The sequence below is a fragment of the Barbus barbus genome, assembly GCF_936440315.1.
Source record: "Barbus barbus genome assembly, chromosome: 49".
Taxonomy (NCBI): domain Eukaryota; kingdom Metazoa; phylum Chordata; class Actinopteri; order Cypriniformes; family Cyprinidae; genus Barbus; species Barbus barbus.
Window position 1 is genome coordinate 21,354,761 of NC_136727.1, and position 144,179 is coordinate 21,498,939.

The following is a 144,179-nucleotide window of genomic DNA, read 5'->3' on the forward strand; positions in this document are numbered from 1 at the left end:
CCATCACGGAGCATGACGTGAGGAGGGCATTCAGGAGAGTGAACATCAGGAAGGCAGCAGGACCAGATGGCATCACAGGTCAGGTTCTGAAGGCCTGCGCTGACCAGCTAGCACCGGTGTTCACTGAGATCTTCAACCTCTCCCTGGAACAGTCCATAGTCCCCTCATGCTTTAAGCAGTCCACCATTGTTCCTGTCCCCAAGAAACCCCAGCCCACCTGCTAAACGACTATCGCCCTGTAGCCCTCACATCAGTGGTGATGAAGTGCTTTGAGAGACTGGTCAGAGACTTCATCATTGCATCATTACCAGACACACTGGATCCACTACAGTTTGCATACAGGCATAACCGCTCCACAGAGGATGCCATCTCACACCTCCTCCACACCACAACAAGTCACCTGGACTGCAGAAAAGGGAATTATGTAAAAATGCTGTTTGTGGACTACAGTTCAGCGTTTAACACCATAATTCCCTCCACACTCACCTCCAAGTTGGAGGTCCTTGGTCTCAGCACATACTTGTGCCAATGGATCTCCAGCTTCCTGAAGGACAGACAGCAAGCCGTACGGATGGGTAAACACACCTCATCCTCCATCACCCTAAGTACTGGAGCCCCTCAAGGTTGTGTTCTGAGCCCCCTGCTGTACTCACTGTACACTTATGACTGTGTGGCCACTTCCAACTCCACCACCATCATCAAGTTTGCTGATGACACTGTTGTGTTGGGCCTGATCTCAGACAACGACGAGACGGCCTACATACAGGAGATTAAGAACCTGGAGAGTTGGTGCCAGGTGAATAGTCTACACCTGAACATCAGCAAAACTAAGGAGCTGATGGTGGACTTCAGTACGAAGCAGGAGCGGTCATACCAGCCGATCATGATCAACGGGACTCCAGTGGAGAGAGTGGACAGCTTCAGATACCTGGGTGTTCACATCATGCAGGACTTGACTTGGTCCTGTCATACCAGCACCCTGGTGAAGAAGGCCAGGCAGCGTCTGTACCATCTGAGACGCTTAAGGGACTTTAGACTTCCCTCTCGGGTGCTTAAGACTTTTTACACCTGCACCATCGAGAGCGTCCTGATGGGCAGCATCACTTCTTTGTTCGGGAACTGCAGGACAGACGAGCCCTCCAGAGGGTGGTGCGTTCAGCGGAACGTACCATTCACACCGAGCTCCCTGACCTGCAGGAGATCTACAGCAAGCGGTGCCTGACCAGGGCCAGGAAGATAGTGAAGGACCTCAGCCATCCCAACAATGGACTCTTTTCTCTGCTGTGTTCAGGGAGACGCTTCCACTCCATGAAGGCGAACACAGAGAGAATGAGGAGGAGCTTCTTCCCGCAGGCCATTCGGAGTCTTAACCTCTCTCCACTCTAAGCACATCACCCCACACTTCCACTTTGCACATTTTCAAATACAATCTGCACTCATTTGTAGAAGGTTACGTAAGGATAAATGAGTGGGATTTACATACCATTTGTCTTTTGTCTTTAGTATTCCTTTTACTCACTTATACACTTTACTGCACTGCACAGCACACGGACACTTTATCACTGACATACACTTTACTTTTTATAGAATCTATATAGAATCATATTCTATTTTTATTCTTCATATCTATTTTTATTCTCATATCTATTTTTTATTTTATTTTATTGCTAGTTTATTTCTGTATATATGTTTACTGTACTTTTTCTATTTGTATTTTTGTAAACTTGAGGTTTTTCTTAATTTTGTTGGACAATTTGTTGGACAGTCGTACAATACATTTCACTACATGTCGTATTATGTATGTATATGTATGTGACAAATAAAATTTGAATTTGAATTTGATTATTGTGTTGAATGCCGAGCTGAAGTCAATGAACAGCATTCTAACATAGGAGTCTTTATTTTCTAGGTGGGTAAGTAGCAAGCCACTCTCATATGCAGAAAAAAAAGCTTAAATATGTTGCAATCTTGATAACTCTCAGAATAGTTTTATCATGTTCATGGATGTGATAATGTTAGCGTATTTGTCCTTGGCAGATCTGATCTGATGTTGCTGTTTTAAAACAAGTGTTGGCTTGCTACTGCCAATACATACACAGAGCACGTAAGACATGCTGCTGCTGCTGCATGATGTTATGGTGGTAACCGACTATTCACTTTGCTTCCATCTGGTAAGCGCTTCCGTAGCCTGATGGCAAAAACTGAAAGACTTAGGAGGAGCTTCTTCCCCCAGGCCATCAGGCTCCTAAACTCTAACTCTGTGTCATAACATCACTTGACTCCATGTAAATATCACCATATCAATAAGCTATTCATAATTTTTCTCTACCTCATATTGCTGCTATTTAAATACCCTGTACAACTTTTTTGCACATTATTTTTGCACATTCCTCTTATTACTATTTAAGTCAACAACATACTGACCTGCACATTTATATTTATATTTTTTATCTTATCTTTTATTTTAAATACATAATTGTGTATGTGACGAATAAAACTCTTGAATCTTGAATCTTGGGGGATGAATAGGCATAGATAAATCCCATAGCAAATCTAGACAGGTGGAGCTGGGGAGGGAGAGGGTTTCAGAGGAACTTTGATAGCAGACTGCAGGACCAGCTTACAGTGAACACTTGAGCCAGACTATATAAATGTTAAGCGATCAAACTCATTGGCTAAAGAATCAGAAGAGGCCAATCAGCTTGCGCCGTGTTATAAATGACGTGATTGCTAGCAGATTTCGTGTCTATTTCAACAGCCTGCACGATTTGATTCCTGACTGAACTGGAAATGTATACTCGACAGGTTAAAGATAGCATTAGCTTAATCTGATATTAGCATTTCTAAAATTCTGACATCAAATGGTCCTTTGTGTAATAAATATTAATTGCGCATTTAATTTACCTGTCAAGGAATTGAATTAAAGGTCCTGTAACTCAGCTTTAGTTGTGGAGAGAGCATGACAGAGGTGATTAGCATAAGACATCAACACGCACTTTAATTAAATATCTGTCCCAGAATGCTCTGAGGATCAGATGGGCTCTGTGGCCCTAATCAGATTATGAGACCCATCAGAGAAAGTAGATGTTTTTAATTTCGACTGTCTGAAGGAGTCAGAGCAATAAAGGCAAAGCAAACCCATGAAGAACAGTGGCAGGATTCAACAGGCTATCATGAGCTACTGCCGCTTGTGCTGTGCTTGATGAGAGTATATGTTTCAGAAATTACACACTACCATTTAAAGATATACATACTTTTATTCAGCAAGGATGCATTAAACTGATCAAAAGTGACAGCAAAGACATTTCAGTGCTGTTCTTTTTAACTTCTTTTTCATCAAAGAGTGCTGAAAGAAAAAAAAATCATCATGGTTTCCAAAAAAAATGTGAAGCAGCACAACTGTTTTCAACATTAATAATTAGAAATGTTTATTGAGCAGCAAATCAACAATGTGACACTGAAGACTGGAGTAATGATGCTGAAATTTCAGCTTTGAACTCAAATCATGTTTTTATTTATTTATTTTTAAATCCTGAATTCCAATTAATATCAATCAAACTGCAGTTGTGTTATTTCGCTTAAATAATAACAAAAAAATATATAAAATACAGCTAACACAATAAAATAACACAATAAAAATGATAATTTATGAAAAATTATTAAAACAGAGTTATTTGTTTTTGCAAATAAACTCTTCATATTTTCAAACAGAAAAAAAAGTTATTTTAAATGATAATAACTCTTTTTGACTATTGTACATCACATAAATGCAGCCTTGGTGAGCAGAAGATATTAATTACAAAAACATTGTTTCAACAACACTGTGTATCTATATTTCACTAAAATTGATTTTTATCAAGTTGAGAATTTAAAGTTATGAATAAGAATAATATTTAATGAAAAAGTATAAATGATTTCATATGAACATTTGAACCGACAGTTTAATTTATTGCGCTTTCATGTTATTCATTTATATAGATCAACAGGACACAATAAAAAAATAAAAATAAGTACAAATACTGTCATTTATATTCCCTTTAAGATAAGAAAAATGAGACCTAACCTATGTGTTAAGGCCCATGACCTGATATGAGTGATTTTACATGAAGAACTGTGTGTGTGTGTATTCATTCCCAAAGTGGCTGTACTAGATTTCCCATTTAGAATCATCATTCTTTAATAATCAAGTATTGTCCTCTACTTTAGCTAAACTTAGACCTTGGAAAAATAAAGTACAGTAATTGTTTAGAGCTAATGTGAAGGTAAGACAACTGATATCAGCTTTAAAATATTTTGTAGTTCCATTTTTCTGATTATCTTCAGACTAAACTCAGAATAAAAATAAAATTACAATCAGTAAGTCCCATCAAGTCAGTTTCACAGTGTACACACTGATTCATTCTGCATACAGGATATACATTGAATCAAACATTAAAGTTGTGCAGTGCAAATTTTTCAAAACAAGCGTTTAACACTTCATTGGGTTGGACACGCTATGATATACCTTTGTCTTTCAGTTTCTTGGAAATGACATTTACAAAACAAAATGGACTTAACACTTTATAAAAAATGATAGATTTTTGGCAAGAACTTTTGCCAAAAACACTGCTGCTCCTTATTTCATGCTTCATTTGGTCTCATATTACTCCAGACAATGGTATATGCCTCATTTATACACTTAAACAGTTATCAATATTGCTTATCCACCACCTAATTTGTTAACTTTGTACATCTGATAGAAATGGTACATACAGTAATACACTCCCAAATTTAGCATAACAATGTCCCTTAATTATTTCCTTTGAGATCTAAAATAAAAGAGCCAGAGTTATGAAGCTGTTAAAAATAAAAAACAAGCGCAACACATCCACCAAGGATTCACGGACAGGGAAATTTTGGTTCTTTTGCATGTGTTACTATTGCCATATTGCATATTGTCACATTATTAAGAGCACAGCATTTAGTCACATAAACAGGCTACAGCAGGGGTCCTCAAATCTGGCCCATTCCTGCAGAGTTTAGCTCTAACCCTAATAAAACACACCTGAGCATGCTAATCAGAGTCTTCAAGATCATTAGAAAATCACAGGTAGGTGAGTTTGATCAGGGTTGGAGCTAAACTCTGCAGCAGATTGGACCTCCAGGGTAAGATTTGAGGAACCCTGGGCTACAGCATTTTATAGTATGATACCAAGATGATTCTATGTGAAAAAAACGTATATTCATCATATAGCACGTGTGGCTTCAACAGTATGTGCAAGGTAGCAAAATTGGCCTATCCATAAAGCAAGATTTGAGGAAATCATTCATAAATTGTCACATTTTGCTTGACTGACTTACAAATTATCAGACATATGATTGAACAGTAAAAACAGAAGTTGATTTAGATGACCATACAAAAATATCAATCATTGTACAAAAAAAATGACAATTGATATTCATTATAGTGACATATTCCATAATATGCTCCATATATCCATATATATTATCAAAGTGTCGATTATTAAATTGTGTAATTCTTGTTCCACTGAAGGCAACAGAATTAGAAAGAAAAAAAAAACGCTGTTGCACCATATCACTCTAAACAAATTATGGTTCCAAAATGGATTTTTGATTCCCCAAGTGAACATTTTGGTTCTTGGTGTGAAGAACATTTTAATCATCTAAATAACTTTTTTTTTTCCACTATATGGAACCCTCTGTGCAATGGAAAACTTCCATGGATGTTACACAGATTTGGAGAAATTCAGCATTGAGCAACTGATGTAATGCTAAACTTCTCCAAATCTCTTCCAATGAAGAAACTAATCTCAGGCCATCCAAGATGTAGATGAGTTTAAGTTTTCATATTTGGGTGAACTATTCCTTTGAAGGTTTTTCATGGTACCACTGATCCCAGTAAATAACCTTTATGTATAAGTGCCTCAACTCAAGGTTGAAAAACTCTCTTCATCTTTTAAAGAAAGATACTAGTTGAGGTCCGTTTTGCTTTGAATACAACAGGAACAAACAATGTTCCCTCAGCCCACCACATCAGATATGAAACCCAGTTAGGATAACATGTTGTCATCCTTTTCTGAATCCGGAGAATCTGGTCTTGACATGTCAAACAGGTGTGAAGATCCTGAGGTCTTTCTGTCTTTGAGAAGCTGGAGCATCTCGGCGAGCTGGCCTTCAAGCGCGCTCATTCTGTTGCTGAGGGAGAGGATGTTTCCTCGCAGCTCCTGCTTCAGATCCATAAAGCAGGCCTGGAGATTCTGCTCTGGAATGGGGCAAAAGGCTCGCTTGCCCTCGGCCTGCAAGGGGCTCCGATCCTGAGGGGTTCGAGCGCTCCAGTCGCTCTTGGTGATGCCGCTGTCCCACGAGTCCCACTTAGTCCTGTCTGGAAGCATCTCCATGGACTCGGCTTTGGACACAGAACACCAGGAGAGTTCAGACTTGGCTGTGGCATCTTTAAACCGCCCCCAGCCTTTGTTTTTGGGAGGTTCTGCTGACTTGTTTCCTGTACAGTTTCCATTAGGGGCCACAGGAGTGCAGAGTTTGGCTTGACATGGCTTTCTAGACGTTGAGGAGGAGGACACAGAGATAATGGGAGTGGGTGGACTTTCAGTGACTGTGACGACGGTGGTGGTTGCAGTGATCTCGTGTACCACGGTCTCCGATCTGCCTCTCTCCACATCCGATTCTCCTTGACTCGCTTGCTCTGCCGCTAGACGGGACTCTTTCTGCTGACGGAACCGCTGGAAGAGACGCCGCACCGGGTGATCTGGAGGAAGATTCAGAGGCGCTTCGTTCTTCCGTCGCAGCATCTCCTCTTCCTCCTGTTTGACATCACTTATTTTACGGAAGATGATCTGTGTGATTCAAACAGGAGAGTATAATTATACATGAAGATGTACTCCATTTGAAAGGAATTGATTATCTGATAGCTTATGTGAAGAACAGACCAATATTTAAGCTGCAAGTCTCGGCAGGTTCGGCATTAAAGACATCATTTGATGACCATAATGCACAAGATGCATTTAAATGTTCTGAATGCAACACAAATGAGAATTGAGAGCTTGCGCAGAGGACAAGATTTTAAACTAATAATGACTTTAGGTCTGAATTTTGGACTGTTCCTCGCAGACCTACAGTATTAGAAAACCTGGCATAAAGCTGGAATTGAAGTTTGAAATAAAAAAAAATATAGGCCTACTTTTAGTTTATACTTTAATACTGATTCATAAAAGGCTCAATATTAGACTATCTTTGACAGAGATGAGAAAAATAATAATTGGTTTGAAATATGCCAAGTTTTATAGAAACGTAGGCTACTCTTTGTATTCATGTTGTTTTATATGGTTTTAAATAACCTTTATACCAATAAAGTTTAAACATTATAAAACTGTAATGTGGTGCAGCTATCAAATAAAATATTTTCCTGTCACTTTGAATATGTGTGTACACATCTTAATCTTTTTTATTATTATTGTTATTATTAATATTATTATTATTATTTAAATGACTGAATGTTGCATTACTGGTATAATTATTGGTATACCTTTCTAAAAACTAAATGTTTGTAAATAATGTTGATTTATACAACATTCCATAAGCTACCATAAACATTTTGGGAACATAACACCAATGCATGTGAAAAAGCATATAACACATTTTCCTGAAATTGCAAATATAACTCTCCTTGTACCAACATGCATAAATATGTATTTAGATCACGAGGAAATGGTTAGTGTCCAATATAGTGGACATTAAAGTGTGATTTCACCCTTTAAAACCATCAAAATCATAATCTATTTATAATTTAAAGGGGTCATCGGATGCCCATTTTACACAAGTTGATATGATTCTTTAGGGTCTTAATGAAAAGTCTATAACATACTTTGGTTAAAATTTCTCAATGGTAGTGTAAAAAACACCTTTACCCTGTCAAAATCAGCTCTGTTTACAGCACACTGTTCTAGTCCATGTTGCTTTAAATGCTAGTGAGCTCTGCTGACTCCGCCCCCTCTTCCGTGGCGTGACGAGCAGGCCATAGATATGTCTAGATTCCCTATTCAACCGCTCCAGATATATTGCGTCAGCCATCTCACATTCACCATAATAATCAATGAATCGGCTCAATGGGGATCGGCACATTCCCTTCAAAATGAAAGTAACGTTAATCCTCTGCGTCTTCAGCAGCTCAGATGTCGGGAGTAAATGATGACTGCTATATTCATTATTACTTTTACCATAGTGCATTATTTGTAAACTAATAGATTTTAACCTTTGTCTCACATAACCAGCTCCATATGTATAGCTTTTCTGATTTAGTAAACTTGCTCGGTAGCGCACCTGGTAAAGCACTGTGAAGTGCTCAGGTACGAATCTGTGAAACATGAGCCATGATAAAAGAGCTCAAAGACTTTTAGAAGCTAAAATAACATGGTTGCTTCAGCAAATGCATTTTTATCTCACATTTTCTTTTGTTAACACTTTCAGGTTTAAAGTAGGGTTCAGTACAAGTGGTGCATTATTTTCAAACCCTTGAACCTTTTAGCGCCACTCATTAGGAATTTAATTTCTGAACTACCGCATTACATACAACAACCAGCATAATAAAAGGTTACACTTTATTTCGATAGTCCACTTAAGACATTCTACTAAGTAACTTTGTAACTACATGTCAACTACATGTCAACTAATTCTCATAAATTTTCAACTATGTGTCTACTAACTCTCAGAGTAAACTGTTAAGTTTATGCCGAAATGCTCCTACAGGCACTTTTTTTTTCAAAGTGCATGGTTTAAAAAAATAAAATAATAGTCACTGGTAAAACATCTACTAGAGCATAAAGAAATATCTGTGATTTTCATGTTGCTTGCAATGTAAATATGCACAAATGGCCTGTTGACCTCATCATGTTTTTGTTTTTTGGTTGAATCTCGCAAAGGTCACCCCCTTTGCGAGATTGACCCACCCCCCCCCCCCCAAAAAAAACAAAACCCAACAAACAGCTGCAAGGTGTTAACTGGTCAATGATAACCATGCAATCCTTAACCCTTTGTGTATTACTGTGTTTGTTTAACAAGAATGTTGTCAAAGGATCAGCAAAAGATGCTGATCCAGAAATATGTCATGCTTGGCAAAACCTCAGTCAGTTTCTTCAAACACATCTCCCTCTACATCCAAGACAAATTTATCTGGGTCTAAATTGTGCCTTTAGCTTCTAGACATGGCGGTAATTGTCCAAGTCAACATGTAAATGGGAGAGGACTGTAATATCTTGCAGATATTTCATGCTGTGTTCTTCCAAAATGGTGGACAACAGCTTTTCATACTCTGGGGGAATTATTATTATTTTTTACTTAATTATGAATGAACCTGGAGGCTGAATGAAAGCAGGATCCCTGTTTTTCTTCTTTATGTTGGCTATTTACTTTGATTATTGCTACAGTGTAATTAATGCCAGTCTTTTCCTCATAAATGTGATGTGATAAGATTCATGAGATGTCCCGGTATGCCGATTGTTTTCTCATCCACTTATTGTTCAAGGAGTCACCGACTCTTTGAAAAAAAATACTGCTGTCTCTGGTGAAATCTTTCACAACTGAGAGAGAAGACTATTAATTTAATTTGTCTTATTTAGATTAGATTGATCACTGAAGGTGTTGGACACTGAATGGTACTGTATTTAAATGTAAAACAGCTGAAAATTAAGCACAGTGCGTTTAGAACTGACAAATGTTTTTTGCAAACCTAATTACAAGCGATATGTTAATGGACGCGGAAGCTGTCCTAATGTGTCAATGATGTTGCTTCATTAATTCATTCCTGTCTGTAGACTGACTCAGCGACACTTTGTTTACTTGCCAGGTCACATGAATCTGCTTCCTGATGAAGCCACTTAAATGCATTGTAAGGTGCAAAAATAAATGGATTTTCTATCAGATCAGACGGATGACTGTGAGATGTGCAAAGGGAGCAGCATTGGACTGGGGGCGGACAATATTCAGGAGTGTCATTTTTCTGATGTGTCAAAACCAAAGATAATGAGTTTTGGGGGTTAGAGCGGTTCATAGTTTATTGCTCGAATCTGAAAACTGACTGAACACAACAAACTATATTTATACAAACTATAAATATTTTTTCATGTCAAATCTTGATCAGCCATCTGTAAAGAATTACTAGAGTTTGAGATAACATGCTGGGCACGGGGCATGTTACTGATTATAGGCCCCCCTCAATTGAAATTGCGGTCATTGCATTTCAAGATTTTAAATAGCAATGGATTTTATCTACACTAAGTGAAAATAGCAGTATTTTTAGCGATATGTTATTTACACTAAGTGCAAATAGCTATAGATTATATTTACGCTGTTAAAATAGCTTAAATATAATAAATAAACTTCAGTATTGTATTACATTATAAAACAGTATGCAATAATAACATATTGAGTGTAAATTATCATTTTGATTCAGATTATTAAATGGATGCCACCTTATTGTTACAATAAAGCCCTCCTTAACCCTACCCGATACTTTATTTTCAACTTTTTGGTTATTTCTTAAATTTTTTATTAAAAATAAATGCCTTTACGATGTGATATGAGATTTGAAAAGGGAGAAAAAAAAGTTCGGCAAAAGGCGAGTTTGAACCCGGGTCGATCACGTCAAAAACACCACAGTGCACACTTTACCATTTGACCACTGGAGATGTCGGCTCATTGTAGCTTTTTATAATCTTGACAGTCCCTCTCAAACGTTGGTGGGCGGAATTATTGTAAATAGCCTCTGCCAAAAGGTGGGCTATTTGCACTAAGTGTAAGACACTCCGTTTACATTCTCAAAGAACATTATCATTGACAGAATTAAAGCACTCTGAAAAACTCCCATTAATCACTGAAGTTGCTTACATTGTGAAATTAATATCTTGCTTGCATCTTACGCACATCTGCACTTTGTTGTTTCTGATGAGAGAAATCGGCAGAGAGCAGAATTCATTCAGGGAGCGCTCGCACTGAACAAAACAGCTGTTTCAGCGATGACTCATCTGGACGCCTCTTATTGGTCATTGTACTCATAAGCTCAACAGAATCATGTGTGATTGGTTATAATGCGCAGTGTTGTAGAAAAACGCGGATGTCTCTGGCTCCGTGCCAGTCAGCGAAGTTGAGCGAACGCAGATTTTAATTTAGCAGCTGACGATGTTCCGCACTGAATGATCTGATCACACCAGTGTGATCGTTTATTAAATATAAAAAATATTATTCGGCTATTTTTTATTTTTAGTCTTTTGGAAGCTGCATTCAAAATCCACTTACCTCAAAAATCTGAGGGGGCACGGTTGAAGTCGCGTTCTGGGAGTAGCGGTATTTGGCTGGGCCCCCTCTGGTTCAGTGCCCTGGGCACGTGCCCCGTAGGCCCGTGCGTTAATCAGTCCCTGGTTGCTTCAATACAAACGTGTTTCACTAGAGCTGGCAAAATCACATTTTACATATGAAGAGTTCATTTGCAAAAACCGATAAATGTCACTTTCAAAAAAATTACACATATAACGCGATCTGATCCCTAAACAACGTTTTGTCAAAAAAAGACGGTATTGTCCACTTTCAAGGCATCGCAAGTTCACGTTTTACTGCAGAAGCCGACAAGCTCCCTTGTTGTTTTTGAACAGAAGCCGATAAGTCCATTCTAGCGAATCAGCGCGCTGTAATCAGGTCAGGTGCCAAGGCTACTTTCACTTTGAAAAGACATGCTGGCTGAGAGGAGTTTCGTCAAAGCTGACTAAAAGTGATCGAGGATGGATCATTTCGATAATCTCCGTGTACTGCGTGTAATCACATCCATACAGTCTGTGATCACAACAACAACAACATTTGTCAGACATCTGCATTGTTATCTGAGGAGATTACAAAGATTAAACGAGTGTTTTTTTTTAACTCTAAAACAGGAAATGTGGAGTTATCTGGAGTTACAAACTTTTAATATGTAAAAAAACACTTTTAAAAAAAGTACTTTGTAAAAAAATACTTTCAATGAACTTTAATTTTGTAAATTACCTGTATTTGTTTAAGTTATTAATACCTATTCAAAACAACCCAAACCTAAACAGTTTTATTGATATTACTTGGAATGCGCAATAAAAAATAAATGTGCAATAAAAATACGTGATTTCTGAAAAAAAAAAAAAAAATGGAGTTATCGGTTTTTGCAAATTAACTCTTCATATGTATATTCAATGAAAACACATTCAAAGTTGGCATGAGTCGCCTTTTCTTGCTTATTTTGTGAGTGAAACAGCTTCTCGAACAAGAAAACATTGTAGGCCGGGAATTGATTGGATTGTTGGGTCGTTGCCGTTTTCTATTGCTACGATCTCATATGAGTGAATGGATGTCCTTTCCTTTTGCAAGAGGGAGAAGTTATTTTGATTAAAGATAATGAGGGCACATGTATTCAAATATATATATATATGCTGTTTACTAAACATAAGTTGACTAAAATGTGTCTCTTGTAATTTGTAGAAAAGAGCATTTTTTATTTATTTTTGCATAATTTTGTGTTTTGAAAACAGTCGTGTGGATTTGGAACAACGTGAATGTGAGTAAATGATGGCAGAATTTTCTATTTTGGCTGAACTGTTTGTAAGATAATTTCACTTTCAGCACAAACTCCCATGAGTGTGGAAATGTATCCAGCTGTTACGGTATATCATTAACACACTCTAGCACACTTCCATCTTCATTTACTCGCTCCAGTGAAGGTGACCAGTGACATTTTACTGCTCATGATGATCAATACAGTCACAGGACTTAAAATTGTCTTCCATTGTCCATTATTAGTATAGAGGTGACAGGAAACAGCTGGATGTGTCACGGGTAGAGAGAGACAAAGATTCAAATGCTGGCAGAATGGTCTTTCTTTTAATAATAAAATGAAACAAAAATGAACAAAAACCACCCCGAGGGGGAAAAACAGGCAGGCAGGCAGAGAACTACAGTACAGGCACGACGTAAAACAACGGATCAGCACAGGACTGCAGACACAGTTACAGGATGTCTCAAAGATGAACCATTCAAAAATTGACTGTGCAACCCTCAAGTAACATAATATTTTTATATTTCAGAGCGACATACTATCCCAAAACAAAGGGTTGGTTATTGAATTTTTTTTCTAGTTTTTTATTACTTATTATCTACATGCAATGTCATAAGGTTGTATGTACCACAATGCGGTGCACTACATATAAGTTATCATGAAATAATGTCTACTGTTTTATTTACTGATGATTTTTTTTTAAAACAGTAGGTAGCAAACAGTGTATACAGCACAGCAGTAATCTAGTATTCCATTATGAACAAATCAAACTGATCATTTGTGAGATTGAGATCGTTTGTGCAATTAATTAAAGTCTCATTAGAATCATTTGTTTGTGAATCAGACTACACTGATTATGCTAAATGTTTTTGCGTGCAGCAATCAAAGACAACTCTATAGATAAATGAACACTCAATAATGTGTTGGGAAATCTGTCTATTTGACCTAAATAGAAATCCTAAATCTGTCTATTTAAGTAATTTGTTGGACATATATTCATTAAGTGTCATTTTTTATAAAATGACATGCTCGAGATAGTTTCCAAACCTGCCCATCAGCAGAATCTATGCACAAGGTGAACATGCTTCTGTAATATAATATTTCACAAGCAGCCACTCACCTGAAACTGGTTCAACAACCTCATTAAGCACTTTTTGTGGGCAAACAAGAGACTAGATACTTTCCCCAGGGTTGGATGTGACCTAAATTAATGGTATGAGGCCTTTTGAGAGCCATGTATCACAAAGAAAACAAGACACTATTGTTACATGTGCACAGGGCCAGGTCGGGCCGCACATGTTTTAGCTGTGTGGTATGATTATCATATACAGACAGACACAGTTATAGCACAAGCCCGGCCACAGATCAATGATAAGAGAGACACAGACAGGAACAGAAAACAGAGGAGAATATAAATAAAGGATGAGTCTGTGGGAGATTGAATTAAAATACCAGTGAAGATCATGAAAAGCCTGACCCGCTTGAACAAATGCAGAACTAAAAGGAAAGATGTTGTGAAAAGGATACAGGAGAAAGGAAATATTATAATATTTGCAGGAAAGGTGAAAAGCAAGAGAGATTTGTCTGAATTAAAAGCACACAGAAATGTCTCAGTAAGATAAGCAGCTGTTAGTGAGCGAGTAGTGCTCAGAACTCTGCTGTGTGCCGCCCCCGTCCAGGAGACACTGAAGGATACAGATCTGTCCATTCCAGAACACAATCAAAACCACCGATCTGTGACCGAGAGCTTTAAGAGCACCATTACGCCACTGTCCGTAAGCACTAGTGTATAGTTCACCATAATCTATCTATCTATCTATCTATCTATCTATCTATCTATCTATCTATCTATCTATCTATCTATCTATCTATCTATCAGTGGCGGCTGCTGGTCTTTCAAAGAGGGGAAGCTAATTTTCGGCCTACATCATAAAAATTGTCCATTTATTTATACGTAAATTCTGCCATCGTGTGCAGTTTGCTAGCTGGCTAGTTCACCGCCTGGCCTACTGTATGAATGAATGAATGAACAAACGATCTAAAAAAACATTAAACTCGATGGCGGAAATGTGGGAATTAGGTTAAACTGAAACAAGGAATGTGGTGTATAATTGTGTGAAATGTATAATGAAAATTGGCCAGCAATTTCTCCAAGCAAATATCAAGAAATAGGTTGCAGCAGTTTGTCTTTTGACTACACTTGCAAAGTACACCATGGGACTAGATCTCGAATCAGTGTTGCCAACTTCTTTCGATGGAAAGTAGCTAAAGCCAGTTTGAAAAGTCGCTAAATGTCGCCAGATGACGTCATGCGCTAATTAGCATATTAATTATGTCATCGCGTCATATTGCCTTTTACATTTGTTTGTCTCTCTGTGCTCATACTGTATTTTAATGCAGCCAAATTCTCAATAAAACTGTTTTCCTTTATATATTTTACTGTTTATGTTGTCAGTCAACGGGATAAATATCAAATAGTGACTGAAACGCAGCCCTTTAAGAATACATAACCAGCTCTCCCTCCCAAGAAGTTAGTCTGCACAAAAATCCTAATTTATAATCGAGCCGTCGTCTGATTAAATCAAATAATACATACAAGATAAGACAAGACAATTCCTGTGCTGTGATTTCGGCTATATTTGCATGTAAAATTAGAGAAGCAACATAATATCTATTTGAACTGAACGCGCTGCTCCTCTCAGCCGCTCACTGAACAGAGAAAGAGGCGCGTGCGCGCTGACCTCGCGCCGTTGCGGCAGTACCAGCGATCACAGAGACTCGCTAAGGTTGGTCAAAGAAGTCGCTAGATTTGTCGCTAGTCACTTTTGGGGAAAAAGGTCGCTAGGGTGGTCTGAAAAAGGTCGCTAGGGTGGTCTGAAAAGTCGCTAGGGTGGTCTGAAAAGTCGCTAAGTTGGCAACACTGGCTCGAATAGCTTCAGCATCAGCGACTTCTTATAGGACACAATCGCTGTCAATCAAAAGGAGATGCAGTCTTTCGACAAACCCTCCAATCATCACGCAGAAGCCCGGAGTCCAGTCCCGCCCACTCCTCCATTCACCCCCAGAGACGCTGAGCGTCCGGGGGCGGGACATAATCGCAGCATTTATCCAATGAGCGTCTAGTTTTGAAGCACTGAAAAAAACTGTTCAAAGCAGCCCCATTGAAGTCAATGGACGCTGGGCTTCAACAGGCAAATACACTGATGCTACGGGAATATATGAGAAGGAAATCGAGTCACCTGCTATATGTAGCTGATTCTGAACGAACTCGTCTCTGAGATGAACGTGTTCTAACGCATTTTTAATCAATAAAATGTTAACACAATAGTACATGTTTGACCATTCATTTTTTGACATTATAGGGGAAGCCGAGCTTCCCTTGCAGTCTTAAAGAAATCCCCACTGCTATCTATCTATCTATCTATCTATCTATCTATCTATCTATCTATCTATCTATCTGTCTGTCTGTCTGTCTGTCTGTCTGTCTGTCTGTCTGTCTGTCTGTCTGTCTGTCTGTCTATCTATCTATCTATCTATCTATCTGTCTGTCTGTCTTAAATCATATTTCTTTAGAACATTCATCACAGAAAGAGAGACAGACAGAGAGAGAAGATGAGGGTGGGACTGAAGGAGGGGTTTGATGATGAAGATACATCTGTCTCAGGTTTCTATTTTCTTTTCTTCTAAGGTCAGTTTGACTTTGTGCTCCATTAATTCAGCTCTTGACTCTACATGGCCATTTTCTCACCGTTACAAAACTAAACGGCCAGCTTTGATCACGGCTATCTAATCTTTGCCTCTGTCTCTCTCTTCATCCTGCACTCACACAGACAGCACAGCATCGCTTAAGATTTGAGCATTAGTTCAATAATCTGGATCTGATTAGGCTATACCTGGATAATACAGCCAGATACACCGAGCCGCTTACGCCTCAATCTCACCTGAACGAATAAGGCCATTACTCTGATGATAGCCATGCAATCACTCAAACACACACACACACACACACACACACACAGGAGATAATTGCTTCAGCCCTCAAACTATTTCATATGCTGAAGCAAGACTTTATACTTCATAAATGGCACCTATAATGCCAGACTAGACCATAGAGAGCAACCAGTCATGTTATGTTATTGTTATTATGTTATGTTATTGTTAGTTATGTTATTGGCTCACCTCTGATTTATCATCTGATCAATAAAATACCACCAGTTTAATTCAGGAATGACCTTGAGCAAACCTCAAAAAATAAGACTTGCAATTACGATTGACAAGTATATATGAATTAGATTTTTTTTATGTATATAATTTTTTTAAATATTAGCTGGAAAATAAATAATGTTGAAATTAGAATTAAAATGATTATTGAAACCTTATAGTTATAGTAATCATCCTTGTTGAGAACAGGTCTTTACAGACAGCTAGATAGATCATATTCTATTCTATTCTCTGTTGAATTTTCTCACTTTATTGATTTATGTCTCCAAACATTTACTGTAACATATGCAATCTTACATATGAAACCAAGATCTTTTGCTACTATTTTTATTAATATTTAGAAGTTTTATATATGTATTTTTTTTTATTTAAGTTACATTTTTAGTGATTTAATGTGCTTTTTATTTCATTGTTTTTAAATACTATTTAGGTTTAGGTTTTAGGTTTAATTAGCACTTTTAATTTAAATGTATTTGTAAATATTCAATTACTGTTTGTTTTTAATCTAATATTGTATTTTATATATCAAGTTTAAATTATTTATTTTATTTTAGTTTTAGTTAAGCATAATAACCATGCCAAAAAGTAAGTCATACAGGAGGTTGACCTATTTTTTTTATTTAGAACTATCCCTTTAAAAGTAACACATTTGAAGATATGAACAGGAAAGCACAGTAAGAACAGCAGTGCATTCAGTATTCAGAGATGGTCACTGTTCCTACGGCTGCCACATGAGTAATGGAGTGCTATAGGGATTGTGTCTGCGAGAGGGTATAGATCTTCCAGCTCAGTTGGCTTCATAATCACTTCACTGTAAAAAGTGCTTACACAGAGAAACGAGATGTGAATTTAAACAAAGCTGCAGCCCGGCTTCAGCCACATGGATGCAATGTAGCTGACAAACTCTGAGACAAAAGCAGAGGAAACTGAACAGTGTTCACCCACACCAGCTATAACATTAATGAAAAGCTGTCAAAATCGTTCTCGGAAGAGCAGCAGTAAATGAAGGAAGGTCAAACATTTGACAGCCAAGAGGAAAACAAAGCCGATGAAACATCACAAAGCCAAAGGAATTTGATCATTAAAATAAGGAGGTTAGATCATTTTTACAGTTTAGTCTGACTAAACCAGCTATAGTTCACACGTGTACAGCCCTTTATGGAAATTTACCGTCTTTTATGAAAACGCATTTCAACACTTCCAAAATCGCATTGTGCAATTTGAGGAAGAACAAACTTTCTTTGACTGTTAAAAAAAATATGTTCCATATAGCATGAATTAATTCTGTACTTACTACATCCAACATGTTGGCTTTGTCATGTGACCAACGGTGTCATTTACTTAAAGGTCCTGATTGACATAACAGATTTTACCAGTATTATGGTCAACCAAGGCTCATTGGTAATATGTGCTTGTGGCAACATTTCTGCAATACCAATATTGCGTACCTTATTGCACATATTGTGGCAGTTTCAAAGTGAAATGTCTAGTGAGTGGTGCTAAAATGCGCATTTAAAATGTGACCAAGTCCAGCTTTTATTACGTTGGTACAGGCACATATCGCTGAATTTTTATTATGTCGCTTCAAGTCCAGGGAGTGTGGCTAAAAGTTTAATGCTCTATCATGCTGGAAAATAACACTAACCAGTAGTGTCAATGAATGCAAAGATATATAAACATTCAACTGATGCAACCGTGCTATTATTACTTCCTTATATGCAGGTTTGAGCTGTTTTGTCAAACCATAGTTTCACAGGATTTGCACCAGAGCTCTTCACCTTACAAGTGCAATGCCGTATCACGTGAGCTATGCAAACCTACCGAGTTAGAAAACACATACATATGAAGCAGCATATGTGACACTAACATTCAAAAGTATCAGTAGCAGCTAGTGACTCCAGTGACTGGAGTGTAATAGAGTACCATGGTCGGTCTCAAGATATAGAGACCACTACTAATGAATTAATCAGTGTGTTATATGTGACCAAGAACCACAAAACCAGTCATAAGGGTCAATTTTTCAAAACGGAGATGTATACATCAAATGAAAGCTGAATAAATATAGTTTCCATTATTCTATGGTTTGTTAGGATTGGACAATATTTGGTCGAGATACAACTATTTGAAAATCTGGAATCTGAGGGTGCAAAAAAATCTAAATATTGAGAAAATCTCCTTTAAAGTTGTTCAAATGAAGTTTGCAATGCATATTACTAATCAAAAATGAAGTTTTGATATATTTACAGTAGGAAATTCACAAAATATCTTAATAGAACATGACCTTTACTTAATATCCCAATGAATTTGGGCATAAAAGAGAAATGTATAATTTTGACCCATACATATGTATTGTTGTCTATTGATATAAATATACCTGTGCTACTCATGACTGCTATTGTGCTCCAGGGTCACATATAATGGTGACATCCAAAATTTGCAGAACTGGGGTTGGGAAACATGAGATTATTTGTGAATCTCATTTGTAACTTTAGGGTTTATGCTATTTTTAAAGTGTCTAGGTACTCACCCTTTTCCTCAGGTTGTAGGTGAGCACCAGGTTTCGTGAGAAGTGTCCGGCGAAGGCTGTGTAGAACTCCAGAACCTTCTGTAAGGCGTCCCGTTTGATGACGTGAAGATCGCAGTAGGTCAGCGCACGGACGTTTGCACAGGCCTGAGCTAAATTAATCTCTTTCCAGAACACATCACCGAACACATCCCCCTTTCCTGAGAGAGAAAAATGAGAGGGGGACATTGAAGAATGAATTCCATCAGGCGTTCTAATATCTTCAGGGAAATGTCCCGGATTCGTGCATAGGTGGGAATTTTCATGGATCACAGGAAACTCAACATGCACTCCAGAATGAAACTGCTCAGGTTAAGAATGTCATTTCAGAGCCACATTAAATACGTTCATGCATGTAAATAAGACTGAAACCTAATGTAATGGGACTCAGAAGAGGGCAAAAGTTTAACACTGACACAAATAGCTTTGACATTATGTAACACGGTAAAAATGCGGAGACATTTAGCACTGGGAAAATCGCATGAGACATGCAACCGGTTCAAGTTGGTCACACAAATGATGACAGAATTTTCAATTTGGGGGTGAACTGTCCCTTTAACAACGAACCAATCATCTGTGAGCTTTATGCTACACTTTAGAAATGGTAAAATTAGTGAATTTATTTGCTTAGGCTATTTTAAACAGGAATACATGGGCATAAAAAAGTGTATAGGATATTTTAAAGATAGTAAACCTTATACACAATGAAGAGCTCCATATACTGTCGTGCATTAAGTTAGAAAGAAGATCCTTTAAACAAAAAGAGTTGTCCAGGCACAAGATAAATCCCAAACCAACAGATTCATTGATTATAATGAAAGAAATCTGGTTATGTTGCATTGTTCATGTAGAACATTTCCACCTATTCAACACTGTCAAATGGTCTGTGTGATGATATGTAATACAGTATCGACACATATTAATGAACATAGATATCAAGGGTTTTCATCTGCTTTAATATCTAATTACTCACGCATCTATATGCTTTATGGGATGGTGTGTTGAATCACAAAGCAGTTAAGTGTGCTTAGCCAATTTAACTGAAATGTACAACGAAAGAGATGTGCATATTTGTTGCTCAAATGTCATTAAAATGTACAAAGATGACTTTTTGACAAGGCTTCAACTGCTCTTTTGTACAAAATTCACATTCCTTCATTCTTTTAAAGAACAATTCACACTCGGCTTTATGCTAGAGCAGATCTCCTCCCCGTGGATGACTCTGCTCTTTTTCTAACCCTGCGATGACAGATTTACACCTCCAGTAAAATGGCACACTCTGTTAGAGACCTGCCGCCCCACATGGGCTGCCATGCAAATATTTATCTCAGCATAATACTTGACCCCCACTGGACAGCAGATCTGTATCTGCCGTGTCTGTCGAGAGGGCAAATCCAGAGAGGTTCTCATGGCACTCAAATTATTCAAAATATTCAAATACTTATTAGCCGCGTTTGGAAAGGCATTATTACTGTTTCTCATGCTTAATAATAATGTTGTTGTTTTTTAAATAATCTTAACACTGAACTGACACCTTTTGCCTTACCCAGGCCAGTTTTGACCCAAAGGAATGTGAGCTTATAAAACAGTGATAACTTAGTACTTCTCATAATAAATAATAATTTAATAATAAATAAGCTTTCCATTGATGTATGGCTTGTTAGGACATGAGGACAATATTTGGCTGAGATACAACAATTTGAAAATCTGGAATCTGAGGGAGCAAAAAAAAAAAACAATTGAGAAAATCACCTTTAAAGTTGTCCAAATGAAGTTCTTAGCAATGTATATTACTAATCAAAAATTAAGTTTTGATATATTTACAGTAGGAAATTTACTAAATATCTTCATGGAACATGATCTTTACTTAATATCCTAATGATTTTTGGCATAAAAGAAAAATCAATAATTTTGACCCATACAGTGTGTTGTTGGCTTTTGCTACAAATATACCCCAGCGACTTAAGACTGGTTTGTGCTCCAGGGTCACATATATATACACATGCACACATACAGTAATGTAAGGCAGGTGCTATATAATCAAAATTTGACCAATAACTTATTATTAATGAGTGAACTTCAATGTTTTTAGATGTAAATACCATGTAATTACCATGTTATTACATTTACCTATATTTTATTACTTAAATACTTATTTTTCAAATCTCTATCCTTTTTCCAAATTTAAACTCTTCGGCCATATTGGGCTGTAGTTCATTGGTTATGTCAGTTACATATTTTGTCTGTTTATAATGTCCTTGCACATGGATATTCATGTGAATTCCTAAATATAATTTTTGTGTATTTTGATATTCTTAAACCATTTCCAAAGTTTCATCACCGTACTAAACCTATGCATTTTATTCTTTTTTTTTCTGTATCACTACTGGGACAAAACTGGCCAGAATGCAATAGGAGGGTTAAACATGCTCCTAACCCAAAGTACTAGCTTGCATGAATTGAATGCTTCTTCAAATGGTGTCTTGTTGCGCTGAGGTGTGCTATTACACACTGGCAAAAAAAAAAAGGGATTCATAGACAGGAGCTACTGTATTATCACTTCTGCTAGTAAAAACTACCAGTCATCCAAAATGGCCTGGTAACTGTGAAGTAACATGCTAACAACTATTCAGACCACATTTGCAACTGCACAGTAATAAAAACTACTCTTAGCGACCATATAACAGAGTAACCACTAAAACTTACTTTACTTTACTTTTGTCATTTAGCAGACGCTTTTGTCCAAAGCGACTTACAAATAAGAAAAAGTAACTAAAACTAAAAGTTACAACTCTATAAATACTATATACCCACATATTTAAGAAAATAAAGAAATTAAATAAAATTGACATGCATATAACAACATTTCAATAATAAATATATAAATGAATAAACTAAAATAAAAAGCGATACTTCTATCCCTTGGTGGAGTCGCACGGTAGAGTTGATGGTCTTTACACTCTTCGGTCTTTACACTAAGATGGCTTCATACGACGACTGCCGCGACTGCTGCCGCGGTATAATAACCTTTTTTATACCAATCCAACAAATCACCATTTCAATTCAGCTGGACCCACTTTCCTGTTTATCAACTAAAAATGGCCAAGCAAGTGCACACACTGACAAGATACGCGATACAGTACGAGACCAAACGCGATTTCAGCACCTCTCAACACAGTAAACAAAAATAAGCGTTTCCTAGCAATGGCAAATGCGCTAAACACTGAGACAAGTAAATACACTTACGAGCTGATTTTAAACTTCCGCTGATAGACTGCTTCTCTTAAAGACTATTTCATTACACTGCCTTCTGCTGGCGCTTGAACCCACTTTCCTGTTTATCAACTAAAAATGGCCAAGCAAGTGCACACACTGACAAGATATGTGATACAGTACGAGACCAAACGCGATTTATAAACACTTTAGCAGTAGCATTTGCACTAAAAAAACACACAGCAGCAAGAGTATATTCTCTGTAATGGTAGTAATGGTAATTCCAAGTAAGACAAGCTCTGTCAGACCTCTGTTGTGTGTGTCTTGTGTTTCCACATGCTCCCTGTGTTTCCGTGCCCATATTTGGTTTGTTTCCTGTCCTTGTCTGATGTGATTATTAGTTAAGGCTTGTCCAGTCATGTTCGTCTCATTATCTATGATTTACCTGTGTATTTATAGTCCTGTCTGTTCAGAGTAATGTCGTCTGGTCTACTCGTTATCCCCGGTGTTTGATGTCTGTGAGTTTGTCTTGTCTTCAGTAAAGTCTGTTGTTTGAGCACGTCCTTGTCTGCCTGTCCTTGATCCTCCCTGCTGTGTGCACAGTGACAGAATACCAGACCAAACAGTAAGCATCGTCCTTTCACCTCGTTTTGTTTTGTTCAGTTTTTTCTAGTGTTTTGTTTTAGTTCCTTAATTTTGTCCGCCCGCGGCTATCCCAAGCCAGCCGCACACTCCAACCCACCGTTCGCGGGAGTCACGCCGCGGTCCGTGGGGAAAGGTCACCCACCATCCGCGGCTCCCTGAAGTCACGCCGCCATCTGCGGCTCACCCTAGCCTGCCGGCTCACCAGTGAGTCATGCCCGCCGGATCGCCGCTGAGTCATGCCCGCAGGATCGCGGCTGACTCAAGCCGCCGGATCGCCGCTGAGTCATGCTCGCCAGATCGGCGCTGTCTCAAGCTCGCCGGATCGCCGCTGACTCATGCCCACCGACCCCGCCGTTCGCGGGAGATCACGCCGCCGTCCGCGGCTCACCGACCCCGCCGTTCGCGGGAGTCACGCCGCGGTCCGTGGGGAAAGGCCACCCACCGTCCGCGGCTCCCTGAAGTCACGCCGCCATCTGCGGCTCACCCTAGCCTGCCGGCTCACCAGTGAGTCATGCCCGCAGGATCGCCGCTGACTTAAGCCGCCGGATCGCCGCTGAGTCATGCTCGCCAGATTGCCGCTGTCTCAAGCTCGCCGGATCGCCGCTGACTCATGCCCACCGACCCCGCCTTTCGCGGGTGATCACGCCGCCGTCCGCGGCTCACCGACCCCGCCGTTCGCGGGAGATCACGCCGCGGTCCGTGGGGAAAGGCCACCCACTGTCCGCGGCTCCCTGAAGTCACGCCGCCATCTGCGGCTCACCCTAGCCTGCCGGCTCACCAGTGAGTCATGCCCGCCGGATCGCCGCTGAGTCATGCCCGCAGGATCGCCGCTGACTCAAGCCGCCGGATCGCCGCTGAGTCATGCTCGCCAGATCGCCGCTGTCTCAAGCTCGCCGGATCGCCGCTGACTCATGCCCACCGACCCCGCCATTCGCGGGAGATCACGCCGCTGTCCGCGGCTCACCGACCCCGCCGTTCGCGGGAGATCATGCCGCCGTCTGCGGCTCACCGACCCCGCCGTTCACGGGCGATCACGCTGCCGTCCGTGGGGAAAGCCCACCCAACGTCCACAGCCCCCTCTAGTTTGCTGTTTCGCGGGGAAGGCCAACCCGCCGTCCACGGTCACTCGGCCCGTCGCCGGCTGTGGCTTCCTCCAGCCCACCGGTCCCCGCCGTTGAGTGGTCAAGCTAGCCGGCTGCCGTCGTTACAGTCATGCCAGCCGGCTGCCGCCGTATTTGACCAGACTGTGACCAAGGTCTTTTTAATTTGTTTCTGTTTGTTTAGCCCCGGAGGGCTCCTGATACCCCTGAGCTGCCCCATGGAAATTTTTTTGGGGGGTAGAAGGGTTCCGGCTGAGTGGAGACCACCTGCCATGGCTTGACGAAGACCACCTGCCATGGCCTCCTGAGCTCCCTGCTCCACCTCAGCCTTCGGCTGTCTGTTCCGCGCTGGAGGCCCCGTCCAGTGTATGTATCTGTGTCTGTTGGGAGGGGGGAGTTATGTCAGACCTCTGTTGTGTGTGTCTTGTGTTTCCACATGCTCCCTGTGTTTCCGTGCCCATATTTGGTTTGTTTCCTGTCCTGATGTGATTATTAGTTAAGGCTTGTCCAGCCGTGTTCGTCTCATTATCTATGATTTACCTGTGTATTTATAGTCCTGTCTGTTCAGGGTAATGTCGCCTGGTCTACTCGTTACCCCCGGTGTTTGATGTCTGTGAGTTTGCCTTGCCTTCAGTAATGTCTGTTGTTTGAGTTTACGTCCTCGTCTGCGTGTCCTTGATCCTCCCTGCTGTGTGCACCGTGACAAGCTCATTATTGAATCCAGCAATCCTTTCAGACTAAACTTATCACAGGCACAATCAGACTAGACATGAGCTAAATTGAAACTCATGAAGCAGTACCCAAGAGACACCTTCACCTGAAAGTAGTACACTGAGAGATAGTGAGACTAGTTTAGCCATCTGAGAGAGCAGCCCTGACTCAAGAAATGCTATGAAATAATACAATAAGCCAACATCAACAGTACGAGAAAGAAGGTACATTCATTTAAAAAGATTCATTTTTAAGATTTTATTTAAAAAGTTCACATATTACATCACAGAATTTGGAACTCCAGAAGAAATCACACATTACACTTGTTTCCTTAGAATTGAAAAAGGAAATGCTCATCTTATTTGAAAAGGACTTCACACATATCTAGATTTTGAGATATGATTTAAAAAAAATGATTCTCATCCAGGTGAATCTTGGAACGGAATGATTTTCATGACATTTAGTTCCGTAAACGGTTCTTGAACATCTTTGTTCTCCTGTCAACATGGATAAAACACTGTGCTAAAATACTCTGACAGCAGCATTATTCACATATAATGTCATAGTCATGTGTTCTATTATCAGGATTTCATCTGAGTCTGTTTAAGCAGAACCCATCACACCTAGTTTTTGCCCATTGCCCTCATTTTGTTCTGCACGTTCACACCTTTACCAGCAATCGACAGCTTATTCAGTGTGTGCATGTCTTGTGCACATGCAATGAAAAAAAATTGTAATTTATAATCTCATGAAAAACACCCTTTTCTTGCATTGTCTAGTTTTTAGAATGACCGGACACTGGAGTGCTGTGAGGTGTGACATTACATCCCCCAGGTGGGCGCCCTGGAGGCCGGTGCAGGGCAGGGACTCAGGGGAAGCCTCCAGGGCGGATCCGGGGACTCGGGAGACCATGGCGGAGATCAAGAGATCAAGAACTGGTGGGTGCTCCCTTTCCCCTATATAGTATGAGGATCCAGCTATCCACATGGCGAAGTTCAGATATTGAACCAAACACCAGCTGGGGTTACCTAACGGCATCAACATTTGGATTTCCTCATCCAGCCCGACTCTGAAACCCTCCATTAGTGTGAGGTCGCTGCAGAAGGCATGGTGGCTGGTCTCTATAAACTCCTCCACATATTTCTCCACACACCATCCATTCTGGAAGAGGAGCTTCGTGCAGCCTCCCGAAAGATTGTCCTCTTCACTGGGCCACACGTTAATTGAGGCTATCTCCAACCTCATCTTCTGTAATGTCTTCTGTTACAGATGTAGGACTCGTGATGTATAGAAAACAGGTATTTATTGGCAGACTTTGAGCAATAGGGAGTAGAAAAGGTAAGTGGTGATTCTTGGATTCTTCGGAGATCCGGAGGAACCTTGGTTATCTTTTCTTGACAAGAGTCAAGGAACAGGAGCTGGACACACACCTCACCAATACGGCAGACGAGGATGGAACTCAGGAGCAGACAGACTAGGGATCGCTGGAAGACATACTCGGGATGAAACACAGCAGGTAAGTAGACAAGGCGGTAAGTATCAGGCCTAGAGATTGTGATAGCAATGAGGCTGTCCTCTTAGCATGAACGGTTAACGTATAAAGGTAGTAACGAGACCGGACACTGGAGTGCTGTGAGGTGTGTGTATATGTAGCCCTGTTGATGAGTACAGATGACGTGCAGGTGTGCTCAATCAATGGCTAGGTGAAACCAGGTGCGTGAGTGCATCGTGACTGGTGGAGAACAGATAAATCCGTGACATCATGAGACATAGATCTTTTTATATGTTGACGGGTTACTGATATATTAGAATTTTGTTACGATAATTGGTATTTTAACCGGATCTTATAGCATGCATGTGCAAAAACATTTATTTTTTAGCACTGATTTGGGCCACTGTTAAATTATGTTTTAATTCCAATATGTAATATTTGACATTTAGACATATATCGTTTACTTATATAAAGATCCGTAAAAGTGTTACGTAAAGGGTCCAAAATATTTCTGTGATCCGATCTACAACTACTCTTATCTGAAAATGGTGCCATGCAAGCTATAATAGCGAAAGTGATTTATATTAAATATTTAGTTTATTTTACATTGAAAATGGTGACCTAAAAGTAGCGACATTTAACATATATTTAACATAATTAATTAAATTAAATTTTTAATTAAATTCTAATTTGTAAACATGCTGATCCTTTTCATTGGACCAGTTGAATTTGCTTACAAATCACCCGAAACAATTCATTTGTGAATCAAACTGATCTGACTTAAGCTCTTCTTGAGTTTCTTCAATGATCTGATCAAAATGAGTGAAGAATGGCAATATCATCAGAGCTTGAATGTGCAACTGGTGGCGTGAAAAGTTACCAGTGCCAAATTTTAGTGTTGGTTATTGTAAATGAAAATCATATATTGTAATTAAAGTCAGTACTTATACTTTTAATGGAGTATTATATTATTAGGCAAAATAAAGGATCTGTGCATTAAACCATGCAGAGTAAATGCAGCATAAAAGAATGTTGCCAAAATCTTTAAAAAAACATTCAAGCCAGAACCATTATCATTAAAGAATAGTTCAAAACCTATTATAGGTAAACCAAGTCCGGCGAAACAGCATAATTTTAATATACTGCATTATCGAATGTTCTGAAGACATTTTTGCACTTTTATTTAAGAGTGGGTAAAAATGTATGGGGAAAAAATGACCAACAGCAACTGATTGACTCACTAAATTTTTATAATAATTATACTCTCATGATGGGCTCTAGTCAAGTAGTAGACCTCAGAGCACTGGTAGAAATACACTCACCCAAAATAGCAACAACTTCATCGTCCTGGATGACCTCCAAAGACCCCGACACCACAAAGCAGAGGCTGTCCACGCTTTCACCCGCATGGTAGATGAGATCTCCCGGGGCGCTGTGGATGGTTTGAAACTCCATGGCAAGCGCTCTCAAACAGCCGTCGCTGGCCAGACGGAAAGCCGGGTGCTCTTTGAACACCTTCCTGTTGAGATGAACGCAGATGTCCGCTCGCATGTCTTTGGGGCAAATTTGCAACACCTGCAGTAGAATTTTAAAAACAGTGAAAACAATAAATTTTTTCTTCATGATGATCTAAAGCTTATTAGCATCGTGTTAAAACAAAAGGTTCTCCGACCCTTTCAAGAATAATTTATGAGATTTTGAGAAGCTGTTGGAAGCCTTACGTAACACAGTTAGAATGTGATCTTAAACATTAGAGGGACATTATTCACCAATGCTACGGAGGTTATGGCAAAGACAGAACAAACGACCTTTGCAATGAATTAAGAAAATAAGCTCCCTGGATAAAGATCGTCAGTCTGCGAGACTCTGAGTACACTCTGTGCCAAATACCTTATCTGTGTCAATTCCTCTGGACATGGACCACGTAGAGACGATATAGTCCATGACCCTCTCGCTGAGGCCCGTGGGAACCTGGTACAGCTTCAGGAAGTCTCTCACGCTGTTTAACATCTCGTGGTAGCGGTTGGTGTTGGCATACATTTGCTGGAAGATGGTGGTTACGTTACCAAAGATGGTGGCATAAAGGAGAGCTAAAAGAGTGAAACACACTGAGTTTACATCTGTGACTCATAACCTGTTGAGCTGAAGAATTACACTTTTGCTTAATTTTAAAAACAGTACTACTTATGAAAATATTGCACTTTATTAGAATATAATTAAGTGGAAACTGAATGCAATTTAAATTTATGTCAAAACTGAAATTTCCTGGTAAAATTTCATGATAACTGAGGTCTAGGGCAGGGTTCCTCAATTAGTTTTCGCCGAAGGCAAAATTCTGCCAACAATACCAAGCCAAGGGCCACTGACCTATATATATATATATATATATATATATATATATATATATATATATGTATATATATATACATATATATACATATATGCATACCTATATATATATATATATATATATATATATATATATATATATATATATATATATTATTCTTATTATTACAATTATTATATTATTGTTGCTTTTTTTTAAATAGTCAAAAGATGGTCACAAGATAAATATTCAGATTTTTTTCCCTCAGTAGTCTGTTTTATAATAATTGTCAAACAATTATAAACACTTTTGCATTTAGATACAGAAGAACTTTGCCTGTTGAATATTAAAAACAATAAATCTGGATCTCCATGTCTGCCATAGAAATCAACTGTTCCTGCTTATCTCCAGACTGGATCTCTTCTCTCCACTTTCCCTAGTTGCAGATTCAATTATTCATATTTTAACATTAATATTTTGACAAACATGAATATTTTTATACTTGACGCAACACGATAAAAAGTATCTTTTCCATGTAATGTTTGTCCTAACCACTCGTGACAGCGACACGTGACAATAAGCATCACGGAATTCTATTTTAGAAATGGTTTTTATTTTCTGCGACGTCGCGGCAGGAACAATATACATAATATGACAGTGATAATCTCAGGTTATGTTTATGTGCTTTATTCAATGTTGAAAGTGTCTAATGTGAGTTTGAATATTATTTTGCGTGAGGTTTATAGCCATAGTGAAAGCAACAATAGATATTTTACCTCAGATCTTGAAAATAAATTAAAGCAAACTTACATTAAAACTGTGAACTCACTGCGAACCAGCATCCATAATAAAGATGGTCTCACTTACTCATTCGCTCAAAACTGTTCAGTCCTTTCACTTTTGAATCATCTATTTTTCGTGTCCACTTTCCTTTACTTCACACTTGCCATGTTTTTGCTGTCACATAATATCTACACTGGACACAACAAAGCATTGCAAATCATTTGAACTTTGTGTCAGAACCTGCATAAATTAGCAGTGCCTTTTCATGAGGCGTTGTGACTTCCGTAAAAATGTGACGTCCAAACTACTCAGTCACCACTTTCAGTCACCATCCCGAGCACTGCCCACCGTCCCACCCTCCTTTTGCCAAACCCCCAGACAACATCGCGTCCATGCCATTGCTGAGCAACAACAACACGGAAACATGTCGAAAAGGTTCACTTTTTAAGGGACGAAACCAGATCGGCCAACCTGTAACATTACACTCTCACTCAAAGGATGGACGATCTGACAGGACTGTTACTATGAGGTGGATCACATCTAACATGTATACTAAAGACAAACTCACCGTGTCTATCTAGTCATGATGAAGATGTATATACATTTAAATTTCAGCAGGCAACTATTTTTGCAGCTAAATGTTTATTCCAGCCACAATTAATCACAACAATGTATATACAATTACAAATGATTATATATAAATTGTCAGTTTGTTGTAATGCAAAATGACATTAAAATGTATTATAATTTAATTCCATATTAAATGAAATTTTTGTAGAATTTTATAACTACTCCAGTTGTCTTGTAGAGTGTACTGCAGAATACTGACAGGCATTTATGTAAATCTAAAGTAAAATTTCATGTAATTTCTGTTGATAGTTATAGTAACACTTTATTTTAAAGTGTCCAGTTCACACGTTACATGTACTTACTATTATAATAACAATAAATTGTGCATAATTACATAATTATTAACCCTAATCCTAACCCCATATAGTAAGTGTCATGAGTCCGGGCTGCAGTTCTTCCTGTCACCACCGGAGATCGCCATCTCCCGTCCTCACGGACTCCATCTCCCTAAATTACACACAGCTGTCACAACCACACACACCTGCCGCATCATTCACCTGACACTCAGTATTACACCCGCAGCTGTTCCCCATTGCCACAGACTATATAGTCTCCCCTCTCCCACCACTCTGCCTGGTTTCATTACATGTTTTTGTAATTGTGATTTTGGTAAGGTATTTTGTTTCTAGTGTTTGCTCTGGTCTGGGATACACGCACTGTGTTGCTGTCTTGTATCCCAGTCCTTTTCTGCTTTGTGTTTTTTGTGCCATGTTGGCCTTTTTGTTTCTTTATTAAATACCCTTACCTGCATTTGGACCCAGACTCGTCTTTTCCACGGCACCCTCTCAGCGTTCCGTGACAGTAAGTACATGAAGTTAATTAATATTACTCAGTACTGAAATGTATCATTACACTGTAACAAGGACACCTTAAAATAAAGTGCAACCAAACGTATTACTGCTGGGCAACGATTAATCGCATCCAAAATAAAAATTTTCTTAAATATATACATGCATGTGTGCGTATTTATATAAACTTAATAAATATACACAGTACACACACATATATTATGTACGCAAAACAAAAATGTATTAATCATTACACTAAAACTTACAGTATATCTGATGTAATTAGATATATTTGTAATTACACATTTATAATTATGAAGATGCAATTTAGTACATTTAAACATTTAGTACATCTAAGTTTAGTACATTTTATTAAATTTATTATATATTATATTATATATATATATTAATGTTATGTTGAGTAAAACACATTACATGTGCTTTAGTGTGTTGACTGCAAGCCATTCTACTCGCCGCGGGAGTTCTGCTCGTTCATTCTCGTGAGTGTCTACATTCCACCACAAGCGCACGTGAGCACAGCTTTACAGAAACTCGCTGATATGATCACAGAGAGTGAGCAACAACACACGGACTCTGTTTTAATCATTCTCGGGGACTAGATAAAGCAAATCTCTCCCGCGAACTGCCAAAATACAGACAGCACATCATATGTCCCACCAGAGACAGTAATATATTGGATCACTGTTACACAACGATAAAGGACGCTTATCACTCGGTTCCACGAGCAGCTTTAGGACTCTCTGATCACTGTTTGGTTCATCTTATTCCGACCTACAGGCAGAAACTTAAATCTGCAAAACCTGTATTAAGATCTGTTAAAAGATGGACTAATGAAACAGAGAGGGATCTACAAGCGTGTTCCTCTCTCATTGATTGGTCTGTTTTTGAAGCCGCTGCCATCGATCTGGACAAGCTCACAGAAACTGTAACATCATATATCAGTTTCTCTGAGGATATGTGCATTCCTAACAGGACTCATCTAATGTACAACAATGACAAACCATGGTTCACTGCAAAACTCAGACAGCTCCGTCAGGCCAAAGAAGATGCTTACAGAAAAGGGGATAAAGTCTTGTACAAACAGGCCAAATACACACTGGAAAAGGAGATCAGAGTTGCAAAGAGGAATTATTCTGACAAGCTAAGGAACAACTTCTCTTCCAGTGATCCTGCTTCAGTGTGGAAAGGAATGCAGGATATCACCAGTTACAAGTCACCATCCCCCAGCACTGTGGAGAATCAACACCTGGCAGACGACTTGAACGAGTTTTATTATTGTTTTGAAAAATCACCCCACACCCGCCCTGAACACCTCTCCACACAACCATTAACACCTCCAGCAACCCCCCTCTCCCCCACACCTACAATTCAAATCAACGAAGAAGATGTGTGCCAGGTCTTCAGGAAGAACAAAAGAAGGAAAGCACCAGGCCCAGACGGTGTGTCACCAGCCTGTCTGAAAATCTGTGCTGATAAGCTGGATCTTCACACAGATCTTCAACAGACCACTGGAGCTGTGTGAAGTCTCCTCATGCTTCAAACGCTCCACCATCATCCCCGTCCCAAATAAACCCAAAATTACTGGACTTAATGACTACAGACCTTTGGCCCTAACGTCTGTAGCCATGAAATCATTTGAAAGACTGGTTTTGCCTTATCTGAAGGACATCACTGGTCCCTTACTGGACCCCCTGCAGTTTGCCTACAGAGCAAACAGCTCTGTGGATGATGCAGTCAACATGGGACTGCACTTCATCCTGAAGCATCTGGACAGACCAGGGACTTATATGAGGATCTTGTTTGTGGACTTCAGCTCCGATTTTAACACCATCATCACGGAAACCCTTCAGAATAAACTAACTCTCCGTCCCCACCTCTGTCTGTCAGTGGATCAAAGCTTCCTGACAGACAGACAGCAGTTAGTAAAGCTTGGTAAATTCACATCCAGCACTCGTACCATCAGCACTGGAGCTCCTCAGGGCTGCGTACTCTCCCCACTGCTCTTCTCCCTCTACACCAACGACAGCACATCTAAAGACCCCCACTCACCATCATGAACAGCACTGTGACTGCAGTGTAGTCATTCAGATTCTTGGGCACCACCATCTCCCAGGACCTGAAGTGGGATATTCACATAGACTCCATTGTCAGAAAGGCCCAGAAGAGGTTGTACTTCCTTCGCCAGCTGAGGAAGTTCAACCTGCCACAGGACTTACTGAAACAGCTTTACTCCGCCATCACTGAATCCATCCTCTGCACTTCAATAACTGTCTGGTTCAGCTCAGCTACCAAATCTGACCTCAGAAGACTACGGAGAGTAGTCCGGACTGCTGAGCGAATCATTGGTACAACCCTTCCCACTCTCCAAGAACTGTACTCATCCAGAGTGAGCAAAAGGGCTGGTAAAATCTCTCTGGACCCCTCACATCCAGCACACTCCCTCTTTGAACTGTTACCGTCTGGTCGACGCTACAGAGCTCCGAGCACCAGAACGACCAGACATAGAAACAGTTTCTTTCCTCAGGCAATCCATCTCATGAACACTCAATAATAAATGTGGAACACATAACTATAATACATTATCCATTCACCACACTCACTTATTTTATTTTTATTTCTCATTTATAATTTGCACATACAGGTGCTGGTCATAAAATTAGAATATCATGGAAAAGTTGATTTATTTCAGTAATACCATTCAAAAAGTGAAACTTGTATATTAGATTCATTCATTACACACAGACTGATATATTTCAAATGTTTATTTCCTTTAATTTTGATGATTATAACTGACAACTAATGAAAGTCCCAAATTCAGTATTCCAGAAAATTCGAATATTGTGAAAATGTTCAATATTGAAGACACCAGTAGGTGCCATACTCTAATCAGCTAATTAACTCAAAACACCTGCAAAAGCCTTTAAATGGTCTCTCAGTCTAGTTCTGTAGGCTACACAATCATGGGGAAGACTGCTGACTTGACAGTTGTCCAAACGACGACCATTGACACCTTGCACAAGGAGGGCAAGACACAAAAGTTCATTGCTAAAGAGGCTGGCTGTTCACAGAGCTCTGTGTCCAAGCACATTAATAGAGAGGCGAAGGGAAGGACAAGATGTGGTAGAAAAAAGTGTACAAGCAATAGGGATAACCGCACCCTGGAGAGGATTGTGAAACAAAACCCATTCAAAAATGTGGGGGAGATTCACAAAGAGTGGACTGCAGCTGGAGTCAGTGCTTCAAGAACCACCACGCACAGACGTATGCAAGACATGGGTTTCAGCTGTCGCATTCCTTGTGTCAAGCCACTCTTGAACAAGAGACAGCGTCAGAAGCGTCTTGACTGGACTGCTGCTGAGTGGTCCAAAGTTATGTTCTTTGATGAAAGTAAATTTTCAATTTCCTTTGGAAATCAAGGTCCCAGAGTCTGGAGGAAGAGAGGAGAGGCACATAATCCACGTTGCTTGAGGTCCAGTGTAAAGTTTCCACAGTCATTGATGGTTTGGGGTGCCATGTCATCTGCTGGTAATGGTCCATTGTGTTTTCTGAGGTCCAAGGTCAACGCAGCCGTCTACCAGGAAGTTTTAGAGCACTTCATGCTTCCTGCTGCTTACCAACTTTATGGAGATGCAGATTTCATTTTCCAACAGGACTTGGCACCTGCACACACTGCCAAAGCTACCAGTACCTGGTTTAAGGACCATGGTATCCCTGTTCTTGATTGGCCAGCAAACTCGCCTGACCTTAACCCCATAGAAAACCTATGGGGTATTATGAAGAGGAAGATGCAATACGCCAGACCCAACAATTCAGAAGAGCTGAAGGCCACTATCAGAGCAACATGGGGTCTCATAACACCTGAGCAGTGCCACAGACTGATCGACTCCATGCCACGCCGCATTGCTGCAGTAATCCAGGCCAAAGGAGCCCCAACTAAATATTGAGTGCTGTACATGCTCATACTTTTCATGTTCATACTTTTCAGTTGGCCAACATTTCTAAAAATATTTTTATTTGCATTGGTCTTAATTGATATTCTAATTTTCTGAAATACTGAATTTGGGACTTTCATTAGTTGTCAGTTATAATCATCAAAATTAAAGGAAATAAACATTGGAAATATATCAGTCTGTGTGTAATGAATGAATCTAATATACAAGTTTCACTTTTTGAATGGTATTACTGAAATAAATAAATTTTTTCATGATATTCTAATTTTATGACCAGCACCTGTACTTGACCGGTACATACATAGTTGTCTATATTATATATTGTGTTTTTGCTGCTTTGTACATTGCCTATTTGTATATTTGTATATTATTATCTGTGTCCTGTCCTGTTGCTGTCTTTCTGTTGCACTGTGGAGCTTCTGTCACTACAACAAATTCCTTGTATGTGTAAACATAATTGGCCAATAAAGCTCATTCTGATTCTGATATAAACTATAGAAAAAATTTACTGTGCTGTAAATTAATTGGCACAAAAAATAGCAATAGTGCATTCTCTTGCACTATATACTACGCATGTACTTGCATGCCATCTGTGAATGTCTCAAATCAGCAACTTAGTAGGATTCATTTAGGTAGTAATATTGTCTTTGTAGGCTCTACTGAGCGATCCTACACATCCTGGTCAAGGACAGACAACAGGGTTGCAATCTCAGAGACCGGACACTTGCTTGCTCTGCAACCAGCTAAACCTCTGACCTTAATGATCTCAGCTGATACGCCCCAAAGCTGCTGATGTCTCTTTCAGGTCCATTAGTATGTCATATAGACAACTATATTGATCACAGTCCTGAAGCAGCTCTAAAGTGTTTTTCCAGGTGAAGCTGAAACGCTCAGCCTCAGCATGTCAAGCTGCATATGTCCACAGTTTCTTCAATGGACAAATGTAGTTGTGCAGCCTTTAATAAAAAAGGTTTAAAAAAATACAATGAATTTAATAAAATTTAGAGTGAATAACTCTATGCAACTTTTGCAGCATAGTGCCATAATAAACACAATTATTCAGTTTTTTTTTTTTTTTTACTGGTTAGCCTGCAGGATCTCACAAACACTAAAGGCTTAATAGCCATGGCGTTGTTTTTGAATATCATCACTGCAGCCAAATGCGGCTGTTGAGTCCTCTCACCTCGCTCCATCAGCAATACGACTAAATTACAACCCTGCTTTATTGGATCAGTTACATTTCAGGCAATTGGCTTTCCAGTCAGTGCTTTTTTACAAGCCCGTCAACCTCTGCCGCCTCCTGAGGCCTCCCTGCTCACCAGAGGTGAAATTAATCAATTCCAGTTCCACATGTGAAGAATGTTAAAGATGATACGCGTCTGGTGACGGGAAATATCCCGTGTAAGGCAGCGGATAGCTGATTTAATACTAGTGGTGGGTATCTATAGTGTGCATTTACATTTAGTCATTTAGCAGACACCTTTATCCAAAGCGACTTACAAATGAGGACAATGGAAGCAATCAAAATCAACAAAAGAGCAATATGCAAGTGCTATAAAAAGTCTCAGTTAGCCTAACGCAGTGCACATTATTATATTTTATTATATAATAAATAAAAAGAAAACAGATAGAATAGAACAAGAATAGAGCAAGCTAGTGTTACTTTATTTTGTACGCAGACTGGCTGCCATTGAAAACTGAACAATTGATATATGTGCATTGCTGACGTTGGGAAAGACTGCTGCACCATTACATATGAGAGCGGCATAAATGAGGTCAAAATGAGGATATTGAGGGGTTTTGTTACACATTTGCCAAGAAATTTCACAACTTGCATGTCACTTTGATCCCTATCCTATTAGAATAACAAAAGAATACTGTATATGATTTGTATAAAATAGACGCTCCCCAAAACACTCCTTCGGAAACACAAATGCTTCATAAACTTCAGGGGCCGTATTCTTAAAGATTCTAAGAATCCTCTCAGAGAGCTCCTAATTTAGCTTAAAAATGTCTAACTAGACACTCACCAGACGAAGTGCGTCCTGAGCTCCATTCCCACTCCTCATTCTCCTGGGATGGACGAGGCATAAGAGTTTGATAATACAGAGTGACTCGACTTCTGATTTACTAATCTAGATCTCCATGTGATAATCATCTACTGGCAGTTCTTCATGTAAGCTAGGAAACTTGATATCACTAATGTACAGTTTTCAGTGTACATGATGCAATTATTTATGTTTGTTTCCTCGTTATGGAAAGTATACATACTCATACTTTTTTTTTTTTTTTTAACCCCACTTTATTACTCGTGTGAATTTGAAGTTATTCTGTTCTCTTATAATAGGGCTAATGACGGTGTTCTAAAGAATGGTACTGGCTGTCGTGTTACTGTCACTGATTAAGACAGGGGAGGGCGGCAGCCTGGGGTCTTCACCCCAGTCTGTAAAGTTTTATGGGGTGGGTTTTGTTCATGTTAATGGGTTTTTAAAGGCAGACTTGAGTTAATTCATTTGCAGTGAACTCTCGTTTGTTCAGTTCACTTATTTGTTTGATAGTAATGACTGAAATTAATATACTTAGTTGTAATGTCAATTGTTTAAATGGCCCCCATAAACATACAAGTTTTTTAGAACTATTGCAGCGAAAGAGGGTTGACATTGCTTTGGTTCAGGAGGCCCATTTGTGGAAGGATGGTGTTCATGGATGCAATGGTAAACATTGCGAGGTGGTCTCTTTTGCTGCGACTGATAGTGGAACTATGGGTGTTTTGATAACTGTTTGAAGAGATTTGAATGTTTCCATTTTGGACAGAAATGGTGATAATGCTGACAGAATTGCCTGTACATCCCTTGTGAAAAGTAATTCTCCTCACTGATAATTCTGTTGTTTCGGCTTCAGTTGTTTGCTCTTTTCTCCTCGAACAATTATGCACACCATTGTCCATAACAACTATCTGGTCTAAGGATACCAGTGGTGACTTTCAAACTTTGCTTTCTGATCAAATTTGGGAGACAATCACATCATCCTCAAAGAGCCCAGATCATCGGATGATCCATTTGAAATTGCTGCATGGACTTTGTCCGTCCCTTTTGGGGCGCTTCTGTGTACATGTATCGGCTTCCCCAAATTGCAGTTTATGTCCACAGGGGTGTCGTTTTGTTTCTTCTCTTTGATGTGTAGTTTTTGTATTCATGTATATTTTTTTCTTTTCATGTACTTGAGTTTGCCTTTAAATAAAAAAAATTAAAAATTGTTCACAAAAAAAAAAAAAAAAAAAAAAAAAAAAAAAAAAATATATATATATATATATATATATATATATATATATATATATATATATATATATATATATATATATTTCTAACTAACGCAAATCATTTTGAAAATGTTGTCGTGTATACGTGACACTTTTTAAATACGCAAGTGAAAAACTTTTCCACATTTGACTACATCGTAAACATAGCTTAAAAGTGATTCAGGACCAAACTGAGAGCAACTCTGAGTGAGGAAAAGACAAAAACTTTTATCTTAGTGAGGAGGCGGGGCTGACCTCGTTGCTAGCTATGACACAGTCTTTTGAAGACTGTGATTGGTTGGTTGTCCAAGAAAGAAATACAAAAGCGCATGTTCTATTATAAGCCTTCACTTTGAAATTACAGATGCAATTTTTCCTGTTTTACAGTACTCACACACAAACACATTATATATGTATATATATTCTTTATTTTTTATTTACCATGCTGTCATACTTAACATATTTTATAGGAAATGAACAGCGACACAATAAGGTTCTGAAGTGCTGTAATTGTTTGTGTGATCACATTGCTTATAGAAGGTTGTGACAGACCCAAATCAGCACTGCTACATACAGTAGTTGCATTTTTCCAGTTGCAAAATATGTTAATGTAGTTAATGTAGTGATTACTCCCATTTATGGCGCTATGGCATTTCTGCACAGAGATGTTAGCGTGTCTCTAATAAATCGGTCACAAACATGATCCCTGCACCATCTAATGTGTAGCGTTTTATTAACTCACTGTCATGCATTCTGTGCAACACATTTCTTCTCCCTCTTCAAGTTTCGTCCATTTTCTCCACTGCTAAATAAACTCTTAAGCCTCTTAAAAGTCCTTGTCCGTACTCCTAACAATTTTGGACCTTAAGACCTCTTTTAAGGGTTAAGATGATTTCTGAATTACTTTTTTCTTTACTAGGATCTTTTCTTTAATTTGAAGAGGAAACACCCACATTTCTAAGAATTTGCTTAGAATTTTATTACTAGGAGCAACTCTTAGCACTAAGATTTTTCATGAATATGGGTGCAGATTATTAGTAGGATCCTGTACATTAAATATTTCCAATCATTCACAATTAGCACTTGCTTAAAGGGTCTTTTTGGCAGATACCGGCGGGCTACTGGAATCCTCTTAACTTTCTCCTCCATAATGGCAGAGATTTTGTACATTTCCTTAAACCTGAGGTGTATTCATTTCACTTTTGTTGTGAAAGGGCTTTTACATTTGTAAAAGAAGAACTTTTTTTAATTAAAAACTAACAAGCAAGCCCTGCCCAGATTTAAAAAGTAACTCAAAAGTAACGTAACACATTACTTTCCATAAAAAGTAACTAAGTAACGTAATTAGTTACTTTTTACGGAGTAACGCAATATTGTAACGCATTACTTTTAAAAGTAACTTTCCCCAACACTGTTTGTTATTATACACTATTAAAGTAAATAATGTTATCAACATTATATAAAAACATAATATGCTTAAATGTTTTACTTGAACGATTTACGAATGGTTTATCTGTATTTATATTTATTTGTATTAACATTTTGAAAATAAGATTACTTTCATGAATCCAAAAATTTGTCAGAATTTGTCTGTGCCAATAGCCTAGTGAGAAAGTGTGCTCATATATAACACCCTTGCGTTTCAGACGTCCCGAGTTTGAATCCCAGCTCGAGGACCTTTCCTGATCCCTCCCACTTTGCTTCCTGTCTGCTCTCCACTGTCGTTACATATTAAAAACACCAAAAATAAATCTTAATCTGTACTAACTGGGTGTGTTGTTACAAATCTACTGTGACAAGAAAACTGAATGTGAAAATGTAGCATGAAGTGGCACAATCTCAGCCAATTGTTTCATGTCTTATATACATTTATCTGGAGCAGTATTTTGGACCTATGAGGTTTCATGCATGGGCACTACACTTTTCATTCTATTGACTTTCATTTATACGTATGCGAATGCGGGAGACAGAAAACACAAGCTTCTTTGAATTCCTCTGCATTGCAAAGTTCAAGTTTGGTGAATCTGTATGTGAAGATGTGTTGCCAGTAGAAGATTGGAGTGGCCTCTTAGCTGAATTAAAAGAATGCAAACTTAAATCTGCAGGATTGCAGCATCGGAGTACAGTAAGAATATTATATTTACATTTTAGAAACATTATATGTAAAATTCTGTTTTATAAAAAGACACTGGAGAGCATGACATCAAATTACGACTGTTGCAGTTTCCGCAGAAATCTCGCGTGCTCAAAGTGTGACCACAGCTTTACTCTGCAGTCACACCTGCCTGGTGTCAGTGTGACAGTCTGAAAGAATGGCTCTGTGTGTGGACACTGATCACTCATCATGCAGACCGCTGAGAGGAAGGCCTGTCACTGGGACAAAAGCAAGTGTTCATCACAGCCAGAGACTGTAAACTGCAATAGAGTCTAAAAGAGAACACGCTAATACACCTGTGATGACAGCATGCATTCATGACACAGGACTCAGCGCTAAATATCATGATTAGTAAAAGCATGAATAAAGAAATTACTTTGTGACTGTACTTCAGTATTGTACTGTATTTTATTTTCAGAACCTTTGCTTTTACTTCAGTACATTCCAAAGCATAATATCATACTTTCACTCCAATACATTTCCTAAAAACATAGCCTATAATTCCTCGTTGTTTTGAACTGAAGAAATCGCCACAGCGCTATATCTGATTTGTGAACAAGCTGATTCTTTCCAATGAACCTGTTGAACTGGTCGCACTGAACGATTCATTGGCGAATCAGACTGATCTAACTGAAGCTGTTCTTGAGTTAACTATTCACTGAATGATCTGGTTAGATTGGATTAGATCAGATCAGATTGGTGATCTTTTTTAAAGATGATATTTTGAAGTCAAGTCAATTCACCGTTATTTATATAGCGCTTTTAACAATACAGATTGTGTCAAAACAGCTTTACAGTATTAAATAGGAAAATAGTGTCAAAAATGCAAAACTACAATAGTAAACACTCAATTTTCAGTTAAAGGCAGTGCATCATTGATTCAGTGACGTCATCATCCAGTCCAATTCAGTTCAAGTAGTATCTGTGCAATCAAGTCGGCGATATCGCTGGAAATTAAGAACATTGTGACAATTTTTGTCCATAATGAAAGTCCAAAACAACATTGGGCCACACTGACATTCATTATTTGCATTTTTAATTTTCTCAACAGATAAGAATCTCATGCCCATTTATCAGGAAATCACTCATGATCATTTTCTATTTATATTAGGACTGTTTTACCACATACTGTACTTTTCTTCACCATGTGGAAATGAAAATGACTCAGGAGAGAAAAGCACAGCTGTCTAGAAGATGAAAATGCAAATTAAATCTGTTATCTGTTTGATGGAAAAAAGGAACTGAATTTTTTTCTGGTTGAACAGCGATAAATTCAATGGCTCACTTCCAGTTTTAATAATACCTATACATCTGTTACAAAAACCAAAAACCTCCAAGCAATTGCGTGGCCTCTGATTTTAACAACATTTCAGATAACTTTTCAATTTGCATGTATTGTACCAATACGATAGAAACATCACAGGCTGGTGGTTTATGTGGAAAAGTGGAACCTGCGCAGAACCCCCTGTGAATGTTTCTGATCTCCTGCTGAGTCCTGGGGTTTTCACGGCAACACAAAGGGGGTTTGAGACTTTTTGGACTATAATGTCCCTTGCATTTTGATTTTTCACAGAATTTAAGTGGAAAACTTTCCCTTTGAAATAGTGAAGTTCCCTTTGCTAGTATATATTTTGTCTGGGATTCATTGCATATTCCCTTTTGAGAGAGTTAAATTTTAAGATATTTGGAAAGTGTTTCAATGACATTAGAGCCATTATACAACTTGCTAAAACTTGCACGAGCCTTTTTGAGTTGTCATCTCTGGTAAATAGTGATTTGCACTATTTGTAAGTTATTTGTTAAATATTTAACTGAAAATTGAGTGTTTACTATTGTCTTTTTGCATTACTGACACACTAGTTGACATGATTTTTTAGGGCCTTAATACAAAGTCTATAACATACTTTGGTTAAAATTTCTTAATGGTAGTGTAAAAAACACCCTTTTTACCTTTTCAAAACAGCTCTGCACACAGCAACCCATTTCGTGCATGTCTCTTTAAATGCTAATGATCTCTGCTGACCCTGTCCCTCTCTTCTGTGGGGTGATGAGCCATTCTCTGAGAGACACTAAACTTTAGCCGCATTTGTCGTTGAACTTGCTAACTAGCACATTATTAGGAAAGGCGATTTGCAAAGATTCATAAAAAACCCTTATACTCACTTCTTCTGTAAGTGAGGCTGGATCACGAATGATTTGTGCGAACATAGACGCATTTAGGTAGATCAGGAGCCACATTCCCTTCAAAAACAAAAGTAATCCTCTGCATCTTCAGCGGCTCAGATGTCTGGAGTAAATGACATCTGCTATGTTCATTATTACATCCAACAACAAAACACGTCAATTGCTTAGGAGTCATTTTTGTTTACTCCTGCTCCGGCGTCAAAACAATGGTGGACTGATGACAGCTCACCCAGGGCGGGTCTAAGGTAAAACGCTAGTGTCAATCAACAACCGTGGGAGGGGCCTGGGTCTGTGTGATGTCACACAGATAAGAATCTGAGAAAGGGGATATTATTTATAGGGATAAAAAAAAAAAAAAACACTGGGTGGATTTTCATCATTATAGGTTGGATGTGTACAAACACTGCACATTTAAAGTTCAAACTACATGTAAAAGTGAATTTTGCATCCGATGACCCCTTTAAATCGTCATGTAGGTGTTTGTCCAGTAGGGGTTACTATGGGGTAACTGTTCAGCGAATAGAGGTGGGAACCTTCCCTCAGGTAACAGGTGTTGCTAGCGCAGATCAGGTGCACACAGTTTTTTGATCGCTACGCTAGGCTGTTGTACCACGCTATGTAAGCTATTTGTATTGGTGAAGGACTAGTGGATTTATTGACTGGTGGATTCTTGCCCACTTGAAAATGAAGACCCAGTCACAGTAAAATAAATCTACAACTATGAGCATTTTAACATCTTTTGTGGACATTCCAGTTAATAGTAATAATAAGCACCACTGTCCAGGATCCCTCAGCTGCTTTAAGTAGTAGACTTGGCTGCTCACTAGGGCTGGGCGGTATATCGAGTTTGTATGATATATCGATATATTATTTATAAGTGATACAATATAAGGCAATACCGTTCATATCGATATACATTACGTTAATTTTAAACGAGAGCATCTGAAAATATATCGGAGGACACAGACTGAACTGCTGCGGAGAAAGTGCATAATACAATTTGTTCTAAACATGTGACAAACTTTTTATATGAAGGGCTTTAAAAAACTTGTAAGATATAGAAGCCTATAGTTTCAGTTTAAAATGGCTCTGACAGAAAGGGTGCGTGTGCCGCTGACAGAGACTCGCGCTGTTTAATGTGTTTGAGATGTGCTGTTTTCCAAAATGCATAACTTACATTTCACATGTATATTCTCCATCTGTAAATGTTAGAAAGCCATGGAAATATTTCCATTTTTGCTGTCAGAAGTGCATGAGCCTTCTGCTTTGAGATTCTCGGCTAAACTTCACAGACTTCATTTAGAACGAGCGCCAAAAAGACACGCAATGTAATAGCAGTGCAATAATTCTGACTAAAATATACATTTTGCTGAAATATTTGTAGTTAATAAACAATAAATGTGACATGTAGAATTTCAAACCTACAAGTAAGTGTATTTGTATGATACCACTAAATGTAATGTGACTCTAATGGGGTAATCAAAACAGCCTTTTTACTCAATTAGTCTGTGCTTTTTTATTATTTTCATTTTTAGTTTAGTAAATTTAACTACTGCTTTAAAAGCATTATTTTTGTTTTTAGATTGCAGTGTTAATGTAATGTTAGAATGCAATGTGATTTTAACCATTTTTTAACATAATTTATGCATATGGTTACATTCACTTTATTTGTTTAATCAAAATACAAAAGCCTATAAATACAAAGATATATACCGTATACCGCAAATCAGCCAAAAAATACCGAGATGTGAATTTTTGCTCATATCACCCAACCCTACTGCTTACAGATTTATACATGCAACAATGAGCGCACTTAGTCCAGCAGACGGTGTATTCGATTTAAAGCGGAGATGAGCAGACCAATCGGTGAATGGGTACTGTGATGTCATACACCGATCAGTTCAGTCTGTGCAGTGCCACTTTAAGTCGAATACAGCGATTGTTTGGGGCGTTCGGTAAGTTCCGTCACAAAATATATGTCAATAATCCCGACCAATCAGGTTGTGAATGCATCACTTTAGGTTCGGTATCTTTAGGTTCGCTGTCAAAAATGGCAGTGTGAACACTAAGTGGACCAGGACCAAATCATTTTCGTTTTCTTTTTTGGTTTCGGACCAAACGAACCAACAGAACCGAACTACAAGTGTGAACGTACCCTTAATGTCCCTTTTCGTCAAAATGTGTGCTTGTGGCAACGTTTCTGCAAGACTGATATTATGTACCTTACTGCACGTTTCGCAGCAGATTCAAAGTGAAATGTTATGTTTGCTATGGTAATGTTAAATGTTAGCTGTGCTAACATAGGGAGCTGTAGGGTTGGAGAAGAGAAAGAATGTGGAAGACGAGAGCGCAGGCAAGACAAAGCACCAGAAATTAAGATTAGCCCGGTCAGACATGTGAAGAGATTTGTGCTGTTGAAGACATGAAGCCTCTGTCAACAGTAGACCACCCAATGCATGCCAGCTTTGTGCTGTGAACTTGAATTACATTTATGCATTTAGCAGACACTTTTATCCAAAGCAACTTACATTGCATTCAAGTTACAGTTTTTACATTTTATCAGCTCTTGCTTTCCCTGGGAATCGAACCCATGACCTTGGCGTTGCTAGTACTATGCTCTACTATTTGAGCTCCAGGAAAGCCTTAATTAAAAGAAAAGAAAAGAATAAAAATAAAAGAGGTTGTGCATTTTGTTGTGTCATTAGTCTATAGTTTGCATTATAGTGGGCTCTAGGTCTATTGTGTTTGGTGTCTCTACCATAATTTACCAGACTTTGATTGTTTGTCTACTTTTGTTATTCTGACAGTGATTGTGCCATGAGCCTTCTGTGCCTATACATTGCTGTTAGTAAGTGTGAGGACCTACACAGTCTTTATGCTATATCACATTGCCTTTCACTGGATACATAGGCTAATGAGCAGCAGTAAACTTAATTTTAGCATTTAAGAATGCCTAATCATGCTTCTGTGGTTATTTAGGTGAAAGTAACTCAAAAGTAGTGTAACGTATTACAATTCAGAAGTAACTTGGCCAGTACTGCTCAAAACATAAAATTGTGCAAGGAATTGTGTGAAAATTAGGCTTCTTAATCGAAGGCAGCATTTTACAGCAACATTCAAAATGGCCGACGCCCAAAATGGACCACATATTAGATATGCTGCACCAAATCTAAAGGCATAAGTCTGTTGATTTTTGGTCAACAGAAGACGGTTTGGAAAATGGATAATTTTGCCTCATAACTTGACGCTTTGTGTTATTCCTTACCGGCCTATAGATCAACAACTGCTCAGTTTCTGCTTTAACATACTGCCAGGGCAGATCCCAATTCACAACAAAGTCACATCATGACGATGGCCCTGTCATCACAGCGCAGTAATGCGTTAGCAGCCTCCACAGAGACGAGACGCTCTCTTGTGCAAAACAAGCTGTTGACAAGATGTACCAGACTCTGTAGTTACTGATATTACCAGAGTCCGACTCAAAGGTTTGTTCCTCAATTGGTTACATCATTATCCTGTGCTGTACTGTATAGTAGCTACAGGTCATGTGTGATCTTTTGTTTTTACCCTAACCAGTTACCAGCAGCTACTTTACAACAAGTGACAACTGAAAATTTTTCTAGCTCTTTTGGTATTTTTTGTAGTGTAGCTCTGGGTGCCCCTGTCCACAATGAAATATTACTGGTCTTGCTCCATAAATAGCCATATATGAAACATCAAATATCTTCCTACTGGTTATGATTGTTTGGCTGTACATAGTATTTTTTTTTTTTCTTTCACTGTGAACAGACACAATTGTTCCTGGAAGTCACAAAAATCAATAAACTGCTTATTTTTTATTCTCTGAAGCATTTTGAGTGCATATTTAAACAAACCAAACAGCATTAATGACACACTACCCTCTCTCAGAGGGGCTTTTTTAATGATATAATCACCACTTTAATGGTTTCTGTGTTCTCACTAAAGTGTAACAAGCTTCTAATGAGCCTCCAGGGTGAGAAGAGACCAAGAAAGAAGTAACAAACAGAGTAGAGAGGCTGTCAAGACCCTATGAGAGAGCTCTATCTCTTTCTCTTTATGGCTGTCTTTCTCTCTCATAACTGAAACTACAGAACTGCCAACACAGAATCAAAGTCATGTATTGACAAAAAATGGTTGCACTTTATTTTAAGTTGTCTTTGTTACAGTGTAATTATACATTTACTGTAAGTACTGAGTAATATTAAGTAGCTACATGTACTTACTATATAATTAGGGTCAGGATTAGGGTTTGGGTTTTGGGTTTGGTAGGGTTACTTGCATATAATTATGCATAATTTATTGTTATTATAATAGTAAGTACATGTAACATGTAACAAGGACACCTTAAAATAGAGCGTTACCCCTAACCCTAACCCCCCAAAAATAAATAAATAATTAATCTAAATCTAAAAATACATGTGTTCTTATAAATCTATTCTTTCTTCACAAGTTTTCTATACTTACCAACGGTTTTTAAATAACGGTTCAAAAATGTCAAATGGCACAAACATTAAGGAAAAATTAGGCTAATTAACATTGATATATTGACATATCTTGAATGTACACATCATGATAATTTAACTATTTTAATGAATTTAATTATTTTTGGCCTTGATAGTTATTAATTTACCATTACCATAGATTTTAAGTATTTTAAATACCATGTTAAATTGTTATTGAATGTGATATATATACATAATGTGTGTGTGTGTGTGTGTGTGTGTGTGTGTGTGTGTGTGTGTGTGTGTGTGTGTGTGCATGCGTGTGTGTGTGTGTGTGTGTCTGAAAGAGAGAGAGAGAGAGGTTTTAGTCCTGTATTCAGACACACTCTTGCAGTGGCCCAAATTTTGCAGCTCCCATTTACAGACTGACTGTCCCATCATTCACACATAACAGCCCAGAAAAAAAAAAACACTGATCACTGCTATTTAATTTATTTATAAATCTATTAATCTATTTGTTTGTTTGTTTACATTTCATTCCATAATCTATAACGAACGTAAAGCTTAAATGATATTCCCCTTCTCATTATTGTAATGCGAAAGGCTTAATTTTCTTAAACTGGAGTCTAATATCATCTTCTCCCTGTGCGTGTGTGTGGCTAAAGCGCTGTCGCACTGACTGAATGTGTGCCTGCTGTGTTTCCTGTGCATCAGCAGGATCACACTGTGATCTTCTGTCTTTCTGTCAGTCTCCCCCCTCTTTTATGACACTCTGCATCACCGTCACCCTCAGGCGGCCAGCAGCATCCCTCACGCCTCGAACGGGGCAAACCACAACCACACTAACTGTGCCTGTACACACTAGCACAGACTCTCACACACACTGAGCAGATTTGCAGTGTGAGCTTGTCCCAGACAACAATTTGAGGAAAAACAAACACAGTCACCTCAGAGACTCTAACAAACATTTAGGTTTTAAGCAGAAAGAATCCAGATACAAATATGCACCTACTTCAAGAATAGCTTACACTACGAGATGCAATACCAACAAGACACAGTCTTTTCTCTGTTTAGCTAATGGTGATACGATGCAGCCACATTAGCAACATAGCAGTCAAATTTTGCAAACAAAAAAGGTCACCCATTGTCAGTAGTGTAGCAATGCATAAAAGAGCTGCTGAATTCCACTGAACAAAGGGAAGAGTAACTATACCTCAATGATGTTATCTGTAATATGAACACTGTAAAATAAAGTATTATCAAAACTAAATGAAACATCTCTCAATTTTTATTACAAAAATGTATAAATAAGTAAATAATAAATAAATAAAATTTATCAGCACACTCTAATTGCAATTCTTCACTATTTTACCTTTTAGAGAATTTTTACAGTCTCATTTCTCAAATTTCGTACATTCCCACATTTTCTTACACCCCACTGATGGTTAGATTTGGGCTGTGGACCTTCATGCTTACTTTTTTTTGTTTCCACATGAATCACGTTGTACGAATGCATCCTCATCTCGTAAAATAATTATGTTTCCTCTTTGCAACTAACTCCTATTAAAGTATTAGTAGATTAGGGTTAGAGTTAGTGTTATTAGAATAATTTGACATGCACTTGCAAAGTTATGGTAACACTTTAGTTTAGGGACCAATTTTCACTATAAACTAGTTGCTTATTAGCATGCCTATTTTTAACATTTTGGCTGTTTATTAGTGCTTATAAAGTACTTATTCTGCATGATCATATTCTACATCCCTAATGCTACCCAATACCTAAACTTAACAACTACCTTACTTACTGTTAATAAGTAGCAATTTAGGAGTTTATTGAGGCAAAAGTTGCAGTTAATAATTAGTTAATAGTAAGAATTGGTCCCCAAACTAAAATGTGACCGAAGTTAGTCAGTAAAAAGTCTGTTGGGGAGCATCACAACAAAGTGTTAACAGATATTAAGCAGAAAGCCTCAAAATAAAGATATCAAAATAAATTGTTACCGGTACATGTAGTTAATTAGAATTACTCTGTATTTATGTATCCGAATACATGAACACTTAAATAGAGAGTGACCTTGTATTTACTATGGTAGTCAAGAGCATGTCACAGATGCAGCTCAGTTGTATTTAATCTGGAAAATTGCTTTAAAACCAAACGGAGCATCTCTGAATTCTGCCAGTGCAGGAAAGTAGAGCTTTCCCAGAAGTAAGTAATTATGTAATTCATCACAGTGTTGTCCAGGCTGCTGTCTGGACAGAATGCAATCTAGATCACCACTGGCTCTATATAGAACTGATATTCCACTGAGAGCAAGAGAAAACACCTGCAGTCCAAACCTTTACAACAAACACAGTGACCCTCAACATCTTTTCAGGGTTTTTTTCTGAATTGAAATATTTTTCTGACTGTTGTTGTTTGAGAAAATTGATTCCTAGTCTTTAGTCTGTCTTTCTTGTTCTAAAATATACAGGTTATGTGGTGCCACAATCAAGAAATCTGGATTTTACTCACAGCCAATCATCATCATGGCCACGGCGAAGATCTTCTCTGCATCCGTGGTGGGAGCGATGTTCCCGAAGCCGATACTGGTTAGGCTAGTCATGGTGAAGTACAATGACGTGATGTAGACCGAATCTTTGCTGGGACCACCTTCCCACTTTTCCGTGCCACTGACATTGAAGCGATACGGTGTGCTGCCGGCTTCTCCTAGAAGATACAGCCAGCTATTTCTACGGGGCAAGTTGTTGTCTTCATCTATAACCTCATAATCACCGATGCTGTACCAGATGCAGGCCAGCCAGTGGGCGGCCAAGCCGAACACACAAACCAGCAACAGCAGCACCGCCGCACCGTATTCAATGTAATGATCCAGCTTACGGGCCACACGGCCGAGACGCAACAAACGCACCACCTTCAGAGAGCTGAAGAGACTGCTGATGCCCTGCAAGAAAGAGAGAATTGGTTAACGAATAGCTGATTCAGAAGATGATTTTAACCATAGTGAGTTACAATACTGTACAATTATTCTAAGTACAGTCCATAAAGAGTCTTAAACCTTCTACAGACTGTGAGATTTCAGCAATCAAAATATAATTTAAAGCACACTGTGTAACAGGGTTCTAATAGGCTAACGTGGGCACGACTGAATGATGATAACACCTAATGAATCATATGTTATGATTAAAGTAAATATATCAGTATGCACTAGTGGAGCTAGATGAATCACACTTTTTCTTCCATGATATTTAAGCTTTAGAGCCATGTTATGTTGATGAATACGTCATTTCATGTTGCACTTTTACTGGCTAGTAGTCAGTAGGCTACAGGTAGGTCATAGCAGCAAATATGCAGTGAGATGTTAATCCTGAATTTCTGATACTGTAAGAAAATTTTCGCAAGCAGTCTTTGGTTGCAAGACTGTGGCAACAACCGTATTTTAACCTCTGTCACGGTATGATGTAGGACCAACGATTAGGAGTCAAGACCTAAAAAACTGCCACGACTGTTTCATATGGGTCATCTTTCATCTGGGACAGATCATTATCGTACAGTGTATAGCGGCATTAAAGTGATTCACCGATGGCAACCAGTTATTGGTTCTCAAAATCTTGTTCTGTCATTGTATGCTAATGCACTGTGTTCCCATTTAAAGGGATCATGAACTGAGAAACCAAAATTCCCTTGATCATTTGACATAAGAGGTCATTGTGCTATAAAAACATCGTGTAAGTTTCAGAACTCAAAACGTTCTTGTTTGTCTAAAAACAGCTTATATTGAAGCCAATCTATGATGTAATAGTGTGGATAAGTGCTGCCTCCACAGAAGATCAGCGCCTGCTTCCACATCACTGCCTGTATAGCCCCGCCCACCAATTTTACATCACTGCCTGTTTAGCCCCCGCACACTGATTCTACATCGCTGTCTGATTAGCCCCCGCACACTGATTCTACATCGCTGTCTGTTTAGCCCCCGCACACTGATTCTACATCGCTGTCTGATTAGCCCCCGCACACTGATTCTACATCGCTGTCTGATTAGCCCCCGCACACTGATTCTACATCATTGTCTGTTTAGCCCCCGCACACTGATTCTACATCGCTGTCTGTTTAGCCCCCGCACACTGATTCTACATCGCTAGCTGTTTAGCTCCTCCCACCGATTCTACATCGCTGCCTGATTTTGGGCAGTCGTGGCCTAATGGATAGAGAGTTGGACTTGTAACCCGAAGGTCGTGGTTCGAGTCTCAGGTCCGGCAGGGATTGTAGGTGGGGGGAGTGAATAACCAACACTCTCTCCATCCTCAATACCACGACTGAGGTGAGACCATTGAAGAAGGCACCGTTCCCCCAACTGCTCCCCGGGCGCCTCAGCATTGGCTGTCCACTACTCTGGGTGTATGGGTCACCATACTTGGCCACACACCACTTCCCTTTCCTTTTCCTTTAGCTTCTCCCACCGATTCTACATCGCTGCTTGTTTAGCCCCGCCCATCGATTCTACATCGCTGCCTGTTTAGCCCCACCCATCGATTGTACATCGCTGCCTGTTTAGCTCCTCCCACCGATTCTACATCGCTGCCTGTTTAGCTTCTCCCACCGATTCTATATTGCTGCTTGTTTAGCCCTGCCCATCGATTCTACATCGCTGCCTGTTTAGACCTGCACACTGATTCTACATCGCTGCCTGTTTAGCCCCACCCATCGATTCTACATCGCTGCCTGCTTAGCTCCTCCCACCGATTCTACATCGCTGCCTGTTTAGCTCCTCCCACCGATTCTACATCGCTGCCTGTTTAGCTTCTCCCACCGATTCTATATTGCTGCTGGTTTGCCCCACCCATCGATTCTACATCGCTGCCTGTTTAGCTTCTCCCACCGATTCTACATCGCTGCCTGTTTAGCTTCTCCCACCGATTCTACATCGCTGCCTGTTTAGCCCCACCCATCGATTCTACCTCGCTGCCTGTTTAGCCCCACCCATCGATTCTACATCGCTGCATGTTTAGCCCCACTCATCGATTCTACATCGCTGCCTGTTTAGCTCCTCCCACCGATTCTACAACGCTGCCTGTTTAGCTCCTCCCACCGATTCTACATAGCTGCCTGTTTAGACCTGCACACTGATTCTACATCGCTGCCTTTTTAGCTCCGCCCACAGATTCTACATTACTCTGCATTACCTCTTTAGCCCCACCCATCGATTCACACATTTAGTGTAAATAAGGAGAGATGCGGATACAGGTCTACACAGAAACCAAACAATAAAGATGCTCCGAAGACAGCAAGATGCTGTGCAGTGACAAGCTGTGGAAAAACAGTGTTTGCATTGCCTTCCTTCTGATCCCAATGTTAGGAAAGAGTTTTGATGGAAAAAAACCTTGATAACATTAGAAGTGGACCAGTACAAGAACAGTACAAAATAAAAACAAAGGCAGTTCATGGCCCCTTTAATAATGCATAGTCTGGTAACACTTTATTTTGATGGTCCCCTTTAGACATTTGTTTGACAATAAGTAACTCTGTAACTACATGTCAACTAGCAGTCATTAGAGTATTAGTAGACTATTTGTTTAATATCTGCTAACACTTTATTTCCATGCTCCTCCAACAGAGATTCTACTCACTATAAGTAACATTGCAAGTACAGGTCAACTTATTCTACTAAATCTAAATTATTATTTTTTATTCTAAACCAACCAGTTCAAAAAGCTTCACTACCCCGCAGAAGCACCTCAACCCTGTTTCAAAGTGCTTGGGCTTTAACTGTACTCTGCCAGCAGCATCAGCAGAGAAAGGATGGATAACTGATGTTGACGTGCTGTTGGGTTGAACAATTTATTTTTGCTTAGATGGAACAGCAGCTACGCTAATCATGTCTCTGCTTGTCTCTACGTTTCTGCCACGGGATTAACATCCCGTGGTAGCCAGGAATTACAGAACTTCAGTCTGGATCTAACCATTACATGATCTGAGATGACCGAACACCTGAGATGGAGGATCAGCGCCGGGAGATGACGTATGTGTCCCTGATCGTAGGCAGAGGCCAAACACCTGGATGAACGCCAGAGACAGATCCCCATTGAGGACCCCGCCACTTAGACAGCCATCGGAAAAGACCACTGGAACCAGCTGAGCCCATTCAACCTGACTTGCTGCAGTTTGGAACTGAACTGCTGGTTTGTTTGGCCAGAGGAGAATTGGCCCCCCGACTGAGCCTGGTTTCTCCCAAGGTTTTTTTCTCTATTCTGTCACCGATGGAGTTTTGGTTGCTTGCCGCTGTCGCCTCTGGCTTGCTTAGTTGGGGACGCTTCATTTCCAGCGATATCGCCGACCTTATTGCAAAGACACTATTCAAACTCATTGACACTTTATTTTCCTTTTTTTTTGATATTGTGCAGTGCTTTGACACAATTTGCATTGTAAAAAGCGCTATATAAGTAAAGGTGACTTGACTTGACTTGACGTGCCCAGCACAGGCATCTTCAGCTACTGCTGTGGGAAAGAGGACCGTGTGTGTGTGCTGTAATCTCATGCTCTGACACTCCTGTTCCGCTGCAGGCTCTGCTACAGTGGCCTGACAGCTACGTAAAGCCCCAGAAACTACAGCTCTGAGCATGCACTTCCTACCGAGGGATTAAATGAACGAGTCTGTGCTAAAACCAAAACCAAGGACAGCACCTGACAGGTTGTGTGTGGTGCTGTGCTTAAAGTTAACATGAAATTGAAAGTGACCCAATTTACTTTCTTACTACCAGTTCCCGCTCTTAGTGTGTATGATACACCTGTGCACATTATTTTAATCAAAGGAACTTGCTAGAATGTCTGTTCGGAGAGCATCAAAAGAAGGTGTTAGCAGATATTAAGCTGACAGTCTACTAATAGTCTAATGACTGCTTGTTTACATATAATTACAAAGTTAGAGGTAGAACAAATAATGTCTAAAGTGGACTACCAATATAAAGTGTTACCAGATTTTTCTTTAAATCTTGCCAATGGTTCATGAAGTTATACCTAATTTGAATATTTTATGTGTTACTAGAGGCACCAAACACTTTTTTTTGCCAAAGAAGTTGCCCCACCCCAAGCTCACACCACTGGATTAGCCAATCATGGTATCAATGATGGTGATAACATTAATTTAATAAAGGTTAAAGCAATAATAGCAAATACCAGTAAATGTGTAAATGTGGCAATGAGGTCTGTTTTTGCACATCACTGAAAAATATGCATTTGAAACAGATTTCTCTCAGATATTACAAGATAATTTCAGATATAATTACAAAAACATGAAAGTTTGAAGAAGAATGACTGAAATAATACTTTCTTGTAAAATGTGGTATAACAATATTAGTTTTTTAACGACTTCAAAAAATAAAAATGGAAAATAAAGCATGCATGGTGTGTTTCTATTAAATCTGTTATTCATATAAAGTGATGTGTCTCTTCAGAATATTAAACTGTTCAATTCATATATTATTTTTACGATGTCTTTATGAACTTTTTGAAGCTTGAAAATTTTGGTTATGTGGACTTTCAATGGATGGACGCAAACGATGTGAGAATATTAAAATATTTTCATTTGTGTTACAAAATGATTCCTGGAACAAAATGTTCATCCATGCCATAACTGACTGCAAGCTTATATTCAGTCATGGTTCATGTAGAAAAATGCTTTTTTTGTGCTTTTTTTACAGTTCCAGTTTAAAAATAAAGAAATAAATAAAAACAAGTCCACCCATTTTTTCCTCAATGAATATTTTGTTTCACTCAGAAATATGTCTGATTAAATATGTAAAATAAGACTTGTATTAAAGCTGCAAGTTTAATATTTAAAACCTAAAATCCAAACTGTCACTCGCTGTGCCTTCTACAAAGCTGGATTTATTTATAGACTACTAGACTATTCTACTATTTAAAAAACATGACACAACCTGTAGCTGTTAAAATGTCCGTGGCACCTAGACATTTTACAATATACAGCTGTCAGTGCAAGAGTGTCCTGTTCCAACATCTCAATGTCATTAAAGTGCTGTTTGTACAGAGCGAACACAATCCACCCACAGTCACTCCTGAAAGAATCCTTTCACTCTAAGGATCCTGGGATTATGAGAGTCTCTTTTCTATTCCAGCATTCAGAGAATGTCAATGTTCAATTCCAACATTAATTACTGCGTGGCTCCATACATTTGGCGTATTTCCAGTCTTCATATGAAACACACTTGCTGTTGCTGTGGGCTTCTGTACTGAATCCCAATACACGAGCCACTAATGAGTATGACTTCTATGTGACATTGCTTCTGAGTGGGGATAATAAGCCTAGTAGCTGCTGATTTTGGCCCACAGACACAATGTCAAAATGTAAATGGGCTTACATATTAGCAATCACACGTCTTCTCAGCTTCTTCTATAGTTAAAGAAACAGCACATATGCACCTATTAGCTGTGAACGTACAAGTTTCTCCATGGAGGAGACTGAAATCCAATGTGACGACTTGCAAAAGCTTCTCAATTACAAACCCACTAATAACTGACAAGAAAATTTTCACGCAGCCTGCAGTGCAGCAGAAGCTGGAAGTGAAGTTCTGCTTGAATGATCTGGACACAGCACAGCACTGGTAATGATGACTGCTTGGACACCATATTTCTCTCTAGAAATATGGCACATAGTCTTAGAGTTCGTACTTGACTAACTGGGGCCCAGGTCAGGAAGCAGACAGACTGGCTAAACCGACCATCTGCTAGCCGCCTCACATCACAGAAGTCAGTTAATTCTCAGCACATAGAGACTCTTTCGCCTAGATATCACACTATAGAGACTGTGACTGTTCCCTGAACTAGAAAATACAAAAACATCCAAACCAAAGTCAGAGTAACAATTTAATTGATGTTCAACAAATAAAAAACATCATATCATTTACATTTTGTAAATGATATGATCACTGACCATAAACTAGATGTGCTTTGTTTGACAGAAACCTGGCTAAAACCAGATGACTATATTATTTTAAACGAGTCTACCCCCCAAGATTACAGTTACAAACATGAACCGCGTCCAAAAGGTAAAGGGGGAGGTGTTGCCACAATTTATAGCAATATTTTCAGTATTTCTCAGAGGTCAGGTTTCAAGTATAATTAGTTTGAAGTAGTTGTGCTTCATATAACTTTATCCAAAGAAACAAGTGTTAATGATAAATCCCCTGTGATGTTTGTACTGGCTACTGTATACAGGCCACCATACAGACTTTATTAAAGAATTTGCTGATTTTCTATCTGAGGTAGTGCTGGCTGCAGATAAAGTCCTAATTATTGGTGATTTTAATATCCATGTTGATAGTGAAAGAGATTCATTGGGATCAGTATTTATAGACATTCTGAACTCTATTGGTGTTAAACAACACATTTCAGGACCTACTCATTGTGGAAATCATACTCTAGATTTAATACTGTCACATGGAATTGATGTCAGTGGCATTGAAATATTGCAGCACAGATATGATATCTCAGATCGTTATCTAGTTTTGTGTATATTCCATATAGCTAAAGCTGTAAAGCCAACTCCTTGTTACAAATATGGTAGAACCATCACTTCTACCACAAAAGACTACTTTATAAATAATCTTCCTGACTTATCTCAATTCCTCAGCATACCCAATAGCTCAGAACAACTTGATGATGTAACAGAAACCATTGACTCTCACTTTTCTAGCACTTTAGATACGGTTGCTCCTTTACGCTTAAGGAATATTAAGGAAAAGAGTCCAACACCGTGGTATAATGAGCACACTCGGGCCCTAAAGAGAGCAGCCAGGAAAATGAAGTGCAACTGGAGAAAAACAAAATTAGAGGTATTTCGTATTGCTTGGCAGGAAAATACCCTATCCTACAGAAAAGCGTTAAAAACTGCTAGATCTGCTTACTTTACGTCTCTTTTAGAAGAAAACAAACACAACCCCAAGTATTTATTTAATACAGTGGCTAAATTAACAAAAAATATAACATCAGCAGGTGCAGACATTACCCAGCAGCACAGTAGTAATGACTTTATGAACTACTTTACTTCCAAGATCGAAACTATTAGAGATAAAATTGTATCCATGCAGCTGTCAGCCACAGTATCACATTAGATAGTATGCTATAGATCCCTTGAGGAACAATTCCACTCATTCTCTGGAAATGAAGAATTGTATAAACTTGTTAAATAATCTAAAAACAACCTGTATTTTAGACACTGTTCCATCTAAGCTCCTAAAAGAGCTGCTTCCAGAAGTAACAGATCCTCTTCTGAATATTATTAACTCATAATTGTCTTTAGGATACGTCCCAAAAACCTTCAAACTGGCTGTTATTAAGCCTCTCATTAACAAAACCCAACTTGACCCCAAATAATTAATTAATTACAGACCGATCTCGAATCTCCCTTTTCTGTCAAAGATATTAGAAAAGGTAGTATCATTCAAGATTCAAGAGTTTTATTCGTCACATACACAATTATCTGAGGGCTATGTTCCTTCTTATAGAAAAATTAACTATGTTCCTTCTTAGAGAAAAATTATATATGTGAGGATTTAGTAAATACATTTTAAGATCTTGCTAATTACCTATAAAGCCCTGAATGGTTTGGCACCTCAGTATTTGAGTGAGCTCTTATCGCATTATAGTCCTTCACGTCCGCCGCAATCTCAAAACTCTGGCCATTTGATAATACCTAGAATATCAAAATCAACTGCGGGCGGGAGATCGTTTTCCTATTTAGCGCCCAAACTCTGGAACAATCTACCTAACACTGTTTGGGAAACAGACACACTCTGTTAGTTTAAATCTAGATTAACCCTCTTGGCCCGACAAACGCGTATACGCTTCTCCGTCTCCGCGAACTGTTTTCAGAAACACGTCTCTAAAATGAACTGTAACGCAGCGAATACTCAACACACAGACATTAAAGTTATATCTACAGAAAGCTTGAAGTGTCTACTTTCATATCGAAAACAAATATTCTGTGATGAAGTAATCCGTATGAAACCAACAACATGTTCAGTCTGTCCAGTCTAACTCATTATTTTTAATGCGATCCCGCCCCCTCGTGTTCACATGTAAATAACCACGTGATCCTCGCGCGATTGGAGACGCCCAACATAAACAAAGAGTCAGGAGTGAAGAGTTCATCGCTGCTATACTGTTCGTTTCTGGAAGAAGACGCGCTGAGTAAAGGCTGGATTACCCTCAAAATAAGAACAAGAGCTCATCAAGTAGAGAAGATCGATCTGATGAGTAAGTAATGTTTACTTTCTGCATTAGTTAACGTGTTATTGTGACATAAACTTGAACACGTTACTAGTTGGGTGTTTACCAAACTACAACACGATGAATGCTACGCATCTAAGAAAGTTTAGACCATGTTTATTATTAATAATCTGTTCACAAATACATTTTAATAGCGTGCTAAACAATAACAATAAGTTCTCAGATATAAAATATATTTTTTATAGTGCAAAGTTCATCCTTTTATAGTACAAAGCATGCTTTAGTCTATGACTGCAGAATTATATCCTCTATACTATAAAATCATACATGATGTTCAGGATGGCTATATGACTACAAAATCATAGTTGGGTTTTCCCCAAACTATAATTCCTGACTAAGATGTTTGAAATCCAGTAAAACATTTTGAATATAATGGGAAATTCATTATATTTAAATTTCTTACGGCGCGAGTATGTTTTCTTGCTCCATATAAAACAATAAAAGTAATATGAGAGTACATTGTAACATGATGAATGCTATGAGTCTAAGTATGTTTAGAAAATGTTTATGATTAATAGCCTACTCTGTTCAAAAATAGATTTTAATAGCGTGCTAAACAATAATTAGTTACTCAAAAATAAAATGTCTTTTTTTTTACGATAATACAAGGCATGCATGAGTCTATGGCTACAAAACCTATATACGGTATATATATATATATATATATATATATATACAGATGCTCCTGATATAAACATGCTCACAAATGTTTTTTCTTTTTTTTGGTTGTGTGTATTTTATTGAATCAGACACCTGCACCACAGATGATGAATCCTGCTGACTTTCAGTCTCTTCCAACTGTTTTCCTCTGAGAGCGCTGCACCAACATCAGAAGTTCAACTACACTGATATTCTATGGTAAAACAAGATCCTTGACTACTGATAATGTTTTTTTCTTCTTGAATCCATGGAAAGTAGCAGTAACACTTAAATAACATGTAAATATCAGGTATGATTTATTTGTTTCACTTGTTGAACAGAATCTGTTGTAGGAATGAGTCAAAGTCTGTTCACATCTCTGTGCTTAGATCAGTGTGCTCAATAATGTGTCTTTTGACCTTCATTATGTATGTTTTGATTATACTGTGTTGTAAATAAAATACAAATAATTTAAAAACCCATTTTTTCAGTCTCCTCACACTCTCTTACCTGCCTCAGTCACAGTCCCACTGATGGGCCATTAGCAGCTTTAGGGGAGGGCCCTTTGTCTCTCAGGTGAAAATCACTTAATATTCAAGACCATTACCACTCCCGCGCATATTTTCAATCACAAAACATGTCTTTAAAAAATTAAATCAATGTATTGTTTTCTGTGAGCAAATAAACAAGATGATTTTCACATAATTTTGAAGCAAAAATTCTAGGATACAAGATCTGGTTCTCAAAAGTATTGTGAACAAATGTTCTGTATGTGTTTTATGGTCTTATTTCAGTGACTTCAAAATTTTCGTTTTTCACTAATCACGCATAAACGTTGATTTCTCAAAAACACAATCATGTACATAAATGCTGCTAACATATTATTGTAGCCCAGTGTGTGCTGTTTACAGCGTTATTAGACTTTAGCCATTTATATTTATATAAGCAACTGAAAAAAACACAAATGTCAGGGCATGTCGAAAGTTCTCCAGGCCCCCAAAACACCCTCAGGGCCCAGAGGGTTAAAGACCCATCTCTTTAACCTGGCTTACACATAATACACTATCGCATTTCTATAATTCAAATCCGTTAAAGGATTTTTAGGCTGCATTAATTAGGTCAACAGGAGCTGGGAACAAGACCCTTCCCAAAACACCTGATGTACTTGCTACATTGTTAGAAGAATGGCATCTACTTTAATATTAGTCTGTTTCTTTCTTATTCCGAGGTCACCGTAGCCACCCAGATCCAGACTGTATCCAGATCAGATGGTGCATCAGCACCTAGAGATGACCTCTACAGCCAGGACACCTAGATGAGCCCCAGAGACTGATCCCCAGTGAAGACCCTGTCTCCAAGACGGCCATCGGGACAAGACCACAGGAACCAGATGAGTCCTTTGAACAATCTGATTCTGCTTTAGTCTAGATTTAAACTGCTGATTTTGTCCGGCCAGAGGAGAATGACACTATTTCAACAAACTATTTCCCCGTCTAAATACTGTAAAGCTGATATAAAGCCACCCAGCTTTATATCAAGCCGATGTAAAGCTGCTTTGACACAATTTGCATTGTTAAAGGCACTATACAAATAATATTGACTTGACTTGACTTGACCATAGCAATTAACGATGATGATTTCTGAGGGGCATGAAGTTACGAACCAATGACAGATGGATGTTAGGAGGATGTAAAGTCTGTGTCTACTGTGGTGGTTTCTTTCTGCGGTAAGCCGCAGCGATTTAAAGAATCTATGCATGATGTAGCAATATCATTCACAGAAAATCACTGCCAGCTTCATTCACAGATCTCCCGAGGGAAATACCTGAAATGCTAGGATGAAATCAATCCTGAAAACACCGCTTCAGTGCGGCAAAGCCATCAAGACTGACTGTGAGGCAATAATGCAATTTCAGCAGAAAGATTGAGACAGACACGGCTTGCAGACACCACTTCAATATTCCCCCTTTTTTTTTTTTAAATATCAACAGCAGCCTTGCAACTTTACACTCTCAGAAGAAAATCTTTAGATGTACCATCCTGTCACCGGGGAAGTACCTTCAGTGACATTGTTGTACCATATTTACCCCTAAAATGTTCATATTAGTATGTTAGGGGTACATTATTACTCTAATATACCAATATGTCGAGTCGAGTCAAATTTATTTGTATAGTGCTTTTTGCATTAGACACAGTTTCAAAGCAGCTTTACAGATAGTAAAGTAGTAGTAAAGATAGTTATGATATATACTGTAACAATTATGTGAGTGTTCCTCTGGATTTAGATCTAGTATCCATTGTACATCAGTGTAGTATAAGTTGTATTCAGTAGTGTTTAGTACAAGCTGTGGATGAAATGGGTGACTTGTCAGACTTCCAAAATGGACAATCATGTCTTTAGCAGTCCATTTGTTTGGTGTTTTAAGAACAGCTTTTATGATTATGACTGCATGCACAAAGCATGGCAAGACTTCATTAGAGAAGAAGAAGAGTTAGCAAAAAAAACCTAGAGACAGTAAAACTTGCGAATTAAAGGATTTTTATTCTAAATTTGGCATTTCCATCACTTGTTTCTGATGCAATACTTCAAAATGTGCATTAAAACAGGGTGATGGAAACATAATGTTAAGAAATACAGGATATGGCTTTCATTTCCATTTTTAACATCAATTAATAAGCTCTCTGATTTCTGTCAGAGTGCTATATTGTGTTGGTCAGTTGTGTTTTAACCAAGAGTAATCATTACTCAAAAAGTGGTGATGAAAATATGATTGATTGTCAAAAAAGTGTAAAAAAGAGTGAGAGTTAACAATTCTCCAAAAGCATCAATTCATCAAAAGCAATCATTTGTCTTAAATGAAAAACAGGCAGTTATCAAAAAGTTTAGCATTCAAAAAAATATATTTAAACGACAATAGCCAGGATTTCATCCAAAGTTGCGAATTTAACTTGTGCGCAAAACTATTGCATAAAACATTGCGAATAAGCACCGCTTCCACCCAACGAGTCAAAGAGAACAAAATCACCACTTCCTGATAAACTGGCACTAAATATCACTAAGAAAAGTAGGAGTAGCCACTGCTAATTTTCATATATAATAAATGCTTGCACCTCAGAGTGAGCAGACGAAACACAATAAATGCGGTCATTGCTTTCATAGGAAGATGCTGCTGTTTGGGAATGCAGTTGTGTAATACAGTAATAATTTGACAACAGACTTTGCTTGGGCATTTCAGAATGACCAAAACAACATTTCAGATCCTGTGAAATGAGATAAGTCCACTGGTTAGTTAAGTTTTGTTGTCCCATCACGCAGTCACATGACTTTTTTGAGGTGCATGGAGAAATGTATGCGGCAAATTTGTTTCCATCTCCCATTATACGCAATAACCCTTTTTCATATGTCAAAACCACCTCAAGTGAGCGTAAAAACTTGCGAATTAAAGGATTTTTATTCTAAATTTGGCATTTCCATCACTTGTTTCTGATGCAATACTTCAAAATGTGCATTTAAACAGGGTGATGGAAACATAATGTTAAGAAATACAGGATATGGCTTTCATTTCCATTTTTAACATCAATTAATAAGCTCTCTGATTTCTGTCAGAGTGCTATATTGTGATGCCGTTCTATACTGTAGTAAAAAATTACTATTGTGGTAAAGATTTTGGTTGAAAATTGTTTATATTGGAAAGATTTTGGTCATATCGCACACCTCTAATTACCTTAAACAGGGAACTGAGAGACAACAATTCCTATTGTCAACAACAAAAGAAAAAACTGAATTAAGCTAGAAGATGGCACTATCATCTTGCGTAGAGCTGCTTTACTGCTGAATCGCATTTGCAACATCAATACTGGTACTGAACTGAACATTTCTCATTTTATCCTTACACTGTTTTTGACCTGAACTATAGCAGCATCGAACTCTCATAAATAAAGAGCTGCTTTACAGCTGAGTTTCCATAATTGATTCTGAAGTTTTCCTGTTTTAATACTGGGAAGCTGCTTTGACACGTCTGTACTGTTCGACCGTGATAGAAATAAAGGTGTCTTGACTTGACTTGACATAATGCTTTAATCCCCAATTTAGCAAGCAAGAGGCAACAGTGGCAAGAACCAAAAAACACAATTTTGGTGGTAACTTGATAACAAATAATAAACCTTGGGAGACCCGAGGCTACACCGAGAACCTATAGCCAGTTCTTCTCTAGGTAAACATTTTGAATGATGTCGACTTTACATTAACAAGAAGATTTAAAGGTATTGACCCATTGACAAGCTTATGACAGTGTAGAGAATTCAACTCACCTCGTCAACGTTCTCAAAGGCATTAATGACGTCGTAAGGAAGACACGAGAGGAGGTCAATGACGAACCAGGTCTTCACATAGTTCATCCGGATGAGCTTTGGGTCTGAAATCACTTCCCCAGCAGGTCCAACAAAGGTGGTGTGGAAGTTGAGCACAATGTCCACCAGGAAAATCACATCCACAATGCTGTCTACCACCAGCCAGGTGACGTTGTTTTGCTTGGTCTTGAAGGACACGTTGTAGGGGACCATAATGGCTGTGTAGAAGGTGAGGATAAGAATCACCCAGTCCCAGGAAGTTTTGAAGGTGCAGTAGTGCAGGATGATATGAGGAGGTGTTTTTGGAGCTTCTTGTTTGTACTGCGGGAGAATGTCAGAGCCTAGCTGCAATACCTGATGGGTAATAAGAAGAAGACATAACTGTCTGAACAGAAGTTATGAACATTATCGGAGACAGCAGGAGAACATTTTATCTTTCAACAAACTGCATCCTGATGTATTTGAACACAAACTCCGAACAGAGAGACTGTCAGGATGTGACAGTTTCCACACTTTTGTGACAATGACAGCATGGGAATGGAGATATGCACACACTTTCTATCCAAAAGAACTTAAGCCAAGTACAAACAAGAAGACAGCCTTTCAATTCTGCAACAAAAAGCCCCAGATCATAGCCAAGTCACAGTGCACCTAATAGTCTCAGACACTGCAATACATTTAAAAATCTTCTGAAATCCAACCAGCCAGACAAGTGCAAGTGTGCATACTTCTCCAACAAGCAACAGAACCACAGTGAACAAAATGCAATGAAAAGCCAGATGTAAGAATTGCTGCATCTCCTCAACTACTGTCTCCGCAATATCTTTGCCTGTTTTCTATCATGGCGTTTATTGACACAATCATTTCACAGGTTGCTAGGTGTTTCTACAACTATGAGCATTTATATGTCCCAGGGGTTGATTTTTTTATTAAAACTAACAGATACAAAGGACATTTTACAGCTTTTTACTATGATTGCATAATTTTTGCTACATTTCAAACATTGTTTATGTAATTATTGTGTTCAATCCTATGATTAAACCTATGATTTCAACACACTAAAAAGAAACTGAAACAAGAGACTGAATTCATTAATGCTGTGTCTTATTCCTCTCCTTAGTTCCCTATGTTGCTAATCAGTAATCATGAAATCTAGGACACGGATGACTCAACACAAGCATTTGGCAACTCTTTATAACTGGTATACATCACTGTATAACACGATTGCTAATATCCTGATGTGAAAAAAATAAGTTCTATCTTGGTAGGTCATGGAGGATACAGCAGACTAACATGATCTGGTGTACTTTACAGGGATAACCTTAGTGAAGATAAACAGCGCAGAAACAGACAAAGAAGAAACTTAATTGTGCATATTTTAAATGCCTGCATTAGTGCATGCCATGAAATTAAGTATACTGATTTTTCGATAGCTTTATGCACATGCTAAGCATTTGCATCAAAACTAAAGCATATTTATTATTTTTTGTTTTGTGTTGAATTACTGCATGCAGAAGTCGTACAATGAATTAATGAATTCGCCCCAGATTCTGATGTGAAGAGCAACTATAATTTGCATGCAGTAGGTAATAATAGCAGTATGCTAGCCAATTCAACTTTACGCATACATGTAAAAAATATTGTAGTCTACTAAAATGTAACTAAAGTACACCTCTGCTTCATAATCATTTCTTGCAAGTCAAAATCCGTACAAAATTAACTGAAGGACTCCTAGATTCCCTAGTAATAAAACTTATGTGCTGTGATCTATCACTTGAGCTTTAGGAACAAGAACCTTTTTTTTATTGCCACACAGGAGGCTGTATCATCTTATCAAACTATTATAATGTTAGCCACTGCTTCTTCAGAATCTGAATGTGCTCAGGAAGGGTTTTGGAGCCAATGTAGAAAATAAAGGGAGCTGTTCATGTGGAGTGTGTTACATGAACAGCAGCCGCGCATGTTGGAGATTTATCTCAGGACAGGGCTTCTGGGATTACAGCAGACACTCTTGGCAATGTCGAGAATGCTCAAGTATAAATGGATAGAGCGGTCCTTTGATGAAAGTGCTTGAACACACAGACACACATGTAGCCACACACACAAACACGTTTATTTACCTCGGCCAGACGGAAGTGCTTGTGGACGTTCTCGCCTTTGTGGACAGTCGGAGCCAGCTGCTGTAAAACACCACGGCTGCTTGTCAACGCCCGTGTCAGACGAGCAAACTTACCCCAGCCTTAATTAATAGAGAAAAATAAAGGTGAAATATAAGGTCAGTGTTTATTAAATCAATATTATAAAATGGTTTCTGTCTACAATGAAAATATTAGTCTATGCACTCTCAGAAAAAAAAAAAATGTACAAAAGCTGTCACTGGGGTGGTATCTTGTGTAACATTCAGGTACTAATACACTTTATACTAATATGTACCTTTAAGGTACCAGTATGGACCCTTTAGGTACAAACGCTTATCTTTTGAAACTTTCACTTTCCTGATGCAATTTACATGTAATGAAACATCTGGGGTGACAGGAAGTGTGTCAAATCAAACCTTTAGATGAGTCATCTTCAATAGGCTGCTTGAATGCAGTGATATCACTGAAGGTACAGAGGAAAAGGACAACTTTGTCCTGTTCATTTCGGATTGGAGCAATTTTGATGAAGAACCAAACTGGCATCCCTGCAATATCAGCAATATTTTTTTATTAATTTCTAGATATAAGCATGAACTCTTTCGAATTACTGCAAATTGTAAACTTACTGTTCTTCTTGTACATGAGTATCTCAAAGGAGTTCATCTCGTAGTTCTCAAAGGTCTGGCGGACTTTCTCGCAGGTTTCTTTGTCAGTGAGTTCCCCGTACATGAAGCTGAGATAAGGACAGAGAGGCATACATAACCAAGAATCTCTATAACAATAAACTCATGCTGTGAGCCATGTTGCCTTTTCATATGGGAAACTCTAACAAATCAACTGATTTAACAGCTTGAGGTTGCAATGAGTCTGCTTTACATGGTTGAGGGGTCCTGATTTGTTCATTGAGACTAATATAACATATATATAAAGAAGAAAAAAGGAAAGAACCTGCATGTGCTGCTCTTCTGCATGACTTCAGCACGATGGTATCCAGACAGCTTGCAGAATCCATCATTGCTGTAGACAATAGGCCAATCCAGTATTTGGGCATTCCCCAAAACAAAATTGGTGTCTGCCAGAAAGTAATGAAACATCATTTTTCATTCTGATGCAAGAAAACCTAACTCCCACATTAGCCTTAAGGTGCAATCACAATAGTGAAATTTCTAAGGGCAAAAAAGATTCATCGTCCATTACTAGAGTAGCAGTGGCTCAATCACGGCTCAAACAGAAGTCACTATGAAATTAAGTATAGGCCTAGCTTTCTGTTGGTCAACACAGCGAATTCACGTAATCAATTTGACATCTTTGGGGAAAACTTTCCCCCTCATGCAACATTCGCGACCATGTTGATTCCTATTGAAATGACTGGATTTCGCCCACAAAAATCACTGAACAGGAGTAAATGTGACCACACCTTTACTCTTGAAAGAAAGAAATAATTCCATGGGTGAATTGTGGAAACAACTGTAAACTATTTGCGATACTTTTTGGGCTCGTTACTTTAACACATAGTAAGCCATTGTGTTGGTGATTGTCTTTATTAATGTCAGGTTAAAGGAGATGTAAACTGTTTTAATTTGGCTATTACCTTTGGTTAGCTTAGCCCTCTTGTAGATGCCATCATGACAGTCATGACAATGGTGATTGTCTGATGGCACCACAAGAAGTGCGCAGTCCCAAAACCTTCAGCTATCTATTATTCTGAGCTGTGACGACAGATAACGGAAAGTGATCAAGTATAAATTATTTTACAGTTTTTCTCAGTCGCTTTGGTGCATTTCTCAGAACAGAAATTAAATTTTCAAAACTACTTGTTCAACCTCCACATCATCTAGTAACTTTTTGGGCTCGTTACTTTAACACATAGTAAGCCATTGTGTTGGTGATTGTCTTTATTAATCTCAGGTTAAATAATGTTATCAATCGTGGCCTTACAATGGCTGAAGGGTGCAGCTAAAAATTGGGAGATTGACCATATCCTCAATAATTCAAACATTTTGAAACAGTCTCTTTCAATCAATATCCCACATACAGTAAAGTGTAAATGTGTACTTTTGAAAGGAAATATGGCATACATAAGAAGTGCAGCCTTCTGCACTTCAGTACAGTAACTGTCATCCAAACTGTTGCCATAGTTTACATCAGGTAATACTACTGTAACAGAGTGCACTGTTACACTTCACACTACTTTACATGTAATACATTCGTACAAGAATACATGTACTGTATAAATACAAATGTGCACATGCTTTTTTTCTATGTACTATTGACTCTTCTCAACAAATATCAGATTTTTTTAAAATAAAACCTTAATTTCCATGGTTGACTGTCATGGTGAAAAAACAACTAAACATTTTGACCAGTGTGGCTCACACGATGACAAAAATACTTTATATTTTGGTGGCCTTGGCCAAATTACCGACACGATAACTAGGTTTTGAAGCATGAATGAAATGTTTTGGGTGAGTAACTACATTTTGCAGACATGCAATAAAGTTCCAGCAAACAGTTGTGACATTTGGATTCACAGTTTAGAGAATGTTAAGACTGTTTCGAAAAATGTGCCAAAGCAATTGAGAAAAACTGTAACATCCACTGTATTAGGAAATACTGTATTTCCATAATCTTGTAGTTACAGCATTTACCAGCTGCTGAAGTGAAACCAGCCAAACAGTGAGTATTTCTGAGAGAACCTCTGAGAAAGTGCTTTCTAGAGGGTTTTCCAACCCTATATGTGATGTGCTTTGATTTTGAAAATGTGTTCTTTCAATTTTCGATTTTTTTTTATTTTTTTTAATACTACATGTCCAGTGTGAACAGCCCCTATTAAATGTGTATAAAGTCATCGACATTGGACACTTTCTTAGAAAATATATGGTTTGTATTAATCTGTCTATATGTCAAGCACTATGATATCTGATTTTTTTTATTTATTTTTTTTTATAATTGTTTAGAGCACCTTAAACCCCGATTTTAACAACATTTCATAACGCTAAATTTTCAGTGTAAAACTAAACAATCTAGAGCTAGGATGTTGATGTTTACCAATAGACAGCCAATTAAATATCCAAGGGCTTTCTACAGCCACAGTGTTTCATTTAGTGTTAATTTTATCATATTATAAAATTTAAAATAGCAACAGCCAGTTTGTTACCTGGCATTGTGAAGATGCCTTTGAAACAGTTTTCAATAATCAATTCTGTTGCTAATTAGAATAATAAATCAAGGGTTTACATGTTTACAGTGTAAAATCTACCAAGGACCGATAACTAATCACAGTAATGTATGAACAGTGTAAAAGAACAAAACTCAATTACTTTAACCCAGGGTAAAAGAGTGATTTTTTATCCTATTCACCAGCAGGCACAATTATAGAATATAGCTTATCGGTTTTCAGTATTATTTATCTTCAGTGCAGAACATAGATCTCTATTAACACAAATGTTGACCTTATTGTTAGAGTATTGAAGCCTCCCACAAATTCCCTTGATTATGTAACTGTAATATCCTGAGCACATATATGCAGAAATACAATATGCAGAGAAGCAATTAAGCCATGATAGAAATCACTTCTACTGATCTAGATCTACAAACTACAGATGACAAAGCAAACAATGACAGAAACAGAACCACATAGTGATGGATGGGACTGAATCACATTCAAGCATGAGCTGTATACCTGTCTGTCTATGAGAAAATGTCCAAACTGAAAAGTTGAAAGGAAAAAGTGAGTTACAGCAAAAAACAAGCACCTTTTAAAAAACTTATCAAAAGGATTTAGATTTTTTTCTTTATTCCCAAATTAATCAACCCTAAAACTTAAAATTGCATACAATATACATACAGAGTATGTATTTATACATACAGAAGCACAACAGTCTCAATAAATAGATCATTTAATGCATGAAATGCCATATAAAACATATGAAAGCAATCATTGGAATACAACAGATATATGAAACCCAGAGAACTGAAGGGTTATATGTGAGGTTATGATCAACCCCAAAGGCACAGCTAAAGCACATGGAGTGAGTTGATTGTAATGCTGCAGAATAAATTATTTCACAAGTTAGAAATTGTGAAAGGCTTTTCTCACCATTAGAGCGGCGGACTATATTCTCCAGAAAAGTGTTCTGAGGGGCCACCAGTCCTCTGCGTCCCCCGGCCATCCCTACTCCTCATACGATCTGAGATCAGTGTGAGGATGAGGCTGGCTCCTGCCTGAACGCAGCCTACATGATTATGGCCAGAGTAAAGAGCCCAATTCAGGATATAAGCACAGGCTGCTCGAGCCTCCCCTACTGTTGAAGAGCCAACCAGAGTCTCCTATGGACAACATCTGTGTAAAGAGAGCGAACATGTGCTGCGTCTCACAATCAGTGATCAACAGAGACATCTGTTGGTGAGAGAGAAAACTACAGAATACCGAGCAAAACCTAGCAGGAGGTCTTACAAATTTTTTATTTTACTAATTAGAGGTCAAAACACTCAAATCCTATTGTGTTTGTTGGGATTACTTTCTACATTTTGCTAAACTTTCTAAGGGTGTTTTCACACCTGAAGATCAATTGCTTTATTCCGAAACAGGGATTCAAATTATTACAATGTTGCTTTTTATTCTTGGTGCGGTTTGCTTTCACATGGCAAAGTTTCTAAACGGACCAAAATTGTTAATACAAGTCACGTTGAGTAAACTGTCCTCTCATTGGTCAAAGTTCCACGGAGCTGGAATGACAATTAATGATTCATTTGGAAAGAGAGGCAAACAAACTCTCACTCACACATACACATACACACACACACACACACACACACTCACACACATGTCAGGATTAAGAGCATTAAGACGGCACTATGAAATGAAAAGGCGCACTTTGATTTTGAATGGCGAAGACGTGCACACCCACTGCTTTTCACGGAACTAACGTAATTACCCATTATACAGTGTGATATAGCCTGGTTCGTTGGTCCGTTGGATCAGATTGCTTTCTCACTACAACCGAACCGCTCCAGAGTTCGTTTTCAATCGAGCCGAGATCACCTTGTTCGAGATCACCTTGTCTCGGACCGATTGTTTTGGTGCGGATCCGAGAGCGATTGCCGTGCCAGGTTCCAGAACAACGGGCCAGGTGTGAAAACACCCTAAAAGTGTCTGGGCATCTCACATGTTAATCTAATGTAAAATCGGATTACATGCTCTGATCTTAGTTCGGAATCTCTCTTTTGCTTTTGAAAAACCCATTTCCAAGATTTGATCCAATCAGTGATCCGAAATCCCACTGAATTACTTTTGAAAAACTGGGCCCAGGGGTCAGGAAGTAAAAGTCCTGCCACATGTTTATTCCACCCATGAACTCAGCAGCTGATTTCACTGGAGGAGGAACCAAGTTATTCCTTTCAAGTCACAAGCAAGTCTCAAGTCAAATCCCAAGTCCTCAAAGAGTTAAAGATAATGAGATAATTAAGTGACTAATTAAATGATGATTGAGCATTAGCAATGAACACCTGATGTTAACAATCAACATCACAGAAGAAAAGAGAAGCACAAGAACTACAACTGACTTCAGCCACAGCCTTGGATGAAATCAACTGGAAAACATTGCTACCATAATTGTGGTCAGTGTTTGCTTTAGTTGGGCTCTTGAGCCTTTTAATAACTTTAAGAAGCTTGCGTCTAAGGACTTGCAATATTTCACAGCAAACATGTGTGCAATGTTGAATCAAACCTTGAAGTAGCAGATTAGCTTTTGATGAATGAATGTTCTTGGTTTAAATCTCTCTGGTTTTAGCATTTCTCTTTTTGGTTTATTAACTACATTTGACTATTAAAGAAAACAAAACTCATATTAAGCAAATGCCACCATAATGCTTCAATATTGAAAGAAAAAAAAAGCCTATTTAGGCTATTTACGCTTTTAGACATGAACATTTATCATATGATCCTCAACAGGGGTGACAATAGTTATTCATACTGCATTGCATGATGGGAGCTTCAGTACTGCTAAATGGCTAAAAGTAAAAAGTAAATGGTGTAAAGATCATCGACTCTACCGTGCGACTCCACCGGGCTAGGACACCGGCAAAGGATATAAGTATCGCTTTTTATTTTTATTTTATTTATTTTTTTCCTTTATATGTTTGCTATTGAAATGTTGTTTTTGTATGCATTTGTCAATTTTATTTAATTTATGTATTTTCTTAAATGGGTGTGTATAGAGTATTTACAGAGTGTTAACTTTTAGTTTTAGTTACTTTTTCTTATTTGTAAGTCCCTTTGGATAAAAGCGTCTGCTAAATGACTAAAAGTAAGTAAAGTAAAAGTAAGTATTGAACAATGCTTGTAGGCAATCGAAAAAAACTATAGTGCTGTCAAACGATCAAATCGCAAATTAATCGCATCCACAGTAAATGTTTTTGTTCACATAATTGTAGTGCTGTCAAACGATTAATCGCAATTAATCGCATCCACAGTAAAGGGTTTTGTTCACATAATTGTAGTGCTGTCAAACGATTAATCGCAATTAATCGCATCCAAAGTAAAAATTTTTGTTCACATAATTGTAGTGCTGTCAAACGATTAATCGTAATTAATCGCATCCACCGTAAAGGTTTTTGTTCACATAATTGTAGTGCTGTCAAACGATTAATCGCAATTAATTGCATCCACAGTAAATGTTTTTGTTCACATAATTGTAGTGCTGTCAAACGATTAATCGCAATTAATCGCATCCAAAGTAAAAGTTTTTGTTTACATAATATATGTGTGTACTGTATATATTTATTATGTATATATAAATACACACACATGCATGTATATATTTAAGAAAAATATGTTATGTTTATACATTAAATATGTTTATATATGATATAATTTATATGAATATAAATATACATGTAAATATTTTCAAAATATAATCTGTATGTGTGTGTCTTTGTATATACATAATAAATATACACAGTACACACACATGTATAATATAAACAAAACTTTTATTCTGGATGTGACTAATCGCGATAAATCATTTGACAGCACTAGATTTTATATCTGTATTTAACCTCAGAACGATCTCAAAGCGGTGTTAAAGTCTGATTTTGTGGTGGCTGTGCTTCAAAGTAAATTATTATAGACTTAATTCAAGTGATGAAGGAATTTGAAAATCTGCCAGTAATCAATGTTGAGTTCTACTGTTACGTAAGATGGCGGCGCGCGCAGTCGCAGCAGCTTCTCACTCTCCCGACAAACCGGTGTTTTCGTGTTTTTTGTCTTGTAAGTCGCAATGTTTTTGCACATCTTCGTCTCGTCTACCTGTCTTTAAGCGCGCATACAGTCGTGAGTTTCTGCTCGATGTCAGCAGAACCACATTTTTAGAGTTAAACTCCGCGCACGCTGAAGAGCTGCGGGACCTCGGTCTGCTCCGAAGGCCTTCTCCATCACCGACCCCCACTACTGCATCTCGCCCACAGCGGAGGCGCTACAAGCGGCGTGAGAGGAAGCAGAAGAGGGGTAAGCACGGAGGTATCCGAGCTAGGCTAGCGGGCAACCCACATAAAGCCAGCTATCCCCACCATCGTACTGGCGAACGTACGCTCTTTGGACAATAAACTGGACTACATCCGACTACTCCGCTCTACTCAGAGGACTGTAAGAGACTGTTGTGTTTTTGTGTTTACGGAAACATGGCTTAACAACAGCGTACCGGACTGCGCCATACAGCTCGACCAGCTAACATGCTATCGAGCTGACAGAGCTCTCGTCGAGGGAGGTAAGATCCGCGGCGGCGGTCTCTGTGTTTACATCAATGATGCATGGTGTCGCGACGCTGTTGTGGTCTGCAAACACTGCTCACCCCTGGTGGAGTTTATGATTATTAAGTGCCGGCCGTTCTATTTACCGAGGGAATATACAGCCATACTGCTCGTTGCTGTATACATCCCTCCCAGCTCCAGCAACAACAACAGGAGTGAGGCACTAAATGAACTGTACCAGCACACCAGTGAGCAGCAGACAGCCCATCCAGATGCTTTTCTTATCTTGGCTGGGGATTTCAATCACGCAGACTTAAAGAGTGTGTTCCCAAAAATTCACCAACACATAGACTTTCCAACAAGGGGAAAAAACACTCTGGACTTTGTTTATACCACCCAGAGAGGAGCTTACAAGGCCCTCCCCCTCCCCCACCTCGGAGCCTCAGACCACATCATTGTCATGCTAATGCCTGCATACAGACCGCTCGTTAAAGTCACCAAACCAGTTCACAAACAGATTCAAGTGTGGCCGGAAGGGTCGTCAGAGGCACTTCAAGACTGCTTTGACACCACTGACTGGAATATGTTTAAACAGGCTACCACATACAACAATACTACAGACCTCCAAGAGTACTCAGAGACTGTTACTGCCTACATCTCCAAGTGCATTGATGATGTAATAGTCACAAAGTCCATCACTGTCCGGGCCAACCAGAAGCCGTGGATGACAGGGGAGGTCTACAGACTGCTGAAGGCTCGGAACGCTGCCTTTAGAGCTGGAGATGAGGAGGGCCTGAAGACAGCTAGGGCCAACCTATCCCGCGGCATCAAAGAGGCCAAGAGACAGTACTCCAGGAGGATAGCCCATCGTTTCAGCGACAGCAGAGACACGCGGAGCCTGTGGCAGGGGATACAGCCCATTACTGATTACAAGCCCCCACCACAGACCTGTGACAACACCATCCCCCTGCTGAACGAGCTGAATGCCTTCTTTGCTCGCTTTGAGGCACAAAACAGCACCACTGCACAGAAGACTCCACCTCCTCCCGGTGACCGGGTGATGACGCTGTCCCCGGACAGTGTGAGGAGATCCCTCAGCAGGATCAATGCACGCAAAGCTCCGGGTCCTGACAACATTCCTGGGCGTGTACTGAGAGACTGTGCAGTGGAACTCACTGAGGTCTTCACAGACATCTTCAACATCTCACTAAATCAGGCTGTTGTCCCCACATGCTTCAAAGCTACCACCATCATTCCAGTCCCTAAGAAGTCATCTCCATCCTGCTTCAATGACTACCGTCCAATAGCACTCACTCCCATCCTCATGAAGTGCTTTGAACGGCTAGTCTTGCACCACATCAAGTCTGTCCTCCCCCCTCCCTGGACCCCTTCCAGTTTGCATATAGGTCCAACCGCTCGACCGATGATGCCATCACCACTGCCCTCCACCCAGCCCTCACACATCTGGAGAAAAAAGACTCATATGTCAGGATGCTGTTCATTGACTTCAGTTCAGCATTCAACACAATCATCCCTCAACAGCTCACTCACAAACTGGCCCAGCTGGGGCTCAATACCTCTCTGTGCAACTGGCTGTTGGACTTCCTGACCGGGAGACCTCAAGCAGTACGGGTCGGCAGTAACACATCCAGCACCATCACACTGAACACTGGGGCCCCCCAAGGATGTGTGCTGAGCCCCCTCCTCTTCACTCTGCTGACCCACGACTGCACACCATCACACAACTCCAACATTTTCATTAAGTTTGCGGATGACACGACTGTGGTGGGTCTCATCAGCAACAGAGATGAGACAAACTACAGGAGCGAGGTGAGCCGCCTGGCCGGGTGGTGCAGTGACAACAATCTCTCTCTGAATGTGATGAAGACGAAGGAGATTGTTGTTGACTTCAGGAGAGTACACACTCAGCATGCCCCTCTGACCATCAACGGTGCGACTGTGGAGAGAGTGAGCAGCACCAAGTTCCTGGGTGTGCACATCACAGAGGACCTCTCCTGGACTAACAACACTGTAGCACTGGCCAAGAAAGCACAGCAGCGTCTCTACTTCCTCCGCAAACTCAAAAGAGCCAGAGCCCCGACCCCCATCATGTGCACCTTCTACAGAGGCACCATCGAGAGCATCCTAACTAGCTGCATCACTGTGTGGTATGGCGCTTGCAACGCATCCTGCCGCAAGTCACTTCAACGCATAGTGAGAGCAACTGAGAAGATCGTTGGTGTCTCTCTCCCCTCCCTCCAGGACATTTACAACACCCGTCTCACCCGCAGAGCCCTCCGCATTGCAGGTGATCCCACCCACCCGACACACAGCTTCTTCAGTCTGCTGCCATCAGGGAGGAGACTGCGGAGTCTCCAGGCGAGGACCAGCAGACTGAAGGACAGCTTCATACATCAGGCTGTCAGGAAGCTGAACTCCCTCCCGTCCTTGCCCCCCTCCCCTCTTTCACCCCCATTTAACACAGCAACACACTAGGAACTCTGACTCTGTGACATCCCCCCCCCCCCCCCCCCCCCCCACTGACCAACAAACTGTGACCGGCACCTGTCACTTGTGCAGCATTGGCTGATCACTACCCATCCAACATTGACTGCAAATTACCTCTTCGGATAGTCTGACAAAAATCTATCCGAACAGTCACTTTGACTTGTCACTTTAACAGACTGATAAGCTCTTCTTGCACTACACTCATAACAAAACAAAACAAATCTGCACAGTTTTGTTTTTGTACATTCAACTGGTTTGCACTCCATCTATTCTGCCATGTGCCTTATGCACTTTATCTATCTCTCGTTTTTTATTTTCCACAATGTCCTCAGACTGATAAGCTCTTTTGCACTACAAATATATCTACACAGTGTTGTTTTTATTTAACTGGTTTTGCACTCTATCTGCCATGCGCCTTATGCCACTTTATCGGCGTATTTATTTTCTACAATATCCTCATTTGTATATTTGTATAGTTGTATGTACATATGTTTAAACTGTATTTATCTGTATCTGAACGTGTTTTAATGTTAACTGTATGCACCAAGGGTCTGAGAGTAATGCAATTTCAATTCTCTGTATGTATGTGCTGTACATGTGGAAGAATTGACAATAAAGCTGACTTAACTTGACTTGACTTGACTACTGTAAGGTTAACCCTGCCTAATTTAAATGTTTGAAAACGATTAAAGGGTCAGTTCACCCCAAAATGAAAATTCTATCATTAATTACACGCCCTCATGTCGTTCCAAACCCGTAAGACTTTTGTTCATCTTCAGAACACAAATTAAGATGTTTTTGATGAAACCGGAGAGCTATCTGGCACTCCATAGACAGTAACACAACTGAAATGTTCCAAGGTCTAGAAACATAGTGTTGGAAGTTGGAAGACATTATGTGAAGTTGTCATTTTTGGGTTTGGCACTAGAGGGTGTATTATTTTTGAGTATTTAAGTAAGGGAATGATTAGTGACAGGTGCGTAAATGGTAGGTCAAACAAACTTTTTGACCGTGTCGTGTCGTGCCGTGCCGGGCTGTCGAATGTGTAAGACTATGCTTGTGGCAGTTTGTCTGGAATATAAAATATTTTGTTTGAATGAAGACCAAATGTGTTTAAGTTTATTTTAATTTTTGTTATTTGCAATGCCAAACGGACAATAAATGGATTTGCATATCAAAAGGTATGGACAGTGCAACAATTTTTATTCAAGGCAGAAGCACGCGTCAAAAACAGACTCCTAAACCATCTGCATCCCTATAAGTTAAGTCAAAAAGTTTGACCAAAGGAGCCTAGGAGCGGAGGATGAGTTTTATTGGTGTCGACCACTGAAGCTGATCAAAGGACTACAACAAGAAAAGTCAGCTGATCTGAGGTCGGATGTGCTCATTCTTCGCCTTGCTCGTTTGTTGGATATACTGTGGATTATTGCTTTGATCGATCGTGGATTTCAAAGAACTACGAACCCGCATGTGTGTGAACAGAGGAAACAGCGCTTCTGAACGCCAATGTCTTCAGCCTGCAGCACATCGGGAACTGAAGTATGAAAGCGCTTTCATCGAACTGGAGTTAAATGGCCATATAAACAGTGTGCACACAAAACAAGTTCAAATCCAATGCGCATTGGTAAAAAAAAGAAAAAAAGGGGTTACTTGTGTCAATAAGAGTTGTTTTGTTTTTTTTTTAATTCTTGTTTGCCCATGTTAACAATGCTTTATGTGATGTTTGATGTAAAATATGCAGTGAGTATTTTAGGACAGTCGATAGGGTCCTATTTAAAGGTTTAAAAATGGCAGATCAAAGTGAGTTTCGTGGCTCTGAAGTTGATAAAGAGGAGCTACCAGCTCAGAAATCAGAGGATGAAAAGGTTGAACCGACTGTTCAAAAACGAGAGGTTAAGCTTACTGCAAAAGGGTTAATGGCAAAGCTCGATATTTTACAGAAACAAAGAAAGTTAAAATTTGATAAAGCATCCCGACTGAAAAGGACAATTCAAGAATATATGAGTAATAGAGAAAGTAACAATGAGGTCAAGGGTGTGTTCAAAGAGTTTAAAATCCTATGCAAAGAAGCAACAGAATCACATGAGTCCCTTATTGTTTTACTGCCTGATGAAGAGAGAGACAGGCATGAAACGTGGTTCAAAGCAAAAATGTTATGGGTTGAGGATTTCATCTCTGTGGTAAATAACTGGTTGGAGAAATTACAGGAGGAATTTGATTGTGCTGCCAGCGAAATTGAACCCAATGATAGTGTTTCAAATATCGAAACAAGGGTCAGCAGTCGCACTTCAAACCACAAAAGTAGCCGCCATAGTTCACGCTCCAGTAAATCTAGTTCATCTGTGCAATTTGCACGTGTACAGATTGAAGCAGAAAAGGCAGCTCTATCAGAATCTTTAAAAGAAAAACATAATATCGAGCAACAATTGGAAATGTTACAGAAACAGAAGGAGCAACTGGACATTGATGCTAAAATTGCAGCCTCCAATGCAAAGCTATCTGTTCTCAAGAATTTTGAGCAACAAGGAGCGGACAGCATTGTAACAAATGGGATGGAGTCCTATGTTAACAAACAGTCAAAAACGATAACTGCATCTCTAAATCCAGATGTTAATAAACAGCCAAGGACTGCTTTGCAAAGCGGAAAAGGTGTTACTTCACAACCTAGAGCATCTCATCATTCACAGCGCAATGTATCTTCAAGATCCAGAGTATCTGCTTCGTCAGATGGAGGTTTCGATTCCTCACAGAATGTGCTTCAAAAACAACAGGAAATAACGGAGTTGCTGATACAACATCAAAAATCGCATCATTTGCCACCACGTGAGATTCCAATATTTGAAGGGGATCCTTTGCGGTTCAGTTTGTTCACAAAAGCTTTTAAACATTGTGTGGAGGAAAAAACAAATAACAAGGGAGACTGCTTGTATTTTCTTGAAAGATACACAAGAGGGCGCCCAAGAGAAATTGTCCGAAGTTGTATGAATATGACTCCTGAAAGAGGTTACGTTACGGCTAAAGCTATGCTTAAACAACAGTCTGGAGAAGATTATCTTGTCTCTGCTGCATATATGGAGAAGGTGCTTGGATGGCCCATGATCAAGTATGAAGATATCACCGCTCTTCAGGATTATGCACTCTTTTTACGTGGGTGCTGTAATGCAATGGCAGATTTAGAGTACATGCAGGAACTAGACATGCCAACAAATATGAAAGCAATAATTCTAAAGCTTCCATTTAAATTCAGAGAAAAATGGAGAACAGCTGCATGTGATCTCATGGAAAGACAGAAACGAAGAGCCAGGTTCAGTGATGTTGTCACATTCATTGAGCACCAAGTAAAAATAATTTCAGATCCAATATTTGGGTCGATTCAGAATGCAGAGATGAGAATAACTGCTAAATCAAAGGATGTCTACAAATGGAAATCCCAGTCCCAGTTAAAACCAAAGCTAAAAGGGGATAGTTTTGCTACCAATGTTACCAACATTGACAAACCCATCGTGGGTGAACTGAAAAAAGCAAATGCTAAACATCAAATCAGTCAGTCTAAAAGTAACTCCACCAATTGTTTGTTTTGTTCTCAAGGTCATTCTTTAGAGCAATGTACAGAGTTTGAAAAGAAGAAACACAGAGAAAAGGTCAACTTTCTAAAAGAGAAGGCTGTCTGTTTTGGTTGCCTACATGTTGGACATAGGAGTAAAGAGTGTAAAAGACGCTTGACTTGTAAAACATGCCACCAGAATCATCCAAGTGTTTTTCACATTTATTTTCAGGAGTTCAAAGTTGACAAAGCTGTCAACACAAACAATCAACCGAATGTAGAACCAGCAATCAACAACACACTTGTATCTGCACAAATATGTGATCATATAGGGGCCAGGAGTAGCAGTGGTATCTTACCTATCCTTCCAGTCCAAGTGAAGTCTGCAGTAGGTAACAAGATTATTCAGACTTATGCATTTTTAGATACAGGTAGTACCTCTACTTTCTGTTCAGAAGTTTGATGAGAAACTTAACCTGAATGGACGAAAAACAAAGATCTGTTTACTAACAATGAGTCCCAAAACGACAGTCTCAAGCTATGTGGTAAACAATTTGGAAATTTCAAATCTTGCTGGTAAAGATTTTTATGGATTACCAGAAGTCTTCACGCAGAAGCAAATGCCTGTAAGCTTAGCTAACATGGTCAAATATGAGGACCTAGCTAAGTGTCCATATCTTGATGGTATTCGCATTCCACACATTCAAGCCGAAGTGGAGTTATTGATTGGTACCAATGCCTCCAAACTACTTGAACCATGGGAAGTAGTGAATAGTCAGGGAGATGGCCCCTATGCCATTCGTACCCTACTGGGGTGGGTCATAAATGGTTCTCTAGACAGTTATCAAAGTGAACAATATACTGCTAGAGTAAATAGGATCTCTGTTGAAACCCTGGAATTGCTATTGGAAAAGCAATACCAGCAGGATTTCAATGAAAAGATGTCAGATGACAAAGAAGAAATGTCCAGAGAGGATGCAAAGTTCATGGAAATCATGGTGAAGTCTGTGAGCTTTAAAGATGGACATTACAGTTTAAAATTGCCTTTCAAGCACAGTGATGTTATGCCAAATAACCTTTGCATTGCCAAACAGCGCCTCCTTGGCTAGCAACATGGGCACTATCTTCTCTAATACATTAGAAGCTGTTGCCCCCCTCAAATTGAAAAAGGTTAGAGAAAAACGTACTGCGCCATGGTACAACAGTTATACCCATTCTCTCAAGAAAGAAACTCGTATTCTTGAGCGCAAATGGAGAAAAACTAAATTAGAAGTTTGTAGAATTGCGTGGAAAAACAGTATGTCCAGCTATAGGCAGGCACTAAAAGCTGCCAGGGTAGAGCATATCCGCAAACTCATAGATAATAACCAAAACAATCCAAGGTTCTTATTTAGCACAGTGGCTAGACTAACAAATAAACAGACACCGCCCGATCTAAATATTCCCTCACAGTTTAATAGTCATGACTTTATGAATTTCTTTACTGATAAAATTGATAACATCAGAAATACAATATCAAATGTAGATTCTACTGCGTCTAGTATTTCAGCTTCATTGATCGCACCCAAAGAAAAACTGCAGTGCTTTACAACTATAGGACAGGAAGAGCTAAACAAACTTATCAGTACATCTAAACCAACAACGTGTTTATTAGATCCTGTACCCACTAAACTACTAAAAGAGTTGTTACCCGTAGCAGAAAAACCGCTTCTCAATATTATTAACTCATCGTTATATTTAGGTCACGTCCCAAAACCATTCAAGCTGGCGGTTATTAAGCCTCTTATTAAGAAACCACAACTAGATTCTAATGAACTGGCAAATTACAGACCCATTTCAAATCTTCCGTTTATGTCAAAAATTTTAGAAAAAGTTGTGTCTGCTCAATTGTGCTCCTTCTTGCAAAAAAATGATCTCTATGAAGAATTTCAGTCAGGTTTCAGGCCTCACCATAGCACAGAAACTGCACTTGTTAAAATTACAAATGACTTGCTTCTTGCTTCAGATCAAGGCTGCACCTCATTGCTAGTATTACTTGATCTTAGTGCTGCGTTTGACACTATAGACCATAATATACTCATAGATCGATTACAAAACTATATTGGTATTCAAGGACAGGCTTTAAGATGGTTTAGATCCTACCTGTCCGATCGTTACCACTTTGTTCATTTAAATGGAGAGTCATCTCAATTATCACCAGTAAAGTATGGAGTACCACAAGGATCTGTCCTAGGTCCTCTGCTATTTTCAATTTACATGTTGCCCCTTGGAAATATTATTAGAAAACACGGGATAAGTTTTCATTGTTATGCTGATGATACTCAATTATATATCTCAACAAGACCAGATGAAACTTCTCAACTATCTAAGATAATAGATTGTGTAAAAAGTGTAAAAGATTGGATGACCAAAAATTTCCTCCTATTAAATTCAGACAAGACAGAGATATTACTTATTGGACCAAAAAACAGTACACAGAATCTCGTGGATTATAATTTGCAACTAGACGGATGCACTGTTACGTCCTCTAAAGTCAAAAATCTGGGTGTTATTTTAGACAGCAATTTGTCCTTTGAAAATCATATTTCCCATGTTACAAAAACAGCATTCTTCCATCTTAGAAACATTGCCAAGCTTCGAAACATGCTACCTGTTTCTGATGCAGAAAAGCTAGTCCATGCATTCATGACCTCTAGACTGGACTATTGTAATGCACTGTTAGGTGGTTGTCCTGCATCTTCAATAAACAAGCTACAGATAGTCCAAAATGCAGCGGCTAGAGTTCTTACCAGATCAAGAAAATATGATCATATTACACCAATTTTACAGTCTCTGCACTGGCTACCTATTAAGTTCCGTATCATTTACAAAATATTATTACTTGCCTATAAGGCCCTAAATGGTTTAGCTCCTGCGTACCTAACTTGTCTTCTACCACGCTACAATCCAACCCGCTCTCTAAGGTCGCAAAACTCTGGACTTTTGGTAGTACCTAGGATAGCAAAGTCCACTAAAGGAGGTAGAGCTTTTTCACATTTGGCTCCCAAACTCTGGAATAGCCTTCCTGATAACGTTCGGGGTTCAGACACACTCTCTCTGTTTAAATCTAGATTAAAGACACATCTCTTTAGCCAAGCATACACATAATGCATTTTATAATCTTGTACTGCAGTTATATCTGATCAAATGTACATTATTATTATTCTTTAGCTTGGGTTGAACAATTTATTTTTGCTTAGATGGAACAGCAGCTACGCTAATCATGTCTCTGCTTGTCTCTACGTTTCTGCCACGGGATTAACATCCCGTGGTAGCCAGGAATTACAGAACTTCAGTCTGGATCCAACCACTACATGATCTGAGATGACCGAACACCTGAGATGGAGGATCAGCGCCGGGAGATGACGTATGTGTCCCTGATCGTAGGCAGAGGCCAAACGCCTGGATGAACGCCAGAGACAGATCCCCATTGAGGACCCCACCACTTAGACAGCCATCGGAAAAGACAACTGGAACCAGCTGAGCCCATTCAATCTGACTTGCTGCAGTTTGGAACTGAACTGCTGGTTTGTTGGCCAGAGGAGAATTGGCCCCCCGACTGAGCCTGGTTTCTCCCAAGGTTTTTTCTCCATTCTATCACCGATGGAGTTTTGGTTCCTTGCCGCTGTCGCCTCTGGCTTGCTTAGTTGGGGACGCTTCATTTCCAGCGATATCGCCGACCTTATTGCAAAGACACTATTTAAAATTATTGACACATTATTTTCCTTTTGTGATATTGTGCAGTGCTTTGACACAATTTGCATTGTAAAAAGCGCTATATAAATAAAGGTGACTTGACTTGACTTGACTCCTTGGAATAAAAAGAAGGTTTGAAAAGGATGTGAATTTCCAACAGGAATATGCAGATTTTCTCAATGATATGGTTAATCAAGGCTATGCTGAGAAAGTGCCAGAGGATCAGTTGAATCGATGTGATGGTAAAACTTGGTACCTTCCACATCATGGGGTGTACCACCCTCGTAAGGGCAAGTTACGTGTTGTATTCGACTGTGGAGCAGAATACAAGGGTGCATCATTGAACAGTCGGCTACTACAAGGCCCTAACCTCACAAACACATTAATTGGAGTTCTTTTGAGGTTCAGACAAGAACCTGTTGCTTTCATGACTGATATTAAAGCAATGTTTTATCAGGTAAGAGTGACAGAAGAAGACAAGGACTTTCTTCGCTTCCTGTGGTGGCCAGGTGGAGATGTTACACAGGATGTTGCTGTCTTCAGAATGACTGTTCATTTGTTTGGCGCAGTTTCATCCCCGAGTTGTGCGTGTTTCGCTCTGAGGAGAACAGCAGAGGACAATCAGCACTTCTTCAATGGAAAGGTGATGGACACCGTGTACAAGAACTTCTACATGGATGATTGCTTGAAAAGCTTGCCTACAGCGTATGAAGCAATCCAGATGGTCAAAGATTTGACTGTTCTTTGTCACAAAGGAGGCTTCCATCTTACGCAGTGGGTCAGCAACAGCCGTGAGGTCTTGCAGGCAATTGCAGAAGAAGACAGATCCAAAAATCTCAGTAAGCTCAATTTGGATCGAGATGAACTACCTGTGGAAAGGGCCTTAGGACTTCAATGGTGTGTGCAGAGTGACACTTTCAACTTCAAAACTGTCTGCAAAGCAAGAATGTCAACTAGACGTGGCATTTTGTCAGTGATTAGTTCAGTGTATGATCCTTTAGGATATCTTGCACCATTGACCCTTCCAGTCAAATTCATCCTCCAGGAGTTGTGCAGAACAAACCATAACTGGGATGATGAGATTCCCAAAATTCTTGACCAAAGGTGGATTGACTGGATTATGGACTTGGATCAGCTGAGCCCTTTCAGTGTGAACAGGTGTCTGAAACCAAATAATTTTGGACAACCTGTCAGTGCCCAACTACACCATTTCTCAGATGCCAGTGGAAGTGGATATGGATCTGTGACCTACCTAAGGCTGCTGAATTCTAACAATGCGGTTCACGTCTCCTTTCTGCTTGGCAAAGCCAGAGTGGCTCCCCTAAAACCAGTTACCATTTCTCATTTAGAACTGACTGCTGCTGTCTTAGCTATTCGTGTAGACAAAATGCTCAGAAAACAACTTCAGCTTCAGCTGGAAAATTCCTGTTTTTGGACTGATAGTACATCTGTCCTAAAATACATAAGGAATGAGAACAAGAGATTCCGTACCTTTGTGGCAAATAGGGTTTCTGAAATCAGAGAAGCTTCAGAGGTGACACAGTGGAGGTATATTCATACTTCACAAAACCCTGCAGATGATGCATCAAGGGGATTGACTGTACAGAAGCTCATAACCAGTATGTGATGATTAAAGGGACCAGAGTTTCTGAAAGAACCAGATTCAGAGTGGTCAAAAGACATCGTTGACGCAAAGATTTCTGATGATGATCCAGAATGTAGGAAGGAAATCTCCACAAACATTGTAAGTGTTGAAAACACCAATAATGCAACCCATAGGCTGATCCATTACTTCTCTGATTGGAAAAGGCTCAAGACAGCAGTTGCATGGATGTTGAAGGTAAATAAATTTCTACTTGAAATAAGTTGCCAAAGAAAAAAATTGATGATGACCTTAAATGATTGCAGTGTCTTGGAACAGAAGTTGCAACAAGCCAAAGCTTCATTTGGAGGACAATGCTTGTCTACAGATTACCTTTTCGAGGCAGAAAAGGCTATCATCAAGTTCTGTCAATGGGAAAGTTTCAGTATGGAAATTTCAGCATTAAAATCTGGAAAGTCTGAAGTTAGAAAAAACAGTACTATTCACAAGTTGAGCCCCATTCTAGAGCATGGGTTGCTAAGAATCGGTGAGAGATTATGCAGAGCTGCAATGCCTGAAGAAGGGAAGCATCCTGTTATTTTATCCAAAGACCAGCATGTTTCCAAGCTGATTCTGAGGCATATTCATGTGCAAAGTGGTCATAGTGGAAGAAACCATATGCTCTCTATTTTAAGAGAAAAATATTGGATCACCCATGCTAATGCGACAGCCAGAAAAATCATTTCAAGATGTACCTTTTGCAGATGGTACAACGGTAAACTAGGTGAGCAAAGAATGGCTGACTTGCCCACAGAAAGAATAAAATGTTCACAAATGTTGGAGTAGATTATTTTGGCCCAATTGATGTAAAAAGAGGTTGCGCTTGTGTGAAACGCTATGGCGTAATTTTTACATGCATGGCCAGCAGGGCAGTCCATTTAGAGGTTGCATACTCGTTGGACACTGATTCTTGCATTAATGTTTTGCGACGATTCATATGCAGAAGAGGACAAGTGTGCCATTTGAGGTCCGACAATGGAACAAACTTTACTAGTGCAGAAAGGGAGTTGAAAGGAGCACTTGAAGAGTTGAATCATAATAAAATCTCACAGTTTTTGGCGCACAAAGGAATTAAATGGAGTTTTAATCCACCTTTAGCATCACATCATGGTGGCGCGTGGGAACGCCTCATCAGAATGGCGAGAAAGGTGTTGTCCTCGGTGCTAACTCAACAAACACTAGATGACAAAGGATTACACACTGTTCTGTGTGAAGTGGAGGCAATTCTTAATAATAGACCAATCACAAAATTGTCTGAAGATCCTAATGATCTTGAACCACTTACCCCGAATCATCTTCTCACAATGAAGAGAAAACCAGTCTATCCTCCTGGTCTGTTCAAGAAATCGGATCAGTATGTAAAGAGAAGGTGGAAACAAGTTCAATACCTCTCTTTTTTTGGAAAAGATGGATAAAAGAGTACTTACCTTTGTTACAAGAAAGGCAAAAATGGACTAAAGAGAGACGTAACCTTATGCTTGGTGACATCGTTCTCATTGCAGACTCTTCAGCGCCACGCAATTCATGGATGCTTGGAAGAGTACTAGAGACTTTCCCAGATAAGAAAGGTTTGGTTAGATCTGCACGAGTTCAAACCAAAACAAACATATTCGTAAGACCAGTAACAAAGCTTAGAAATGTAAAGGGTTCAAATGCAATACATTTACTGAATGAAACTAGGGCAAGAATAATTATTCAAATTTATTTAGGTGTAATGAAATGTTTAATGGTCCTTATGTAAATATGTGGATTTAATTGTTTATGCCGTATGTCATTAACAATTAGGGGCCGGGGTAATGAAATGTTTAATGGTCCTTATGTAAATATGTGGATTTAATTGTTTATGCCGTATGTCATTAACAACTAGGGGCCGGTATGTTGGAGCCATTATGTGAAGTTGTCATTTTTAGGTTTGGCACTAGAGGGTGTATTATTTTTGAGTATTTAAGTAAGGGAATGATTAGTGATAGGTGCGTAAATGGTAGGTCAAACAAACTTTTTGACCGTGTCGTGCCGGGCTGTCGAATGTGTAAGACTATGCTTGTGGCAGTTTGTCTGGAATATAACATATTTTGTTTGAATGAAGACCAAATTTGTTTAAGTTTATTTTTATTTTTGTTATTTGCAATGCCAAACGGACAATAAATGGATTTGCATATCCAAAGGTATGGACAGTGCAACAATTTTTATTCAAGGCAGAAGCACGCGTCAAAAACAGACTCCTAAACCATCTGCGTCCCTATTCATAGTAAATACATCGGTAAAACAGTCCATGTGATATCAGTGGCTCAACTTCAGTTTTGTGATGCTACGAGAATACTTTTTTTTGCGCAAAGAAAACAAAAATAACAATTTACTCAACCATTCTTCTCCCCTGAGTTACATAGTCTGCCATTTTAACATTTCAGTTGCATTGCTGTCTATGGAGGGTCAGATAGCGCTCCGAATTCATCAAACACATCTTAATTTGTGTTCAGAAGATGAATTAAGGTCTTAATTAGGTCTTTAATTTAAATTTTGGGGTGAAGTAACCCTTTAACATTAATTTAGAAAAGTAATCAAAAAGGTATCAAATGTAATCAGTTACATTGCTTTAACAAAGTAATTGAAATAGTTACATTACTTATTACATTTTAAATAGAGTAACTTGTAATCTGTAACCTATTACATTTCCAAAGTAACCTTGCCAACACTGGGGGTAATGGACTACTTGCACTGACCCTTGTGACGCACTTCCATTTTGAAATAATACAGCTCAGTTATTTCTGGTTATTTATATTTTCAATGTGCTATAATCATCTAGTTGACTTAAACGCCAATTAAAATGAGAGTCCATGGGATGATTTAAAAATCTAGATATTTTCTGTGACTGGAGAAGAGATATTCATGTACTCTCAGGGACAGAATCGAAGCGCAGAGAAGTGACAGCTCTGAAACTGTCTGAAGTGTGTTCATTTAAAACTGGACCAGTGAATGTGGTGAGCAGGAACTGGAAATAGTCTATCCGTGTTTGCGGTGCTCATGACAGAAATATGTGTGAAAAATAGAAGAAAACTAATTGAAGCGAAGAGGAGACATTTTTGATTTTGTTCTTTTAAACTGGAGGGTTTTGTCAGGGCATTTTCCCACAACCAATTCTTATAAAGATTACAAATTATTGGTATGATCGCCCATAACGACTGAAATATGGAAAATAAACAGAAAAGTCTGCTTGGCATGGGTTTCAAACTAAAAGAAAAGTTGGACCGTAACCCGGGAGACAACAGTTGATCACACTGAGCTAGTTAACTGCACTGGTTCAGCTTCAGATAGTTGGATTGAAGTCAGGATTTTACTCTTGGCATGACATTATGCAGCTGGCTGAATCAAGAAAATGTGCCCGTGTTTACTTGTGACCTGTGTTTACTAACGATGTGCATCCCCTATCAAAAAGAAGTATACTTCGAGTTTATTTTATTAAGTATACTTAAGTAAAGTTCAAGAATATTTTTAAGTATACTTTATGTAGTAAGTATACAAATATCAGTGTACTAGTAGCATACATGTAAGTGTACTATTTCAATACTCATTGGGACTAAATTGGCCCACTGTCTAGTATTTAAAATATACTTTTAAATATACTTTAAGTATGAAAGTAGTAAACTTTGAGTATACACAACTAGTTTACCTCTGTTTTTAGTTTGTACTGCAACTATGCTAAAAGTGAACTTATAGGTATACCGACAGCTTACTAGTTACATTTAGTGTGAACTGTGAAAACGGAGGCTTATGAAAACAATGCCGCATGTTTAGTCATGTGTTACATATTGTAGATATGTAAGGAATAATTGGCAATTGGGCGTTGAATTCCTAGAAAATAATGCACACCTGAGGTGGTGTGCATTGTTTTCAAAGAATTCAACAGACCGAAGTCAATTATTCTGCTTAAACTATGGTTACCACAACTCAAGACATCGATCAGATGATATATTTCAAGGTATTTGTCTGGTTTTGTGATTTAGAATTAATTTCCCCTTCAGGAACTTGAGCTGCGTCGCAAAATGCTTTGGGAATGCCCTGTGTTCCCATGCTCTGAAACATGTGTGTAATCTGTCTGAAGGAATCCCGGGTAACATCACTGACGGGGGATGACGTAGGGACCAGGAAGTATAAAAGCACATGCGGTGGATTATGGGTGGGGATACACACAGTTTGTGTTTTGCTTGTCTGGGAGTGGAGCACTCTCGGTTAGCTCTCGAGGGAGCTGACTGTCTGCATTGTGTTTGCCTCACGATGCAGATGCTCCGCTCCCTGAGTGCACTCTTTGAGGAGGGCACTCTCTCTAGCATTCCTTGAGGTTCAGGTCCCGCTTCTGCCGAGGCAGAAGATCATGGGGGTTCGCAAATGGATGTGGCAAAGGGATTAGAGACGGGCAGGTCCTTTTCTCTTTCCTCACCTGCCAGATCCAGCAATCTCTCTCAGGGAACGGAAGTACGTTCGGAAATGGTTTCTTCCACCCCTGGAGAGGGCTCAGTTATCTTCCTCTGAGGAGGAGGTTGATGAGGGTACCGACAAAGATGAATCTGTGGACTTGCCACCACAGTCTATACTGTTTGAGGAGATTTTGGAGGTGGTGACCAAATTAAACATTGACTGGCCGACTGAAGTGCTGGAAGAGCGTCCTAAGAGCAAGCTCAATGATCGATTCCTGTGCTCTAAGTCACTGCCTCCACGTTGGAGCCTGCCGTTCTTTCCCAATCTGCACACCGAGGTGTCCAGATCGTGGAAGAAACCTTTCACGGCCCGCATCTTTAGTCCCAATGCCTCTCACTATGCCAATGTGGTGGGGCTTAAAGTGCGCGGTTATGGAACGATGCCCCGGGTTGAAGATACTGACCTGCTGAAAGAGATGGACGAGGGAGAAGACATTAAGAACGACAACATTGTAGAGTTGCGTCGGGTCACAGATATTTCACTTCGGGGCCACCGAAAGACAGAGCTGACCTGTGGAGAAAGTTGGACCAGTTATTTGTTTGTTACAGTCCTTCTAAGAAAGGTCTTCCTGCAGACAAGCAGACCCTCAGCAGGTGGATAGTGGATGCTATCACTACTTCTTATGAGTCCTCTGATCTCCCCTCTCCATTGGGGGTCAGGGCTCATTCCACTAGAGGTATGGCGGCCTCCAAGGCCTTTTTGTCCGGTGTTTTAATGCATGACAATTGTGACACTGCAGAATGGTCTACCCGTCTGATCTTCGTCAGGTTCTATAGCCTTGACCTTCAGGCCACTCCTGGCTCCTCAGTTCTCTCAACCTAGCTGTGACGATCCACTCTGGTCAGGCATTGGTCAGTCTGGGGACGTGGGCATAATCATTCCCAAAGCGTTTTGCGATGCAGATCGAGTTCCTGAAGGGGAATGCCACTAGGTTGTGTATGTAACCCTAGTTCCCCGAGGGAATGAGACGCAGCGTCACGTAGCCATACTTCCTGCATCCCTGCGAGCGCTTCCTTCTCAATCCAGAAGCTACTGCTATCTCCACTGCATATGCTTTTATACTTCCTGGTCCCTACGTCATCCCCGTTGGTGACATCACCGGGATACCCTTGGACAGATTACACACGTGTTTCAGAGCGTGGGAACACAGGGGCATTCCCAAAGCGTTTTGCGACGCAGTGTCTTGTTCCCTCGGGGAACTAGGGTTACATACGTAACCTAGTGGCGTTCTTCTTAGATGCGTAGCATTCATCATGTTGTCGTTTGGGAAAAACCCAACTAAACGTGTTCAAGTTTATGTCACAATAACACATTAACTAATGCAAAAAAGAAGCATTACTTACTCATCAGATCGATCTCCTCTTCTGGATGAACTCTTGTTCTTATTTTGAGGGAAATCCAGCATTTGCTCAGCTCGTCTTCTTCCAGAAACTAACACTATAGCCACAATGGGCGACCTCTTCACTCTGTGTTTATGTTTGGCGTCTCCATGTGCGTGCGGCTCATGTGGTTATTTACATGTGAATGGCGCGTGCCGTGAGGGGGCGGGATCACACAAAAAATAATGAGTTAGACGGGACAGACTGAACATCGTGTTGGTTTCATACAGATTACTTCATCACAATTTTGTTTTCGACAAGAATTTAAAAGTAAACACTTCAAGCTTTCTATAGAGATAACTCCCATGTTTCTGTGTTGAGGATTTGCTGAGTTACAGTTCATTTTGACGTGTTTGAAAAAGCAGATCGCGGAGATGGAGAAGACAAAGAGCGCACCCTGTTTGTTTTCTTTTTTTTTTCCAAAACCACAAAGTTTTGTTGTGATCGTGAGTGTGCACAAAAAAATAAACACTTCACAGTTTCGATTGATGTATAATTGAGTATTTTTAGAGTCTTTTGCACTTAAAAAAAACGAACTGGTATCGCGATACCGTCTACCCCAGAGGGTTAATAACTAAGTTATCAGAGAGAGTGAGAGAGAGATAGAAAGAGAGAGATTACCTCTGTGAGTTTGTGCGTCTCTAAAAGTGTTCGGCAGCAATGTCTCTAGTAATAGTGAAACTTTAAGTTAATTTACTTCACGAACAGCGCTGTTGTTGTTACCTCGCTTGTGAGAAGTCAAGTAGTTTTTTAGTTGTTAAACTGTTATTGATATAGTCACCAGAGTAGCGCTAACAACATTACCGTGTATGTTAGCATGTGTGCAAACTGTGCGACTGTGAGGGAGAGATGGAGTATGTGCTTTCCACAAATATTAAAATGTAATTTTGTCGTTTTTATCCTATTGTTTACTATATGTATTTGTTTGGTCAGTGTTTTGGTTCTTTTGCTGGTTTTAGGCTGTAAGGACCTTTGAAATAACTCAAATCATTTAGCGAATTGATACAGACTCAAGCATTCAACGGCCCCGTTGTAATAATATCGTTGTAATATGTGCCATTCACTTTCACACTGTTGCTACAGATTTGTTACATTGTACACTCTTCAAATCAAAGTCCTGCAAAGATAACATGACATTTTCTTGAGATTGCTGTTTGCAGCAAATCATGAGGGCAGTTTCATTTTAGATCAGACATACAATCGTGAGTGAGTGCGACCTGAAAATATCAGTGAATGATGAGTTATTTTCCTAAATAAAGTGATCCTGCCAGAAGAATTGCACGAAAACGTATCATGTCTCTACCATCTGTATCATCTCGGTGAGCTTTTTTGAGGTTTTACACATGTGCAGTAAAACGAATTTAAGATTTACTGATGTTTCAGTGTGGATGAGAAACTTTTGGTAAAAGCTTGAAAATGCTAACGTGTTTTAAAACAAAAAATCAATTTTCAAATGTATCCGGATTAATGTAGACATAGTCTAAAAATATATAGTTCTTTATAGGTGAAGCTCCTGCCACTTAATTACTGCAAATTTACAGCGTGTTTATACATGATTTGATTTTCTTGTTACAGCAGGTTTTTTTATATTGTAATACCCCTTACAAAATTATTTCAGTTGTTTTGAGACCATTATCACTCAACCACACAGTTCAGTAAAGAATGTTTATTGGACTGAACATTCTGTAGACATTAACACTCTTATGTTGTTCAGTTTTAAATTTTGACTGTTCCGCAGCAGATTTTAGTGTTAGTTATTGAGTACCAGGGGGTACAAGGTCTGGAGGGCCCTGGCAGAGACATGGTGGAAGGAAGGGACAGATTGGATAAATAGAAGGGGGTACAAGGCCATGGTATGGAAACTCTTCAGACTTGGATTCTGTAACCTCTTCACTGTTCTTGCCTTGAGTTTCTTTACTGTCCTTGCCATGAGATTCTTTACTATTCTTGCCGTGAGATTCTTTACTGTTCTTGCCATGGGATTCTTTACTGTTCTTGCCGTGAGTTTCTTTACTGTACTTGCCATGAGATTCTTTACTGTTCTTGCCATGAGTTTCTTTACTGTTCTTACCGTGAGTTTCTTTACTGTTCTTGTCGTGAGTTCCTTTACTGTTCGTGATGAGAATTTCTTTACTGTTCTTGTCGTGAGTTTCTTTACTGTTCTTGCCTTGAGTTTCTTTACTGTTCCTGTCGTGAGTTTCTTTACTGTTCCTACCGTGAGTTTCTTTACCGCTCTCGCCATGAGTTTCTTTATTGTTCTTGCCGTGGGATTCTTTACTGTTCTTGCCGTGGGATTCTTTACTGTTCTTGCCATGAGATTCTTTACTGTTCTTGTCCTGAGTGTTTTTACCCTTCTTGTCGTAATTTTCTTTACTGTTTTCACCGTGAGTTTCTTTACTGTTTGTTTTGTGAGTTTCTTTGCTGTTCTTGCCGTGAGATTCTTTACTGTTCTTGCCGTGAGATTCTTTACTGTTCTTGCCGTGAGATTCTTTACTGTTCTTGCCGTGAGATTCTTTACTGTTCTTGCCGTGAGATTCTTTACTGTTCTTGCCGTGAGATTCTTTACTGTTCTTGCCGTGAGATTCTTTACTGTTCTTGTCGTGAGTTTCTTTACTGTTACTGTCATCATAATCTGTTTGATCCGAATAGAAGGTGGGTGGGAGTCCATGGAATTCACAGTCTTTTCTTGACTGAGCAGGGTGTTGTAATGGATTTAAGTTCTGGAAGCAATTAGAGGAAAGGCATTTCATAGCTAGACAGCTGAAAGAAATCAGGATAACACAAGTACAGTTTATTAAGAGTATGTTATTGAAATTTGTACCTTAACTTCATAAATCTCACATTCCACTTCTGGCTCTTCGTTTCCGACCTGAGAGGACTTACAGAAGCCATAACGCTAGAGAAAGGGAGAGAGGTATTCAAAACTACAGGGCTTGGAAAAAATTAAAGGATTTAATGTTGTTGCCTACTGTTAAGGCAAGACCCTACAGGTGAATAGGGTAAAAAATCTCTATAAAAAAAAAAGTCACGATATTTTGCCCAGCGGATCATTCACAATACATCGAGACAATTGCTTTGTATTACATGTCTGTGTAGATTCGTCACTAAACCATCCAGATGTTTAAAACTTTCCAAAATGTCATTTTTATTAAAATCACTGGACTATAAAAAGTTTAACAAGACGTTTTGTTGTCTATCCAAACACCTTCATCAGTTGTAAAAACAGGAAGTACTACTAGATTAAATGTGTAACACATGCCAGAGTGTTACAGCTCATAATGGTGCCATGAGACACCATCTGTCCCACACCTATGATGATGCTGTAACACCATTTACTCTAGCATGTGTTACACATTTAATCTAGTAGTCATATGACCTCTATAGGTCTGTTGATCATGGGACTTTTGTGGATATAATTGCCAGAGTTACTTCCTGTTTTTACAACTGATGAAGGTATTTGGATAGACACCAAAATGTCTTTGTTAAGCTTTTTATAGTCTAGTGATTTTAATCAAAAGTAAATTTTTTGGAAAGTTTGTATTACATGTTTTCTTAAATGACATGTTATATACAAATATACAAATGATGCATTATGTAATTGAATATGCACTAATTTGCATATATTTCTAGAAAAGGAATCTGAACATTGGATAAGGCCAAGTTGAAAATTAAATATATTTACATATACTGTGTAATGGGCCCTGCTTACACCTGTTATTAAAATGTGTTTTGGTCGATCGGATCACAACTACACAAGGAAAACACATTCCTGTTCACACTTGGTGTTTTAGTCCAGCTCTTCTATCCACTTTCAACTACTTCTGTACTGATTTCTTTTGAGGGAAGGGTCTATGGGCCAGTGTGTGGTCTTTTTCTGATCTTTTGTTCTAAATAGCTTTCACAATTTACATATGAGTCAAATGCTGTTTGTTTTTTGTTTTTGTCTGTCTGTTTGTTTGTTTTTTCCAAAGCTATAAAACGTTTACTGCATGGATTACTGGGGTGGTGATGGTGCAGTGGATAAGACACATGCCTTTGGTGTGAGAGACCCGGGTTCGAATCCACTGTGAGACACCAACGTGTCCCTGAGCAAGACACTTAACCCCTAGTTGCTCCAGAGGCGTGCGACCTCTGACATATATAGCAATTGTAAGTCGCTTTGGATAAAAGCGTCAGCTAAATGAATAAATGTAAATGTGGATTAAAAAAAGTAAAAACTACTACACATCAGTCAAAATTGCACTAAGAGAGAGAGAGAAAGAGAGAGAGAAAATCATCAGAAAGTCACATAAGTTCTCAGCAAATCCTTTCAGTTTTACCCGTATTCAGAACAGAATAAGAAGAAAATAAGTAGCTATAAAACTATAGTAAAAAGTTATACAATTATTAAATAAGATCAATTATAATGACATTAAATTGTGGATACTGTACTTAGGAATCACAGATTCTAGCCTAGATCTTGGAATAAATTACCCAAATAAGAATGTTCACCGTATATTGCCATCTGAACAAGTAAGTAACAAGTCTGCCACGTTTGTTTATTTATTTATTCATTTAGCAGACGCTTTTATCCAAAGCGACTTACAAATGAGGAGATAAGAAGCAATCAAAACCAACAAAAGAGCAACAACGTGCAAGTGCTATTACAAGTCTTGGTTAGCCTAACGCAGTACAGATAATTATTATTATTATTATTATTGTTGTTATTTTTATTTTTATTTATTTATTTTAAATAAAAAGACATATAGATAAAATAAAATTAGAATAGAGAGTGCTAGACTTAGAGGGTCAAGTATAGATGGAACAGATGAGTTTTTAGCCATTTCTTGAAGATGGGTAAGGATTCGGCTGACCGGATTGAGTTGGGCAGGTCATTCCACCAGATGGGAACACTTATTGAAAAAGTCTGTGAAAGGGTTTTTGTGCGTCTTTGGGATCCTACCTGTACCACTCAAATTAGAAAACATTATTATAAGCTAACCTTTGTGAACCGGGTTAAAGTAAGGTTATGGTTTTCAACACTGGCTGGTTATGTACTTGCTCAAATATTGATTTCAGATCATTTTTAACCCAAAAAAGTTACAGACTGCAGCTTTAACATTCTGATTTTGTAGATTAATGAATGGGAAATGAACTGAAATTAGCTCAGTCAGCGAAGTAGGTCGACTTTAGTGGCTGTTCAAAAGCGTACACACCACGAGCACAATCCGGTTGAATGTGTTTTCGACTACCTCTGGATGTGGTCAAAAGTGGACAAGCTCAAAACCCTGTATTTAGCATTGTCCACTTGTGATCGGATCAACCAAAAGACAACTTAATACCAGCAATCAGCATACTATAAAAGGATCATGTAAAATACCATCAGCTTCATAGAAGCTACTTTGTCTCTCTGTGTGTGTGTGTGTGTGTGTGTGGAACACCAAGAAATGGAAAGTTCTAGCTATTTTAAGAAATGTGCATCACCATCCTCCTGTTTTGCTTTGTGACACATTTTGACATGTATACTTTGTGTGTCATCTGTTTAGGAGGAGAACATGTTTGGCCAGCTCCCAAGGGAGCAGGCTGCCCTCACTGTGATCGTTCCATGTTTAGGAAGCTGGTGAAGATGCATAGTGACTTCTATCATGGTGGCGCAAGTAAAGCTGGTAGATTAATTTGAGATTGGTATATCTCTTTCTCAAGCTTCACCTTCTAGCTCTGAAACTCTCAAACAGGATCCAGAAGCCTGTTCTGTGGCATTTGATTGGCCCTATCTAGCTCAGAAAAGTTAGATGTGATGGTAGATGAGGTCTCCAGTGAGCCTGCCTCCTCCTTCAGCCCTGCATATGAGGAGTTGGTTGAGATGATGGCCCAGTCCCAAGCTAGACTCAGTCTAGGCTGGCTGGTGGAAAATCAGGAAGTCGCAACAAAGTAAACTTGGTCAGCGATTCCTGATGGGTTGTCAACTCTTCACTTGTGAGCCTACTGTTTCTAAAACATATTTGGCTATCATAATCACCTCAGTGAATTTAAATTATTCAAATATGAGGGGACTGTGTGAGCAAAGATATGAGAAGATGTCCCTTGTCACTTGTGAGCTATTCAGTCAGGGTCCTTTAGGCCCTGTAAACACTTTAGACCCAGTAACGTGTCCTAGTTCTTGGAGGGAGGGTCAGAAAGTGAGCGTGATTGCCCATGCTCCCCATCCTATGAATCAATGAGCTGGGATGAAGAATGGGATGAAGGTGCAGGGATTGAGTGCAATACTCTCTCACACAATGCACCCAAACGTTCATGGTTAAGGTGGAGGTGATATAATTGCTCTCTGGTGTAGGGAAGCATTTTAGGATTCTGACAGAGCAGAAGAGTGGACTGAGTCGCCAGTAACTTTCCACTCTCTCATCTGCTATCAAGGAATGACGTAGTCATGGATGGCTTTGTGTTAAGATGCTTCCGGAATGAATGGGAGGAAAAGTGGATGTTGTTGCTATTTGCATCCTACTTTCTCATCTTTTACCCCTTCAGTGCTGTAAGCTGGAGGAAATAGAGTAGATAGTGATGCAGCTGGTTTGCTGACCAGCTGCATCACTGTCTGGTACGGGAACTGCAGTGCTGCTGACCGCAAGACCCTCCAGCGGACAGTGAACACAGCTGCAAAGATCATCGGTGCCCCTCTCCCCTCCATCCTGGACATTTTCCTTACACGATGCTACAGCAAAACCAACAGCATCGTGAAGGACTCCACCCATCCCTCCCACAGTCTCTTCCAGCTCCTACCATCAGGAAGACGGTACCGGAGCATCAGAGCCCGCTCCGCCAGACTGCTCAACAGTTTTTTTTTTTTCCCCCAGGCTGTGAGAGCCCTGAACTCAAATCACCCCGCCCCCCTCTGAAACCCCATACAAACCCCTACCTGGACCACCCCCCACCCCAAACAACCCCCCCCCCCCAACCTTACCACACCAAAGAAAAAACTGTATGGAACTTTTTTTTGTGCAATTCAAAGTGTGTACACACAGGTGAGTGGGCCTGTACAAATCACCTGTAGTAACACACTCTCCTCTATGTGCACTAGACACTTTACACACACTGCTGCATGTACACAATCCCACAAAAGACTCAGCAATATATGTATGTTTACATGCTCAGGCACTACAAATCATCCTGCACTGTTCCCCAACCAGCTGCTGACTCAAATGTCTCTATTTGCACATGTACAGTATTTGTGAAGCATTCGTATAGTTTGTATTTTTTATCTTCTATTTTTTTAGTTTGTACAGGGTAAATATTTATGTGAAGCATTCGTATAGTTTGTATTTTTTATCTTCTATTTTTTAGTTTGTATAGGGTAAATACTTATATATAGTATACTTATAGTTAAATCTGTCAGTAGGTTAGTTGTGTATAGGTTTACAGTGTTTTTTTACTTCATTGTTGTATGTCTGTATTTTATGTAGCACCGTGGTCCTGCAAGGCACGACATTTCGTTCCACTGTAGTACTTAATGTTAGCACACTTCCTATAGGTTATAAGGAATGGATGAATTTATGGGGCAAAAAAGTGGACTTTGTTGTCATTAGCATCCTAGTTTCATGTAGCCAGACCTTCAGACTGACAGCAGAAGGTCTGGGAACCTTCACATCCAATCACACCGCTTTGAATGGCCAAGGCCTGCCCAAAAAGCCATTTGATTGACAGGTAAAGCAACCAATCATGTATTATGTATGCATCCTGTATGATTCAACCAATCCGATGATGACTTCAAAACTCCTGAAGTGTTTTCAATTAACCTATCGGTAAGCCCTGCACCCCCCCGGAGAACTAAACAGAGTAGCTAACTGTCTTAAAACGGCAGCTTTTAGTGTAAAAACCTTGTCTCAAAATGTTTTTGATAAATTTTGAACACAGAAGGACCAGCTCTCAAGGAGCATTCAAGTGGGATTTAAATATGCCATGGAAGGATATATAAAATATTTTAAAATAAATATGGTGGGTAATAAGATTAATCTCATCGAGGACAAACACTGTTCATGTACTGCAGGGTATGAATAAATTAAATTTAATCAGTTTATTATGAAGAGGCAATGTTGACCTTTTGTGTATGTGTTTTTGACCAGGGGCATTTCCTCCAAGGAGGCAAGGGAGGCAGTGTCTCCTCTCCTCAAAACTGAATGAGAAAATAATTGATATTACAACAATATATGATCGTTATGATTGGATGTGATTGGTTCCTGCGATAAATCCCGCCTCTTGTTTTCATGCAAGCTCTCGGTCTGAATGAAAAGAATGATGGCGTTATTGACAAATTATAAAGTAAGCAACTCTCACACTTCGATATCACTGCTTTGTGTCACGTCAAAAGGAAACATGAAATGGCCTGAAAATGTGATTACTGTCAGTTTTTAGTGAGCATTCAGCTTGATGAAATGAAAGATGTATCTGTGCCTGTGACAATGTTTGTGACAGGGCTTTTATGATGATGACCCGAAAATAAGTTGACTATTAAAAAGAACAGCTGAACATCAGTTCACAAATGAAAAACATGTCTATTTACAAGCGCATATAGGCAGAGGTTATTTATTCTAACTCCACCCACCAACGTGTGATTTACAAAGCATTACAGAATACAATCTTTCAATAACAGGTCCAGTGGCGCATATGGAGAAGTACATGTTGAGGTCTTTTTTGATGAGATCGACCGGAGTTCAAATATGCGTTTTGCCGAACTATTTTTCCTACCTTTTCAAATCAGATATCACATCAGAAAGGCATGGATTTTCAATAATAATGAAGGAAATCACTTAAAAGTATAACTTAAAATATCGGGTAGGGTTAGGGTAGGTGTAGGGAGGGATTTATAAGGTGACATCCATTTAATAATTTGAATTAAATAATAATTTAAACTCAATATGTTATTATTGTATACTGTTTTATAATGTACAAACCCGATTCCAAAAAAGTTGGGACACTGTATAAATTGTGAATAAAAACAGAATGCAATGATGTGTAAGTTTTAAATTTCAATATTTTATTCAGAATACAACATAGATGACATATCAAATGTTTAAACTGAGAAAATGTGTCATTTTAAGGGAAAAATAAGTTTATTTTAAATTTCATGGCATCAACACAGCTCAAAAAAGTTGGGACAAGGCCATGTTTACCACTGTGTGGCATCCCCTCTTCTTTTTATAACAGTCTGCAAACGTCTGGGGACTGAGGAGACAAGTTGCTCAAGTTTAGGAATAGGAATGTTGTCCCATTCTTGTCTAATACAGGCTTCTAGTTGCTCAACTGTCTTAGGTCTTCTTTGTCGCATCTTACTCTTTATGATGCGCCAAATGTTTTCTATGGGTGAGAGATCTGGACTGCAGGCTGGCCATTTCAGTACCCGGATCCTCCTCCTACGCAGCCATGATGTTGTAATTGATGCAGTATGTGGTCTGGCATTGTCATGTTGGAAAATGCAAGGTCTTCCCTGAAAGAGACAACGTCTGGATGGGAGCATATGTTGTTCTAGAACTTGGATATACCTTTCAGCATTGATGGTGCCTTTCCAGATGTGTAAGCTGCCCATACCACACGCACTCATGCAACCCCATACCATTAGAGATGCAGGCTTCTGAACTGAGCGCTGATAACAACTCGGGTTGTCCTTGTCCTCTTTAGTCCGGATGACATGGCATCCCAATTTTCCAAAAAGAACTTCAAATTTTGATTCGTCTGACCACAGAACAGTTTTCCACTTTGCCACAGTCCATTTTAAATAAGCCTTGGCCCAGAGAAAACGCCTGCGCTTCTGGATCATGTTTAGATATGGCTTCTTTTTTGACCTATAGAGTTTTAGCCAGCAACGGCGAATGGCACGGTGGATTGTGTTCACCGACAATGTTTTCTGGAAGTATTCCTGAGCCCATGTTGTGATTTCCATTACAGTAGCATTCCTGTATGTGATGCAGTGCCGTCTAAGGGCCCGAAGATCATGGGCATCCAGTATGGTTTTCCGGCCTTGACCCTTACGCACAGATTTTTCCAGATTCTCTGAATCTTTGGATGATATTATGCACTGTAGATGATGATAACTTCAAACTCTTTACAATTTTTCTCTGAGAAAATCCTTTCTGATATTGCTCCACTATTTTTCGCCGCAGCATTGGGGGAATTGGTGATCCTCTTGCCATCTTGACTTCTGAGAGACACTGCCACTCTGAGAGGCTCTTTTTATACCCAATCATGTTGCCAATTGACCTAATAAGTTGCCTAACAAATTGGTCCTCCAGCTGTTCCTTATATGTACATTTAACTTTTCCAGCCTCTTATTGCTACCTGTCCCAACTTTTTTGGAATGTGTAGCTCTCATGAAATCCAAAATGAGCCAATATTTGGCATGACATTTCAAAATGTCCCACTTTCAACATTTGATATGTTATTTATATTCTATTGTGAATAAAATATAAGTTTATGAGATTTGTAAATTATTGCATTCCTTTTTTATTCGTAATTTGTACAGTGTCCCAACTTTTTTGGAATCGGGTTTGTACTATAATACTGAGGTGCAGATAATTGCCACTATTTGCAATAAGTAGTATAAATAGCTGAAAATCCTGCTAGGTGTAAATAGAATCTATAGCTATTTGCACTTAGTGTAAACGTGACGTGTAGCAGGGACATATATATATATATATATATATATATAGATGACCTAAAGATGTCTGAGTTCCAGTCCCGTGCAACTGATACTCAACTGCCATTAGCTAATCAGCATTCGAGTGGAGGGGCATACTGATAGTTCAGTTTTGTGTGCTGTATGCATGAGGCTTTAATCAATGGTCTGTGAGTGTGCCGTCTGAGGTTGAGGCTATTATCATCATACTTGCTCTTCTGCTGGCCCCTCCAGTACTGTGACCTGGAGGTGAAAGTGTGGATGTAGATGCATTTATCTTTACATGAATTGGTTGAAGGTTCTCAAGGAACAGGTCAAATGACAGAAAAGAAAAGTGATGTTGAGTATCCAAATTTCTGTCTCCATCTCCAGCACACTGGCTGGAAGTGGCTGTGAAGCATCAACACACCTCTTTGCTGGAATTTATAAATATGTTAAAATAAAACAAGAATAAAATGTCAAAAATATGAGTAGCAATCATCAGCCAATACGGGCTACTAGCAGAGATGTAGTAGGATGCTATTTGTGGCCCACTCTGTCATTTGCCCCCTCCATTCCCTCACAGTCTAGTGTCACCACAGCTTAATGTGTGTGCCCTTTTATAATGTGCTGGCACACCATTGACATCATATGACTGATGAAATAAAGATTGACATGTTTACACACATGGAGCAAACACCGGTCACACTGAAGGTGTTCTCATAGCATCAACATCATGGCACAGCATCTCGTTCCCTCCTTAGGGGACTGGGTTATATGCATAATCCTAAAACTATTTTTGGTTCAGTGAATGAAAAAAAAAAAAAATCTTTAAAGGTATGTATTGTATTGTTGACATATAGATTCAAACAATAAATACTTGTGTATGCAATAAATACTTGTGTATGACAATGACAAAAAAAGTGTTATTTTAGAAGATTTCTTTCCACTAGTCTGATATCTGACAGTGCCTGCAAAAACCATGAAGGAAAATTTGACAGTTATGTTGATTCAGAGAATGTTGATTTTGTACTGACTTGTCTTTATTGTAATTAAATAAATTATTTAGGAAGTAATTAACTTGTGCACTTACAGCCTGTTTCCCACATAAAGCCTTGCATGCTTTTTGTTTCTTGGATGCCACTCTTTTTGGACAGTTTGTCTTCATAATGGTAAACTGAGCAAAGAAGTATTGACCTGAAATCATCAACTAAGAAAAGACAAATTTTGTTAACATGCCAACCACTTGCAACCAAACAATGTAATGATCATATTAAAAAAAAAAACTGTCTGATTATGTATGACACAAAAGAATTGCTGTGTTATTAGTGGAATTAGTGGAAGTGCATTAGCAGGGTTCAAATCTCACTTATCTGACCGCCATTAATTTGTAGCAGTGAATGAAGAGGTATCATATCAGTCACAAGTGCAGTATGGAGTACCTCAAGGTTCAGTACTGGTACACAATAATGCGCCATTCACTTGCAGAACGCAAGCTTCTAGAGGGCACATAGGTCTAAAGTACTGAATTTAGGTAAAGGGGTGCAGAGCCAGAGGTGGTTTTGTAGACAAACATTAATGCCTTGAATTTTATGGGAGCAGCTATTGGTAGCCAGTGTAAATTGATGAACAGAGGTGTGAAGTGCGTTCTTTTCGGCTCATTAAAGATTAATCTTGTAGTGGCATTTTGGATAAATTGTAGAGTTTTGATGGAATTGGCTGGAAGACCTGCCAAGAGAGCACTGCAATAGTCAAGTCTGGACAGAACAAGAGCTTGAACAAGGAGTTGTGTTGCATGTTCCGAAAGAAAGGGCCTGATCTTCCTAATATTGTATAAAGCAAATCTGCAGGACCGGGCAGTTTTAGCAATGTGTTGTGAGAAATTCAGCTGATCATCAATCACAACTCCAAGGTTTCTGGCTGTTTTTGAAGGAGTTATGGTTGATGAGCCTAACTGGAAGGTGAAATCGTGATGAAGTGATAGGTTTGCTGAAACTACAAGCAGTTCTGTCTTGGCAAGGTTCAGTTGAAGGTGATGGTCCTTCATCCAGCAAGAAATGGCTTTTAGACAAGCTAAGATGCGAGCAGCTATCGTTGGATCATCAGGATGGAATGAGAGGTAGAGTTGAGTGTCATCAGTATATCAATGATATGAAAAGACGTTTATGAATGACAGAACCTAGTAATGCCATGTAGACAGAGAAGGGAAGTGGTCCAAGAATTGAGCCCTGAGGCACCCCAGTAGCTAGATGTTGCGACTTGGATACCTCACCTCTCCAAGATACCTTGAAGAACCTATCTGAGAGGTAAGACTCAAACCACTGGAGTGCAGTTCCTGAGACGCCCTTTCTCAATAGGGTTGACCGGAAGATCTGGTGGTTAACAGTGCCAAAAGCAGTGGACAGATCCAGCAAGATAAGTATTGAAGATTTGTAATCCGCTCTTGCAAGTCTTAGGGCTTCAACAACTGAAAGCAAGGCAGTCTCGGTTGAATGTCTACTTCTGAAACCAGACCGGTTGCTGTCGAGGAGGTTGTTCTGTGTGATAAAGGCAGAGACTTGGTTGAACACAGTTCGTTCAATTGTTTTTTCAATGAAAGGAAGAAGGGAAACCAGTCTGTAGTTCTCTAAAAGAGATGGGTTAAGGGTGGTTTTCTTAAGTAGTGGGGTTATACGAGCCTGTCTGAATGCTGAGGGAAAAACACCAATGTGAAGGGACAAAAATAGAAATTGAATTATGCTGAACACACTTTACTGTTTCTCACATGTGACAAGCGTCCCGAGCAATCATCAGCGTTGCCCTGGAAACGCAAGAGGAACACCTACACCCGCTCATTATGGCTAAAGCGGCCGCACCTGTTCCCCATTAGGCCACGGCAAGATAAGCTGTGGGAGCCCGGGAGGCAGGTGAGCTTCGACTCCAGAAGACACGCTGCTAATGACTGCTTCCTCTCTGTTCCCTTGCAGAAACAAGTGTGTAGGCAACCCAGCCAGCCTCAGAGCACCACGCCGGTCCACCGCACCACGAGAAAGCACCGAAAAGCACAACCCACGCGTCTTTACCGTTCTCCACGCCTTCGCAACACACTTTGTAAATAAACCACCCTCCGGGGCTTAAACTTTAAGCTCACATTGTCTTGTGTTCCTTCCACCCCGCCACACACAACATAGGGCTAAGCAAGCACACGACACTGACAAAGTATGCTATAGAGAACGAGACCAAATGCAACTTCAGCACATCTCAACAAAATAAACAAAACAAGCATTTCCTAGCAATAACAACTCTGCTAAGCACTAATGAGACAAGAAATAAATACACTTACAATCTGCTTTTAACTTCCGCTGATTGACTGCTTCTTTCAAAGAGTATTTCTTTACATTGTCTTTTGTAAGCGCTTAAACACACTTTACTGTTTCTCACAACAAAAGGCTAAGAAAGCGCTGACACTGACAAGGTATGCGATAGAGAGTAAATCAAGGCCTTGTATTTTGACTCACCTTTGGAATGAAATGCACGCAATTGAGCTTATGTAACTATAAGCATTTCATCTCATGTACTTTCAGAAAATATTTAAGCTTAATCTAAGTTTGAGAGACATCACCTTTGTGCTGATCCTTCCAACTTCCAACAATTTAAAGTAAGATTTGTGAGCAGATCTTTTGTTGAATTTCTGCAGGGCAGTTTTCACACTCCCCAGACCCTTCTGGTCATGCAAAGGCAGTAGACTTTGGCAGTCAGGGCATTTTGTCATTTCATGTGAAGCTGGGGGAAAACAGGAGCAAAATATAATCAAAATGTGAGCCATAACGTCTCGGTTATGTACGTAAACCTCGTTCCCTGATGGAGGGAACGGAGACGTTATGTTGTGACGACATTAGGGGATTCACTTGGGAGCCCCGACTGCCTCTGATAAGAGAAAACGCCAATGAAATTTGGCTAGTGGAATTTGCATACCTGAGCCACTCCCCGTGCATACGGGTATAAAAAGGCGACAGGTGCATCCACTCATCAGGTTTTCCGCTGAGGAGCCGAGAACGTGTCCCTGGCAACCAGCGATGGTTCAAGATTGTGGCATGGGGACATAACGTCTCAGTTCCCGGGGAAGTAACGCCGGGGAAGCGAGCCTTCCGGAGAAGTGCGCTACGGAGGCCACACCCTGCCCGAAGGGAGGTAACGTGTGGAGACACTGGTATGGACTGGCCCAAGCCTGGGGCAGTGCTACATACGCCTGGACCCTGGGGCAGATCCTACCTAGGAGAAGGGAGGAGGGCTGCCAGCAGAGTCTGACAGAGCTCTGTCAAAGGGAAGACACGGGTTTACCGTGAGGGAAACCGTACCGTGGATAGATACACGTGTGGGATCACCCGAAGGGAATCAGGCCACACGGGCACCTAGCTGAGTACAGGGGCTGACCGGAGACCCGGGCAAGCTAACACCGATACTGGGCCTGGCGTCAGGCTGCTCTGCCCAGTCTGACTGCCGGGGGTGCTGGAGGAACTCCGCCAGGGTTCGCCGTCCGGGGAACTAACTGGAGGAGAGAAACAGGCGCTCATATCCCCGGGTAAGGGGGAATGGCGCAGCAAGCGTGACACCGGCCAACTCTTCCCGCCACTTACCTGTTACCCAACACACGGGAAGAGACTGGCTCAACGCAGAGACTGTAAAATCTTGCGAAGGTGTTCGGTGTCGCCCAGCCCGCAGCTCTACAGATGTCTGCCAAAGAGGCGCCGTGCGCCAACGCATTGGTGGAGGCAACACTCCGTGTGGAGTGAGCCCTAACCCCGAGGGGGCACGGCTCGCCTTGGGATTGGTACGCCAAGGCGATGACATCCTCTATCCAGTGGGCCAACCTCTGCTTGGAGATAGCCTTCCCTTTCTGCTGACCTCCGTGGCAGACAAAGAGCTGCTCAGAGCTTCTGAAGCTCCGGGTGCGGTCCACGTATATGAGCAGCGCTCTTACGGGACACAGCAACGCCAAGGCTGGGTCTGCCTCCTCCGAGGGCAGTGCTTGCAGGTTCACCACCTGATCGCGGAAGGGCGTGGTGGGAACCTTAGGCCCGTATCCAGGCCGGGGTCTCAGGACAACGTGAGAGTAGACCGGCCCAAACACAAGGCACTCTTCGCTTACCGAAAATGCTTGGAGGTCCCCGACCCTCTTGATGGAAGTGAGCACGGTTAGGAGCGCTGTCTTAGCCGACAGGAATTTCAGCTCGACTGAGTCCAGCAGCTCAAAGGGACCCCTCTGAAGTCCAGCCAGGACAATAGAGAGATCCCAGGAGGGCATCAGGGGTGTCCTAGGAGGATTTAACCTTCTGACACCCCTCAGGAACCTTACGACGAGATCGTGCTTACCCAGGGACCGGCCGTCCACTGCATCGTGATGGGCCGCAATAGCAGCCACGTACACTTTCAAGGTGGAGGGCGACAGCCTGCGCTCCAACCTCTCTTGCAGGAAAGAAAGCACCACTCCAATCGTGCATCTTCGGGGGTCCTCCCGATGAGAAGAACACCAGTCCGCGAACAGACTCCACTTCAGTGCATAGGCTTGCCTAGTTGAAGGGGCCCTAGCCTGAGTGATGGTGTCCACCACAGCACACCACAGGCCACTCAAGTCTGCCGCGTCCCATCCAGGAGCCACACATGGAGGTTCCACAGATCTGGACGCTGGTGCCATATGGTGCCGAGCCCCTGAGAAAGAAGGTCCTTCCTCAGAGGGATGCGCCAGAGAGGGGCTGTCGCGAGGAGGGTGAGTCCCGGAAACCAGGTCCGGGTGGGCCAATATGGCGCAACCAACAAGACCTCCCTGACCTTGCACAGTGTCTGTGTGATCAGGCTCACTGGGGGAAACGCATACTTGCGCAGAGCCCGAGGCCAGCTGTGTGCCAGTGCGTCCGTGCCGAGTGGGGCCTCGGCCAGGGAGAAATACAGCTGGCAGTGGGAGGACTCGCGGGAAGCAAACAGGTCTACCTGGGCTTCCCCGAATCGACTCCAAATCAGCCGGATCGTCTCGGGATGGAGTCGCCATTCTCCGGGGAACGTGAGCTGTCGTGAGGGCGCGTCGGCTGCACGATTGAGCTCCCCCGGAATGTGGACGGCGCGCAGCTATTTGAGCTGTGACTGACTCCAGAGGAGGAGATGGCGGGCGAGCTGTGACATGCGGCATGATCGTAGACCTCCCTGCCGGTTGATGTACGAAACAGCCGCAGTGTTGTCCGTGCGGACCAACACGTGCTGGCCTAGGAGCAGTGGCCGGAACTGCTTTAAGGCCAGATGCACTGCCAACAGCTCTAGGCAGTTGATGTGCCAAAGCAGTCGAGGCCACGTCCAGAGCCCAGAGGCTGCCTGCCCGTTGCATGTAGCGCCCCAGCCTGTGCTGGAGGCATCTGTTGTGACAACAACATGCCGGGACACTTGTCCTAAGGGCACCCCGGCCCGTAGGAACGCAAGGTCCAACCAGGGGCTGAAAGAGCGGCGACACGATTGCGTGATGGTCACACGACGTGTCCTGCGGCGCCATGCCCATCTCGGGACCCATGAGTGTAACCAGTGCTGAAGTGGTCTCATATGAAGCAACCTGAGCGGCGTGACTGCGGCTACGGATGCCATATGCCCCAGGAGCTGCTGAAACTGTTTCAGCGGAACCACTGTCCTGCCTCTGAAGGAACTCAGGCAGTTCAGCACTGATTGGGCACGCTCGTCCGTGAGACGTGCCGTCATACTCACGGAGTCTAACTCCACACCGAGAAAAGAGATTCTCTGCACAGGGGAGAGCTTGCTCTTTTCCCAGTTGACCCGAAGCCCCAACTGGCTGAGGTGCCGGCTCGATTGCAACCTTTGCCAGGAGGACAGCAATCTCTTCGCGCAGGACAGGTGCATCTCGGACTGCCACCGAAGTCTCGAGGATGCCACTGAACCTGGGAGGCCGCCTGGCGAACTGAATCGCATAGCCGAGTCGAACGGTGCGAATGAGCCAGCAAGACGGGCTGGGTAGCGCAAGCCACGCCCCCAGATACCGTGAAAGTGGCACCAAAGGCACAATCGACGTGCCCGCAGTGGTGCAGTGAGGGGGAGTAAGGTTGGATGGAACAGAAGGCGGTGCGTTCTGACTCATCCCCACAAAACTCCCTAAGTCCCCGGGGGGACTGGCTAGAGGTGTGTGGGGAGGCATCGCGTCCCCAGACCGCACTCTCTTGGCCACTGGCAATATGGGTCGCGGGTGAGAGTGAGAAGGCAGTGCGTCGCACACTGTCAGCCCGCAGGCGTCGCACACTGTCAGCCCGCAGGCCTGAGAACCCGGAAGGAATGGAAATTGCTTTTTCTTTGACAATGTGGCGGAACAGAAACAAAAGAAAACTAAAAATTCTCCGCTCAGCCCTCCTCCGGGGGAAGGAGCGACGCTACCCTCGTCGTCTCCTGGGAAAGAGCAAATTTCCCCATCTCCGGGTTGCGCGCGTCAGGGCCGCTTTGTCGTCTTCCTGGAGGACTTGGCGGCCGGCTGAGGCGCAGGGGGCGCCGCACTCCTGCGAGAGGCTCGACGCGCCGGCCTAGGTGACGATTCAGCACGGGGCGGAGCAGCTCTGGAGGACGCAGGCGAGCGCCCACGGCGACCAGCAAACTGAGGCCTGGCCCTTGGGGTGTCGCCGAATAGCCCCGTCTGGGAGATGGAGGCGTCGAGAAAGCGTGCTTTGTCGACATCCTTCATCTCTGCCAGATTGAGCCAGAGATGGCGCTCTTGGACCACCAGAGTGGACATCGCCTTCCCGAGGGACCGCGCCGCGACTTTCGTCACCCGGAGAGTGAAGTCAGTCGCCGTGCGCAGCTCCTGCATCAACCTCGGGTCAGAACTACCCTCGTGCATTTGTTTTAGGGCCTTGGCCTGGTGTACTTGCAGGATGGCCATGGCATGCAGGGCAGAGGCGGCCTGGCCCGCAGCGCTGTAAGCCTTGGCGGCGAGTGCGACCGTCAGCTTACAGGCTTTGGACGGGAGACGCGAACGATTCCTCCAAGTGGCGGCGTTTTGCGGGCACAAGTGCACCGCAACCGCTCTCTCCACCTGGGGAATATCCACGTACCCCCTGGCCGCCCCGCCATCGAGGGTAGTGAGGACAGAGGAGGGACACGAGTGGCTTCTGGCCGAGAAAGGGGCCATCCACGACTTCGTCAGCTCCTCATGCACCTCCGGGAAGAAAGGCACTGGGGCAGAGCGCGGCCGCTGGTCGCGTCCCGCCCCGATAAACCAATCGTCCAGCCGTGAAGGCTCGGGACTGGGCAGTCTGTTGACCTCCAGCCCGATACTCACGGCTGTCCAGGCAAGCATGGCCGTCAGCTCTGGGTCCGGATCGGCAGTGGCGACAACACCTGAGGGGGGCAGCCCCGCCGATCCTTCATCCTCAGAGGACGAAAGCCCATCCCCCGATGCCGCGATCGACATCTGATCCTCGGGCGGTGCACCGAATGAAATGCTGGCAGCCCCGTGGGGCGAACCAGCGAGATCACTCGGGAACCGGACAGAACAAGCGCTGCGAGAGGAGTAAGAGGTCCGCGGGGACGTGCCCGGCGGAGAAGCCCTTACTGTCACCCTCAGATCTCCCAGAGCGCCAGCCGGCGGTCCTCTGCTCGAGCCAGAGAGACCGGGGCGGGAGGCGGCAGAGGGTGCCAATCCTTTCAAAAAGGAAAGGCGAGATCGCAGCGTTGCCATGTTCATACGCCCACAACAGGCGCATGACTCATCCACAAACACATCTTCAGCGTGCTGGATGCCCAGACACTGAAGACAACGCTCGTGTCCGTCATCCGAGGACAGGAAGCGACCGCAACCAAGAGAACACAGACGGAACGGCATCTTTAAAAAGACGCGAACCGTCCAGTGTTTTAGAAATTTGCTCTTTCAGGTGAAGTGCCCAGGGGAATCGCTGCTGCAGGGACACCGCTGTCTGCACCGTGACGCCACCCAGGAACAAATTTGAGGCAGAAGGCTTTGTGGAGATCAGGCTTAGACTTCTCATCCACTCGGCTTCCGAAGCAAAAAATCTGATGAGTGGATGCACCTGTCGCAGTTTTATACCCGTATGCACGGGGAGTGGCTCAGGTATGCAAATTCCACTAGCCAAATTTCATTGGCGTTTTCTCTTATCAGAGGCAGTCGGGGCTCCCAAGTGAATCCCCTAATGTCGTCACGACATAACTCGTAGTGACCGACAGATAGGGAACTTGCATTACCTTTTCTCTACTCATTCACAAAGTGACCTTAAATACTATGTTTTCTTTGAATATAAAGGTAAGTTAAATTAAGTAAATTAAGTGTCCAAAGAAAAAAAAAGAAATATATATATATATATATATATATATATATATATATATATATATATATATACATACATACATACATACATATTGTTACGTCTTGAGACGTGTTGTGTATATGTCTTGCTTTGCTGGTCTTTCTCTTTCTCTCTTTCTCTTTTGTCCCACCCTTTAGGATAGGATTGGATCTTGCCAAAGTGATCTCCAGATCTGATTGGTGCTAATGGGACCAAGGAGAGGCAATAAAAGGATCTGCAGTACCTGAGGGGGGAGCTCTGCTCAACTTGTGATTTCCTGTTGTTGTATTGCACATGTGCTGTTGTGTTTGCTACAGTGTGTTGTTGCTGTTAGCTTACCTGTTGATCTGCCTGTTGTGTGCAGTGTGAATTTTGGTTTTGAGTTGATAAGTTGTTGTCAATCTCATTTCCACTTTTGTATATTTTGTAAAGTATTGCAAATATTCTTAATTACACTTGGAAGCTGTAGGGGGTGAGTGCCATTTTCTTTGTAAATGTTTTCTCCTGTTTTTCATTAGATAGGGAGTAAGGGTAACATTGTATTTTTATTTTGTTTTCCTTTTGTTAGGGAATTTAGTCTTTTCTGTTAGGAGCTAGCTTGGTGTTTGTTTGTTGTTTTGGCCTTTGCTCACCCTTGAAGTTGTGCTTTCACCTGTAGTTCTGTAAATAAATGTATAAAGGATCTTTTATTGTTGATTCCAGTTTATGTTGCGGCCTTACCCTAGACAGGGTCGTAACAATTGGGGGCTCGTCCGGGATATTGTAAAACTAGATTACTTGATTAGGCTTGAATCATTGGTTTGAATATTTTTAATTGGTATATATATATATATATAGCATCCCTTTTTATTCTTTGGACACTTAATTTACATAATTTACCTTACCTTTATATTCACTGATTTGCTTGGTGCATCAGCAAAATAAAGTTAACGATGTGTTGCACTGATTTATAGAAGTGTGCATCGGATACACGTGACATTTGTATCGCGATGTATCCTTTCTAACATACTTGCATCGGTAAATAAAACAATTTATTTATATAATTACTAGTGGATGCCCTAATCCATTTATTGTTTAGAAATAATAATATAAACAATATTTTATATGTAGATTGATTTCTCTTCTCTAAACTGTTTCTCAGGCGCTTTTTGTCATCACTGCTGCTGCGTGAATATGACAAATCACAACCACAACACTTCGGAGACCTGAGGAAAAGCGGGTATTAAAGTCCTTAATGTTGATCACGGCTCAAATCGATTCACCACTACAAATATATTTGTGCTGTTTAATGCATTTGAGTCCATTACTGACATGTCATGAGTATATTCTTCATCTGTAAATGTTCTTCATCAAAATGTATCCATTTTGCTGTCAGGAGTGGGCGAGTCTTACGTAAGTGAACGAGCGCTGCAGCGTGCATGCGCACTAAACAGACAGAATGCAATAATTCTCTCGAATAGGCATTTTGGCATCAGATAGGTCCTTCAAAATATTTGTTGTTGGACATTAAATGAGCCTTTTGTAGAATTTTAAACCTACATATAAGTGTATTTTTATGATAGCAGTGACTGTAAAGGGACTAGCTAATGGGTAAATAAGTAAGGAATAATTGACGACGGGCTATTGAATTATTAGAAAAATAATGCACACCCGAGGTGCTGATGAGACCACGATGCAAAGCTCGGTTGTGCATTATTTTTCTAATAATTCAACGGCCCGGAGTCAATTATTCTGCTTATACCACGGTTGCCACACCTCAAGACATCGATCAGATGATATTTCAAGGCATTCGTCTGGTTTTGTACTTAAAATGCTATTGTAAGTAGAATTAGGTTTTTTTTCCGCATCTCATTCAACGCCTCCGTTGCTAATTCCAAAAGTCATTTTAGACATAGTAATGAAGGACTGAGCCGTTGATAGCAGACGTATGCAACTATTTATATATTATATCATTCAGTCATTAGAGAGAGAGAGAGAGAGCGTGCAAATTACATAACGTCTGTGACTGTGCGTCTGTGTGTCTCTCAAAATTGTTCAGCAGCAGCATCTCTACTAAGAGTGAAACTTTAAGTTCATTTTCTTCATGAACAGTGCCGTCATTACTTCGCTTGTGAGAAATGTCATGTTGCTAAACTATTTTACATATAAAACTGATAGCACGGCTAACAACATAAGCGCATGTATCCGTGTGTGCAAACTATGTGTGTGCATCAAGGGAGAGAGTGAAGAGTATGTACTTTCCGTACATAATAAAACATAATTTTGTGGCAAAACATGGAAATAATCTCTCGTTTTTATCCTATTGCTTACTGTATTTATTTGTTTGGCCAGTGTCGTTGTAGGTTTTGGTTATTTTGCTGGTTATGTAAGCTGTAGGACCTTTAAAATAACTGAAATCATTTGGCAAAGTGATATTTCCATATAATGTGGTGCCTGGTACTACATTCGCCGTGCATTTCCCTGAAAATAATTGCACACCTTAGAATGTTGGTCAGCCAATCAGATTCAAGCATTCAACAGCCCCGTAGTATAAAACAATCTAATAAAATACTGTAAGCTAATACAGTCATAATTACTAAGCTCAGATGACTTTATATGTGTTTCTTATAGCAGTTAAAATGTACTTTTAATTTAGTGATTTTAATGCTTTAAAGAGCAATTTTAGATTATTCTAATACTCTGCTTTCTGTTCTGCTAACTATAAAAGGTACAGCTGTTATAAAACCAGAGAGAAAGGCTGCATGGCTATAATATTATGTGAGAGAGTCAGTAGTACTGTCATTGCATTCCTATTAGAGGAACTCAGCTTAACCTGACAGTTAACCTGCCCTGGACCAGGTTAGTTTTCCATCATGAGTTGCCAAAGTGACTGAGCTTGAGCTATGTTAAATTTGCTTTATTGAACCAAATAATTTGAGTCAGACTAACTGAAATAAGCCTGGCCTATTTGGTAAACTTGTTTCATGAAACAGGCATCGAGGCATTAGAAGTCAGAAGACACATAAGTTAATTTATGATTTGCTGTCTGTCTTAACCAAAGAAATAAAAGCGATCATATTTTTTCCATTGCATCGAATCGCATTGTTTTGAATCTAATCGAATTTAAATCGGATCACACTGCATCGTAATAGGGGTGAATCGCATCGCATCGCTAGCTGCTTCATATGTATATTCAGTGTATTGTATCGTTGGCTATGCATCGAGATGCGCATCGAATCAGCCTCAGTTATGGAGATGCACATCCCTAATATATATATATACACATGTACATGTACATACTATACATACCTGGTTTGGTGTCACAGATGAAGCACTTCACAGCTGCTTGTCCCTCAATACTGAACATGGTCACATTACATTTTGCTATCACTTTCTTTAAGGGAGATATTAAAAGGCTGTTAAATGGATGCACAACTCACAAAAGAAAGAGTGAAAAAGGCAGTGAATGTAAAATCTGTGATGTTCATCTCACCGTCTCTGTTTCTGTTCTAGTATTACACTGATCTAATGGTTTGGGATTCACAATGTGGCATTCAGTTTCCTCTAGGGTTATTCCTAAGATGACCTCACAAGGATCCGTCTGCACAGAAACAAGACAATTTGTAGCATTTGCACATCATTTTTTTTTTTTTAAGTTAGCTTGTTTTCTGTTGTTGAAATCTCTCTTTTAAATCTTATGAAAACATCCACAGGAAGACACTATCACAAAACCTCACCTTCTTCTCTGCACTGCGACTGTCCAGTGAGACAAATTTGAATTTGTATCCATGGTGGTGATGGTCATTAATGAACCTCTCAGCTTCTAATGTAGTAATGTTGTCCTGATCTTCTTGGCACTTATATTGCACATCAGTTCCTGTCGGGAGGCTGGCCGCGTGTAGAGCCGAAATCAAAGCTGCTAATATCACCAGCTCTCTCATGCTGCACAGGGACACAAATCTTCAACCAAGAAAAAGTCCTCCTCACTTGTCCAGACCTTAATTATATACACTGCAGGGGAAAATAAACAAACTGTTTAGTTCCAGAAATGCTTGCCAATGTAAATGACATTTAAAACAAATACAGAAGAGGGTCATGTCAAATGAAATGTCATGTCCAATGGGATAGTTAACTCAAATTAACTATTCACAGAATTCACCATAACATTGATCATTTGTTTGTCCTGCCTCCCTCATCTGTGCATGTTCAAAAACAAGGAAAAACACAGGTCAAAAACACTAAATAAAAACAGACTTGGCTTCTCTGCTGAATACAGGAAACAATGGCTGCATCCGAAATCCTAGGCAGCTGACTTGTTGCCTCTCTGCCTTATCAGGCAGTGACTTCGCAGACAGAGTTTGCAACAAAAGTGTTTTTGGACATGCTTCTGAAGCAGCGTAACAGTTTAAAAACCTAAAAAAATAGAATAAGCTTTGGTGATAACTAAGCGAATATTTAAGAATATTCGCTAGTGCAAAAAAGTGCAAAAAGTTGGTCAGAAATATACATCTACACACAAACTAACCACCAAACACAACTTTCAGATGCCATCTTTATTTTTTTGCTCAACCAACGTGGAATGGTATGCACAGAGTTGTGGGATATGTTGAATCTGCTTATGATCCTTGATGGTCATTGGAACTTCATGTCTTAAGAGACCCTTTTAGCCTTTTGACATTTGCATATAATTCACAGCCTGGCCCCACATTCTACCTTTATATGGGTGCTAAATTGCCAGTGGTTGCCCCCCCCCCACTGTCAAAAAGATGCTAGACAGAATTGACTATCTATTCTCTCCATCGGACTTCAAACACATTCCAGAGAACTAAATGACCCTTGATACCAGACACCAACTGCCTGGCTGACCAACGGACTACCTCCACGAGTACAACACACATAACACACACGCATAGAGACATTTCCTTTATTTAGACCATAATTAATAATTAGTTACAAAGGTATCTGGTATAGACATGTGTTGTTTTTATGTTTCCTTATTATATTAGCCTAGTGACCACTCGTTATTTGTATTAGTAAGCTCTAAACACTCATATTCAGGTGTATGAATGTATCTCTGGTTTAATATCTTTCAGATGTCTCTTTCTTGATATCAAAATGATCTGCTCTTTATTTCTCAAACAATGATGTGCACTGTGACCTCGTGAAATGCATCATACTATTCTTACGGTACTGTGGGAAAAATTACACCGATTGAGCAGAACAGTCATAAAACATGCAAATGAGGTGTCAAGTGAGCCAAAGAAACACTTTCTCGCTGAAACTATGTGCCTTGTTATTGGTCAAACTGACCAAAATGGGTGTTGCAGAGAAACCAGATAAAACTTCTCCCACACCCAAAAGGCAAGTTCTTCTTTGTACCTTCGGTGCCCTAGAGACACACATCACCGTGAAAACCTCGCGACTCCCCTTTTGGGGGGAGTCCGAGCTTCTGGCAGTTTTGAGCTGAGTAACTTTGGTGATTTAACTTTGGACCAATCGACCCGTGGCTGGAATGACGAAGCTTTCACTCCTAAAGGCATTCATCAAGAATCTACGCATTATACATGCAGCAGGACACTTTACTCAGCATCAACAAACCAGTGCAAGTAACCGCTTGTTAACTATTTAGATGCGCTTCTAGGCTTCGACCCCTTTTGATTAAGGTGATGTAATTCTTTGATGGTTCTAACAGGTTGTGTTTAGCTGATGTGCAAATCCTGCCATTATGCTCTCTCTTGGAGGTGAGCACTCTCTCTCTTTCTCTCTCTCTCTCTCCATGCCTTCCTTCCGTTGGCATCTATGTTTAATGTATGCATGTTTGTGTTCAGTTCAATGTTACATGTTCCCCTGTAGTGTAGTTTAATAAACATTCATATGTATTCACACTTGGTCGGCTATGGCTGCAGCTCACAGAAACGAGGTCACTTTAACATTCCGGTTTTGTTACATGCTAATGAGCGATGTATTAGTAAGGAAATAATTTTCCTTAGAGTCAATAGAAGATTAAAACTGTCCGTACTGCGGACAAACAAATCATTTTATTATACTATTAATGCTACAGTTCATTCCTGAAGATGAATATATAATTGATAACAACCAGTTATGATTAATTATATTCATCTCACTTTGAGCAAATTTGTTACAGTTTTGGTGGAGGACGCGTGGGCAACGTTTTAAACCTGGTTCTGAGAGCAGACTCAGTAACAATGGAGTGTTTCTTATGTGTGTTTATTCAAACTATCCAACTGCGTCTTTTTGTGAATGAATGTGTAGGCTACACGCCCACTTTACGTGCCTTAACAGTTCTCGAGTTTCTCACTAAGAAACCAGTCACTGTTAATGACTTAAATTAACTGCAGTTTATAAATTAGACCCTATAAAACAACCAAACCGTTTATAGCGTGTCTTAATGCTATTTTATCCGCCCTAAACTGAGCAGAAAAAAAAAGAAGATAACGAGCAATGTTCCTCGCTTATCTTAAAATTAAGGCCTTATTATGTATAGCTAGATTGATGGCATTGTTCCAATGCCATACAACAAGACTATTATTCCCGTGGGTTTAATCATTAGTGTAGCTAACTAATGCATGCCCCCTCGCCCGATCACGGAGCAAAATTAATCTTAGAATACTGCAGGTCAATGTCGGATTAATGATAACTGGGAGTCAAAATCTTGATGAAGTAATTGTTGCAACTATTGCAAAAGTCCCATATATCTGGCGAAGAAAACCCAGATCGGCAGCGCGTATAAATAGTTTTATATTAAGTTTAACTGATGTTGGGCGAAAAATCCCCACTTTCAGTTTTGAACAGCATAAGCCCCATATCTGACTAGCACCTCTCAGATTGGCAGCGCATAGAGTTTTAGATTAAATCTATTTAATATTGGGCAAAGAAAATCCCCACTTTCGGGGTTTTGTTTTAAACTGTGTAAGTCTCTCCTGAACAGATAAAATCTCTTCAGGATAGCGGCTTCAGTTTAGCTGTGTGATGAGAAGAAAAAATCTCACTACAGTTTTTGGTACGTCGTCTGTTTATTGTCGCATATCATTGCATTCATATTAATCCATTGATGTGATGCAATTGATGGTCGATTTAATGGTGTAATGCTTTGCCATTGCCTGTGAAGTGAACGCGCTGTGTAAGTTATGAATGAAGTGTGAACGACAGACTGAGCGCAAGATTCCCATGCATGTTTACATCCGGCTCACATGCTCCGTGCACACTGGCTGTTAAGCGCGCATCGGTTTCTTAACAACGTCTGACCCCAGAAAGCGATAGCGAGGCCTTTCCGGTTCAAACTCAAGACGGCACACACGTCACAGACTAATGTAAACAGACCAATGCATGTAGCCGAAGCTAACGACCCTACATGGATAGAAGCTAAAGCCCTTACCTCAGCTGTTAGCTGTTAGCATCTGACTAACACTTAGAGAGACAGTGTGTGTAAAGTGTAACAGTTCCCTTCCTCCCTCTACACTTTCTTTCTGTTCCATCTTCTGTTGGGCTGTCAATTACTTTGGTCTCCCCCACATGCTTTTGTTTATTTGTGTATTTTATTTTTACTGTGTTAATTGCAACAATTATTTATTTATTTTATTTGGGTTTATTTTATTTAATCTACTCCAGTCTGAAGTTAAGTCTAGCTACACCTATTGAGAAAAATTGAATTTACTTTTAAATCTATTTAAAAAAAATCCATTTACTTTCCTAAGCAATTAGGACATTTTAACTAGGTTTCTAATGTTCAGTTCTACTTAGTTACCCTTTTCCTCTCCTTCCCTTATAGCCATAGGCATAAGCATAGGCAATGCTAGCCATCGCGGTGCACAATGAGCCCTCAAATCTATTAGTGGCCCACCGCCACCGGCATCAAGCTGCTTCATGTATCCTAGATGCTTAATCTTTCTGGTGTCCCCTCTCAATGTTCCCTGTTAGGTAAAATGCCCCCTGGGGCTTGGGCAGTGAGCTGACGAATCATCCATGGGAGCTCTCGGTGACTGGACTCCTCTGTCTGACCTACCCGACATGTACTGGGGGAGGGGGGGGGGGGTTGCCTCAGATACCTCTTACCCTGTACTCCGGGAGGCAACACGCAGCACGACATCAGCAATGGGGTACCTCAAGTGTTGTATCGACCATACTGAATGACAAGATGGCGCCGCTGTGTTCGGACGCCGTTCGGGTCGCTCCGCTGAGATTTTGCTTCAACTTTCTTTTTTACTTAGTTTTACTTTCTCTTTTTACACATCTCACGTCGGCACTGATCACCTACAACATAGAAACACTTTTGGACATTGGAAACCGCTACACCAACCTGCTTCAGGACACTTTATCCATGAATCCTGCATGGCCTCTGGAGATTCTTCGGAACGCGGAGATAAACAATACCCCTCCGAGGCGACGGATCAAGAAACACCGCGGGAAGCGCGCTGGAATTCGAGTCAGACTCAGGAAAAGGGCTCACAATCCTCCTCTTCCAAGCATTCTCCTCGCTAATGTCCAATCCTTGGAGAATAAGATGGACGATCTTAGAGCCAGGATTAGTTTCCAACGGGACATAAGGGACTGTAACATCCTTTGTTTGTCAGAAACTTGGCTTTCGTCCTCGGTCCCGGACACTGCTGTAATGCCGAGTGATAACTTCTCTGTCTTTCGGACGGACAGAACAGCAGAGGCCGGTAAATCCAGGGGTGGAGGAGTATGTTTCATGATCAACAAGAAATGGTGTGATCCCAGGAATATCTCCATTCTGTCACGTTCCTGCTCGCCTCATCTGTAACATCTTTCCGTTATTTGCCGCCCATTTTATCTGCCCCGGGAGTTTTCATCGATCATTGTTACTGCTGTGTACATTCCACCACAGGCGGACACCGGCTTGGCTTTGTCTAAACTTCACGATGTGCTCAGCGGCTACATTAACAAACATCCTGACGCTGCCTTCATCATCGCGGGGGACTTTAACAAAGCCAACCTCAGACAGGTCATGCCGAACTTCCATCAACACGTATCCTGTCCAACTAGAGGACCAAACACACTGGATCATTGCTACACTCAGTTCAAGGATGCCTACAAAGCCCGCTCCCTACCGGCTTTTGGCAAATCGGACCATGCCGCCATTTTTCTAACACCGGGATACAAACAAAGGCTCGTTCAGGAACCTCCGGTGCAGAGAGTAGTGACGCGCTGGTCCTCCCACTCAGAGACTATGCTGCAGGCGGCGCTTGATGACGTCGACTGGGACATGTTCCGGGCGAGTTCTTCTGACGTCAGCGAGTTCACGGATGTAGCATTAAGCTTCGTAAACATGCTAACCGAGCAAGCTACAGAAACAATAACGATAAGGACATTCTCCAATCAGAAACCGTGGGTGGACAGAACAATCCGTGCCGCGGTTAACACACGCACTGCCGCTTACAATGAGGCTCTTCTGTCTGGGAATACGAGCGTGTACAAAGCATCGTGCTATGCTCTCCGTCGTGCAGTATGAGCCGCTAAACACAGATACAGAGAGAGAATTGAGTCTCATTTCCAGCTCAACGACTCTCGACGGATGTGGCAGGGACTGAGGACCATCTGTGACTTCGGAAACAAATCCTCCGCGGAGGTGAGAGCAGATCCGTTGCTGGCTGACAAGTTAAACATTTCTACGGCCGCTTCGATGGCAACGGCGGCGGCGCGTCTCTGCCGACCAGCGCGTCAGGAAGCAGCAGGCAGAGCAGCGATGATCCTGTAATCACCGTGTCGGAGGATGAGGTTCGGAGGGCACTAAAGAGAGTGAACGTCAGGAAAGCAGCCGGACCTGATGGGATAACCGGCCGTGTTCTGAGGTCCTGCGCCGATCAGCTCGCTGGTTTGTTCACGTCTATCTTTAATGAGTCCCTTGCTACCTCCGTGGTTCCCACTTCATTCAAAAAATCCATTATTATTCCTGTGCCAAAGAACAATAAACCCTCTTGCCTGAATGACTATCGCCCAGTTGCCCTCACATCTATAGTCATGAAGGTTTTTGAGAGACTTGTAAAGAGCCACATTTGCTCCTCCATCCCTGATACTCTGGACCCTCTTCAGTTAGCCTATCGCCCAAACAGATCCACGGACGATGCCATTTCTCACGTTCTCCTCTCTTCCCTCACACACTTGGACAGCAACAATGGGAATTATGTAAGGCTGCTATTCATTGACTATAGCTCAGCTTTCAACACTATAGTCCCCATCAAGCTGGCATCTAAACTCACAGACCTCGGCCTAAACTCCTCACTCTTTGACTGGATTCAAGACTTCCTCACCGGCAGACCTCAAGTGGTGAAAGTTGGCCAGTTCACCTCAAACTCCATCACTCTGAACATAGGAGCCCCACAGGGCTGTGTCCTGAGTCCTCTCCTCTACTCTCTCTACACGCATGACTGCGTGTCCTCTCACAGCTCCACATCTATTGTCAAATTCGCTGATGATACTGTGGTTCTGGGCCTCATCTCCAACAACGATTAGACCGCATACTTGGATGAGGTAGAGAGTCTCACATCATGGTGCCAGGACAACTGTCTCTCTCTGAATGTGAGCAAAACTAAAGAGCTGATCATGGACTTTAGGAAGAGACAGCAGCAGCCCTACACTCCTCTTATGATCAGTGGGACCCCTGTGGAGAGGGTGAGTAGCTTCAAGTACCTCGGTGTAAACATCTCCGAGAACCTGACTTGGACTACACACATCTAAACGCAGGTCAAGAAAGCCAGGCAAAGACTGTACCATCTGCGACAGCTGAGGAAATTCAGGGTCTCACCAGCAATCCTGAAAACTTTCTATTCAGGGACCATAGAAAGTGTATTGACTCAGTGCATCTCATTGTGGTATGGAAACAGCTCCAATCAGGACTGCAAAGCACTACAGAGAGTTGTGCGCTTAGCTGAGCGCATCTCAGGGTCTGCTCTCCCCTCTCTGCAGGACATCTACCTCAAACGCTGCAAAAATAGAGCTGTTAAAATCTTCAAGGACTCAAATCACCCTGGTAACCGACTATTCACTTTGCTTCCATCTGGTAAGCGCTTCCGTAGCCTGATGGCAAAAACTGAGAGACTTAGGAGGAGCTTCTTCCCCCAGGCCATCAGGCTCCTAAACTCTAACTCTGTGTCATAACATCACTTGACTCCATGTAAATATCACCATATCAATAAGCTATTCATAATTTTTCTCTACCTCATATTGCTGCTATTTAAATACCCTGTACAACTTTTTTGCACATTATTTTTGCACATTCCTCTTATTACTATTTAAGTCAACAACATACTGACCTGCACATTTATATTTATATTTTTTATCTTATCTTTTATTTTATTTTATTCTTTTATTTTATTTTTTCTACTTTTCTTCTCTTAATATTTGTATACTTTATAATTGCACTGTCCTTGGAGCGGACCTGACCTACATTTCACTGCTGGTTATACTCTGTATAATTGTGTATGTGACAAATAAAACTCTTGAATCTTGAACATAAGGGCAATTTTGGTTAATTACCATGTGAAGTTACATGGTGGTCCACCCTCTTGAAAGGAGCAAACTCATCCATAGCTTGAGGCCCAAAAGGGGGGTCCGTGTAACTTGTGACCCACAGGCGAAACCCGATTTTGGCTGTGTCAGCTAGTTGTTGGCCCTCCCTCACTTGAGTGGCACAACATTGTGCCAAAAGTCATTTGCTGTTTGAGTGGTTGCCATCGGGTGCCATGGGTGCGGGTGATCAGGAGCCCCTGCAGTTGCGTGCTCGGGAGAGTCAAGGGGGCTGGCCCAACCATTGGGGTTTACCCAGGTGACCTCAGCTCACCACCAAGCCTAACAACACCTACGATATAGCCATTCACTCAACGTAGCACATAACCCCAAATATTTTAGCTCACTAAATCTGTACGGACTTGCATTGGTTTTTGTTGTGCTTTTCCCTCTCCACCTGTGTTCCACCTGTGTTCAGATCATCCAACCCTGCCACCCACCTGATGAGCCAAAGGCTTGGCTGAGCGCTGCAACAGATGTCCTCCGGTCCGGGACCACTCCTGATCTACAGCACCTGAGCGAAACAGCTGGATGACAACCTGAACTGGCAGACAGACCATGATCAAACCAATGGCCTCCCCAGCAGGGCAAAAAGGATATATCAGACTATCAGACTCCTTTTAACTACGAGTGGCATGAGAAACCAACAACCCAGCAGAAAGCCCTCCTACTAAGATAAATTCCCAGATCGTGGCAAACGGTCTCTCAACACAGAGACATCCATCCTAACACCAGATGGTCATATGACCCAAACAGCACATCAGCAGACAGCTGATCACCCACAACAAGCCAAAATACACACACGGCCAACTCCCCTGCGCCTGACCATCAGCTCCATCAGACTGTACACCCTGTGTACATAACCCAAATGGACACAGGCTCTCTTTTCACCAACATGGACCTGATTTTGAGCCCAATGGACTTTAAGCATTCATAGAATTGGCCTCAAGTGCGGGAACGTTCACATTTCCAGCCAGCCAACTCATCTGAAGTGCACTGCCAGGTCACAAAGATCAGGCTTGACATCTCAGCTGGTCACAAGAATTCAGTCTCAAGGTCAGACCAGCCCACGACCCAGACTCCTCCTGCCCTTACATCTTGAAAGGCACATCACGGTGATAGATGCTTTATCAGAAAGTCAACACAGTTCCCAACCAGCAGGAACAGCATAGCCGTGATGGTGCCGGTCCCAAGCACCAGACAGAGCACTGAGCAACAAACCTGAAATCTCACCAGCAGAAACCCTCTTGACACGTCCCAGGTCTTCTCAGAGCTGAACAGTGTGGCTATACCTGAGACAGTAGAGATCTTTAGTATTCTAAAGGAGCTCTTTCAGAGGAGGCCCGTAAAGGAGAAAAAAATGGACAGTTCAGACTCCTTATAAGTGGGAGAACTGAAATGGATGACTGCCCAAAATGCCCGCCAGCTGAACACTCACCCAGATCTCTGCTAACCAGCCACATCGCCAAATAATGGCATCACCCAGCCACTTCAGCTGATGGCTGCACATCCAGGATGATCCAACACCTGTCAGCATACCGGTCACCGCACAAATCCGGTACTAAGACTCCTGAGGAACCCAATTAAAAAGAAGGGAAACCAGGAAACAGCATGTTGGAAAACAAGGCGAGACTTAGAGCTCTGGTGACACTGGAGTAAATCCAACTTTTATGTCACTTTCAACTTTTTGCCAGACCCTAATCTGATGCTCAGAAACAGAACTGAACTCTTAAGGCCCAAAGGTGTGCACTGAACATGCAGCAATACATGCATACCACCTTCTCAGTGATAAAGAGCTGCTGGGTCACATTGAGTCTTTGCTTAAATTGAGACAGCCGAAACCCCGGGCTGAAGTGCGAGAACCCCTGCCAATCCAACCAGACAGGTCACCTAGACAGACTGTCAGGTCACCTGACACGCTTCAAGGCACTCACCGAGCACACACCAGACCAGCCTTCGCAAGCAAGTGCACAAGTTTCTTATGAGGTCCTGTTGTCAACCATAGTGACTGCCAAAGTCACCTGTGTCTTAACTTGAAGTAAAATAACCAATGCTCAACCTGCTACTCCTTGGTTCTTGCAACCCCTGGGGAAGCCCTGTAAAGTGCAAGAACTTCCGGCCAGACCACACCAGACGTTTACTCTGGTAAAAATATGAGACTGCAGTACCAGCATACACAATAGGGGAACAGACAGCGACAGTGTGACACACAGACAGCGTGGCCAAACCCTCAACCACACACCTTCAAAGGAAGGGAGGGAACCTGGCCCCACTCTGAGCCACACCCCCTTTTCTAAGAGACATCCTGTACCTGCCTACAACTGCTAGTGCCTAAGCTGCTCCTCACAAGAGGCAATGATGCAGAGCTAATGTCAACTATGTGGACTCACTAAAGACCACATTACATCATCAAACTCAAATGGCATATGCACTCTACACCATGCCTGATTTACTCTCATCCCAAGGAGTTTCATCTGACAGCTGGATTCACCAACTACTGCCTTAGTCCTGGTCTATACCAACAAATGGCCAGAGCTAAAGGGGGGTTGCCCACTTCAGCAGAACACTGCTCCCAAACTTCATGAACCACCCAGCGATTCTCCAGTTCAATGGAACATGGAAAGTGATCACAAAAACGTGCCGCCAACCTGTAACGGACCTCAACAGCCAAAGTAGCCGTACAGAGGACCAAAGCACCCAAAGGTTAATGTAGGCCCACAATGCACTATGTGCTGGACACCACAGTACCAGAGACACTTTTGAGACACTAAAACAAGTGGCATACAGGGCTGGCATACAGCAAGATGTGGTGGAATACTTTTAATATTCTGAGTAATAGTCACGATTCGGAAGAGACTTCTGACACACGACTCAAGCCAGAATCACCACCACGGGGAGCTAAACAAGGCCATCAGTTCCCTAAGCTACGCCTTCACAGCCCAGCTGACACTAAGCGACGAGCACAGCACCCATCGTCAGAAGGAGCTGACACATGCACAAAGCCACATAGACAAGCTGGCAGTGAAAGTCCAGGATGATTTCAGGCATCAGACCACTGAGTTCCTGAGAGAGCTATTGCACATCTCACGCTGCTCAGACAAGCTCGAAGTGAACACCCAGGATAAACTCAAGGTACTAGATGGAGTGAAGCAGGAAACAAAGGAAAAATGTAACCGCTCCAAGAAGCCCTTGCAGTTGCTAAACGTGACCGACAAGAACTAAAGGCTTCCCATAAAGACATGAGAAGACATCTACAATCTGCACAACAGCTACTAGAGAAAGCAAAAACTGACTTTAAAAAAAGGCTCTAAAATAAACGCTCTGGAAGACCACCTGAAAAGGAATTATAGCCAAGAAAAGCGGAGCCCTCATCAGCATCACCATCACTGAGCAGAACGGAGTCCCCCATCCAAGAATTGCTACACAATGGAAGAAGTGACTGGCTGCAAACCAAAGCATTGCCAGCCTTCGCCACAGAACTCTTCCCTTCTAAAAAAAGAAGAAAGTTCTCCATGCAGACCCAAAACTGCACATGAGACGACTCTTAAAGACCTTGACAAACTGGCTAAAACATACCCGAACACGACAGAAGTCCAAGATATCCAGAAGTGGAAGTTCACGCGACTGACAGAAACAGGTTACACCTCCTCAGACCCACATCCAGTCCTGAGAGTCAATGTGGTGCAAAGGTCCATGAACAGGTGCACGGCTGCACTTCCTCTGACCTTCAAACGGAACCATCGGATAAGAGGGACCCAGGCAGCGACAGTGCTGAGCCTGACCAAGGTTGACACCCAAGTTGGTTGCAAAAAATCCAAAGGCTGAGGAAAATTAGAAACCACCTGTCATCCGTCCTGATCCACCTGCCATTTGACCATCATGATCCACTGTTGTCTGAAGATGTCTCCAGGTGAACCAAAAGGAGGGATATTCTGTAGCATCTGCTTATGATCCTTGAGGGTCATTGGATCCCTTCGACCCCTTTTGATTAAGGTGATGTAATTCTTTGCTGGTTCTAACAGGTTGTGTTTAGCTGATGTGCAAATCCTGCCATTATGCTCTCTCTTGCGGGCGAGCGCTCTCTCGCTCTCTCTCTCTCTCTCTCTCGCTCTCTCTCTCAATGCCTTCCTTCCGTTGGCATCTATGTTTAATGTGTGTATGTTTGTGTTTAGTTCAATGTTACATGTTCCCCTGTAGTGTAGTTTAATAAACATCCATATGCATTCACACTTGTTTGTCTGTGTCTGCAGCTCACAGAAATGAGGTCACTTTAACATTACGGTTTTGTTACATGCTAATGAGCGATGTATTAGTAAGGAAAGTCAATAGACAATTAAAACTGTCCGTACTGCGGACGAACAAATCATTTTATTGTACTATTAATGCTACAGTTAATTCCTGAAAATGATTATGATTAATTATGTTCATCTCACTTTGAGCTAATTTGTTACAGATATCAAAGGCAGCAAAGGATACATCTATGTAGCCTTCATTTACCAGAAATGTACCTCAGGAAAGCAGGTATTTCTTTAATGATTTTTTAAACCACATTTTACTTGTAAATGAGTTACATGTAATGTCCGATGGCAATTCATTACATATTTTCATTCCTCTATACATTGCAGTCCGTTGCTTTGCATTAATTTTTGAAACAGGAAGCAATCCTATCTTTTTGATGCATGCCTGGTGTTAAAATGATCTCTGTAAACCCTGACCCGCTTCTGTATTTGTTTTAGGGGTGATCTCTGTAAACCCTTGAATCATGCAAGTTCATTGAAATCGCCCCCCAGCAGCGAGCCATTGAACCAGCATCTATGGTTTTAACCTGATCTCGGATCAGTTTCATCAATTTGTAGACATTTTTAACGAGACATTTGTTTAATTAAAAGGATGAGAAGTAGTTAATGGTCTCTTACTGGCCTTTATATACAAACTGTCCATAAAACAAACAAAGCAACCCCTGCAAATTAATATAAAATATTTTTAAAAACCACATATTATATAGATACTTATTTAATGGTATTGTATTATTTTTATTGCATTTACTATATTATACTTTCAATAAAACATTTGCAATGGGTTTTTTTAAAGCTGTTTTTATGCATGTTTTAGACTGAGTTTTTTTTTTTTTTTTTTGCATTTACATGCTTTTGACCAGCAGGCATCAATATTGACACGAATCCTGGTCATGAACTTCCATTCGTTCACCACCAGAGGTCTCCCGCTCACCACATGGACTCTTGCACTACACTACTGGCTCTTCACCATTGGACTACAGTTCCCATCATCCATTGCACTGACGTCACGCAGCTGATTTCACTGATCACACAATCACACACGCTTTATGAGCCTTGGACTTCCTTTCTGTCATTGCTGAGTATTGTTTAGTGTATATCCTAGCAATGGCTACTCTACGAAGTCCTCTCAGTAGTTATAGTCTTGCCTCGTTAGTTTTCTTGTGTTTGATACCTGCCCGTGTTTCCTGGATTAACCCTTTACCTTGCCGTTCGGACCTGGTTTGCACCTCGTTTGGATTATTGCTGTGTAGCTAGATTATCTCTCTTTGCCTTGCCCCTGTTGGATATTGTTTGCTGATCGAAGACCCACGCTTGCCCAAGAACTACTCTTTGTCTTGCCATATATATATATATATATATATATATGTATGTATATATATATACTGTATATATATTCCTGTTTGACCCATGCTTGTCTGATGACTACGCGTGTTAATAAAGCTCAGCAAATGGATCCGCTTGCCTCTTGTCTCGTCGGCTCCGTAACAACTATTATGTGGTGTTTCAAGCGCTTTGAAACACTGAATCATTTTGTGAAGCAATTCGTTCAATTGATTCAAAAATTAATTTCTTCCATCACTAGATAAAAGTGATGTTTTAATCTGGCAATTTGATGGATTATAAAAACACTTTGCATACAAGACATTTTAAACATCTGTGTGATTTAGATGCAAACATTCATTAAGAATCAGCATATGAATCTCAACAATGGCTACAATAAGCAAAAATCCTCATGCTGCAGTGCATTCTGGATGCACCAATCAAAACTCATTCATGGCTCCCAGAATGCACTGCAACATAAATTATGCACCTGAATTATCTTAGTATTTTCTTGTATTCTTACTATTTGCTGTAATTTTTGCTATTTTGTTGTGACTTTTTAGTAGCTTGTTTTGTGATGTTCAAATATCTGTGTATCTGAATAGTCTGTTCACTGTCACCATTGTTGAGATTCATATGCCGATTCTTCATGTCTATATGTGACAATAACAAATTACACTTTTTGTATATTTGAAAAATTGTTCACATTGTCAAAAACTTAATCTGAAGAAATAAAGGTCTATTATGGGCTATGTCAAATGTAAGTCAGTCAACCAAACTACGACACAATTTTGTCAGCATCAAGCAGCTAATATTAGGGATGGGCGATACCACTTATTTTATTTTTGGTCCGATACCGGTGTTTTCAAGCCCAGTATCATCGATACCGATACCTCGACTAAACTGATCTTTTAAATTATTTAAAAAATATAATCAGTAATTTTACTCAATATTAGATTTTTTTTTTTTACACTTCATAGGCTTTTTTTGTTTTGTTTTTTGTTTACACTGTCAGAAATAAAATAAATTGTATTTCAGCCCTTTACTGGGGCAGTAACCTCAAAGGTGCACCTACCCTAAAAGGGAGCATATTAGTACCATACAAGTATGCATGCTTTAATGGTAGATAACAAATGTGCACCTTTGAGGGTACCTCATGAAAAATAAACATGGTGTTACATAAGTACTAAAATTATTATTATTATGATAAATTTGTGGTTACTGCAGTTTTACTACAAATACTGTGGTAAACTGTAGTTACTTTAATAAAACCATGGTTAATTTTTGTAAAAGGCTCCCAGGCTGCTGTACTTCTAAAGGTGAAACTTTAGCATATTTTTTTATTAACAGCAATTACAGAACCTAACACAATCCATTTGAACTTTTAACAACCAGTTTAAATAAATTTACTTGCACAAACTAGCCTATTTAAAATAAATATTACATAAACCAAGTTTGGGGTAAGATTTTGTAATATTTTTTAAATAAACCTTATGCTCGCCAAGGTTGCACTTATTTGAACAAAAATACAGTAAAAAGAGCAATATTGTGAAATATAACCATTAAAATGACTATTTTCTATTTTAATATATTTTAAAATGTCATTTAAAATGCCTTTGTGATCAAAGCTCATTACTCCAGTGTTCAGTGTCAAATGATCCTTCAGAAAAATAATTATATAATTTGCTGCTCAAGAAGCATTTCTTATTATTGTTACTTCATATTTGTGTGGAAACCGTGATGCATTTTTCAGAATTAATTTTATACATAGTAACAATGATATGTAATGTAATAATGTGGCAATGGTTTATAAAGATCTACTTATGCTTCTGATGCTTTTGGGAAACGCAGCTCTATTTGAACAAACACTGTGACTAAGCCATGCGTCAGCAGCGAACGCTGTCCGTGATTGACTGTTTCCTGCCCTTGTATTGTGGATTAACCTTTTCGGACTCTTTGTATACCTTGTTTGGATTTTTGCTCAGGTGATAGGACTACCCCTCTTCTCAAGCCCTCTGGATATCGTTTGCCGATCTAAGACCCACGCTTGCCCTAAGGATTATTCCGTGTCTTGCCCCTGCCATACCTGTTTGCTGTTTATTGAACTATGCCTGTTTATGACCACGCCTTTGAATAAAGCTTGCACATGGATCCACACGTCTTACACTTGGCCGTCCCTTTACAGAATACTCGGCCACACAAGGATCCAGCAACTTTTCAGATCAACATTTCTCAGGTATGGATACAACAAGACTATTGTATGCCCTTAAACAAGGCCCACGATCACTGGAGAACCACATAAGAGAGTTTTTAGCCTTTGCTCATTATTCCAATTTACCGTACATTATTTTGATTGAGATTTTTTGTGATGGCATTAATCAGCCTCTGCAATCTCAGCTCAGACGCGAGGGTTCGCGTTCATCACTGAATTGTTTTTTTTGGACTTTGCTTTGTTGACTGTTGGCTCACTATTCACTGTGGGTGTCGCAGATGAGGATTGCGACACCGCATCTATGACTGAAATGGCGGACGCAGCAGAGCGCGCTCACAAGATGGCGGCGACAGCGGAGCCGGTTGAGAAAATGGCGGCCACAACAACACTCTGTCGTGTCATTGCTGCCAGTCATGCGTTAATTCCAATCACAGCTGACGTTAAAAAGCCAAGTCAAGTCACAGCTGATCCTCAAGAGCAAAGTAAAGTCACAGTTGATGATCATGAGTCAAGCAAGTCACAGTTGATCGCCATGAATCAAGCCACGTCTCCGCTGATCTGCCAGAGTCTCTTCACATCTCAGCTCACCCTCCAGAGTCTCTTCACGTCTCAGCTCACCCTCCAGAGTCTCTTCACGTCTCAGCTCACCCGCCAGAGTCTCTTCACGTCTCAGCTCACCCGCCAGAGTCTCTTCCCGTCTCCGCTCACCCGCCATAGTCTCTTCCCGTCTCCGCTCACCTGCCAGAGTCTCTTCCCGTCTCTGCTCACCCGCCAGAGTCTCTTCACGTCTCAGCTCACCCGCCAGAGTCTCTTCACGTCTCAGCTCACCCGCCAGAGTCTCTTCCCGTCTCCGCTCACCCGCCAGAGTCTCTTCCCGTCTCCGCTCACGCGGCAGAGTCTCTTCCCGTCTCCGCTCACCCGCCAGAGTCTCTTCCCGTCTCCGCTCACCCGCCAGAGTCTCTTCACGTCTCCGTTCATCCTCCAGAGTCTCTTCACGTCACCGTTGACCATCCAGACTCCTGTCATGTCCTGTCCACCACACCCAGATATTCAAGGTCAGTCCTTCAGGATCCTAGACTGGCATCTATCATGGAGTATCCACCGCTGGTGTCAGTACGAGCAGCTGGTATCCCTAAACCAGCACTTATCCCTTCGAGTCCCTATGTTCCTCAAATGATTTCCCTGCCTAAGGCGCTTTCCATGATGGGGATCGCTTTTTGGTGTGTTTGGGCTGCTTACACCACCACCGAATCTCCCAAAGGCGGCGCCCACTATGGTATCTTCAGAGGTGGTGGCTGATGCTGCAGAACCTTCTGAGGTAGTGGCACTCGCTGTTATGTTTCCAGAAGCTATGGCACCTGCTGCAGTTTCTCCAGAGGTGGTGGCACAAGCCGCAGAACCTCCCCAAGCGGCAGTGCTCGCTTCAGGTCCTAGCGTGGTGGTGGCGCCAAGCAATGCAATTACAGCCTGTCATGTAGCGGTCGGAGGAGCCGTTGCTGAACTCCCCCTGTTTCCTGATGGTACTGCTGTAGAACCTCCAGAGGTGGCAGCATCTGCTGCAGGACCTCCAGAGGCGTCAGTGGTATCAGTCTGTGAATCCTCATCCTGTCCTCTCACGGCTATGGAGGCCATCTGTGAATCCTTCTCCTGTCCCGATTCAGCCGAGGAGGCTACCTATGAACTCTGCCTTGTCAATCACAGCCAAGGACTTTGTCCGCAAACTTTATGACTGTCCTGTTACTGATGAACTTGCTATGTGCCCTAGTAACCTTGTCACAACCAAAGAGGTAACCTTTGAACACTTAATCCTGCCTGCTATGAACTCTGAAACCATGAATGAAAACTTTATTTGCTCCATTACTTCTGTCTCTGGCAGGTACTGGATAGACAGACAATTTACCAGTGGTCTCTTTGGCAATGTTTCTGGTTTTGAACTATCTGTCGGTCATGATTTAGTCATTGAATCTGTTGCTGAACCATCCATCTGACCAGTTTCCCTTAATGAGTCTGTTTATGAACTGCCTATCTGTTCAGTCTCAGTCAGTCAGTCAGCCTGTCCTTAAACTGTCTTCCTGTTCAGTTCAGGTCAATGAGTCTGATTTTAAACTGTCTGCGGTGCCAGTTTCTATCACTGAACTGTCTACCAATTTAGTACCAGTCAATGCATCCAATCGTGAACTGTCTGTTGGTTTAAATTCTGCAGTCAAATCTGATGCTGACTTATCCGTTGGTCCAGTCTCTAAGGAGCCTGAATGTGAAGTGTCAATCTGTCTAGTTTCAGTCCATGAACCTGATTTTGACTTGTCTACCTGTCACGTCTCAGTCAGTGAGCTTGGTTGTGAACTGTCTGCTTGTTCATTGGGCTCCAGGGAAACTGTTGATGAACTTCTTGTATTCCCTGCCTCGGTCTTTGAGACCGAAAATGCTATGTCTGTCGCTTGTATCTCAGTTTTCCCTAGGCTCCAATCTCTGCTATGGGTTCCTGATCCGTTGTGGTGTTCTCCTATTCCGCTGTGGTGCTTCTCTGATCCGTCGTGGTGCTCTCCTGTTCCGTCGTGGAGGTCTTCTGCCCTGTCTGCTCTGCACTGGTGGGCTACTGCTCGCTCTGCTCCACCATGGAGGTCGGCTGTCTGGCTCTGGTGGTCTTCTGCTCCGCCATGGTGGCCTTCTGTCCTGCTCTGGTGGTCTACTGCTCCGCCGTGGGGATCCTCGGACCCGTCTACTCTGCTATGGTGGTTCTCTACTCCACCCGTTCTGCCGGCTCCATCATGGTCCTCCAACGGGTCCATGGACTTTCATTCGCTCGCCACCAGAGGTCACTCTTCCATCACATTGTCTCTCACACCACACAGACTGTTATACATTACCCTGGACTGCATTTCCCATCATCCATTGCACTGACGACACACACACAGCTGATTGCACTATTCACGCTCACACCTGAGAATTATCTCACAATCACACACCCTACTTAAACCATGGACTTCCTCTTCCTCTCTGCCAAGTATTGTCCTGCGTATAACACTCTCCTAGTGTTAGCTGCTCTACCAAGCCTGTCTGTGTTTGTTTAGCGCCGAGTCTGGTTCTGCGTTTAGCACTCTCCAAGTGTTAGCTGCCTTACCGAGCCAATCTGTGTTCTCTGAGTCTAAGTTTAGTTTATTTTGTTTATCATCTAGTTTCCTGTTTCCTGCCCTTGTATTGTGGATTAACCCTTGTCTCACCTTTTCGGACTCTTTGTATACCTCGTTTGGATTTTTGCTCAGGTGATCGGACTACCACTCTTCTCAAGCCCTCTGGATATCGTTCGCTGATCTAAGACCCATGCTTGCCCTAAGGATTACTACGTGTCTTGCCCCTGCCATATCTGTTTGCTGTTTATTGAACTATGCCTGTTTATGACCACTCCTTTGAATAAAACTTGCACATGGATCCACACGTCTTGCGTCTCGTCCGTCCCTTTACAGTTATAAAGCTGAATTAAAATAACATAAATATAGCTTAAGCAATTACATGAACGAAGAAAAATGGAATAAAATAAATAAATAGTCATTTTCGCGGAATATATTTGACTTAATTCACAGAAATGGAAAAAAAATGTGACAACTTCTATACGCCGTGTTTGTTCATTTTCTAATTTAATAAGTTCACGAAAAGGAAATCGATAGCCTATATGGCAGAAAGCGACATCTGTTTGCTTTCTTTATTTTGTAAAGCATAGTATTTTGTTGTTATTGTGACTGTACACAAATAAAAGTAGATCCTTATATTTCATATGATGTCTCACTCTTAATCTTTGTTTGTGCTGTCATAAGGAACAAATTCAAGTGTTCGTGCAGGCGCACACCTCTCTCACCCACGCACACACAACATATTAAGCATCGCAGCCTGTTCATTATCAAAATAAAATAAGCCAACCAAACATAGCCTATAAAAAGTTAGGCTACGCTACTCAATTTAAATAGTCCGAAGTCCATTGCGTTCACTCACCAAACACTTGGAAGATTTACTTGCAACGAAGTTAAAATCAAAATAAATAATAGTTTAATATTCAAATACATCATGAATATGGAAACATTTTTGAGTGGATTCGTGCAGAATATGAGAGATAGGGGTTACACTTTATTTCGATAGTCCACTTTAGACATGCTACTAACTATAAGTAAGTTTGTAACTACATGTCAACTACATGTCAACTAATTATCATTAAATTGCAACTACATATCTACTAACTCTCAGAGTAGACTGTTAGGGTAGGTTTAGGGTTAGTAGAAGAAGTTGACGTATACTTGCAAAGTTTCTGATAGTTAGTATATTGTATGTTGTGGACCCATCAAAATAAAGTGTTAGAAGATATTAAACAGACAGTCTACTAATACTCTAATGACTGCTAGTTGACATGTAGTTGCAAAGTTACTTACTGTTAGTAGAATGACTAAAGTGGACTATCGAAATAAAGTGTTACCGAGATAGGCAATGTGAGCCCAACGACCGTTCCAGTTTCAGCAGCAATGAATTTGTTTTGGGTTGATGTTGTACTTGTACTATTTTTCATTCGTTTTCTGAATACCATTCAATTTAAAGGATTTGTTAGCCTAACTAATTTGTGAGCAGAACTAAAATAGCTTTTAGTAATGTTTATCTGTATTTATAATGTAAGTAAACATTTAGACCAGCTTTATTTACCAGCATTTTACATTAGGCTATTCATGAATGTAATAAAATATGACTTGTGAAAAAACGATAGCGACTGAAAATTAACTCCATTTTTGAGTTTATCCGCTTACCCTTAAACACACCCAGGTATGTCACATAACCTGCTTCCTGGAATACCCCCCTGCTCTCAGCAGGTTAAATTTGCTCAACCATATCTAATGAAGATAAATGCTGTACATTTGAAAATAAACATCACATAAGTAGCAACGGCTGCCGAACATGCTTTATTGCACAAAGCATAATATTACCCATTGCAGTATTTATTACACTGTACATTAATTATTCAAAGGTCTCTACACAGTGGGTTTAAAGAGTGGATCCTCGCTGATGACCTGCTTGAGGAGTCCGTTTTGGATGTCGGACTGTGCAGGACACTCGGGGGACATGGTATTAGGGAAGGGGTAGATGGTGGGTTCCCTTTGTCCTGGTATCTGGGGGTCAGGGTGGAACGGGAGGGTGGAGGGCTGCTCTGGTCCTGCAGCAGGCTTGTCAGGGAAGGATGGAAGGGTCATGGGCTTATCGATGGGAGGAAGGACATTGACCATGCCATCAAGACGCCTAACTGTGGTTTGATTCTCATGATCGTGGTGGTGGTGGTGGTGGTGCTCGTGCTCATGGAGGTGTCTGTGTTTGTGCTCGTGGTCCAGGACGAGCTCATGGTCATGTTCATGCGTCTCGCCCTTTTTGTGACCATACTGGTGGTGATGGTGCTCCCACTCGTCCTGACCGTGCTCATGGGCTTTGGCGTGATGGGCATGAGCATGGTCATGATCGTGAGAGTGGGTGTGTCCGTAGCCTTTGCCATGTTCGTGTGTGTGGTTGAGGCCTGAGGTGTGTTCATGGTCATGTTTGTGTGCGTGGGGTTTGGTGTGGTCATGGTCATGGTCATGGTCATGTCCAGTAGATGAGCCAGTTGTGTTGCTATGGCTGTGGTCCAGTTCACCTCCAATCAAGTGTTTTTTCTTCTCATCTCCAGCAACCTAAAAGCAACAATGAATTACAATCAAAATGAGAATATGCTAGAAAGTATGAAAGAATAACTTTGTATTTTTATAATGTCAGTAGTATATGTAAATAAGCAACGTATATTCTTTCTTCGTGTTACCTGCACCAAGACATGCTCATTTATTTGTCAGCAAAGTTTCTCCGGATGACTTTTGACAGCTTTAGAGCTTTTGTGAAAACTGTAGATCATACATCCACATTTTTGTGTGCCTAAAATGTGTGCCTTGTACATAATATTCCACGACTGTTTTGGGGTTTATGTAAATGCTTTATTTTTTAAGATGAACTGTTTTTTCCAAAGCATTGTTAGATGCCAGTGTTTCCTGTCAGCAAACAACAATTATTTAATTTCAAAAGCAGTATCATAACTATTAAACTATTTATTTTTATGAGTTTAAAACTAGTATTTAACCTCAGAATGATCTCAAAGTAAAAAGAGGTGCTAAAGTCTGATTTTATGGTGGCTGTGCTTTAAATTAAATGATTATAATCTTAATTAACGTGAAGAAGGATTTCAAAAGTCTGACAGTAATCAGTGTTGAGAACTACTGTAAGGTTAACCCTGCCTGATTTAAATGTTTGAAAATGATTAACAGTTGAAAACATTAGAAATTTAGAAAAGTAATCAAATGTAATCAGTTACATTTATTTAATAAAGTAATTTAAACAGTTACACAACTTATTACATTTTAAACAGGATAACTTGGTAATCTGTAACCTATTACATTTACAACACCAATATATATACTGCTTTCTACTGCATTGACAGCCACGGTTTATTAAAACTTGACAGTGGTGGACCAGCCCTTTAAGAAAAATGATTTGTTTTGATCACAAACACACTGGAAATGGGAGATCTTACCTCTGGTTCAAAGATTTCACACTGAACACTGAGGTGCTCCTCACCGGTGGCTGTGACTGAGTGAGAGGCTTTGCAGAATCCTTTGTGCTAAATGGTGAAAGATCAGCAACATATGCCTTACACATTCCTTTTTATTGGACGAACACAACATGTGATGACTATCTGTATGCATCTCCTACTGAAGTGTCTTGTCACTTACCGCAAACTCACATGCCATAACCTCACATTTAGAGACATCAGCAATATTGGTTTTGGAAGAGCAGACCGTCTCTTGGATGGTGAACTCCACACTGTAGAATCTTCCAAAGTGAAGCTACCAAGATGATCATATCCAGTGATGAAGTTCTACAAAATATTGTTCTTCCTCATTCTTTTTCATGCTTATTTATTAACTTACCTGAGAGAAAACTCTTGTAATGTTCAGTGGAACAAAGTAATTTGCCAAGCCACTCTCGTTATTGTATTTCTCCATGCCCATTTTCACTGTCCTCAAGGCTGCTTCATGATCCACGGGGAGCTGTACAGGGCAATCTGGGCACCGTTCTCTGATTTTAGAGGCAGGCACTGCCAAGGGAGAACGTATAATAAAATAGCATGTGTAAGCATTTGATGATTAAAAAAAAAAAAAAAAAAAACAACAGCTGGCTGGTGCTTGGTTAATACCTGGTCTCACAGTACAGCTATACTTGTACAGGCGGGTCACTCTGTGAACTCTGCTCATGTACATAACGGCCTTGCATTGTCCATAGACCTGTTGATTGAAAAGGCTGTTAAAATTAAGAATAAGCATCATTAACAAGTTATTTTATGTTTTTTAAGAATTAGCAAAACCATACCGGGTACTCTTCAGGGTTTCGGATTTCACAGTTTCTCCAGTTTTTCTTGCTGATGACATGACAATTGGTCTCCAAAACATCAAATGTGAGATAGAAGACAATCCCTGTCTCTCCCTAAAAGAGTGAGAAAGTTTCATAAACATTTGTAAAAATCTATGCGAAGGTATTGGATCCCTATTGATAGACACCAGATTAAAATATAATTTAACCAAACAATTTCAGTTGACCCAGAATGTTATTTGATTCTTAAATGATTGCTTTGTATTAATTGGTTCCCTAGAAACAAATCTGAGATTAAATGACTATTAAATTATTGTAAATTATTACTTTTTTAATAGTGAATGTTAATTTAGAATGTAAAATTATCCATCAGAACATGAGAACCTGAAAATGACTCACATGCTTCATGTAATGGACATTGCTGAGACGATCAAGGCTGAAAACGTATCCCTCTGTGCGGTCCAGATTGATTTTGTTCATAGCTTCAGCGGCAGCACCACTAGCTACTGCATCTTGGCAGGATCCAGGGGTCAGAACATCCACAGGGGCCCCATTGACGCACAGGAAGGCCATCATCAATACCAGACACTGCTTCATGGTGGAGCTGCAGTCTTTCTCCCAGACACAGTGACAAAATCTAGATGGTCCATGGAAGCTTATATATACGTCCTATAAAGCCTTCTGTCTTCTCCTGATAGGTTACTGACACATGATTCAGTTTCAAGCAACATCACAGCCCCCATACACTCACTCTTATCAGTGGGCTCCACAATGACTGTGATCATATGGATGATTGATTAAAGGAGAGGGCAGTTTGCAACACGCTGTGGTCCTGAATAGCTTACTGCTGGATGCCGAGTTCAAATACCTCCAGAGTTTGTGAACTGCTGCTGTACCCTAAATCAATTCAAATGAGGATTTTGTAACACTTCACTTGTTGCAACATGAGGTTTTATCTTGCTGCACTGACATTTTTGGAGGGTCTTTCTCAGGAAACAATGCCATTTGTGTGCTGTGCATGTCCCCAATGATTAACTACTGATTTAATTAACAGGATACTAAACTTTACATCATTTGACACTGTTTAGTGTGTGTGTGTGTGTGTGTGTGTATGTGGTTTATGAGGACACAAATGTGTATAATGACATGGGTATGACAGAGGTATTACAATATGAAGGTGGTTTATGAGGACACTGCCTATGTCCCCGTAATTCAAAAGGCTGAAAAAACATACTAAATGGTGTTTTTTTGAAAATCTAAAAATGCACAAAGTCTCCTATGAGGGCTAAGTTTAGGTGTAGGGTTGGTGTAGGGCAATAGCACACACAGTTTGTTCAGTATAAAAACCATTACGCCTATGGAGAGTCCCCATAAACCACAAAAACCAACGTGTGTGTGTGTGTGTGTGTGTATAAATATATATATATATATATATATATATATATATATATATATTTGCAATTTTCCAATTGTTCACCACTACATAATTAATTCCTCTAATCTTGATTAAAATAAAATAAAATATTAAAATAAAAATTATTATATTAGAAATATATGCTACTACTACAAAGTACTCCATTTCAATGTCTGTGTATTTTTACTTATAAAATGCATTTTTGTAAATTACAGAATTTGTTTATATAGTCTGTGATGGTTTTATTTATTACCCTCTGAATGCAAAACTTGAATAAATTGTACTATTGTACAATATTCTATTATATTTTGTAGTATATTGTACTTATGACTGGTTTAAATACTATTGTGCTTTGGGGTAAGGTTTAGGTTTCGTAGTAATGAATAACTTTTGATACTTTGCTGTTTGTATTTTAGGGCACTGTTTTCTAAGAATGAACCCTGAAACCTTATCTTCTAATCCAATTTTTTAGATAAACAAATTTTCTTCTAATACAATGTCATTACACTATCGAGAGAAGTATTGTGTTGATGATTTCATTGTTCTTAAGACTGTGCCTCAGTTTGTAACTAAAAAAAAAAAAACGTGAAGAACACTACATTTTAAATGTATTCATCATGTATATTGATTTCTAAACATTGCACGTTATTTTTAAACTCTTCCATGTAAACATAACATTATTTCACAGTGATCTCTGGACTGTGCTACTCGGAGCTGTAAAGTAAATATCATGTTGTTGTAGAGATGTTGTGAACACAATATTTTGTATGATTAAAAGGGTCGTTTGATAGGATATATAATCCTCATGTAATGCTAAGAAAGTTTAAAAATGAACAGTTTTGTGTTGCTTCCTCTTCACATGAGCTGCACAAACTTGTTCTGTATATTATACAGTATATTAATACTGTATAATATAATATGTTTGTTTTCTATATAGGTATTAACTGAACCTTCAATAACAGCCTGTTTACAAAGTTTACTTTACATTGTGTCAGTCCACAATGAAATATGCTGAACAAACTGGTAAAATCAGACTGAATATTTCAGAGAAACTTCAGTCTCTTATTTCAAATGTTTGAGATTTTTCAGAAACATGTGCAAATAAAGGGATTTCACAGCCAGGAGAAGCACAATGTTTATGACTCTTAATTCTTAAAGCTGCAGTCCGCAAGTTTTGCCTCTTTGTCTCCATCTCTGTTTGAAACCTGTAATTGCAGGTATTTGCTTAATTATTTTCTTTACGTGGTTTGTGCGAATTAATCTAATGTTTTGATGTGTGGCTGTCAGTCACCACACCGGTGTGGATACTGTACTTAGGAATCACAGATTCTACGTTTTGAAGTTTGACCCAAATAAGAATTTTCACCGGATATTGTCATCTGAACAAGTAACATGTCTGCCCCTTTTGTTTTGACCAATTGAGGAATAAAAACATAACAATAAATCGTGCTACCAATTGTGATTAAATTTAATGATCGCTTAGCTCATATCACATCAAACCATGCAAATTATTATTATTGTTATACTTTGTTCTTTGTTAAAATACAAATCTTGTGTAATCCCACGTATCTGTAATCAGGTGCACATGTAAAACTGGAATAATCTAATTTCAGTCACATGTGTTTCATAAAATCATAATCCTTTCTGGATTACAATCTGCCATCAAAATTATTAATTTAATTATTCCAGCTGCTGTGAGAAAAGGCTTTTTGGTTCATTTGTAAGCAAAAAAAGTTACAGACTGCAGCTTTAATTCTAAACTCTTAATTCTTTTGGTGTTAAGAATAATAGCATCTGCTGCTATCTCATTGTGACAGAAAACATGGCTGATCGTGTGTTGATGCATTCATCACCACAGCAAATGGTCTCTATGGACTAAAGAGAGAAGTTAAAGTATGTTTTCTTAGTCATCAGACAATCTTATCTCAAAAGATCAAGGAGAATTGGATTGCTCATGCGTAATGGTTAGAGTGCCGGACTTGTAACCCGAAGGTCGCAGGCTCGGTACTTGGCAGGAAATGTAGGTGGGGGGGAGTGAATGAACAGCACTCTCTTCCACCCTCAATTCCCACAACTGAGGCATCGAAACCCCAATTGCTCCAACAGTGCTGCAGCAAAAATGTGTGTGTGTGTGTGTGTTCAATGCATACTGCCATACGTGTGCATTTAGATGGGTTAAATGCAGAGCACAAATTCCAAGTATGGGACACCATACTTAGTCTACACATCACATTTGTTTGTTTTTTGTTTTTTTAAGATTGGCAACTTTTACAGGTATCCTGACTTGAACTTACAGTTACATGTGATTTGGTTTTCTTGTCACAGCAGTTTTGTAATATTACAACACCCAAAATGTCAGCTGTGATCTCAGCTGTGTTTTGAGACCATTATCACTCATTAACCACACAGGTCAGTAAAGAATATTTATTGGACTAAACATTCTGGAGACATTATCATTTTTATGTTGTTCAGTTTTGAATGTTTGCTCTTTCAAACCTTGCAATATGGGATGAAATCTGAATGTTCCTCCATAGATTTTAGTGATAGTTACTGAGGAAGAGGTGATTGAGGAAGAGGACGTACAAACCCTGCAGAGCCTCCGCAGAGACGTGGTGGAGGGAAGGGGCAGATTGGATAAATAGAGGGGTGTATTTTTACAAAGCCATGGCATGGGAACTCATGGCGGCCCTCAGGCGCTGATTCTGGAACTCCTGAAGGGCCTTTTGGACAGAGGTGTGGATGTTCTGGACTCCCCCTTTGGTCTGGTGTTTTGTCCTTGTGGTCATGGCCTTCATGTCCTGGGCGATGTGGGTGAACGTCCTGGACGATGTCCTGATGGGGGACCATGGGATATACAGTCTCTTCTTGACTGAGCTGGGTGTTTCATTGGATGAGTTATGTTCTGGAAACAAATAGAGAAAAGGCATTTTATTTTATTTTATAGGCATTTTATAGACATGATAAAATAACTGGGTCTTACTGGTCCAGTTTAAGAGTGTGTTATTGAGATGTCTACCTGAGCTTCATAAATCTCACATTCCACTACTGGTTCCTCATCTCCGACCTTGGAGGACTTACAGAAGCCATACCGCTAGAGAAAGAGAGAGAGGTATTGAAAACTACATACTTAAAGGGTAAGTTCACCCAAAAATGAAAATTAGCCCATGATTTATTCATCCTCAAGCCATCCTAGGTGTATATGACTTTCTTTTTTCAGACGAATCCAATCGGAGTTATATTAACAAATATCCAGAAGACAATAAAGCGCATCCATCCATAATAAAACGTGCCTCACGCGGCTCCGGGGGGTGAATAAAGGCCTCCTGTAGCGAATCGATGCGTTTTTGTAAGAAAAATATCCATATTTAAAACGTCATAAACACTTTTCTCTAGCTTGCGCTAACTGTCGTACATGGAAGCAATTCCGGCGGATGACGTAGGATTTATGCGTTCGCATGCGCCGGTGATTAGTGTCGAGCGCAGAGGAAAGAAAAAACAAAACATGAATAAGAAGTACAAATGAGAATTTGTAAAGAAAAATGTCGGAGGATTTCGATATAAGCCAAGAGAAGACTGGTTTTCCTCTGCTAAAGTAAGGAAACTTTGCTTCCTTTGCTCCTGTAAACAAACGTTGGTTCTTGTGAGACTAGCAAATTTGCACTGGAGCTAACACTATGCCGACGTCCTACGTCATCCACAGGAACATTTTGCATGTATGACAGTTAGCGGAAGTTAAAAAAAAGTGTTTAAAGTTTTAAATATCTTTCTTACAAAAACACACTGATTTGCTACAGGAGGCCTTTATCCCCCCCCCCCCCCCCGCTGGAGCCATGTGAGGCACTTTTTATTATTGATGGATGTGCTTTATTGAACTTCTTTTGGACTGTTGACAAAAAAAACAGCCATTCACTGGCATAATAAAGTTTGGAAGAGCCAGGACCATTTTTAATATAACTCCGATTTAATTTGTCTGAAAGAAGAAAGTCTTATACACCTAGGATGCCTTGAGGGTGAGTAAATCATGGGCTAATTTTCATTTTTGGGTGAACTAACCCTTTAATGAAGTTGCCTATACTGTTAAGGCAAAACACTACCGGTGAATTGTGTAAAATCACCATAATTTACCCATTGATTAATCACAATACATTAAGATAATTGTTTTGTATTACAAGTTTTCAGAAAGGTTATGTTTAAATATGCAAATGAGACATTTTCTATTCAATGCACTAATTTGTATGTATTTCAGAATTCTTGTTTCATTTTGTTGCCATATATTTTATCAGAATATTGTCAACAATCAGAACCATATTTTAGGAATAAAATGAATCATATTTTTAGGAATAAAGTGTTATATAAATCCGGCAAATGATATATGAACATACCCCTGTGTAAAAGCCTTCAGAATATAGATAAAACTGTAAAGTTTGGTGTATGTAAGTGCTACTGAAGTGGAGAGCAAACTCACAGCCTTTAAAGATGTATTGAAATTGAAATCTTCAGACACAAATAGATAAAATGTAAGAAAAAAAAACTAAAAAAACTAAACATAATCTGCATTTTTGTATGTTTTCTTTACACTAGTCTTACATTAGACATGTTATGAAAGCCAAATATAACCCAAAATTTTCAAATTGACCAGTGCCTGAAAAAAATATTATTTTGTCTTTAGCATCTTGCCTTAAAGGAATAGTTTACCCAAAATATTGTCATCAATTGCTCACCCTAATATCATTCCAAACCTGTATAATTTAATTATATTACTATAATTAAAGGGATATTTTACCGAAAAATTTACATTTTGTCATCATTTGCTCACCCTAATGTCATTCCAAACCTGTATGAGTTTCTTTCTTATGCTGCACACAAAAAGAAGATATTTTGAAGAATGCTGGTAATCAGACAGTTGATGGTGACTCCCATAGAAGGGAAAGAATTAACCTCTTGTTCACTTACAGCCTGATCCCCACATAAAGCCTTGCATGATTCTTCATTCTGGGGCGCCTCCTTCTTTGTACAGTTTGTCTCCATAATGGCAAAATCAGCAAAGAAGCTCTGACCCAAAAACATCCACTAAGACAACAGACAAATATTTTGTTAACATACAAACCACTTACAAGCAAAGAGCATAATGACCATATTCAAAAAGTTGTCTGTTTATGTCACAGTAATGTCTGATACAACAGAATTGCTGTGGGAGGCCAGAAACATCTACTCAAGATGTAATATAAATTCTCACACTTTGGTGGTTGTAGAGTTAGTTTTTGCGGTGTGTTGAGATGTAAAATTACACTCTTGTATTCTGTAGAGGAGCTTTGAATCAATATCTTATTGTACGAAGTGCTATATAAATGCCGTAAATGTGATTTTACTTGACTTGTTCCGCACCTTGGCCCTAGTCAGACTTTTCAGCCGACAGATCAGTGGCGGACCCACCGGTGGGAGAGATCACTCTGATTGTTGTTCAGCTT

General features: G+C 40.4%; 3 protein-coding genes and 1 pseudogene across 4 annotated transcripts in view; all 4 read right to left on the minus strand.

Annotated features, from left to right (window-relative positions):
* Positions 1-6,050: 6,050 nt before the first annotated feature.
* Positions 6,051-69,729, minus strand: LOC306867735 (voltage-gated delayed rectifier potassium channel KCNH1-like; the record flags this gene model as incomplete). Its single annotated transcript, XM_079413579.1, has 11 exons — positions 6,051-6,854; positions 19,332-19,528; positions 27,851-28,103; positions 28,419-28,618; positions 49,642-50,071; positions 63,381-63,773; positions 65,540-65,658; positions 65,974-66,102; positions 66,184-66,290; positions 66,506-66,629; positions 69,657-69,729. 11 exons carry the CDS (start codon positions 69,727-69,729, stop codon positions 6,051-6,053), a joined length of 2,829 nt encoding a protein of 942 aa, XP_079269705.1.
* Positions 69,730-92,322: 22,593 nt separating this feature from the next.
* Positions 92,323-134,378, minus strand: LOC306867653 (uncharacterized protein). Its single transcript, XM_079413448.1, has 8 exons — positions 134,300-134,378; positions 114,245-114,518; positions 114,001-114,108; positions 113,817-113,901; positions 104,810-104,970; positions 102,302-102,418; positions 93,409-93,483; positions 92,323-93,307 (listed from the first exon to the last, which is right to left on the minus strand). The coding sequence occupies exons 2-8, from the start codon at positions 114,446-114,448 to the stop codon at positions 92,342-92,344; spliced, it is 1,716 nt and encodes a 571-aa protein (XP_079269574.1). The 5' UTR covers positions 114,449-114,518; positions 134,300-134,378; the 3' UTR covers positions 92,323-92,341.
* Positions 134,379-134,887: 509 nt separating this feature from the next.
* On the minus strand, positions 134,888-137,870 carry LOC306867523 (antihemorrhagic factor HSF-like; the record flags this gene model as incomplete). The annotated part of the gene is made up of 7 exons (XM_079413199.1): positions 134,888-135,574; positions 136,462-136,548; positions 136,661-136,774; positions 136,859-137,025; positions 137,125-137,212; positions 137,298-137,411; positions 137,697-137,870. The coding sequence occupies 7 exons, from the start codon at positions 137,868-137,870 to the stop codon at positions 134,888-134,890; spliced, it is 1,431 nt and encodes a 476-aa protein (XP_079269325.1).
* Positions 137,871-141,121: 3,251 nt separating this feature from the next.
* The window catches only part of LOC306867654 (alpha-2-HS-glycoprotein-like), a 6,029-nt pseudogene continuing 2,971 nt past the window's right edge, over positions 141,122-144,179 (minus strand). The window contains exons 6-8 of the transcript XR_013786128.1: positions 143,665-143,781; positions 141,728-141,802; positions 141,122-141,613 (exon numbers count right to left, since the gene is read on the minus strand). The product of XR_013786128.1 is annotated as an alpha-2-HS-glycoprotein-like (transcript). The remainder of the gene's footprint in view (positions 141,614-141,727; positions 141,803-143,664; positions 143,782-144,179) is intronic.

Excerpts from the sequence above, each read along its gene's own strand:
- LOC306867653 (XM_079413448.1), bottom strand. The coding sequence starts at position 114,448 with ATGAGAGAGCTGGTGATATTAGCAGCTTTGATTTCGGCTCTACACGCG. Across the intron at positions 113,902-114,000 it reads CTAGAACAGAAACAGAGACG|AAAGTGATAGCAAAATGTAA; the intron begins GTGAGATGAACA and ends TCTCCCTTAAAG. Across the intron at positions 102,419-104,809 it reads TTGGAAGGATCAGCACAAAG|TTGATGATTTCAGGTCAATA; the intron begins GTGATGTCTCTC and ends GTCTTTTCTTAG.